This window comes from Lottia gigantea (genome assembly GCF_000327385.1).
Source record: "Lottia gigantea unplaced genomic scaffold LOTGIsca_119, whole genome shotgun sequence".
NCBI classification, from domain to species: Eukaryota; Metazoa; Mollusca; class Gastropoda; family Lottiidae; genus Lottia; species Lottia gigantea.
Window position 1 is genome coordinate 343,945 of NW_008707205.1, and position 110,383 is coordinate 454,327.

Genomic DNA, 110,383 nt, shown 5'->3' on the forward strand with positions numbered 1-110,383 from the left:
ACCATTCTTGACAGATTTTGACAAAACTTGGCATGAGTGTTAGTAATCACCCAAGGATGAACCCTATTGAAGAATCAAAAAAATATTTAGTATGAGTTAGCTCTTGTTCTGGAATTGCTTGTAAACACAATTCCTGATGGATTATGACGAAACTGTGTGTGAGTGTTTGTAATACCCAGGGATTAACCCCATCGAAATTCAGAAAAATATTTACTATGAGTTATTGCCCTTGTTCTTGAACACTTGTTAGCTAGCTAACACTACACAACAAAGTTATTGATGGTTTTCGGTGAAACTTGAAGTGAGTGTTTGTAATCACCCAAGAATGATCCCTATTGAAAATTAGAAACATCGAAAAATATAACAATTCTCCATAGATTATGACGAAGTTGTTTATTATTGCAAATTGATGAACCCTATTTAAAATAAAAAAAATTGAGAACTATTTATATGAGTTATTGACCTCAATCTTAAAAACGCATTCAATTTTTAGCTCGTAAAACATAGAGGCTCGATTCATGCCGGATTTTGACAACATGATAATATTATAATAAAGTATTGCCCCAAAATGTTAAAAAGAAGTGTATGACTGAAGGTTGAATATTTCATACTGGTGATTATAACTGTACTGCCAAATATTTTTATTTAAAATCAAAGCTGCCAGTGGGCATATATTATCTTGCCTGGCAAGCTATCTTTAAATATTCCAGCAACTGTGAATGGAAATGAATGTGATCCATTAACTGATATAGTCAAAGAAACTAGATATGGATTTGAAACAGAATTTACATTAACTAATCAGATCTGTGTTGATGTTCAGCCTACTGGTGAAGCAGCCAGTTATATCGAGGGATTAACAAACGGCATTTCAAACTGTGAAAATCCAAATGCAAGTCTCTTGCCAAAGTTAAGTCACACTGGAAGTGTAAGGTCTAAACCCCTGTCTCCCGTGTTAAACAGCTTTAGTGTTAAAACAGATACACCTCACTCAGACGTTATTCACACCCCAAATTATGCCAATCAGGGAGCTCGTCCTAAAATTATTAGTGGTGTAGAATCTTACAAATCAAATGGGCAGCTAGAGGACTCCTCAGATAGTCCTAATAATGCACACAGAACTGATGCAAAGTGTTCTCCTAAAGTCATTGTCAGTGAAAATACTAGTCCAGTCACATCTTCTGCAGGTGGTAGTCCACGATGGGCTGATCCTGCTTCATCTGCCATTAAATTCATGGACGAGGAACTTCCTGACAACTCAGAACTGCCCTTTGAAAATAATTTAGTAGGAGATTGTAGTCCTACAGCTCCATGTTTGCCTGATTTACAACGTCGTCTGTATCTTGCTCAACAAAAATCTGTAGAATTAGAGTTAATAGAAGATAATATTTTTAATTCTTCTGAAGAATTAGATAATAGTGCTTTAGTCAGTGATACTATTTCCCAAACAATAGTGTTTGATGATCAACACCCTGTGCTTAATGGGTCAGTAGATCATAGTGTTTTACAGAAAGACACTCTCTTCACAAATAATAGTGATATCGAAATTTTACAAAGTGCTTCTCTACCTGCCTCGCCAATCAGGTCTTCAGAATTTGACTCTCCCACTAGGAAATTACGCGAAGAGGTTCTAAAGACTAAGTGCAAACATCTGAGTCCAATGTTTAAACGGCGTTCAAAACATCATCATCAACATCACATTGATAACTCAGAAGAAGACATTCTACTTACTATAGAGAAAATAAATACTGGTACAAATTACAAAAATTTAGAAACATTCCAGAAAACTCAACTCAAACAGAAGGTAAGACCTTTAACGTATATTTGAACTAAATGTTTTAAGGAAGTCTTTGTGTCAACTGCAATTTAGATACATCATACATGTAACATTTAACAGGAGGACTTGAGTGTTCCAATGTCAACTTCAGAAGGTGCCAAAACAAAAAAAAATCTGCAACTTGTTTGTTCTCGGCTTGTGAGCTAAAGCTTGTTGTGAAAAGCTTTTGAAGTAGAAAATTTATCAAGCCTATATTTCATGTTTGTCTTTTTGTCCAAATATGAATTGACCGAATGTTATACAATTAAATTACTTCTTGATAAAGAACAGACATGAAAGCACTATCCTTACTGCCTGCACCAATGGTAGTAGGATTCCTGCCATGAGTGACCTCTTTTAAACAATGAATACATCACTGTCTATCTTAATAATGAATAATAGTCATTTTATAGATCATTTAGCACCATCTAGAGTAACATTTAATAGTTATTAGACTTGGTTCTTGTATTAATATGATAAGTTAATTATCAATAATTATTAGTTATTGCCAACATAATCAATAGATTTATTTATGTAGTATAAAGGCTTTGGACGACATGAAACACTAGTCAGCGAAAACCATGAAAAAACAAAATGCCCTGTTTGGTCTTGTCACTATCGGTGTGGCCCGCAGATAATTGCTGCCTATTCTATTGAATTATGTTATTGAATAAAAATTGACATAAAAAATTGCACGTATCTCATTGTTAATTCCATGATTCAATGATGGTCAGCCTACTCGCATCCCCCAAATGTTGCCTGCCGTTGCAGAAGGTTGCACAGGCCTGACCTAGATCATTGTGAAACCCAGATGATTCCATGTGATGTTGTCAAGACATAGCATCTGTACAGTTTCAGCCTTTTTTGAAAATTTATCTTGTATATCCTCATATTAAATTAGCTCAGACCACAACCGTTGACTAAGAATTTGCTTGATTTATTACTTACAGCAATTCTTAATGTAAATTCAGGTAGTCTGTTTAATGTTAAAGTCCATTATGTGTAACTTATTGTTTGGATTTCAGGTTTGGATCGTTCGTACTTCATATATTGACTTCACATTCAAAACTTGATGATCGCTAATTAATTCACAATGTCAAATATCAAAATAAAGGAGCCATACCAGATAAATGTTATTCAGCCCAAATACATATTACATGAAACAGTGAAAGGTCACACAAATTTCTAGGGAAAAGGTTTTGAAGGAAAGTCAATTCTCAGGATTAGAGGTTTGACAACCAATATATTTGTCAATATGGCCATGTTCACAATGTCAAGCTATAACTAACTGTGTTTAATACCTTTGTACTGCAGTAGCCACTTGCAGTTGAGTTATTAGAATGATATAATTTGTAATAACATGATAACTTGACATTATGAAGATGTATTTTGGCAAGAAGCATACTTTGCTTTGATTCCTGGCATAGCGTTGTCCTTAGTAACTGATATTTTGCATTAAAATTACATTTATCTTCTAGATTTATTTCTTCTGTATCCATATACCAGAGGGAATATAGCCTCACAATTCATTGCATTAAGACAAAGTTAACAATCCCATTATTTCAATTAAGCCACAGAAATTGTCTGAAATATGCATGTCCTGAACAATAAATATAGTCATTAGATAACAGAGTATTATCTAACATAACATAATATAGCAAATTTAATGTTTGTAAAACAGTTTGTGTTGTCAACTTGAACTTAGATTAAGCTGTTAGCAGTTTAATTTATTTAAAACATGCTATGAGCTTCACGTTAGTCATAAGATGCATTTTGATTTATTAATGTCAATGGGCAACATACATAATTATGTCACATACAAGCCCTTAACACCCTATTTGGTCAATTTTAAGTATAGGTTAAGCCTACCTGGATGAGGCATAGGCACATTATCCGATTATCTAAAAACGTCTAGATGAATGGTTCAGCTTTGTATCTTTACCAAAAAGTTCTCCCAAATTTGGCTTTTGGCATGGTGAAAATTCTCACAAATAAAAAATCCAAAAATGAATTGGAGCAATTCGCACAAAATTTGACCTTTTGAGTCTGGCTCTAACAGTGACATATCAAATCTACGTCTGACAAGATTTGTTGGGCTATGATAATTGAAGATGACATATCTTAGGCCTATTGTCATTCTCATTTCTTTTAACATTTAGAAACCTAGGTTGATGAAAGGTGACAAAGCACCTCTAAAAGTGTTATAAATGATGTTTCTTAACATCTTGGTAGGTGATAAAGTGATAAAATGATAGATAAAAGGCCAAGTGCTATGTTCTATAAATATACTACATTTTCCAGTGATTATATAAAATCAGAACAATACAAAGAATGTTATTTTCTTTTACAAATAAAGATTTGTCTATCACTAATCTAATCTTTAGAGTATTAGTTTCTTACAATTTTATACTCATTGAGACATTTAGTTTCATCAAACTGTCCAGACATTCTAATTAATCATGACATTCTTCATTATTAAGTCAACAAAGGTCATTGTATTGGTCACTACCATTTTCTTAATTCAAACATTTTTATCTCTAAGCTTTATATATTTGGAAAAATTACAACATACTTAATCTCTTCAAATGTTTTTGAAGGAGAGTATGATTTGCCCTACTTGCACAGCTCATTGAGCTTTGACTCAGAGCTTAAAGCTTATAAATTAAAGGACAATCTTGGATATCTCTTACTAAAGTAGTGGTGAGCGTGGCATGCAAGGAGACCATTCTTACTCTTTGTGAAACACCAGATGATGCTTGTTAGCTCCTAATTTTGACATGCTTTGGATGAAATTATTGGTTAAGGGAATTGTTTTTCTTGAATGGATTTTTTTCATGGAAAATTCAACATACACTCACATCTCTCCATCCATTCACATTAGTTTGTAAATTATTCTAAAGAATCTACAGTGAGTTCTTTGACAGTTTACAGTTATCCCTAGGATTTCCAATGTAGAAAATGTTATAGCTCCTGTAGTTTTTAAACAATCGTGATTAAACTTAGTATTAGTTTCTTCTTTAACCACTTTCTTCAAGGCTCTGGGGGTATGCATAACTTCCCCCTTAATAGTTTTCATTATTTCAAATAATATGGTTTCTTCATCAAACTATTTTAGACATTTAACCACATCACCATTTATAATCAGGGATAGAAATATCCTCTAGTTAAAATTGTAGACTGTAAAATATTGACCATTTATTTAAACAAGTTATCCGGACATAAATTCTTGTAAAGTTTGTGTGAGGAAAATTGATTTAAAGTAGTAGAAATATCCTACAGCATTACTCTGATTATTCTATTCTATACTGATATTTGATTTTTCACATCAGTGCTTACAGACTGAATATTTCACTAGTAATTACTTTATTTAACATGATCACAGGCCAACTTAGAGAACTTTTTTATGCTGAATGAAATCTGAGTATAGAAGGTTTTTCCAATTTACAGACATTTTTCTTTTTAATGGAATTCTATTACATATTCTCTTTTGATGTCTTGTATATATGATGTTTGATCACCTGGTTTGGGCAAATACAGATTAACTGGAATATAATTCTTTGTTCAAATAAATCTCTCTTGTGAGTGGTCAAAACACAAAGGACACGGTTTTATGGACATTTGTGACATAAGCCTGTTCCCCAATCCATTTAATGTATTAATAAAATATTGTTTATAAAAAAAAAAAATTTTGAGACAAAAAAAAGTGAAAAAATAAAATCTTCCAAAGACTGTAGGGGTCAAAAAGATTCAAGCTAAATAGTCATTGTTTCATCATTGAAAATAATTTTTTGTTTCATATTTCAGTTGAGGCGGGTAAAAAGCACAGGAACTAACAGTAATACAAGCTGTTTACAACAATATGTTATGCACAATAAGGCTCCATTATGGAATGAAAACAGTCAAGTATATCAATTAGATTTTGGTGGTAGAGTTACTCAAGAATCTGCTAAGAATTTTCAGATTGAATTCCGTAACAAGCAGGTATATAAGCTTTATCCTAGTTTTACTGGTGTTGAAATAAACTTAAATGTTCAACTTAAATGTTATAATTAACTAATTGGACTAGCAAATTGAACTAGCCAAGTTGACTAATATACTGTGTTTCCACTGAGGGAAAAAGCCGGCTTTAAGCTAGCTTTCGTGTTTCCACTTGGCAAATTGCAGAACCATTCGGGAACCGAAAACCTTTCTTTTTGTGTTCGACAATTTATCGGGGGCCAACTGAAAGCTAGCTTAAAGTCGTCTTTCACTTAACCAGTGAAAACGCAAAAAGACAGCTTTATCTCGTTCGGCAATAGGGGTCTCCCGGTCTATTGCATTTCTTACTGGTCTGAGCAGTAATCTTGTTACTTTTAATGTGTTCGGCAATAAAGCTGGCTTTAATTTAGCTTAGAGCTAGCTTTATTTTACAATTCTTAGTGGAAACTCGGTTATAATGAATAGTATCCCCAGGTGTTAAGTGTAGGCCTTTTTTCACGATATTCTATGACTAAAACTTAAAAGATGTTACTGAAGTCTTGTTGAAATCTATAGGTGTCTTACCATAGTCATCACTAGTTGTGTATGGTTGTGAATGACAATAGCAGTCATAAATGACAATCACAGCTCTCATGCAACTAAGTTATATGAGTTTTTACAACTGTACGCAACTGGTGATCAATATTGTGTGAGTGCACCTTTCTTAACATGTAACTGTGTCATTTTAAAAATTGGTTTAAGGTGAATTCGAGTAAAATATTTGCTACACATATGTTTTTGCTAAATTATTTAATGCATTTGATTACTATTTGCAGGTTATGCAGTTTGGAAGAATAGATAGCAACGCCTACACATTGGACTTCCAGTATCCATTTTCAGCAATCCAAGCTTTTGCTGTAGCTCTAGCTAATGTTACTCAAAGACTCAAATAGTGATATCTCAAATAGGCCTACTAGGCATTATATACTTGCATAATAAATTATCCTTATTATTGTTAATAGTGAATGGAATCAGATCCAGGAATTTTTCAATTTCATTTCACAATTTTTTAAGTTCAAGTATTATTTATCTAAGTTTATTCTTCATTGAAATCCATCTTGCATTATCTTAATATTTATAACAGATTAACAGTATGATTATCATAGTATACTGTTTTGTATTTATCAAATACAATGAAGAATTATGCCACGTATTCTCAAAACTATTTTATAAATGAAATGAAATGAATGGAGTTTTAAGTCTTACTTTTCTGCACCGTGTGGGCTTGTGAAGACGGAAAAAAATCTTTGAGCTAGGATGTCATAGATTGTTTTGAGAATACGTGGCCTTGGTTTCTATTAGTTGATTGCCCAAAAACTGAATAGATAATTGTCAAAAAGAAATGTCATATACATTCAAGAGGGATTCATTAATACATATCTAATAAAAATTTATTGTTTTGATCAAAGTTTCACACATTTTCCACCTTAAAGTTTTCATTGGTACTCATGTGTTCTGCGTTCATACACAGATAGTCTTATATTATTGAAATTTATTATATAAAGAAAATTGGAAAATTATATTACATTATGAGCTATGAATGAGATTATGAATCAAATGCACTAATATATATATATATATATATAATATAACTAATTTGATAGTATTGAATTTTGTATAGGAATTTTACAAAAGATACAGTTGCCGGATTATTTCATTTACAAGCTAGAACTACAATTTAACCACCCATAGCACACAGCTTGACAATGTCAGATTATTACGAACTACATGTAATACCTTGACTTCAATTAGCTACCTTCTTGTTTCATGGAAGTTTGTAAATGCAGAAATTTGATTTAATGTACAATAGAGAATACAGAAAGACTGCAAATCGTAAGCCATAATGTTAACAGTCTTGAGGTCGAGGGCTCTGATTGGCTGTATTCTCTGTTGTGCGGTCCAATCAAAATGCTAGATTCTGTGATGCAAGAAAGGTGGCTATTGCAGTCAAGGTATTATATATGCAGTTTGCTATAGCTTGACATTGTGATGATTATAGCTTCAGTAATAGCGAAAGTAATTTAATATCATAATAACAGTATTATTAAAAGAGCTCAATTTTTTGGTTCATATTTCAATCATTCCTTATAACTGTTATGGTGTTATCATTCCTAAATGAGATTGTCTTTAAAGATGAGTTCCCTTATTTTCATTTATGAAAATGAAAATGCTAATGCAAAAAACCAGTTTGTCTCACATGTCGATAATTAATTCATGATTAGCTAAATTAGAAGAGAATATGATAAAGAATACATGATAATTCATTAGAAACACCAATTAATCAAATAGTTTGCTTAATTTGATACTAAAAAATAAGGAAACACATCTTTAAATAATTGTATGTTTAGTCTTTCACCACAATTAAGTTTCATTTTCCAAAGAGTTACTTAGTTACTTGTTCTTAGGTATACAAATTCTGTAAAAATATCAAGGAATATGGTCTAATGATAAAATAGCAATATGTGTGTTGGTTTATGCTCTAACATTGTACAAAGTACATTACAGTTAATCATTAGTAATTTATTATAATTTTACTGCCTTATAATTGTATATAAATGTTGTTGTTTTTTTTCTTTATCTGTAATATTTCAGGTCATTCCAAAAAGTATTATTTAAATGTGCAATCTCTATTTAAAATTATTTATATCTTGAAAAAGTTTATTACTATTCATACCTGAATAGACCTTATTCACACGTCGGTCATTTTGAATCCAGAATGAGGCTCACAACACAAACAAACAACAGCGTGTCAAAGCAGCCATCTTGATGCCTCCTTCTGAGTATCAGCAGTTTTAAGCCCAATTTCTCTCTGTTGGTGGAGTATTATTTGATGTCATATGACTTATTCCTTCATATGTCGCCAACAGTTGACGTAATTTGTGGTATGAACATCAAAACTGAGGTGTGAATGAGGTCTATGCAGTGTTTTCTTTAGAATATTAATAAGTCCTTATATCATTAGAATTAATATATAGTAACTTTTTTCCTTATGAAGTTATTTGCAACTGGCTTATGAAAGACTGTTGCATATAAATATTTCTGCGACAACGTGTATCATTAAAGGGATTATAAAGAGGTTTTCTGAATTTTGTATGTGTATTGGGGACAATCCAATTTTCAATCATACATCTGTGGTTCTAGCAATTCCACTAAAACTAAGTGCTTTATGACGTCACCCCTGCAAAGGTCTTATGTGATACAAGCAAATTTTGTGGGGGTGACGTCATAGAACGCTTAGTTTTAGTGGAATTGCAGGAACAACAGACGTCTGATTTAGATCAGTGTCCCTGATAAGCATAAAAAATTTAGAAATTCTCTTTACAATCCCTTTGAATATAATGTACTATATTAGGTCAGGAAATATTATTTCTTACTAAGCAATTGCTCAATTTCAAGAAAATCATATGTAAGTTACATTCCAAACATACTGGAGTGATATCTATGCAATCAACATATAATATTAGGCCTAGTCTATTTCTATGTTTGTTAGACTTAGTTGCTTCAAGCATATCACATCCTGCAATTTGTTAACTTTCCTCCGTCTCTATATAATTTTGGGAGCCCTGGTGGCTCTGTGAGCGAGACGTTTGCTTCAATTCCTGCATCAGTCGTGAAGTTTTTGCAAATTTTTCAACCCATTCACTTACTAGATGGAGGTAAGCGGCTGACAATAAAAGGATCCTTGCAAAATTCCCATCATTGCACTCTGCATAGCGTTGCCCGCCTTCAATGGCCCCATCAAGTGAGGATAACTAGGACATCATTCATTTCATTTTCTCTTAACTTTAGAGGAGCGAGGCTTTCAGTAATACATATTTTGACTGCTACTGTGTGACTGAATTTCCTTCAATTTACCTTTCAAACTTATAAAGGTATCGATGCTATATGTCACTTCGAGGGGCAGAGGCAGTACTTCCAGAGCTCTCCAGAACTATAAAACCCAATAGACCTTAAACAAGAAACTATTTATTTATTTCCTTCACAAGCTTATCTTCTCTCTGAAATTTCGTGTATCCAAAAGTCGATATAATCTCTGAAATCTTCCATCGCAGCTGTGCATAGACAAGTGGGACAAGATGATTGAGTCTACTGTATGCACATGACGTCAATGATATTCAAAATAAAGTCTCTTTAAATGACTTTCAAACATAGATAATTATGAATACGCTAGAATTTGAAGGCTCAATTTAGAATGGTACGTTGTGAACATTATTACTGATTAATTTAGCGTAACAATTCGAGTTTCGAGATCAAGGTTACTTACTCCCAGAAATGCCACATCTGTACCTTTAAGTCAACTAGTTTCAGTGAAGCATATCAGAAATCGATATTGTGGCAGGATAATCTATTAATTAATATTGTGATTTATAACTACTTAACTTTTAAATGTGATATGTAAATATTTAGCTTTATTGCTGCCTCCCATCATGTTCATTACATTTCATTTTTTGTGTTTTATCAATTCTTTTGAAAACAATGAATTTGATCATGATAAATGGTAGCTATATTTGTGTTTTGTATTTAAAAATAATACTCTGTTGTTATTGTCTAGTTATGCTTTATTGTGCCAAAACTGTTTTTAATTTTTTTTTTTTCGTAAGTAAATATGTTTTTTTTTTATTCATCATTTTTGTATGCCAAAATATATATCTATATATTGCTTGCACCAATGTCCATCAATCCTAATTCACACTGTAAAATTCCACAGTTTTCAACTGATTTTAAGTCAAGTAATATCATTGTTATAAGAGCAAACCGAACCACTTATCACCAACTCTCCCATCTTTCCCAATTTTGAAGAAAAACGTGCAAACTAAATTTTATTGAAATCAGAACTGTATTGTCTATTGCTTTGTTACGTTTTGTCAAGAACAGTTACTCAAAATCGTTCCATTAGAAAAAGAAAGTTGATTGACCGAACACACATGGATAACAGAATTATGTTTCCACAATTTTATACTATGAAGTTTAGAATAATAACATCCTCGCATCATGCTTGTAACAATTTACCTGCCCTATAAGGTTACTTGCCTCAATTTTCTATGAAGATTTTCTTTTGAAGATGCTACCTTAATCTAAATTATTTGCCTATCAAAATGCTGCAAGCAAGGGATAATCATTAAAATATATGTACAGCATTTCACACTGTGTTACCACTACTACCTTATTAGTTTGAGGCAGAACCAATACAATATAAAACCGAACTCAATTTGTAAAGTTAATGAATTTAAAGGGATGTAGTAAAAAAATTAATGTGAATCAGACACATTCTAATATTCAGATGTCTGGTATTTGCTTTCCACATGAAATGGGGGGCGTATATTGCCGTCACCCATGTTCGCCCGTCGACAATTGCTCCTAGGCACCTACAAGGCCCAATCCCGACTGATTTCAACAAAACTTGGTATGGTTGTGAGCACCCAAGGATGAACCCTATTGAAAATCAGAAAAATCAAAATATTTAGTACGAGTTATTGCCCTTTTTCTTGAAACGCTCATAAACATCCTACAAGATGCAATTCTTGACAGATTTTGATGAAACTTAATATTATTCAGTATCGACCTAAAGAGTTCAAAAGAAGTGTATATCTGAAGGTTGAATATATCATACTGATAATTGTTATTGTACTGCCAAATATTTTTATTTAAAATCATTGCTGCCATTGGGCGTATATTACCTTGCCTGGCAAGCTATCTTCTACTTAAACTAAACATTTTATACATCATTATCACAAAAGATAACCTTTTTCCTTTTCGCTCTTAGCAATAGTCATAAAATGATTAGTTTTAGACTGGAATTGTAAGAACCACTGAAGTCCGACTGCAAATTGGAATGGTTCAAATTGATCAGTGTCCTGTATACATATAAAAAGTTAAGAAAAGCTCATTCCCAAATGAAATGCACAAAAAGCAGAAGTAGGATTTGTGTTGAGAAATAAAGCTGCTAAAAAGATATAGAAAACCATATCCCTTTACAAATTACTACTTTTCCAGAGAACAAGAATAGAAATAAAATTTAATATAAAAATAGCTACATGTTTTAAAATTTACACAGAAACTGATAAGAAATCTGTTTTACTTGATCAATAATTTCAATTAGCACTTGAAACAGTTGCATGTTACACACAACATCAATAATTCAATAACTTTGTTCTCTGTTTAAATGGATACTCCTTCGTAGTATATTGTATGTATTGGTATCTTGTACTACAAAGAAAAGCTTTGATGGCGAGTTTGAGGACTAAGAGATAGGCCTAAGGTAATTTGATGACAAAATTATTACAAATAAAATTACTTGATTTGTCTTCTCAAATTATTGTAGATTAACGAACAAGTGTTAACGTTATATATTAACTCAAAATGGTGTTTTTATGTCTTGCGAAGTTTTGTGAAACGTCCAGATTTCAATTCTATGCTAAAAATACAAAAACTGGACACAGCGAAACCATTTTTAAAAAATTATCCAGATACACAGCGCAATGAATATACAAGAAAAAGTGGTGAAAGCTTGACTGTAGTTAAACCGTGACAATGTTTATAATGTAAATCAAATGAAGCAGACAGTTTCAGTAAGCTGTTAATTGACCTATTGGATAAAGTGTCTACTTCCCAGATCAATTACTTTTGTTATATAAAGACAACGTTGTTAATTGAACTCTTTTAGCTTTGCCGCTAGTGGTCTTGATTTGCATAGCCGGAGTTGTGGTCTGGGTCTTACTAGTGTTATTGTCAGAAGTCACTGAAGTGCTTAATAAATTCACATCAGAACAATTTGTCACACTCTTGTCTGAGGTTCTCTCGTTAGATTCCTGTTTTTCTTGAGTATTAATTTCTCTTTTGTTGGTAGAAATGGTGTCAGACTCATCATTTGAAGTTTCCAACACCAGACAAATATCACTATCAGTTTCCATAGCTTCTATATCAGACGTTATCTACAATAAATATCACATTCTTCATAATATTTAATATTAAAATAGAAATTCTAAATTTGATAATAAGACAAACTTTGTTACATTCAATATCAATTATTTATACTAATGAGTATTTTTATATGGCCACATGAAATGGGGGGTGTATATTAGCGTCACCCATGTCCGTCCATCAGTTCGTCCACAATTGCTTGTAGGCACAATTCTTGACTGATTTGATGAAACTTGGTGAGAGTGTAATCGCCCAAGAATGAACTCTATTGAAAATCAGAAAAATAAAAAAAATATTTAGTACGAGTCATTTTCTCTTTTAAACAGGCCTAGTAAAAACTTCCAAAATCACTAGATTTAAAATAAAAAACATATTTGATAGAAGACACTTTGCAGACCTTTTCTTTTTCTATAGATTCTTTTATAGGAATTTTTTCTATCGAGTCTTCTATTGTTTTTTCAGTCTCTTTAACATAGATCTGTCCAAGTTCCCCAGTTTTAAATGTAACAATACTACAAAATCCATCAGTTGAGGACACTACCAACATTTCTCCACTGCTAGACCTAAAATCATTCATTTATAGCATATGTATTATTCTTATGATAAACAAATAATGATTCATCATATTTTAAAACATTACCAAGCTAATAACTCAAGTTGTCTTCCGCTTTCTGCATTTACTTATCTAGTTATATATTATATTTAGTTGACATTGACAATAACTTACCAGCAGTTGATGATAACTTACATGATGATGATGATAACTTACATCAGTAAGTTGATGATTACTTACAAAGTTAAATTACTGAGTTAAAGGTAATTTACAAAGCTACCTCAGTAAGTTAATGATTACATACTAAGTTGTTTTGTTGATAACCTACTAAGTTATTTTGTTGATAACTTACAAAGTTAAATCACTGAGCTGATGATAATTTACAAAGCTACCTAAGTAAGTTAATGATTACATACTAAGTAATTGTTGATAACCTACTAAGTTAAATCACTGAGCTGACGATAATTTACAAAGCTACCTCAGTAAGTTAATGATTACATACTAAGTAATTGTTGATAACCTACTAAGTTAAATCACTGAGCTGATGATAATTTACAAAGCTACTTAAGTAAGTTAATGATTACATACTAAGTAATTGTTGATAACCTACTAAGTTAAATCACTGAGCTGACGATAATTTACAAAGCTACCTCAGTAAGTTAATGATTACATACTAAGTAATTGTTGATAACTTACAAAGATAAATCACTGAGCTGATGATAATTTACAAAGCTACCTAAGTAAGTTAATGATTACATACTAAGTAATTGTTGATAACTTACAAAGATAAATCACTGAGATGACGATAATTTACAAAGCTACCTCAGTAAGTTAATGATTACATACTAAGTTATTTTGTTGATAACTTACAAAGATAAATCACTGAGCTGATGATAATTTACAAAGCTACCTAAGTAAGTTAATGATTACATACTAAGTTATTTTGTTGATAACTTACAAAGATAAATCACTGAGCTGATGATAATTTACAAAGCTACCTCAGTAAGTTAATGATTACATACTAAGTTATTTTGTTGATAACTTACAAAGATAAATCACTGAGCTGATGATAATTTACAAAGCTACCTCAGTAAGTTAATGATTACATACTAAGTAATTGTTGATAACTTACAAAGATAAATCACTGAGCTGATGATAATTTACAAAGCTACCTAAGTAAGTTAATGAGTAGTTACTAAGTTGTTTTGCTGATAACTTACTAAGTTATTTTGTTGATAACTTACTAAGTTATTTTGTTGATAACTTACCAAGTTAAATCACTGAGTTGATGATAATGAATATTACCAATATAAGCTATAGGAGTAGTTTGCTGTGTGTCATATAATAGAACAGAATCTTCTGTTGCCACAGCAAATACCATTCTGTATGGTAAACTGAAAATATAAATTTCCTAATCAATTTTATGGAAGCTTCAATTGTATTTAGCCTTGAGGTATATTTTACTTCAATTGCATTGTGGGTGTCCATTCTACTCTAAAATAGAATTGTAATTGAATATTTTGTTGACAAACAAAACATTACTCAAGTAATCTATAATTTTACACAGATTGAAAGCAAATTAAAACATGGCATAAATTGTGGTAATGGAGTAGAATTCAATGAAGTAACACTTTAGTTTGAAAGTCAATTTCATTTGAAAAATATTTGTAAAGATCGTTTCCCTTCTTTTCATTTATAAAAATGAAAATGCTAATACTTATATAAATAGAAAGTAGAGATGTTCTAATGACTTGGAAAAATACCTGTTTGTCTCACATATCCATAATTAATTCATAATTAGCCAAATTGTAAGAAAATTACTAGCAGAATTCCAATGAGTGATCAATCAAGAAAGATCAAGTCTTTTTTGTTTATCCAGACTGTACATACATGGACATTTATGATTGGTTAAAACTTAATTATATGCAATAGGAACATAATGATATGATTAAGAATACATGATAATTCATTCGAAATCAAATAGTTTGCTTAATTTGACACTAACAAATAAGGAAACCCATATTCAAGACCCTAAATGTCCAGATAAATTCAGATCTATTAGAAAAACACTGACTGAATGTTTGACTTTTAAAATCTGAACGTACTGTTGAGAATTTTTCCAGAAGTATTTCACTAGGCCACGGGACAAGATTAAAAGATAAACTACTACCTTTCTGTGGCATAAAATATAACAAAAGATCGATAGAAATATGAATAAGTAATTGAATAGAAAAGGTTAGAATCTAAATTGATAAGATGGAAGGAGATAACCATCAATTTGCTTATATAATGATATAATTTGTATTACTAAAGGAAATAGAGTAGTGTGTCTGGATACATGATTAATCTCATTAATAAAAAGCTTAGGAGGTTTCAATGAAGTCCCATAGTAGAGTCTGTATGTTTCCCATATATCAAATTATCTGTCATAACTTACAATATTTGATATAATGCGCACAAGGCACAGTGTTTACAAAATGTTTAAGTAATATTCATACTTTATAGATAATAACCAAATGGTCCATAGTCAAACCTCTTTGCACTGATCGTGCTTATATTTATTTGCACCCATTTTCAGCTGATTAAAATATATTGCCTATTTTCAAATGGGAAATGGCTTTTGAGCTGAAGCACACCAAAAACCTTTTCTTATAAAACACATTTGTCACCAAAACACATCCTAACCAATATGCACTGTGATAAAAACTTGTGCAGACCAGTACCGCTCTTAAAACTACACATACAATCAATGGATTTTACGCACATGATATTCAAGCCCCACTTCCTACATGACCATTATTGAATTAATGCGTTCATTACTTCTTAACCAGCCGTTAGAAGTAAATCCAAAATGGCATTTCAGATCTTATATTCTTATCATGATTGAAAACTATCTACTTGATTTTGGCAGCTCAAAAAATTAAACACATTGAAAAAAAGTTTTCCTTTCATGATAAATGTGGATAATGTTCAGCTTGGGATTTCACCATCATTCATTTCCATAGAAAATTAGTGGATGATATTAAAAAAAAAAATGATGAAAATAGACTTGTTATTTGTATGAAATGGGGGTTAAATCTCGGCCACAATAAATATCTGTCAACTTTAATCACATTTCTTTTCAACACCTACTTTTCTCACAATATTTCTCTATGTGAAAAGGTCAAGACATTGATGAATTGTCTAAGAAAAAGAAAGTTTCAGACATGGCCTTCCGTGACAAGTCAAACGAAATTACACCCGTAAACTCTTGAGAAAAAGCTATAAATTGGATTTAGATTTTTGTTCACACTCACTGAGTTGGTTAATTTGACAATTCTGACTAAAAGTCTAACGATGTTATAATCTTCACCAAATCTGCTGTGATAACAATTTTAAAAACTTTTTTCATCATAAAATTTCTCGAATCAGCCCATGTGTGTATCAACTATCAAAATTATTGTGGGTATTATATCAAAGAAATTAGCATAAATAACAAGTCAATTAAATCATGAATAAAAAAAATATATGTGACATATTTTGACACTAAATCCCAAATAAGTATTAATTTTCAGTCAATTCTTATAAATGTATATTTCTCTACCATGCACAATATAGTAGGGCTGCAACGATTCACCGATGAACTGCGATTCTTTCCTTCTTATCGAGGCATTACATTGGATATAAAATAATCGTGATGTATCGGTCTGATTAATTCTTTGCCCCCTTTAATAACAAATGACACAGAATCAATTGTTGTGTATAAGAAATTGTGTTTTCATTTTCCAAGTATGATTTTCACATCAAAATTTGCAAAAACTCATTTCTGACAGATTTTTTAAAGATTTTTTTCACAATTCCTTATTTCTAAATATTCTCAAGTTCTTAATAGTGACAAACTTGTTAGTAATTTTACAAATTTCTACTATTTTTTCCTTATCTAATAAATAAATCTCAATAAACTGTAGCATTTTTATCGTTTAGTGCATCGAATCGCAACTTCTAGAATCGTTGCAGCTCTATAATATAGTCATAGACAAATTGTTACATTTCTGTTCCTTAATTCATATATCTGAACATTTGTCAAAGCAATAAGAAAAATCTGTAAATATTCAGAGAAACAAGTCTGATGAAGAAAATCACTGCCAGACGTTTTATAATATCAGTCAAACATGACTACACAACCACATGTAGTGTTTATCAGCATGTTTGTCTAAATTGTTAATAATTTCAAGCCAGTCCTATATCAATATTGATTTTACCAGTCTGATATGTGCTGTATGAATTATGAGATATAGATGATGGTCGAATCAACAGGGAGTTCCAACGTAATAACATTTTCCTGTATCATAAATGAATAATATCAGACTAGGACATGAGATATCAAAAAGTTTTTTACTGTACTACAATTACATGTAGCCTTTTCAGATAGGTCTTTTTTACAGTTATGGCATTAAAAGGTCACAATCATACCAAATACCATCATACTGTATCTATACCGAAATAGAGAAAAGACCACCTGCAAACCTAAAGCATAAAAGACAAAGTTTGGGAAAGAAGATTTAAAGGGACAGATGTGCCATTTTGGGGGGTTGATTTTAGTCTTGAATATATGTGAATAGTCTTCAGAAGAACTAGGAATGCACGAAAATCACTTAATTCCTTTAAAAATACTTCAAACTAGGAATTTTACTCACTATTTCTATATATATATATGTTTTCTATATATTAAATTCTGTATACACATGGATTTGATTAGCACAACTAAAAAAATTCCAGTTTCTGAGACTAAGGTGTAATTGGTCAAAAAAATGGCCTACCTATCCCTTTAAGAACAGAACTTTTCAACTGTTTAGGGTTGCTGTTAAAGAGATCAAAGGCCCTTATAATCTCTTCATCTAACTAATGACATTAGAACTTTAACTAAAAACCAGATAGTATCTTCTCCTATATCAGACCAAGGTCTCAGAATCTGGTTTTAATAGAAAAAGCATTTTGGAACAAAAGTTTGCAAATTCAAGTGGAAAATTAATTGCTAATATGATGGTATCCTTGAGTATCCTACTTCTTCCAGAACATTGCGAATCAGCACGTTTTGAAGCTCCTGTTTAAATACCCTCTCAATATTTTTACTAATCAGTTCTCTGGAAGACTACTCCCATTTCCAGTTGGAATTAAATAGAAAACGTTTTGGTATACCCTCAAATGATTTTGATAATAAATATAATGACTTATCAATTATAAAGCTATAACTGTCCAAATATATAATACATCATGAATATGGTAAATACCAGGGCTTCTATCAACCTTCATAAAATCATCATTTGTGGACATCATTCCAGTAATAGGAGTCCCTTGAGAAATTCTGGATCTATGTAACTTTAGATCAACTAATAAGGCATAAGACTTGATTATACTCAAGCTACTATTCCCTGTAGACCTCTTTCATATAAATTAACAATTGTTTTTGCATATCATTTCATTTGGTCTTGAGGTACACATTTTTTGTTACTTTATTAGTAAAATTTGGACTGGACAGTTTTATGTATGACATTTTACTCAATCTGTTAAATATACAGATTTAGACATTTATTTTCTGTTTGACATCCATTATCTGTGGAAATTGTTTTTCACCACCATAATGTGTCTACAAGATAGCTTGCCAGACAAGGTTACATACATCCACTGATAATCAGCATGGAATGAATAACAATGGCTTCATGAGAAATAACTCATATATATTACAAATTAATAGCTTTTAGATAGGGTTCTTCCTTGGGTGATAAAATCAACACCAAGTTTCAACAAAATCTTTCAAGAACTTGACTTTTATGGAAAATTATGTAATAAGAAACAAAATATAAGGTGTGAATTGCTGCATTAATGTCAATATCATGAGAGATCTGTTTTGTTTTTATTCTTGCAATTTTTTAACCACCTACTATTCTGAAGTTAGCAAGTGAACTTTACAATGAGTGAATTTTAACACTGTAATGGTCATAAAGTGTTCACTCTCACTGCTTCTCAGTCATAAAAAATAAATCTAGAAACTCTTCAATTAGAAAGCAAATATCTCCACTCAATTTCAACCCAAAGTTAATGTAATTTGATACGAACCAGTTACTTCCAAATACAAGATATTGACGTGCTCATACAGTTATTTCAAGCTTTCAAAATTAAAGATCAATACCGTTTTCATTTCATTAAGTGTATCAACTTACCAAAATAAAGTTTGATATTTTTCCCATTCTTTGCGATTATCTTGACCTAGAAGGAGTAGAAATAATAAGATTATATGAGTATATATAGTGATATATTGAGATTAATAAATTGAATTTATTACGTTATAAAATCTGTCACTATCTATCATATCATGATTATGAACTAAGTAAGTTTGTTGAAGTTGAGATGCTATAAAAATCTAAATCTCTAATGTACTCAGAATTTCAGAATTGTTCAAGCTTTTTTAGCCCTTGTAGAAATTCAACTTCCTAATAGCTATCCCAGTGACCTAAGAAAAACTATCTCGCTTTAGAAGAATACAGTTGGGAAGTTTTTTTATGGCATGGTTCGCCTTATCTGAGGTTGAGTCTTGAATATATGTAAATAGTCTTAAGAAGTATCAGAACTGCATGAAAATTGCATAATCACTTCAAAAATACCACAAACTAGAAATATCACTTTCTATATAGTTTTTATCAAACACTGATAATTCTGGACACACATGAATTTGAAGGCTTAAAAAAAATTCAAATTTCTGAGAAATCAAGCGGATGGTGAATCTTTCCCTTTAAGTCAAACACAGGAGAAAAAAAAAAACGGAAGAAGTTAGAGCCAATACTGAGCTAAATTTTGCAAGCACTGGTTGAGGCATCAACCTTTTCTTCCTTCTATTGTTCATTCATAATTAATTTTTGGTAATCATGAGGCGTTTTAGTAGGCCGATTGGGTTGGATAGAATAGCTATTTTGTGTATTTGTAGGCTAATCAATACATTTGTAAGAAAATTTACCTTAACTAATTAGGCTAATTATCTTAATCGTCCCAGGTGGTAGTTAGGCAATTAGATTATACTTTTTAAAGATGGCGGCATGTGGAAGTTCAACAATAATAATAATCAAAATAGAGGACTTTCTTTTGTTGTCAGTGGAGGCAGCCATATTGCCTGCCTAATCGCTGATATCAAAATTCACATGTGAAGACCACTGCTAATCTAATCGAAATTGCACTAGCAAATTGAAACTAGTGTTTGAAAAATTTAAACTGGTTTCTTTCAAAACATTTCTAAAAACCTATATGCACAACTGAGAACAGATATCTCTTCAAAATAATTGCAGAAAATTTAAAGACGCAAAGCAAAAAATTAATTAATTAATAATTGGTAAAATTACAACTATGTAATGGGAGGCAACTCTCTCAAAAACATACCTTCTACAGGCTTAAAACCAATTTTGCGTAGTTGAAATAATGTAGGACAGACTCTAACAGCTATTGTAGCTTTCTCAACACTAGGTAGATACACGGCTGGTCTAAAAAATATGAAATCAATTAAAACCTAATTATCTTAAGGTGCAGTTGCTAAGGCAAAACATTTTACACCATGCATTAGGATTACCAACAAAAGTTTATTTATTATTTAGTCTCTTAGTCTTAGTCTTGCTTCACAATAAACTTTATTTGAATTCTGAGACTTGAACAACATGCATCAATTCAAGCAATTGGCAAAAAGCCTTTACAATGTGTTGGGGTTACAGAAGATACTCTGCTAGCTATTATATTCCTGCTACACACAATGCCAACTTTTTAAAATTGATATCCCTTACCATGAAGTCAACATAACTAGACTTCAATGTGTTTACAGGGCAGTGGTCAAAAAACAGAAAGGCGAGGTGTACTTGCTTTGTACTACAATACATGTAATCTAAGAAGGTGAACTTGATTAATTAAATGTACCTCATGGTACTTTTTTTCTCCAAAAAGGATCAAACAAATGGTTACTTATAAGTTGAAAGAGTACTCACTTGTTAAAGGAAGTTCTAGTAAATATATGAGTAGCGTTGATTAGTTTTTCACCACGTTCTACACATCCCGCTGGTGTTATTAATAAAGATCCATCTGGAGTAAAGGTCAAACGTCTGAAAAATGATCTCATGGTATCATCATGAAAGATCCGGAAAGATTTGGGTTTGTTGTCTTTATTTTCACCATCACTTGGTTTAGGAGTATTGGGTGCCACCATTTTAAATATATTGTGGATACAATTTTTACTGTTTATATTATAAATTCTACAAGACCTAAAAAAATAAAAAATATGACTATAAACTTTTTAACACAAAATTGTTGTCTGAATGCAGAAGTTTGTGAATCCTATTTTTGATGCAAACTTGATATCAGGTTCTCAACAGTAATGACTGAATTTAATAAAATAGTTTGTGACCAAACTAACAAAAGCTCTTCTCTCCAAAATTTGAAACCACCACACATACATCTTCACAATGTCATCGTTCACTGCAAACTTCCACTTATACCTGCATGCAATAGCTAGCTAGTGGTTCGAAATGTTTCAGATACAATCATACATAGTCGATCAGATATGACTACAACATTGTAATAGCTTGTTAATACTTGTTAAATTCTTACCTATCTGTGCTCAATGTAGCAACTAGATCATTTAATGGATCCATGGCAACACCTTGTACTAAACTTTTATGTTCATTAAATATGGCTAACTTTGTTTCTATAATGTAAACAAATTGAAATAAATATCATTACTGAAATGAAATACAGCCAGAAATGAGAAATGTTGTACATGTATTACAAATTTGTGTATATTCTTCAAATTACTTACAAGGAATAAGCTGTTTGAAAAAGTCAAACCCAGCTTTACAACTATGGGTTTTCTTACAACTAAGTACCAGTTAATAATATTCGCTTGAGAGAATGAAATGACATTGATATAGCACAGATCAGAATTAATATTTTCAAAATGAAAAGAGCTACAGGAAGCTTTGTTGGCTGGAAACATAAACACTTCAATTATTATCTTTCTTACAAGAAGAGAGTAGGAAGACAGTACTAAACTAGTATTTTAATAAAAAGGAACCAACCTTTAGTCATATCCCAGACTATAGCACTATTATCAACAGAACCAGATACCAAATACTTGCCATCAGCAGACCATGATAAATCATATACATCTTCTATATGACCTCTACAAAACATAGCCAAACATTAAATATCTTTCAACAAATTTGTTTTATTCTCTCTTGCTTCTTTGTTCTTTGGTGTACGCAGTCTTGACTGGTCAAGGATCAAATGTGGACAAAAGTCCTTGATAACAATTGTCCAGCACAAAAAAGTTCAGATATTTCCATAAGGATTAGGATAGGATGAATCACATCATTATCGTAGGACCATAACTTGAATTGTTAACTTTTCTTTGCTTGGCTTATTACACTTTAAGGGACTGTAAAGAGGTTCATTTCAATAAAATAATTCCTATTGACAACTTTAACATCTTCATTTAAATGTTTACTTTACTTGAGAGAAAATACATCAATACCTGAGCATTTTGTGTGTCACCCAAGTTTCCTTATTATCAGCATCTTCTTCTTGAAATATATTATTAGAAGGTGTTGGTGTATCACTTAATTTCCACAATATAATTACACCATCTACAAATATCATATTTATCATAATATAGCCTTATTACAACTGAAAGACAATACAGTTGAGCTGATAGGCATGGGATGATACAGGTGTCAAGCCAAGCATCATAGTGTGTATCATGTGCCAGACATTGCGAAGACGATGGTCTTTCTTTCCTTGTCATCAATATGATCATGTAGATAAGAAATTATGATGATAAAATCTAATTTGTTTCAATGTGGGATAGCCATGACAAGCTTCATGTATATTCCTTATATTCACAGTGATGTATCTTTTCTTAAATCATGGTAACTTTGTTGTTTCAAACTGTCAAACCGTCTTTGATTTGATTGAGTTAAATCATACCACTATGTCCCTTGAAATACCAACATATTTGGTTCACAAGCCTCAAATTCAAACATTATCGCCCGTTCTGTCTAACGACCTTTTCTAGTGTCTATTTGACTCAGCATTAATGTCTTAATTGTGATTGATAAAAATAATACAAAAGACTTACCATCTCCCGCAGTTGCTAACATTTCACCTGCAAAAAAACAGTTAAAATGTTTATATTATCTGGCACACTTTTAAGTATTCTGTAGGAAATCTAAATTCACTATCTTTTGGAACAAAGACATGATTGAAATCTAATCCCTCTCCAAACCAGCAAAGGATTTTACATCCAAGAAATTTAGGTTTTTCTTCTTGCTTATGTTGAGCAAAGGGGTATGAAAACCATAAAATTTGTGCATTGTATCATTGTAGTCAAGTTGATAACCCACTTTTTGTGCACTTAAAATTTTCATTTATTATTATGACAAATTCTTCCGTAAATCATTGAAGTTAAAGTACATACCATTAGGAGAAAACCGACAACAATTTACTGCTCTTGTATGTCTTCTTAAATTACTTAGAAATTCTATTTCACCTTTTCCTTCATTGTCCACTTTAACACTCCATATCTACAGATAATAAAACATCTTAATATCCAAAAAATTGGAGAGAGGTATAAAAATAAAGCTATTACAAACTTGTCTTATACCTTGACTGCAATAGCGACATTTCTTGTATCACGGAATGCAGAAATTTGTTTTGTAATTGTATCAGATTGTAAGCTTGCAAAAACCACAAATCACAGCCCTCCACATAAAGGCTGTAATCATTATGGCTTATTGTTTACAAACTTTCTGTGGAGAGCTCTGTATTTGCTAGCATACAATCCAATCAAATTCCACAATTTTGTAAAGTTCGAAATACCTTGACATGGTGAACATGTAATATTCTGTGTTAACCAATAGGTATCATTGTGGACAAAAAATGTCAAGTGCCAGAAGCCAATGAAATATTTTGATAAATCAGTTAGCAAATTTGTATTTGTTTTGAAAGCGAGGAAAATTAACAATAGATTTTTCCTGTTTCTTACTCTACCCTTATAAATGACAATGACTGTCACCAGATGCTAAGGAAATTTGTATGGAAGAAAGCACAGATGAACTCCTGCACACTTACTCTCACTGTCTTATCTACACCACCAGTGGCTAATCTTATAATACTGTGATTACCACCTTGAAAATCTACACTATATATAGGCTCTCTTTCATGCCAAGATATTTCTGGTGTTATAACCTTCATTTTTCTGTAAAAAAAAAAGGAAAGACTGCTTTTATTGCATAAGCACAGTAGGCTACATACAGAATACACAATATGTATATGACACAAAAGGCAATCAATTTTATTGCATTTGTTATCATCACTACTCGTAATCTAAAGCCACATTGACACTTGATGATCTTAATAATAATAACAACCAAAAATATCCTAGACTAGATCTTACAGATCTAATGAGATTGTTTATCATTTCTATCAACGCAAAGTCATATTAAGACTAACACAGTACTATGCAGTTCATTATTAACAGCTGATTCAATTCTTATAGAAGTAATCAAAGAGAAATATATATACATGTAGATTTGTAATGGTTTCTTCTTTCTCTCTTTACCGCAAAAATGTAAACACTAATTTCCCGCCATATGAGGTCAAGGTCATGAAACCGATATTTCTGAAACGAAAATAATTTAGAATTAAAAGATAAAAAACAAACCAAACCAAACCAAAAAACTATGAGTGTGTAAAGTGGTGAGTAAAACTGTCAAAATTATACAATTATATCAATTCTAAGATAATCTGGATTGTTTTTCAATTTATATTTGTTGAAATTTCGTTTTGTTTTGTAAAGTCTTGAATTTAACTCTCTGATATTGGAGGTCAAAATAGTGTTGATCTTGTAAACATTGAAACTTAAACACTGCTGGTACTAAGAAAAAATGTCCAGTTTACTTAATTTGTTTGGCACAAGATGCATGTATACATCTAGAAAATACTCTCTTTTGACACTTCATCAGGTTTTCCGTCCGAAAATACAGAATTTTTACAATGTCAGAGGACTAAATCAGAATTTGAAAGGCACAAGAAATAAACGTGTGGAATTACGTCTGCTCAATTTTATGAATGGGAGGAAAACGAATGCATATTATGGCTTAATAACCTCTTCAGTTAGACATATGTCTAACAAAAAATCAAAAAACTCACCTGACATCCTTGTTTTTTCTATAGTGGGATCATTTATATTAGGAGCAGTCCTTTTAGTTATGGTCATTGCAAGATATTATAACAGGTATGCAATGAGTATGCTTGGTGTTCAAAGATTAAATGAACCTTTGTTGGGAAGAAGATCATCTATTTATAAATACAGAGGATATATCTATCCAGAATTTATTGCCAATAAAACTCACCAGATACATTTCTTTAAAACACGTGAAGATGATGTTTGGATAGTTTCCCATCCGAAAGCTGGTAAGCATAAACAATTTTAGAAAGTACCGGTATTGGTACTTAGGGGGGGCCATGTGATACCGTATGAAAAGTAGACCTATGATTTTGGTGGCTTTTATAGTATGATTGTTATTTGTTAATTATTTATTAGATTGTCAGTTTACCACAAGATATTAAACTTAATTTAGCTGATAAGCTCAACATTTTCATTAGTTTAATAACATTTTCTAAGTCATTTGGGTTCAATATATCTTACAAACTTACTATATGATAATTATGAAAAATTTTAAATTTTAAGATATTCCTAAGACAAATTATTCCTTAGTTTGAGAAGTTGGACACTGGTACTGGTACTCAGAATTTAGAAAATTATGAATGAAACAATTTGGTTCTTATTTCTCTTCTTTCAGGAACTACTTGGATGGAGGAAATAGTTTATTTAATTACATCAGATTTAGATTTTAAAACAGCAGGAGAAAAGACTCTGGAAGATAGAATACCATATTTTGAATTTGAATACCCAGGGTTGCAACATATTAAAAATATGCCTTCAAAACGAATCATTAAATCTCATCTTCCTATGTCTTTTTTACCAAATGATATTAAAAAGACAAAGCCAAAGGTAAGGAATGAGTTTTTGTATTTTGATGTCTTATATGGTAATTTTTTCTCAATTACTGTTTTCCTTAAAAATGTTAAATTTTGAAACTTTTAGCTTGAGTTAGATGAATATATTTTTAAGTTTCAGATTTTGCAAAGCTAATAACCTTATGTTAAATATTGTTGTCACAAATTTTATTTTGTAGATTGTGTATGTAGCTCGTAATCCAAAAGATACTGTAGTTTCTTATTACCATTTCCATAAAATGTTAAAAGTCATCACCTATTCTGGTACAATAGATGATTTTGTAGATAGTTTTATAGATGGGAAATGTAAGTTACTTTAGTTCCTGGTTCATTTCATTTTAACAAGTGGCAATTCTGTTGGTGCTTTTATAAATAAAAACATGCTATCAATGTTTTTCCCATAAAAAAAGACGACCTATCCTGGTCCCTGGAATATTTTGGTGGTACAAATATATCCTTTGCGGATGCTCATCATAAAATTTTTTAAGTGTGACATTTTGTTTTTGATTTTAGGTATTTATTCTCCATGGTGGAATCATGTATTAGAAGCATGGAAACAAAAAGATAATGAAAATGTTTTCTTTGTGAAATATGAAGATATGAAAAAGGTATCTATAACAATATTTTTTCATTATATTGGGGGTATCTGAAGGTTGTAAGTCTATAAAATAAAATACCAATGCTGTCGCTGTACTAAATTCTTTTTTTTTATCAAGTCTTACTGTTTTTAAACAGGAGGCTCTTGGAAAGATAACTCCTTAAAAAAAACTTACCGTGGAAACGAAGCCCACAATTTGGATGGTATGCTGTGAACATTATTAGTGATTAGTTCGAAGGGACAATTTCTGTTTTTGAAACTAAAGTACGATTTACTCCTGAATTAGCGAATCTGCCCCATTGGCAGCATGAGATGAGCTGTTAAATTCTTGAAAATTGATGTTTTTGAATTGTCTTTGTAGGACATTAAGTCAGTCATCAGGGAAGTGAGTAAGTTTTTAGGTAAATCATTAAGTGAGAAAGAAATTGATCAAATAGCAGAATACACCCAGTTTGATAAAATGAAGAACAATCCGATGTCAAATTATTCTTGGTGGAAAGAATCTGGTTTTAAAGATGGTCAGACTGATTTTTTACGCAAAGGTAAGTTTTTAAAATTGTCAAAGTGCAGGTATACACCAATTCACTTGTTATACTTTGACATTGACATTGACAGATTGTTTTTTAATGAGTTATATCAAATCCAAGATTCTAATGCAAGGATTTCTCCCTCTATTGAATATAAAGACAAAAATTAACTTCACAATATTGATAAAACTTCATATATTATATAACTGTATCCCATCTACACTATATCAAGCTATTACGAACTTTGTCTTATACCTTGACTTCAATGTTAATGTAATGCAGTGATTTGATTGTACGGTAGCGAATACAGTCAATCACAGTCCCTGAAAGAAAGTCTGTAAACTTTTCAGTCTGTCTCTATCTATGGTTAATAAAAATGAAATAATTTCTAAATGTCTATGTACGACATTCATTTTAAGAGGCCGTTTAATCTTTCACTTTCATTTCAAAACAATACTGCATTCCAGGTATTGTAGGGGATTGGAAGAATGAATTACAACAAGTTCATGTTCATGCTATAGATAAAATGGTAAATGAAAAGTTAGCAGGATCTGGTTTAGTCTTTGAAGATAGTATATAGCAATTTACATAGTTTTTAAGATACTATAGAAAACAAATGATAGTAGTTTTATTTCAAGGAACATGATCAAATTGCAAATCTGGCTAATCATTACATGTTTCTTATGGCACTACTTCATTTGCAATCCAAGATCGAACAGAATTCTATTTTGATACCCCCCCGGTCCATCAGTTCACATTTTGCTTGTGCTCTCTCTCAATTCTGTACAGATTCTTTTGATTTTTATTTTGTGGGTCAATGTCATTGCGAAGATGATCCCTATCAATTTTTGTGATGATCTGATAATTTTTCACAGAAATATCGTGTCCAATCATTTCCCTCTATTAGCTATATTGTGCATCTCGTGCTTACTCTACAGGCTAGAATTCTTTACAGATTCTTTTGCTTTTTATTTTGTGGGTCACCCGGTCAATGTCATTGTGAAGATGATCTTTATCGATTTTCCAGGATGATCTGATAATTTTCAGCGAAATATCGCGTCTGACTTGACGTTTTTCTCTATTAGCTATATTGTGTGACTCGCGCACACTCAACATGGAACAATTCTTTATGGATTCATTTGATTTTTATTTTGTGGGTCAATGTCATTATGAAGATGATCCCTATCGATTTCAGGATGATCTGATAATTTTTCACTAAAACGTTGTTTCCACTTGGTGTATTCACTCTATTACTCATATTTGCTCACTCTGTATGCAGCAATTCTTTATGGATTCTTAATATTTTTATATGCCCACACGTAGTATGGAAACATACTGTCATCCGTCCGTCTGTTCACACTTGGTTTGTGCTCACTCTACAGGCTACTAACAGTGCTTTGATTTGTACTTGCAATCAAAGCTGCTGGATGGCGTATGTCACCTATCTTTTTACCTGGTTTACCCCTTGCCAGAGGTTTCATGTGTTACAGAGCACAGGCTGGTATAACCAATAACTAACACTTTCCACCAACATCTAGCATGGTACTTTTCTCAAATTTTCTCTTGAGTAATTGTTGTTCATTATTTTTCGTAGTTTCGTATGTTATATACTTATGCGGATTGGAACCAACACGAATGGGGTACAACAATACAACAATTAAAAGTTGAAAAAATGCGTGACCTTTATTAATGAATAAATTGATAAATGCAAATGATAAACAATGAAAAAAGAAAAGATGGACGGAATGATCGAGAAGCGCTTGTTGGACATAATTCTTCTTTCTCATCTGTAACAAATTCTATTCTACCATCCAAACCTTGAATAATGGGCGAATATTTCTTGAGGTAGTCATTAAACACAGCGTTGTCAACGTCACCTGAAAACAAAATCAAAATATTTTTGGTAAAACTTTGTTTAATAAGGCATCATAGGATTTATCAGCAAGCTTTAATAAGAGAGGGTAAAATGGGACATAATCCATTCGGCTCTAAGTGAGTTACCTCCTACTCAAATTTTGACAGTGAAATGTGAACATTAAAATTGATGAGCAAAAAAAAAATCCCGTTTCTGAGACTAAAGGCTGGCGATCCTGTCCTTTTCAGAAGCAGACCATAATCTTAACGATCATGCCTTCACTGTCCATAATGATAACCTTACAAAGATAAGCAGTTGTTTCTTCCATGGGTGATATGTCGTCATCAAGGCTTTCGTTGTCATGTAGACGAAATGGGTGGGCCTCGACCTTTACTTGAATCTTGAAATAATAATACAAGTATGTGGAAACAAACCTTTATCCAAGTAATTGATCCCTTTGTTTTTGATCATTTCATAACCATCTCCCCCACCAGCTATGTAGTCGCCAAGTATCACTCTGTAGTATTTATTTAAATCCAATTCTTCAAACGTCGGTATTCTACATTCTGTACACAACACTTTGACATCAACAACCCTGTTACCAGCAGATTTATATAGGTTATATTTTACTCTTAATCCTAAAATATATAAATTATATATAGAAAATGTGTTAAATTATACTCTTAATCTTAAAACCTTAAGAATATAATTTAGATTATTTAGCCAAGGCAAAAGGCAGTTAGCAATATGGGGCAGTGTGCCCGGGAGGAGGAATTTCACATTTTAGTTGGCAATAATGTATGGACAATTGTCAAATTATTGATTAGGCATCAGTTTATTGACTACTTTGCGATATCAGTCCACTGGAAGCGAAAGTTCACTTGTCATCTACCAACCAACCAGTTCATTGCCTCTTTGAACGACTTAGAAAGTTTACATAACTTACCCGAGAACTGCAGAAACCGTCCTTTCAAATCATCACTTTTATCTGGACTTAGAGAACCAACAGAATGTTCTAATACTTCCACAAGAACGTCGCCTTTTAAATCTATTAAACTGATAGTGTTTCTAAATGGTAAAGTTGTTAAAACATCTTCAACTGTGATGATACCTGAAAGGATATAATTTAGTAATTGGCGGTGATTTGACACGTTTGAGTTCTGAACAGGACATATTAGTTCCAATTCTGGCCTCAATCGAATATGTCATATTCATAATATATACCCCTTTGTTCCTTTCTCCGTCAATTTGAATTCTGTCTACCCTATAATATACTTTTTTCGGTTCACGTGGAACGCATTCTGATCCCGGTTCCAACTTATTTTAGTGTACTTCCGGTTGGTTCTATGAAGACTGACTGTATCCTTTCTGGTCTGTACAGACGTATGATTCATTTTCAACCATAGTTATGTTACCAATTCAGTATTGTTTTTTGGAGTATATTGTAACTCGTATACTGTCCTCTAATTATACTACTACATAGTCTACCTTGATCAATTGGTGCTCTTATTCCACCACTATTCAATAATACTATAGATACATTATTCCATTTGTTTGCTACTTTATTATTCAAATTATATCTCAACATGCCATCAACTATAGCATTGCCTGAAAAACGATAACAAATTTAACATGCAATACATTTCACTTGACCATTCTGATATCCATGTTCAACGTCTGTGTGTTGGTGAAACTATATTTGATTTGAGTTCCATTTCATTCATTTCTGTCCAGTCTATCGATCCGCTATGTGATAAGTTGTAAATATCTTTACTAAAGATGCAAATTGACAAACTTCATCTTAACAATGTCAGGCTTTTACGAACTTCGTCTTATACCGACTGCAAAACCCACGACATTATGACTTTAGACCTAATGGCTACTGGTTTACAGAATTTCTGTTGATACAAATACAATACAAATCGCTGCAACAAACTTCCACGATGCAAGTTCGTTATAGCGCGACATTGTGAAGATGGACAAACCCTTACCCAGATTACATTCAGCTCTTCGACAAACCAGGGAATCGCCTTCCAAAAAAACTCGAGTTTCACCAATTTCAGTTTTCTTAAAACCATCAACCTCCTCTCTCCAGGGTTTTAGTTCGTTTAAAACTGTAGCATCTAAAAAAAAAATAAACAATGTCAAAAATACTCAAGTTAAAAAGAACATATTATAACATCAATTCTGTTACACATGAGTGTGACCTTTTGTGCAATCAAAATCTTCTGAGAATCTCAATGGTCGCCAACACAGAAAGCAGTTCTTGATCATTCGGTTCTAACCCAACACTCCCATGTGCCGTACCTTCCATTAAATTTACGCTGTGTAGGAAAGTCAAAGTAGCTCAGAAAAACATAAACAATTAGCAAAAACCCTGGACACGTGTCCAAATCATGGCATCATCTAAAATTGGTTTGTACCACCTTCCAACGACTCTAGCAACTTTAATGCCTTTTACTTTTTTTGCAAACCGCCCCAGTAAACAACATTGTCTGTTGGATGTTGTAAAACGATCGCTACCAAGGCTCCAGTTCCTTTTAGATTTTTAACTCGACAAATGGGAGTAGCTCATAAAGAAAAATATGATCTCGCATAGGGTTCCCTTTTTACCAGTATATTACTTTTGAGATGTATCACTATCATAACCCGTCAGCAAATGAACAAGATAGAAACTAGACTTTCAGGTTCTGACAATATGTTCACGTCGTGGTCTTTATTGTAACCATGATAATCAAAGCTGGTCACAGTTTCATGAAGTTGGATGAGCTAATTTTTTGTTATGACCGAGTTAAAGTTATATGACCTTTTTTTGTTAAGATACTGCTGGGCGGCTTTTAATCATATGAGAAAATAGTTGTTGAACAGGCTGTATTGACGGATTGAAGTAGTTGAAACTTAAAGATGGGTTATGAAAATGATTAGTATTGATATTTGATTAGTTGTTGTTTCTAATGAATTATCATGTATTCTTATTCATATCATTATGTTCTTATTGCATATAATTAAGAGTTTTAACGAATGATGTCCATGTATATACAGTCTGGATAAACAAAAAAAAAATACTTTTTGACCTTTCTTGATCGGTCACTCATTGGAATTCTGCTGGTAATTCTCTTCTAATTTAGCTAATTATGAATTAATTATGGACATATGAGACAAACTGGTATTTTTCCAAGTCATTAAAACACCTCTACTTTCTATTCATATAAGTATTAGCATTTTCATTTTCATAAATGAAAATAAGGGAACCCATCTTTAATTATATGCAATAAGAACATAATGATATGATGAAGAATACATGATAATTCACTAGAAACAAAAATTAATCAAATTGTTTGCAACTATAAAATAAGGAAAACCATCTTTAAGAACGTAACTAACAATAATGACATTATCTACCTGTACTGGATATAGAGGGTGTATCAACAGTGGTATAACCTATTACCGCCACTTTTTCCCCACCAACGTCTAGTATGGTACTCTTCTTAAATTTTCCTTCTATCATTGATTCTTTAGACGCGTCAATATTGCTGCTGAGAACATTGAAGTTTGTTTTTTCAAGAAAAGGTATCAATCCACTTACTTTGTTATCGAATTCGTGATTACCAATTGCCTGCAATTATAAAATATTCACATGCAAGGTATTTTATAGATAAATATAGTTTAGTGTCAAGTATTGTATAAAATATAGGTTCCTGTCAAGTATTGTATAAACTATAGTTTGCTGCCAAGTATTGTATAAACTATAGTTTGCTGCCAAGTATTGTATAAAATATAGGTTCCTGTCAAGTATTGTATAGAATATAGTTTGCTGCCAAGTATTGTATAAAATATCGTGTACTGTCCAGCCTTGTATAAAATATAGCTTGCTGTCAAGACTTGTATAAAATATAGTTTACTGCCAGTACAAGTATTGTATAAAATATAGTTCGCTGTCAAGTATGGTATAAAATATAGTTTGCTGTCAAGTATTGTATAAAATATAGTTCGCTGTCAAGTCTTATATAATGTATAGCTTGCTGCCTAATTTTTTAATTATTCGCCGCTTAGTTTTGTATAAATTAGTTTGCAGAGTTTCCTCAACATGGTTGGTTGAGTAAATAGTCAAGGGAGCGATAATCCAAAAAGAATATTTACCATTGCATCATAACCTAAGAGATTCATAAAGTAAGCTGTAACATTTCCACCATATTTATAAAACCATGTTGTACCTTGGAACTGGTCACCACCATCTAATACTATACTATTAGGATATTTCATTTTTATATCTTTTACTTTTCCTATTAATCTGGCGTAACCCCCGTAACATTTTTCTGCTAGCTGATTTTGTTCTGAACACGCTGAACTATATTTATTTGTTTGTTCGAAACGAGCATGTACATCATTTGTATGTAATATTGTCAGATTTAGACTAGCAAAAACACAGCTCATACATAGAGTCGTTATAATGTATGTGAAGAACATTTTTTACGATCTAAAAAAAAAACAAAAAGATGATATTTAGGGAATTTGTATAGGTTCAATAAATATATATATACGATAAATAGTAACTGCAGTTTGAGTTAACAACTGCGGTCATATACCAGGCAAGTTACGTTTGTATTAATAGGGCATTATCCTGCTAAGGTTGCGCCAATTTTTTTAGGGGGGGGGGGGGGGTGATTTGAGTCGAGAATATATGTAAATATGTCTTCAGAAGTACTAGAAATGTACGAAAATCGCATGATTCCTTCAAAAATATCTCAAACTAGGAATTTGTTTTCCTATGTCTGTCAAAATCCTGTTTCTGAGACTAAGGTATGACTGGACAAAAAAGGTGCATCTGTCCCTTTTAAAACGGATATTACAGATAATATCACACTCCAAAAATTTTAACTTTTCGATTTTATTTAGGTTTGTGTTGGGTCCTTATTGGTTGAATATAGAAAAAGAGGTGGGTCAAAAGGATATCAATACAATAACAATACGTGACTAGAGTTAGATATTTCAATAAATATTCATATAATACCACACCTTTTTATTGTACCTTTCTATAAGCAGCACTACTCTTTACGGTGTTGTCCTTCAAAATAAAACATTAAGTAGACGATGACAAAAAGCCTTCTCTATTTACTTACAAGGGATACAGTAGTCTGAGTATTTGCCTTACCGGCTAACATAGCTATCTCAATCTCAAGCTATCACAAATAATGACAACAATATTTCCAAGTTGCCATTCTTTTAATTCGGAAAACAGAAGAGTGGGCACACTGATTTGGTCACAGGTAATTTGTTTCAACGGAGCTTTGATCACAGTAAATTGGTCACAAGGAAAACTAATCAAAGTAAACTGGTCACAAGGCAAATTGGTCAAGGTCACAATTGGTCACAATAATTTTAGCACAGACTAAATTGGTCGCAATAATATTAGCACAAGATAAATTGGTCACAATAATATTAGCACAAGATAAATTGGTCACAATAATATTAGCACAATGTACATTGGTCACAATAATATAAGCACAATGTAAATTGGTCACAATAATAATGTCATATCGTAATTCGGACACAAGGTAAATTGGTCTCCTGACATAAGCAAACACTGATGCATGCAAACTATAGTCATAAGTGTAAATTAAATTTATTTCACATGTACATTAAATGCTTTGGTAACACAAACCTAAAACGTGAGCCTATTATATTTTCTGTTTGCTTTATTTAAAATGTATATGTGAAAATATTGTCCTGCACACAATAGCTCATAGCTACCGATTTGTTAATTATATTTGCTTAAGAAACCCACGATGAATAATCAATATATCAAATGACGTGCGAATGGAGAACATAATCTACCTAAGAATATCACAATTTGAATATAGAGTCAAAAAAGAATGCTTGCGAGGCAAGGTAAACATACGCTCACGCATCAGCATTTATTTTTAAATTCATACAAGAACAATCGGGATGTCTAAGATGTTTATTTAGTCTAGTCGGTTGCAATAACTTTGAAAATGATTGTAACAAAAGTAATCAGGCTGAAGAACAGATATTGTGCATTTAAACATAGTTAAGGGCAATAACTCACGTTCACATCAAGTTCACGCTATTCCATTATCTTATCTATCTCAATGATTACATCGATTCTGTAGTGTTTTTAATTGTTTTAACTTTTTAAGGGCCACAACTCCAAATCCATTCTCCGAAAAATCGTCAAATTCGAACGAACTCGAGAAAGATCGTAGGCCTATGTGATTGATCAAAATAAATTTCCTTAAAGATAACAGTTTGAAGAGTTTTAATTTAGTCAAGAGTTCATCAAAAATTCGTCAAATTCGAAATTGTCGAAGATCTCATCATTCTCAATGATAACAAGTTTCTGTCAAATCAGATGAAAACTCTATAGTCTCTCTAACAATTATTGTTTTGAGTTTGGTATATATATGCAGTGCTACTCTTTCATGGCGTTTCAATTCACCTTTTTAAAAAAAGTTTAATTAGTTCGTTAAAAATATTGACAATATGAAATTGATTGCGATGACATCAATAGTAGGCCCCCTATGTCGATTTTTTGCTTAACAAAATTTTATATGTAGATGAACCAGGCAACTACATTTTGAAAGTAAAGCAACTTCAATAGTAAATCTTTAAGCTACTATATCCGTTTGATCATCCTTTTACGTTATCAAATAAAATGTTAAAATACGTACCGTAGGCTATGCCTATAATATGATGTAAACAATTATTTATGTATATGTACAATATAACTTTTGATACAAAACTAGAACTTCACAACTACCTTGACAAATAGATTTAATTTTAAACTAAAATTTATTATTTAGTACTATGAAGACACTTACTTGATGTCCTTGACTAGGTTTAACGTGCACCATCAAACGTTTTAATGTGGTACACCCAGGCTGGAAGTATGTCACACGGATATTTTAAAAGAAAATGTCATGCGTAGATGTGAATCAAACTATTATTTCTTAATAATACTCGTCATCAAAATTCAGTATGCTTTAGTAGACCTATTTATATCCTAAGTCTATACACATTTGAACTGTAACAATGAAAAGTGGACGGACACTGGTGTAAGGGTTGACCTTTTAAACTAAGTACGCTGATGGGAAAATTGTATCCTATAAAATGAATTGTTTGAGTGTATACCGTATAACTGACACGGGATATTAAAGGTATACTACCTCTTAGGATCAAATGAGTCTTTGTTCATCAATGGTTTTACCTAGTGTCATAGACATACAACAGAATCCCTCTATAAGTATAATCCAATAAATGCATAAAACTAAGTAATAATCCATTAAACTAAGTAATTGTAAAACACTCTTAGAAGCGCTTTTTCAATAATTATTTAGTTATATGGATATCTTGTATTACATAGAGACTCTATTCTTTAGTTATGGCACCTGGTAAGTCTAACTGGTGAACATATACACGTGTTTGAGTTTAAATTGTAGGACCTATGTCCATTCTAACAGGCAGTATGCATTTAAGTATAGCATACATCCCTATATCTTATCATGCAGTTTATTAATTTGTGCAACAGTTGGTGTGTTTATTTGTTCAATACCCGGGCATAAAATTTATAACCTGAATATAATATTGTTTGCCCAGAAACTTAACATACAATTTGTGTAGTTTTATATCACCGATATAACCAATTTACCTCCTAATTTGAGATGTGTCACATGACAACTGGTAACTCGGTTCCACTAGAGAGCCGCAATGGCTCAGAGAGTTAGACCTTTGCTCGATAACCTGAAGGTCCAGGTTTTAACCCTGGCATAGATCGAGTTAATACCACTTTCAGTAATGAAGATAGGCGCTGACAGGGAGAAAGCGTCTAGTCATTCGGATGCTAATCCGATGCCCCTTAGGCTGCTATAGACTGTGCACGTAAAAGATCCTTCGACAGTTGGGAAATCGGAAAGAGTATATGCCAACGCCGCTGTCGTGACAAAATTTCAAACTGCATGGCGTTTCCCGTCTTCAATTAATATGTGCATAAAGGACGTAAAACTCCATTCATTTCATTTCTATTCTCTTAGTAAAGAGAAATAACCGTGCATAACTTATTTCACTAATTATAATCCAACAAAGAAATCTTTCCTCATCCGGGTCCGATTCAAAACATAAACACGAATTTATAGGTAGAATAATAGTAAAAAAACCTATGAAGACTAATTGATTTCCACTAAAACTAACTAAAAATAAAATGGACTGCTTTGTTTCAAATCAGACCCGGATGAGCAGAAATATCTTCTTTGACTATTACATAAGGAGATAAGACAACCTTTGTTCCACTTTGTTATGAAAAAAAATCTTAAACAAATATCCAACTAATCATTTAAATATAATTGTTCATAATAATCTTATCAAATTTTAGATTCACTTGAAATGACTGCCCCGTTTATTTGGTAATTAATCGGCTATAGGGCAAAGTTTCTAGATTTAGAGATCAAAATTAACTCTATACCAATTTGTACGATATGTGTAGATTGAAATCCAACAAGCAAGCAGTACTGTTTTCTGCGAACAGATTATTGAATTGGGTCAAATACATTACAATTAAATTGATGTTTCGATTTTCAATTACTACGGTTCGAAAGTCGAATGAGGCAAGGCGAAATTAATTTGATAAACATGTTTCTCACTACTTATCTTTCTAACAGGAAGACCAACCTTTATGTCATGCCCAGACACACTGAAAAACTATTCGTCCTTTCTGTTTGTTTATCCTAAATTTGTAATGGTAAAAAGCAAACAGGGTCTATACCGGATACTAAATTGACGAATAACTGGTTAAATACCACTCATTTAAATGGTAGTAAATACCACTCATCTGAATTTTAGTAAATACCACTTATCATAATCTGATACCGTACACATCTGAGTCCGCCTGAAATGTCATTGTCAGTGTATGGTATATTTTCGTCCAGCGCTAACTTCGTGCATCTTTGAAGGTTGATATCCACTCAACTGAAACACAAAGAATGTTTCTCGTCTGAATCGCAATGAATATCGACCAAAAGTGTAAGCCTTCCGAATTTCACCTTTTTCACTTCACCAATTTTAGAAATTCCATTTACTGTTTTGCTTTTAGTGCCATAGCTAATTCATAGTGAGACATATGAGGATTTCTGTTGTGAGAAGAATCAGATCCACCATCAGAATCGTTATGTTTGTCGACCGGAAGTGCCAATTTACCAGTTTTTCCTCTTCGTATAGTATCGCTATTTTCATAAATACTTTCATCCGGTTGACTATTGGATTCAATTGAATCATCTTTTTCAATATCCATATAGACTCCCTTTAAATGACTATAACCTGGTGGAGTGGGACAATCTCTTTCCTTTTCTCGGCTTAATCTATCATACTCTCCTGTCTTTTTGACCTTGGCAGATATTTTCTCTCGAAATTCAACATCTTTTTCTGCTGAACTGTTTTGGTCCTGTATTTTCTTCTTTCTAACTGCGCTTGCGTCAACATACTCGCTGCCTGCATTAACAACCGGAAGCTCACGACTTTTTTGTTTATCGGCTTTCTTTTTATTTCTAACATCTGATGCGTCCACATACACGGCATTTGGGAATTCGCCGTCAGCCATATTGTTCATGGTTGTCCTAACGTCCCAGGGATCCGCATAATTGATGACTGGTTCTTCAAACACAACATGTTCGTCAACCTTAATTGATTTTTTCGCTGCTTTTTTGGGACGGGGTGCTGGAGCTGGTTCAATTGTAGCGTAAGGTTCAATCAAATCAGGTTCAACACTTGCACTTGGTTTCGGTTTTGTGTTTCGTTTCCTGCAAATAAAGCAAATATTGGTATATTCTTTTCATCGTGTTAATCTGAGAATCAGGTGAAATCGATCAACTTCAGTTTTGCTAAGTAGGGTATCAAAAAATCTAAAGCAGCCATTTTTGGACATCGAAAGGCAGCACAGATTTTACTAATAATGTAAAGTGGTACTTAAAAGCAAACACTTACCTAATTGCCAAAAGAATAATCATAGTTATAATGAATGTTAACAAGGCTCCGCCCAAAAATCCACCTATCACTACCACTAATGGATACCCTGAAAAAAAAATTGGAACATGGAGGAGCATAAAATAGATGTTTATTTCGCTCAAAAAAATAATCGTCATAAGCTACATAATATACTCTCAGGAGAGAGAAGCCGGTTTGGCAGACCCAGCCGCTAGAGTCATCAGGTGTTTCAAAAGATGTCCTGCTTCATTTTTTAAGGCACGTTAGTGGAATCCGATTGATACACATGCCCATGCAATCCTGGGCCATTTAACATAAAAATGGATGACGGAAATTGGTGTGTATACTGTGAGACATCAAGATCTAAATATATACCCTACAAATTTCGTCAACAGTTCTTTACCTCTTTAAAGAAGAGGACGAGGATGTTAAAGAAGATTCGCAAGCTATTTGTATCCAATCGTATTCCATATCCACAATGTTACAGTCTAGACGAGGCAATGCAGTCGACAGAAGATTTGTCTAATAACTTTAAACTCACCAAGATCTTCAGCAGCAGAATCATCTGTTGGAGGCTGAACTTGTTGATTACCATTTGGTGAAAGAGGAGAGACAGTGATACCCGTTCCTTCTGTAAGATTGAAAACATTTGATGTTGAAGGAGTACTTAATATCATAGATAAAAGCCAATATACTGAATAAATATACAATATTAAAGAAGTAGACGCTCCGAAAACATGTCAAGTTAACAAATCAGGATTATCAAATCTAATTACTCACCAAACCCATTCTTCCATCCATGAAGTCCACAACTGACTCTTATTTCATCGTCCAAAGAAGCTGAAATGAAAATTTGAACAATCTATCTTAACGGTCTTCTGAAGTTGTATTCGCCAGCACCAATTCAATTAAATGGCAGAAATTACAAAATTTCGTCAAAGTATAAGACGGAGTATAAGACGGCGACATTATCAAGTTTGACTCACCTTCAAATCCCAGCCACACATATTCCGGAGTTTCGTCGTGGAGCACTAACTGTGCTAAAGCTACTGTAGTTGAATTTAGGACAGATACAAATGGATACGGAAATCCTGGATCGTGCACACTTTTACAGTTGATGTCTTTAATGGTCTTTCCGGCAGATATGGAGACCATAGAATCCGAACACTGGGTAGATTCTAATTGATTTAACCTAATATCTACGACAAAGACTGAGATAGGATTTTCTATTGGCCAGGTTGTAGAATGAGCTACACATGTGCACACTCGACTGCTGCTTCGGGTCTGTGCAGATTTGGCGTCGAACACAGCAAATACAGTTCTTCCCGATACAGTGATAGTCTGTTCACTACAGAAATCAGCAGTAAACGTGTCTGAAAAATACAGAAACATTATATTATGTTATATATGTCACCAATTCCACATTTGAAAAATTTACTAAATATCTCCCCGAGACTGGTAAAAGTAAGAACGTTTCGAACTGATTGAATATAAGTCTTTTAGTCCTATGGATTCATTAAGACGTGTGTTTGAAGTGTTTAAACAGAGGGAACATAAAGCGACTGTCATTTAACAGAAAATGCTTTGGAAATCTTAACAATAAGTGTATCAAAATCCTAATTCAAACATAAGAAAACAAAATAGACAACATTCAGCACCCCAAATAAAATTATCCCATGTCCACCAATCTAATGGTACTTTCTTACCATTGATACAGACATAATCTAAGATTGTGTACGTTGTATTAGGTTGTGGTGTAGAACTTCCTGTATTACAAACTTTAGCCAAGTCTTGATTACCAACAATATCAACTTCACACTGAAATCATATCACAATCACACATTATAGAGCACATTGATATAATAGTCCGAGAATCAGCATAGCGTGTAAGAAAGGTTTGACACATGGATTGAATACCTCAGTCGATATGAATGCCTGAACGGGCATTCTTCAGTACTGCAACTGTGGTATAAATCTTTTTGTGGATTTGTAAAAGGAATCTGAACGCTAATTCATCAGCTGACGAATTTGTTAAAATATTAATGTGTTCCATACCACCTATGTCGTTACACATCGGGCTAGACGAAAGCAACAGATTAATATAGGGTAAAGTCTTAGAATGGCATACGAGTATAAATAATATGGAGTACGATATAATATACATGTCGAAACGTTAAATTAAACATTAACCAGTGATTGTTGTTCCATAAAGCTGTGTCTATATATAGATTAATAGGATGTCTGATTTTCTTATTGACACTTCTTATCTGTAATTATTTTATTCGAGTCTACTTTACCTTTTCTTTTCCAGAGCACCCCTTATGTAGAGGTTCGAGTCTTTCTACAGGATAAGGTAAGATGCAATCTGTACTCGGTGTCTTTTCACAACATATATCACTTTGTATTCGGTCACAATTGGTGGTAGCTGGACATGTTGGACCATTAGGATGTACACCAAATAAAGCTTCTCTGATGGCTATACCATGTTCTGGTGGGCACGTCAAACTTACTTTAGCACAAGGTCCATTACAAACGCTGACTGTTTTCTCCAAAATAAAACCATCAGAACCTAAAGCGGACAAAATATGAGTACTAGAATCGTTTATAGCTTATGTGATAGAAATTAAGCAGCTTATTGCTTTGCAAATGAATTCAATTCTTTAAGGTTAAAGTCGAGTTGATATCCCATTGATGGATGCTTTTATAGTTCCTATTGATTCCAATGTAGGCCCTATGACGGAGTTCGTAAGTACATTGTGAAAATTCAGCTGATATAACTATGGATAAGAAAGTTTTCTGAAATAACTTGTGATGGGGTTTCTTAACAATGAATTATCTTAATGTAAAACCATATAAACCATTTCACAATCAGCCCTTAATTTGAACGTAGCAAAAACGGCGGGAAATAACTACCGTACGTTATAGCCCTAAATATATAATCTATCGATTTCTGTACTTTATCTGGAATTTATAAACTATGTATAACAAACCTTGAATAACAGAAAGAAGGCATATAAACAAACTCAGTCCCAAAATATCCAATTTCCATATAAATTTCAATAAATCGACGTCCATGTTCACAGTGTTAATAGATCACACCCTCATTAATGATGTCAAAATTGAATTAAAACTTTACTAATTGATTTCAACGATTTCGTGGTTCAATTCACACCAACCCATCGAACACTGCTGCAGGGGAATCGAGTTTTTAAAGTAGGTATATGATCGAATTCAGGAAGTTGTCGACCACATCACATAACTGTCCATAAGTCATTGTGTATAAGTTCGAAAATCAACCATTCTATTACAACTGGTAACGAGACAAATGATTCAATGTGACGGATTGGAAAGTAAGACAAAATTAGATAAATATTTGGATCATCTTTTGAACGATGGTAGAATCATATCCGAAGTAGTGGGACATCATATTTCGACTTAATAGCAGTCTGAAAAGTGGTAGAATGGACAGGCTTCAAAAGTCAATTTACTCCAGTCCATTAGTCGCTAGTTTTTGAGAATTAAATCCATGACAAAGATCGTAACCTTCGGTGTATTACATTCAAAGCTGAACCACTAATGAGTCTACTAGACGATGCTCGAGGGCGTATCTAGAAAATGCCTGAAACGGGGGAGGGGGGTGTAGAGGGGGTCAATAATGATTCATGGAGCGTTCACCGACTTTCTCAGGCCTGAGCTCCAATGGCCCACACTCTAAATACGTCACTACGTGGAATCACAATACAGTATATACACTTCGGACCAGGGATAAACTGTGTATAAGTATGAGGTAATATACATCTATGCCACGGGCTTTCAAAAAGACTAGTATATTGATAGGATGTAATTAATCATTTTAAATTGACAGTTATCATCACATAACTTGTAAGGTACATTACATTATATACATGTGGTCTACGATATATTGATTAAGGTCGCAAATTAGTGACCGTATGCAAAATGTATCACAAATGGCCAGAGATCCCTCAGTGAAAGAATTCCAACCCGTCACTGTACAAGATGAATACATGTACAGTGGCATAGAAGGGATTTCAATATTGTATTGACAAGGAAGGGGGGCACTAGTCATGGTGGGTGTTCGGATCGGAAATTTTTTTAAAAACTCTCGCTGAAGGAAAATCATATTTTTAATTAATTCAATAAATATACTGCTAAGTAACATTGCACATTGTATTTAAGGATTTGAAATGTGCTTCTGCCACACCATCCATTCTGAGTTTGACTTTTTGACTGTAAGCAGTTATCTAAAATGATTTGGTACATGGAGGACCCTGTCTGATTAACTGAGCGACTTACAAAATGAGTACTGGTAATTTTTAATTTTACACATAAATACATTAATTATAATATCAGCTTATTTACAAATGTAGTTATACTTAACAGATCAACAAATACATCTGTGATCAAAAGCTTTTTTCCTTATGGTGTATTTTTTGCCATCACGCATAATTTTGATTTCAGTAAATGCAGAAAAGAGGCTGGCTATGGTTTAGCCCCCCACTTTCACATTTTTCATCAGTTTACATAGTGAAAGAATGACCTGTGGCACCCCCTGGAAAATTTGGTGGCCCATACTTGGCCCCCTGACTTGACTTTTCTTACAAACGCCACTGAGTAAATGATCTCCTAAATTTACCTTTTTTGTCTCCATATTATGTTTTTCTTTGCATATTCAAATCTATAACATTAACAATGAGCCAATGGAAATCAAAGTAAGAAATATACATATATACCAGGTAGTCCTTTAGCCACACAAATCAATTTTAAAGCTGTAGGTCATACTTCGAAATCATTATGCCAAATTGTACTAATTCAAACTGGTCAGTTGATATACATACACATAGTCTTATTAAAATCAAAGTTTTGAAAAAAGACAAAAAAATAAAAAAAACACACACACATAATATTTGAAGGATGTAGTCATTAATCATCTAAGTATTTGTTTCACAAAGCTTGGTATACTTTGACAGGCATCCATGAAAGTATGTGTGGAAGAGTTAAATAGATATTTAGGGAAGTCGAATCAACGACAGAAATGGCTAATCCAGCCTTGAACTGATTTGAACTATTTTTTTAGCTTGTCTAGAAATAAAATAAAAATTGCATCAAATAGTAGAAATTACAAAGTATATATGTCCATGATATTAACACTATTTTCCGTAACATATATTACCACAATGCTTCTATTTAGGTTACAAACTATTTCAATTTTTTTAAACCTAATCTTGATATATAAACAGTAATACTCCTTATTGAATCAAACCATGATATTATATGTACTAATGGCTCCCCTCACAGCAACATATTTTGTTCAGATGAATCAAAGAGGAATCCCAGATGAAAAAACTACTAACTCACTGATGTCAATAAAGATCAGATCATAGATGCGCTGTCTATATCTATGTGACCTGATGCCAAATCATGACCTTTTTAAAGTCTGGATAGTCTTGGCTACAGAATTGAACTATTGTGAAGGAAAAAATCTCTTATGTTTTAAATTGGAATATTACCGCTGTCAGATCTATCTAGGAAGTCTACTATTTGCTCGATCAAATGTTAGATACTAAATAGGCATTTTCTTAAACAATTTTTTTGAACAATTTTTCATGAATAAAATATCACAGTATATAGATCCATACAAATTCTACGATTCAGACCCAGTTGTCAACAGTTTTAAAGCTTTTGATAAGTTGTCAATGGCTGTTTTAGAATCTTCATATTGAAGAGCACTACTGGCAAATTTACATAACTTCATCGCCCTTTGATATTCTGATGTACTTAAATTCACTCCAGCTGAAAAAAGGAAGAAAAAAAGTTTTTGAAAAATAGTCATTGCCGCTTTTTTTTAATGTCGAAACAAACCCCTTCATAAAATTACAAATTGTTGAGGAATACTGGTAATCTTATTCTAATTTTCATGAAGAGAAAAACACCAAAAATGATAGAATATTGGTATGGAATGGAATGGCAAAGTTTCATCAACAAGAAAACCGTTGTGTTAAGAAATATTGAAAAAAAAAACTGTCGGCTGAAATGTCTGGAAATGGTCTTTCTAACATCATCTGTCCCCAATTACAGCACTTAGCTCTAGTCACGGACTAAGGAGATATTTAGCTGGCTTATACTTTCTATAATACAAAAGACGTACCTGGATTGGGTTGTGGAGCCCATGACGTATTAACTGGTTGTTGTGGTGGTGGATTGACTGGTGTTACTGCTCTAGGTGTGTCTTGAGGAGTTGTTGGAGGTGCATAGGATCCTGTAGCAGGATTATACATACTACCATCCATAGGTCCTGGTAGATTTAAACCACCCGATCCACCAGGTTGTGGCATACTTCCTCCTCCAGAAGGTGGTGGCATACTTCCTCCTCCAGAAGGTGGTGGCATCATACCATCTTGTGCTATATGGGCTGGTGGTTGACCTACTTCTTCATCTGTAATACATATAACACTATGTTTATTGTCCAATAGTAGGCTTTCAAGCTTTCAATTGAAAAACAAATACTCATATTGCACATGAAAATAATTGTCATAATGCAAAATTATTTGGCCTAGTCACTGAGCTACCAACATCATATTGTGATGAATTACAGCTAAAGAATTGCAAACATTGTTCGTCTTTTTTAAGACAGAGAATGTAATCCCTTAACAAATAACTAAAAAATAGATGTTGAACATGCTTTGCAACCACAAAGATCAAAAACAAAGATCAAGGCTACTTACAATCACCATCTTCAGGTAAAGGACCAGGTACAGGGGTCTCTCCATTCTTCAGACATTTATGTATATAAGCTGCCTTCCATTTTGCATATTTTCTATTTTTTTCAACCTAGAAAGTTTAATCAAATTACACGATACAGGAGGTTCTTTAACTGTGAAGACGGGTATGGCAACCCAAAAATCATGGAGGAAGATGGAGGATTCTTTAGCTAATATAAAATGTTATTTTTGCTTCAATTTTTATGGGAAGGGAGACAAATATAAGTAATGTTCTGGTGTTCACCATTTTACATTGAATATGGTAAAATATATGTGAAGATCAAACAATCCTTGGAACATGAAAATGAATATAACCCCCTCTCGGAAACACAATCATGATTTTATAATAAGAAGGAATTGATACACACTGTACAAAAGGATAATTGATTCTTTTTAACAATTTTTGATATTTTAAGCAAGGGCATAATTCCATTTGCCCTACAAATGATGTTCACTACAATACTCAAAATTCAAATTTCCAGTAAGTGTGTTTTGTCCAGCCAGGTTCAATCAGAAGATCATTGCTACTGAAACAAGCACTTACCATATCAGATAATTCTCCAAAATTTGATAAGACATCAAATAACATGCCAGCTGTATAGAAAGACTTGACAACATTCCTACAATAGAATTAAATCTTTATTTACAATCTACCTCATATGCAAGTTGACTACATTAATGTCAATTAGATCCAGTCAATATCAAATCATAAATAAACTTTCAGTTTGAATTTTTTTTCTTCTCTGGTCATTCAAACTGAGAATATTGTTACACATCAAATTCTTTGTTCAATAAATAGACATGTGCACTTTTTTTTTATCTTGTAAGAATTGACATGTGCACTACTTGACATGAATTGTGTACATTTACTTGTAGGCTTGTTGTCACGAAGAGAGAGTTGGAGAACCAATTAAAATTTTTCTAAAAGGCGAATGTAGGAAGTAGCAGGAAAAAACATTTAACATCTACATTTTGATCAGATTGCTACAGTTTCAGCTCTAATTAGTAAGCTTATGCTATATTATATGCCTCTTATTACTTGTTAAATCTTCCAGCTCTATCTTCATTATCAGCATACAGAAAAACTTTTAAAGCATAGTTTTCAACATGGGCTTGTCCAACAACTTCATTGTGAATAGCTTCATTATCACTGAATTCTGTCTTTTTCTAAACAAATGAAATATTAAAATTAAGATCATTCATTAATATCAAACAATCTTTCAGACTATGGTAATCACTAGTGGATAATTGTAAAACCAAATGTGAAGAAGCAATCAAGTCAATGGTAAATAAGTAAGAAAATTTTGATCTACAGCTAACCAAGTTACAGTTGTTTGGTGTCAGTAAAGAATAAACACATTTAGTACATTCAAACCTTTTCAAGCAGCTCCATTAAAGACATGAGAAATTTCAAACAATCAGGAGATTTCCTATCAATAGCCATTCCTTTTTGCATTGCATACAACTGACCTGGAATTTAAAAAAAAGGGTTGTCTTTATATATAATAGTCCAACGTCTATCAAGTCTATTGTGTGACAGTTCATGACCTCATGACAGCCAATCAAATCATTTATGGCCAATCACCTATCATTAAATTGGCGTTCTCACAAGATATTTCGTATTTTCAAACTATTCGCAAAGTTGAGATAAATAAACATAACTTGGAATTTGCTGGGTGTTGACATGAATGGATATCTTAATATTGTCAAAAATATTTAAACTCAAGGTAACAGAGGAGTCTGAGAATGGACATCGTTATTTTTCATAATTGACTATAATATATAATTATATCAAAGTAATGTTACATACTACATATTCTTTGATATTGTATGATCAGTATTGCGCAAACGATCATACACCAGTTCGTCATCAAAAAAAAAAGGAGAAAAGAAACGAATAGGAGACTGTCTTGAAGTTGATTCTGTACTTTCAGTATAAATGAATGATTGTTATTATCATGCTTGTATCATACTTACAGTAATATGCAATCACTGCATCTCGCTGTTCATGTTCTATAGCCGTTTTTAAATAATGTTGAATAGGTTTTAACTTGGCAGGTAATGGAGGAAGTGTTGACGACGCCATTTTCACTCCAAGAATCCTTTTCTACTTTCAAAATTGAAGAGTTAAAGTTGTCTTTTTACAGCCGATAAACTATTAGAGTAATGGTTAAATTATGAGTGGTCTGAAGTTGTTCAAAATGGCGAATTCTAACACAAATTATATTTTATTCGAGCAATGGACAACTAACCAGGTGGTGGATTGGTTAAGAGGTTTGTATACGTGTTATCCTTTAAAAACATTTTTGATGTATGGAGATTGAAATGCAATATCATGGATCTTTGGTCAGATATTACGAAGCGGAAGGTGTTCTTAAATTTTTATATGGTAAATTTATGCATGTAATCCGAATTTCTTTCCCGTTCCCTTTCATATTTGGGGCCTACGGGTAAATGGAATTTATTTTGTTCAAGATTCAAAGTATTGAAGCCTTATCACATCTAGGTTCTTTTTATCCTGCTTATTCATTTCAGCTCATATCCATAAAGGTTGAAAAGGGGATTAGGGAAATATGTTTAAAAAAATGCTTTTTCTGATTCAGAAGATGGAAAGTGATTCGGATTATTTGTTAAATAATCTCACCTGTTGTAATTTCTGGAATTTTTTTTTGCATTTTGTCCCAGTACTCCCAATTGAAGAGAATTTGTTTGCCATGGCAGCTATAGATGCCTATTTGTCAGAGATGGATCTCCCCCAACAACACTTTTGAAAAATGAATTGAATTAAAACTAATTCCTATTCAGAAGATGAAAAGTGATTCGGATTATTTGTTGAATAATCTCACCTGTTGCAATTTCTGGATTTCTTTTTTGTTTGCATTATGTCCCAGCATTTTGTCCAATTGAAGAGGATTTGTTCGAATATGATTAGCTATGGCAGCTAGATGCCTATTTGTCTGAGAGGGATCTCCCCCAACAACATTTTTGAAAAATGAATTGAATAAAAACTGTTTAAAAACTAATTTTACCAAAGGGTTACAGTTTTTTTTTTTAAGGATTCGAGCTTAATTTTAACTTAATTTCAGGCTTAGATGATACAATTTTACCATACATTCAACACTTTACCAATAATAATATTGATGGTAGAAGACTTCTTATGTTAACACATTCAGACCTAGAAAAACTTCATGTCACAAAACTTGGTCATCAAGAATTAATCCTAGAAGCAGTTGATCTTTTAAGATCATTGGTAAGTTGAATCCTAAAATTTGATCAGCCCTGTTGTTAGGGTGGGGTCCAAGAAGGCTGTGCCCCAGCAAGTGATAATTAAGTGACGGCAAACCATCTTTGGGTCGATATTGATTCATTTGCATTGTCTTCTTACAAAGCCTAAAAGATAAACGTTTTGATAAGTTGTTTGGTGCCTCAAAAATTTTTTTCTATCTTTTCAGAGATATGGACATGACACAGAAAACCTACAACATCTAGCCTTACAGTTAGGTTGTAAAGCTAGAAGTATCCATAATGAAGTTCAGGCCCATTGTGGTGAAAATGATATCAACAAAGCCAATGTTCATCATTCTTCTCATCATAATAAACGACTGTCCATCTCTGTTCTATCAGGCATTGCTGATCTTCTGACAACGCTGAAGAACCTCATATCCTGGCTCGATAGGTAGGCCTTCCATTTTCACTTTCAATACACTGGGTATGCTCCCCATTCTGAGAACAATCATTCTGTTGACCTTATAATTTATACTAGAGACTCATTTATGTCAATAAAATAAGCATTCCCAGCAAGCAGAATAAAAATTACTATAATCGTGTCTAAATTGTTCTAATAATTTGTCAAATGATTAAGGTCAATTTCTCTGTGATTTAGGTCAGAGCCAGTGCCTGCAAGCAGAGTATTGTTTCCATAATCTTGCATCTAATTATAAATTATAAATACCTATTGCTCTGTGATCAAGGCCAGACTTTACAACTGTACAATATATAAGACTCAAGTTATATAACTTGGAAAATAGGGTGTTCTATTTCTATTTTCTGTCAGAAATCAATCAACTTTGATGGTTTATTAGGTCTGCTCAGATTTTACTTCATACTCAGCACTTCAATCTTAAAATTTAGAAAGAAGTTAATTTAGAAGGTTGATGTTCAAGCATTACTGTTTTTTTTTTTTCAGAGCACCATTTGAAGGAATATATGATCTATGTTTATTAAGGAATACTATATTAAAGAATGGTATAGGATTAGTAACTATTTCTCAGAGAGATTCACAAATTTCTGATGCTGAGGAACTAATTATGAAAGATGTAAGTAATTATTACATTGGTGTTAGTAATTTGTATTTTATTGACGGAAAAACTAAATCACAAAATTGGTCTATGGGCATTTGTATGTCAGCTTTATAATAGGTTTTATTGTAGCCAGTTGGTTATCTTCAAAATCTAAGAGAAGATAAACGTTTTTGTTTAATTCTATACATATCTTTGTGAAGTCAACTATATCACATTATTTTTGTGTTGTTAAGATAACTCTGCCTAAAAATTGTATGTAATAGAAGTGTTTTGCTAAACTCAAAACTGCAGCTTTTATTACAACAATAGTCCTTCTCAGAAATGTCCATGATCCCAATATTGTTATATAGAGATGGCTTTACGAAATCTTTTGAATTGTATTTCCCTTTTTTTTGTGTGGCACATGTGATGGTTGTTCCATAAAGCTGTGTTTTTACATTTTCATCTAGTGGCACTTGATCAGGATGATTAACAAGAAAGACAAACGTGCATGGGAGAAAGATCGCAAGATTTCAACTATTGATTTGAGCTGCATAACACATATATCTATATATGCAAGTGCAGTGGCTTAATGCCATTTAACCCTTTCAACATTAGCAGTAAACTGGTCCTCCATTCCATCTAAAGCTTGGCATTGAAGGAACGGGTTTGGGCTATTGTCCCCTTGGCATTGATTGATCGAAATTCACGTCATACCTTACAGTAATGTCATTGGGGTTCCAAGTAGTCAACGCTAAATAAATGACGTCTCGCTAAATCCCACGGTCAATATTTTGACCTGTTGTTAGTTTAGGGATAAGCGAACACAACAGGGTACCAATTAAAACTAGCAGCTGCTATACAGGCAAAGTTACTATGATATATATCAGAGGGCCAATGAAGCAGCCATTACTAAGTGACGTAACAAAAACATTATTATCATACACTTTAAGTCATTTACTTGGTGTTCAGGGTATATTTTATTTTATTGAATTCACACTCTGTGTTCAAAGGATTAAAAACTTTAAAATATCGTTGATTTCAGTGTGGTGTATTAGCTGATATTTGTGATGGATTAGTTACATCTAGTAAAGATCCATTAGTAGTTCAACCAGCATCATTAGAACTAGCTACCATTAGAAAAAAACCTGGCGAGGAATTGGTATGTGTTTTACAAACAAATTTAAAAAAACTTATACTAATTCTGTTTGATTATATGATTTAATAGAATCTTATCTTCATTTGAGACCTCCCCCTGTCAGTGATGCAGGTAAGAGGGTCTGACATGGAAAAAGCGTCTAGTCGTTCGGATGGGACAATAAACCGAGGCCCTGTGTGCTACAGGCTATGCACGTTAAAGATCCCTCGACAGTTGGAAATTGTAAAAGAGCAGGCTAATGCTGCTGTCCTGGAAAAATTTCCCTCATCGCACCCTGCATGGCGTTGCCGTCTTCATTAGCCAACATGGTGCAGAAAAGTAGGACGTAATACTCCATTCATTTCCTTTGATTTGAAACCTGTAATTATTGCTATGCCTGCCATTTTAAAGATAATGTTTGATTACTTATATTTATTATCCTGTCAGAGTTCATGTCATTATTTCAGGGCATGCATATACAATCATCTTACTATGGTACACATGTTCTTAGTGGAGTTAAAGATATGGTAAGTATCATATTTACTTTTTCGATGAAATAAAATGACCATTTTCAAGCATGCATACATACATATGTTGAAGAGTTAAAGTGAGATCAAATAATTGTTGGAATATTTGAAAATTTGAAGAATTCTTGGCGGTGTAAGACCCCGTTAAAATTTGGCAGGGTGAAGAATTCTAGGCGGGGTTACCGGGTTTGGATGTGAAGTTTGCCCGGGGTGAGATTGTGGGTGGAGTTTGGGGTTTTTTTTGTGCGTCTGGGTGATGGGGAAGGCTAGTGTGAGGGAGGAATGAGACCAGATAGGCCAAACTGGCTATTTTTTCTTTGAATTCAATACATTACGGCAAGAGTAAAACAAAATTGGGGGAGTTTTCTTGATATAAATGGATGTAAATGTTTTTGAAATCTAAAATGTTTAATTGAATTTGAATGAAGCATTCTTACTTTGATCAGATTGTGAAGAGGTTTATGATTTGTATTTTTCAGTCACCAGCTGATTTATGTAGAAAGATAGAGAAAGGTGATGAAGTTATTCAAGTCAACAATCAAACAGTGGTAAGTATTATTTATATCATATTGTCACTCCCAGCATTATCAGTTTATTAGACACACACAGGCAAATATACAAAAATAGAAATTTGTTTAAAAAATTGGAAATACAAATATATGGAAAGGTCCCCAGACCCAAAAGTTTTCCTCTATTACGCTCAGCGATAAAGGATTTTGCTCTAGACAGCTTTCTATGGTAGCTGTTACTTTGCAAAACATTGTAATATAGAGATAATATTTTATTTGAAACTAACTTAGTATCAATATTTGAACGATATCTCTCAAGTCGCTATCATATTCTTATGACTTTTTGTCAAAACAATTCAGTGCATACATTAGGACATATTTGTCATGAACAAAAAAGCAGGCTTCCGTCAACCTGGTAACTATTAGCAACTGAAGGCAACAAACACAAAAGCATCAGGCTTTTAACTGGTTGCTTTCATATTTATGTGTATTTCAAAATCTAAACTTTGAAATTACCATTTACCTTTTGTTTTTAGCTTGGTTGGCCTCTCAAGAAACTTGTGAACACTCTAAAAGAAAAGCCTAAAGAAGTAGTCTTACTTCTTAAGAAAAGACCAAGACATATAAGTCCTTATGGTACCTTACCTAATCGTAATAATAACAGAAACAAAGCACAAGTTGCCACTCTACCCAAATCATTGAAGAAAAGACGTTCTCGAGATGGTGAAAAACCACAGCGGCCATCTTTACAGGAATATGTTGCTGTTGATGAGCCAAATGAGGAAAATAGGTAAGTTGTTTGAATTTTAGACAAAGACTTTGTGTCAGTTCCTGAAGAATTTTGTAATGGTAAAAATTTTTAGGGATACAAATACACATTTGTTTATATTGGTGTCTGCACCCATGTCCATCAGTCTAAATTGCTTGTTACAGATTTTAATCAAACTTGGTTAAGTTGTTTTTATTATCACCCAAAGAGGAACCCTATTGAAATAAAAAATCCCATCTAAGTTTTTGCTTGTAGAAGGCATAATTCTAAACCAATTGTTTATTATCACCAAAAGATGAGCCCTATCAAAAATCAACACTATTGCGAGATATATTTTAGTTTGCCCAAATGTTCTGATTTAAAAAGAAAGCAGGCAGTGGGCGTATATTAACTTACCTGGCAAGCTATCTTTGTTAATAGATTTTTATACGCCCACATGAAATGGGGGCGTATATTGCTGTCATCCATGTCTGTCCGTCCACAATTGCTCGTAAACACTCTACAAGACACAATTCTTGACAAAACTTGGTTTGAGTGTTCGTAATCACCCAAGGATGAACCCTATCGAAAATCAGAAAAATCGAAAAATATGTAGTATAAGTTATTGCCCTTGTTCTTGAAAACGCGTTCAATTTTTAGCTTGTAAACACTGTAGAAGGGACAATATTATTTAGTATGGCCTCAAAAAGTTCAAAATAAATGTATGTCTGAAGGTTGAATATTTCATACTGGTAATTGTTACTGTACTGCCAAATATTTTTATTTAAGATCAAAGCTGCCAGTGGGCGTATAGTACCTTGCCTGGCAAGCATAATTTTCAGAACCTTTTTGATCCAGTTCATGATAAGGACATTAGTTTACTCTTCAACAACAGTGAACTCCTATTTGAATTTTTTCTCTGATTTCGAACATATTGAAAAAAAATATTTTAATACAACAACATGCTCTTGTACTGGTTTGATTTTGAGTGGTTTTGAAATTTATCATGAATTAACTACACTTTTTCCCCAGAAATTTACCATAAGAAATTACCAAGATTTTCGAATGAAACTCATCCTGTAAAATTGGGCTTCAAAATTTTTTGGTGAATGTGTTAATCAAACCAAGACATTTAGTTTGTTTACACTTTTGTTTGAGTTATCTACTGTAATTATTTACATCATCCCAATAGACCTTATTCCATCCTCGGTTTTGAGACACTGAAAGCGAGGTTCATAATGCAAATTACGTCATCCATTGATAAGATGGCAACGTCATATGAATGAATAGTCAATTTGACATCACTAAACACCCAATCAACAGTGAGAAAAGGGACCTAAATCTGCCCTTTCTGGTTTTAAAGACGTCAAGGTGGTAATTTTTCTGCAGTGAAACGCTGTTACCTTTGTTTGTTTGCGTTGTGAGCCTCATTCTGGATCCAATATGGCCGTCGCGTGAATAAGTTGTATATCTGTACAATTGTTGTGTTGGTCTTTCCTGGTGACGCAATATAACAACCAATATTTTTTTTTGATCCTAAAGAAAGTGGGTGAGCAGTTTTACATATGAGCAAATATTCTAAAAATAAACTGACTTGATTTACACTCATCATCCACTCAAGTATTGATTCATATCTAAAACAATGTATACTATAAATACCCTTTCATTTCCTTATTTCACTTGATAATTGAAAACACCATTTTAATTGTGAATAACATCCTTCCTGATTTAGTCATAATTTCAATCAGAATGAATTTTGTTGTCATTAAAGTGACAGGTGCCCCATTCTTTTTGACCAATTATACTTTAGTCTCAGAAACAAAATTTTTAAAGCTTAGCCAATCATTAATAGTGTTCACAGCTCAGCGTCAAATTTTGAGCCTCCAAATCCATGCGTGTCAAAAATTATCTGCGTGTGAATGTTGAAATAACATCTCATCAATTTAAGATACTCGGTCATATATAGAAAAGACATATATCGAAATTGTGAGTAAAATTCCTAGTTTGAAGTGTTTTTAAAGGAATCATGTGATTTTTGTACATTTCTAGTACTTCTAAAGACTATTAACATATATTCAAGACTCAAATCAACCCACTTAAATGGCGCATCTGTCCCTTTAAGGAGAAAGTCTGTTGAATGTTGAAGTGAAGAGATTAACTCTAATAAGGAATTTCAATTTTTTTTCATCACAATAGTTGTCAAAGCTTTCAATGGGTTCAAGGCGTAGTGAAATCAAGATTGAAAAATTTGATAATCAATTTATCACAGCAAATTTTAATTTTGGCAAATCAAGTTCAATTTTGTTTCCCAATCCGTAAGAATTCGGTTGCAGTTCAAAATATTCCAGTTGTAGATTTTAGATCGATCTTGCCGATGAGGTTAGTTCCTTAAGGTTACCACTTAATTGAAACCCTGTTAATTTATTGTTTATTGTTGTGTTTATACAAATTTAAAGTAATTGATGGTGAGTAATATTAATAATAATATGCTGATAAATACATAAAACTTTAACTGATTTGTGGAAAAGATAGATGTTATAAGTTATATTTGAAACAGATAACTAATGATTATTATCTCAAATGTGATAAACATGTAGGAAAAGGTTTATAGAAGATAGAAAGATAACCTATATTATTATATATAACCTGATTATATAGGATGAAAATATCTTCATTTCAGTATTAAAAAAAACTCTTGAAATGCATTGTTGTCCTTCTGAAGTGCAAAATGAAACACAATGAACATAAACCCTATATTTTTTATTATACAATCACTTTTGAAATAGTCTTCAGAAGTACTAGAAATGTATGAAAATTGCATAATTCCTTAAAAAATACTTCAAACTAGGAATTTTACTCATTATTTCTATATAATTATGTCTGTTATATATATCACAGAGTATCTTAAAATGACGAGTCATCATTTCAAACGCAGATAATTCTGGACTATACATATATTTCAAAGCTCAAATATCAATGATGTGCTGTGTACACTATTATTGTTTGGCTTAACTAAGCCACGACTAAGGTATGATTGGTCAAGAAAATGGCGCGTCTGTCCCTTTAAAAAAAAATTGCCAAAATTTGGGTCATTTTGTTGCAGACAGGTCCACTTTAAAGTTACAATAATAGACATTGTCTACATTGAGGAAGTAAATAGTCAATTAAAATACAAGCGAATTTGATTTGCATACAATCCATATAAAGGCCTTTTGACGGTAATCATATCACTTGACACATTTGAATAGGTAGAGGAACTTGAATAATAATGCTAGTCTAAAAGGTAATTATTTTTATTTATGACTTACTATTTGAATTGGTAGATCGTGTACAGGAATATTTTTTATAAAAAAAAGTTTACATGATTTTAATTTTTGGGTAAGGAAGAAAAAAAAGTTTTTGAATTAATTTTCATTCAAACTTGAAAGATCCAGTTGATTGAACACAGTTTGCTAGATTATTTTTTATTGACTTTTGATTTGTAAGAACTTTTCATTTTATTTGAAATAAAAACCATATATGGTTAAAGTGTGAAAACATTATTTGGAAGTGGAGTTGTGTTCATATTTTCAACGTTATTTTTAACAATATCCCTGTGATAAGAGAATATTTTATGAAAACTGGAGAATTTTTGCTGAGTGATGAGTGACAAAGTAAAGTTCTAACAAAGAATTTTGGAATGGTTCTTTGGCATGGCACAGATGCAGATTTTGAGTTTTGATATGGTGACATATTGTTTGTAAGTTTTTGTATGATGATATATAGTATGTAAGTGTTAGTATGATGATAAATTGTATGTAAGTTTATGTATGATGATATATCATATATGTATGTTTTTGTATGATAATAAATTGTTTGTAAGTTTTTGTATGATGATAAATTGTTTGTAAGTTTTTGTATGATGATATATAGTATGTAAGTGTTAGTATGATGATAAATTGTATGTAAGTTTATGTATGATGATATATCATATATGTATGTTTTTGTATGATGATAAATTGTTTGTAAGTATTTGTATGATGGTACATTGTTTGTAAGTATTTGTATGATGGTACATTGTATGAAAGTTTTTGTATGATGATAAATTGTTTGTAAGTATTTGTATGATGGTACATTGTTTGTAAGTATTTGTATGATGGTACATTGTTTGTAAGTATTTGTATGATGGTACATTGTATGAAAGTTTTTGTATGATGATAAATTGTTTGTAAGTTTTTGTATGATGATGAATTGTTTGTAAGTTTTTGTATGATGATATATCATATGTAAGGTTTTGTATGATGATATATCATATGTAAGGTTTTGTATGATGATATATCGTATATGTAAGTTTTTGTATGATGATATGTCGTATGTAAGTTTTTGTATGATGCTATATTATACCGGTATATATGTATTTTTTAGAAAAGTTATCACAAGTAAGTTATGGCAATATGTAAGTTTGTATATATAGGTTTTCCAATTACTACTTGGAAATTCTCCAAGTTAATTGACTTCTTGCCAAGTTTTGTCTACTTCCTTTTTTTGACTTTGATAGTGTTAATTTGGATTCTATGATTTCTACAACAGGTTTAAAAATTCAAGGACATTTCAAAAACTCTCTGTAGATTGAAATTTTAAATTTGTGAAAACAATGGTATCTAAAGGTATTTTTATTGACGGACAGTGTACTTTAACTAACACAGGTGTTGATCTTGGCCTAAAGTATAAAGCCAAGTTAACCCTGTGAATATTCTAGATAGTAAACATTTTCAAATATAATTTTATATCATGCTGTATCAATTATAAATTACATCAACTGTAGATTTTACTATTAGTTTGTTTCTGGAGTTTACTACACTACCAAAGTTGAATACCAAATGACCTAAAACCGAAGATGCATAACAATATTGTCAGATCATGGATGGACAGAAACTAAACTCTCTCAAAATCTTTCTAATTGATAGCTCAAAACATGCTGTCAACATGTGTTTAGGATATAAAATCTTCATCAGGACTACTATTTGGAATGTTTGTGGTAGACAAATGTTAAAGTAACCTCCCGCCATGATGAATAGTTTGAAATCTCTCAAACATTGTAACTATTAGAATGAAATATAGAAATTATGACATCAACACAGCTTGAAATAGATTAAAAACAGAAGAACACAGTCAAATTTCACCATTAAAACAGAATAACACAGTCAAATTTCTGCCTTCCATTTTTTTAAGGCTTGACCAAAGTATTTTTGTGTTATGGAACTTCAGGTGCTATTTCTTAAATATTTGAATATTGATTTGTCATGAGTGCATTTAATCTTGTCAAATTTCATATTAATGAAAAAGTTTGATCATATACGTTTTTTGAAAAATGGAATAACTTAGAGAGTAACTGTTATGTAAGGAATGACTTAATGTTTGAATAAGTTAACACTCCAACTTGGAATAAGATGAGTGCTGACTTTTAACGGGAATATGAGGAGTATTGACTTTTAAGAGGGAATAAGATGAATGCTGACTTTGATAGTGAATAAGATGAGTGCTGACTTTTTTGGGGAATAAGATGAGTGCTGACTTTTAACGGGAATATGAGGAGTATTGACTTTTAAGAGGGAATAAGATGAATGCTGACTTTGATAGCGAATATGAAGAAAGGAGTAGTATTGTAATTTGTAAAAGCATGAAAATTTTAATGACGATTTTTACAAAAATTGCTGCTGATTTGTTTTTAGTGAAAATCATGGCTTATTTTCTATGAAGACAACAGTCTAGGCCTTGAAATTGTTTGTCAGCCATTGATAGTAAATACAACTGTAGCAACACATGTGGAAAATGACAATTCATACAACACTTATGACATGTAAAACTTCCTTGATGTCAAATGTGGGTTTTTTGTGACAAATAATAATATATTTCATAGTTGAGAAATTATGTATGTCAAAGTTAGACAATACATAGTTTTAAATATAGGAACATTATCACAATGTCTAAACAGGAAAATATTCAAAGGTTTGCATTGGATATAATATGACAATTAGACAACAGAAAAGAACATGTCTTGACAATAAGATAACATGTCTGCAGACAGCATCTATCATCAGAAAATAGCATTTCTTGATAATTTGACATCAGAAAACAACATGTCTTGACATCAGAAAGGAGTGTGTCTTGACAATTAGACGGTATGTTTTGACAATTTGACATCAGAAAAGAGTTTGTCTTGACAATTAGAAGTTAGAAAAGAGTGTGTATTGATAATAAAGCATCAGAAAGGAGTATATCTTGACAATTTGACATCAGAAAGAGTATGCCTTGATAACAAGGCATCAGAAAAGAACATATCTTGACAAGTTTACATCAGAAAAGAGTATTCTTGACAATTAGTGGTTAAAAAAGAGTATGTCATGTCAATAAGGCATCGGAAAAGTGTATGTCTTGACAATTTAACATCAGAGAAGAGTTTGTCTTGACAATCGGCCCTAGCTATAAATGGGATTGGGAAATCTTATTCCATGAGGTTTTGTCAGAGACCGAACTGATAAATATAGTAATCTTTTAGACCATGATTAATGATCTTTCAAATGTATGAATGGTTTTTCTTTCCTATTATGTATAAAAGTATATGGCCTTATGATAAAAGTAAAGAGAATGTTTGAATGAGTAATAGAAACTAAGAGTAAAAAGTTGTAAAATCTAGAAAGTTTGTAGTGATAAGGTTAAACTGTAATTTGAGTGAATTTATCAATAGTTTTATCACAAATTAAATGTTGTAGAAAATGTTAGATTTGATGGCAGATGATATTTTACTGGTTGAAAAGTTTTATCTATGATTTATCCAGGTGAATTTGGTAACTTGATTCAACTTTTGTTTCATGTATATTATTTATCAGGAATTCTGAAATTAAGGATTTGTGTCAGAAATTCACCGCCAGGTGAGAATAAATTTCTATTTTTGGAGGATTTTGTGTCTTTTTGCTTTTCAATTTGAATTGTTGAAATATTAATCTTTAAGGGACAGGTAGGCCATTTTTTTGACAAATCATACTTTAGTCTCAGAAACTGGAATTTTTTATCTGAGCTAATCAGTAATAGTGTTCACAGCACACCGTCGAAATTTGAGTCTTCAAATCCACGTGTGTCCAGAATTATCTGTGTTTGAATGTTAAAATGACGACTCGTAAATTTAAGATACTCTGTGATAAATATAGAAAGAAAAGACATATATAGAAATAGTGAGTAAAATTCCTAGTTTGAAGTAGTTTTGAAGTAATTATGCATTGTTTATACATCTCTGATACTTATGAAGACTATTTACATATATTCACAACTAAAATCAACCCCCAAAATGGTATATCTGTCCCTTTAAAACAAAAATGTTAGCTCATAAATCTTCAGTCCAAATAGTTTTAACTTGATAACCATTTTCAAACAATCTCTTCTGAAAATTTTTTTTAAATTCTAAATAATGTCAACATCATAACATATGTTGAATTTGAGTACTAAAAGATTTGTTAGGGTTTTCATATGTTCAATTTGATGATCATAGAACCAAGAAACATTGTCAAAATACAACATCTTATGGTTGTGTAATACTGATTGATTTGTTGATAAACTAATCTATATGTACTTTCATGCTGATGAATTCAAATTCAGTACAAACCTCTTAAATTGATATACAGGTGTTATTCTTTAAGTACAGGTTAAATTATAAGAGTTATTAAAATAATACTACGTCTTAGAATAAACTTGAAATTTAAAAATTTTAAACTTGGCCAATAAGAGCATATATTATGTAAGATATATATTCATCAGTAGATATACCTGGTGTCATAAATACATAACAGGATCCTTATATAATCCGATAAATCCAAAAAACTTAATAAAAATACAATTAACTATTGAAAAACGTTAATATTATGATTAAGCGTTTTTCAATAATGACTTAGTTTTATGAATATTCCAATTTTTTAGATTTTACAGGGATTCTGTTGTAACTTTATCAGAATATGAAGCTTAAAGTCCCCAAAAATGGTAATCTGTTTTTCTGGTTTGAATACATGGATTAGAGGCTAGATATAATAGTTTTTTCAGATTACAGCAAAATTATAATTGATGAAAATTTATTTTTTTTAGAGAAGGAACAGATGGTAATGATACAGATAATGATGTTTTCCGTAGTGGTTCAGAATCACCTCAATATACTCTACCAATAAACATAGACAATAAACAACGTAGAGCAACAGTCAGTGGTGGATCACCTACATTAGAGCGGCCATCTTTAGTTATTGAAGACCTTGACCCTCCTACCCGACCTAAATCACAGGCCATCAACGCTTTAGAAAGAAGTGCAGCATTAGCCGCTTTGAGTGCCACAGATAGTAGTTTGACTAATTTAGCTGCTCATAGAAAAGTGACTCGGATGAGATCTCATGACCTACCAAAAACTAAAAGTAGTTTAACAGTACCAGATCAGTTTTCAGTCAGACCAGATACATTTTCTGTAGTTGGTGACGATCCTTTAACTAAGCCTACTTCCGAAGGTCAGTATTTATTTGAATTCTACAATCCTGTCATAGGTTATAAATAATAACGTTGTATTTTCAATCTGGTTACACCCTGTCAGTGATGCAGGTCTGAAGGACTGATATGGAAAAAGGGTCAAGTCTTTCAGATGGGACAATAAACCGAGGTCCCATGTGATATAAGCTGTGCATGTTAAAGATCCCTCGACATTTAGAAATCGAAATAGAGCAGGCTAATGCCTTTGTATGGCCAAAATTCCCTTAGTGCACACTGCATGGCGTTACTGTTCTTCATTATTATCAATTAGATGCAGAAAAGTAGGATGTAAAAATCCTTTCATTTCATTTAAATTTTTAATTTGAATGCTAAAAGAAATTTTTTTGGGAAAATGGGATGTCTTGGGATTGTATTTTGTTTAAAAGAAATATTAGAATATGTTACATGTTAATTTCAAGGACATCCGGGAGGTTTACACGAACCAGAACTTTCAATCATTCATATGAAAATATAAAAAAAATCTTTTTATGGAGGACACAGCCATTAAGGTAGAAGCTAGCACAATTAGAATTTCTATAAGCATTAGCCAATATTTTCTTGTTTCAGATCCAAATAAAACACCAACCAGTAACTCTGGTATGAACGAGGATGTGACAGTGAGGAAAGAAAAAGGTGACCCAAAGAATCAGGAATTCCGTGTAACCAGACCAACTCCTATTATATTGAACGTTCCAGAAACACCACCACAGCAACATCGTCTCTCCAAACAGAAAGTTCTAGATCGTGAATTGGCGTCTGATACCCCAAATAAACACGAACCACAACTCATGAAAATAAAAAAGTTAAATTCCTTGACACAATCTGACGTAGTGAGTATTTTTGATGTTTTGATTGATATTGTCTTATTTAACTGAAATAACTTGTGTTAGGGTGTATTGAGACAAGTCTCAATGAAAGCACTGGCCAATAGATAAGCCTTGTGAAAGCCTGTTATGATGGGTACCTAGACAACCATGGCTTCTTGGCTATGCATTCCTGTAAGCACTGTCATTTTTTGAAAATAAACCCTGGTCATGAGGAGGTCATCATGGTGTTAAATTCCATTTCGAACTAACTTATTCACTTTGGGGTTGATTGATTGAAACACAATTTTCAATTACAATATGTCGATGATATACTGACAGCTATGGTCACTTGCAGACTGAATAAATCTCATATACCCTGAACTTCAAGATATATATGGTATTAAACTTACATTAAACTCAGTAAGGACTTCTTCACTAGAGTTGTTGCTGGTGTTGAAAGAGTTGATTAATGTACAGTACTTGTAATGTTGAACTTGTGCCCTGTTACTTTTTATTGGTTGCTGAAATTTTGTTACTTCAATAATTGTTATTTTCGTGATCAATATTTGTTGGTAAATTTGAAATGATTATTATTTTAGGAGAATAAGAATTATGTTGAAAGTGAGGTAGATGGTAAAGGTGATATGGGTACTAAACATGTTGGCTTTACAGCTGATACTAAAGAAGACAAACAGCCCGAACCAGTCAGGTGAGTGAACATCATGTTTGAAGTGATTTATCAATACGCATTCACAGTTGCAATAAATATTCTTGGAACAAAAAAAAAAAAAACAACATCCCTTCAGAAAGAAAAGGACAACACTGAGGTTATTAATATTCATGATGTCATGTGATTTTCAAACAGCCAATCAATGTGCTTCTTCATAGTCATTCGTATGAATAATATACAAGTGAATGCAACCAAGTGGTTGGTCAAATTTTATTTGTCTGTTTTCAGCTATACACATATAGTAGTCGGTGGTGTTATACAAAAGATACCCAATGATCAGGCTATCTGTACAGAGGTAACTATAAACTGGCCAAGTTAACAATCTTTAAAAGAATTAAAGAGGTTTTCTAAAATTTTTATGTATGAGGGGACACTGATAGGTAAACTCGTCCGTGGTTCCTGCACTTTCACTATAACAAAGCATTTTATGACGTCATTAATGACCAATCACAGTTCTTATCTGATAAAGCATATGTTGCGATTAGTGACGTCATCAAACACTTTTTTGTGTGAAATTGCAGGATGTCTGATTGGTAATTTGAATGGTGCAATTGATGCTATCAGTGTCCCCTATAGTCTAAAAAATTTAGAAAACCTCTTTACAAACAGGCTTTACAACATTGCTGAAGCAATAAGGAAAATTAATACTTATATTTATATTTATATGACAATAGCAAAACCTGTAATAATATTTAAAAGCCTTTGCAATAGCTACGTCTTAAATACATACTGTAGATCACAGATCAGTGTCCTTGATATGCATAAGTAGTTAAGGAAGCCTCTTTACAATCCGTTTAAGATTTAGATTTCTCAGGGAAGTGAATACATCATTGAAAATGAAATTGAATGTAGTTCAACTTCAATATTCAATTATTTCCATTTCCCAGTGATATCATCTTTATTAAATACTAGTCTAATCTTGTTATTAGAGACAGACATGAGGTGTCCATTATATCCAATATGGCTGAAATAGTCTATCAAATTTTTACATGGCCTTTAAAAACATTTCAGTCACCATCTGCTGTTAGGAGAAGAAATAAACCACCAGGAAAAAGATTAGGTAATTTTTATTTATTTTTTTTTTTTTGGATGGACAATAATGAAAACCTTGTGAGGTACAGTATAACAGCAATATTTCCCTGCATGCTGTAATACTTCTGTTTCTTTTATGGAATTGTTTTTTTTTAAGATACAGTAAATACAATGGTGTTTCTATAAAAAGGGGCTGGGGACATCTGAAGCTTTTGCTCAAATTTCTTATTATTTAACATAGGGAAAGATTGCCTGTAAGCTTTCTGGACAATTTGATGGCCTTAATGAATCATATGAATGTCACTGTGTATATAGACACATTAGATAGAGGGAGCCATGTGGTCAGTGAGTAAGAGGCTTGCTCGCTAACCTGAAGGCATAGGTCGTAATGATGCCTGCGGTTCCCCTTGTCAGTGATGCAGTTCGAAGGGGCTGGGGGCTAACATGTAAAAAGCATCTAGTGGTTCGGATGGGACAATAAACCAAGGCCCTGTGTGCTATAGGCTGTGCACATTAGAACTCCCTTGACAGTTGGAAATTGAAAAAGAGTAAGGTTATGCCCCCATCGGGAAAATTTCACTCATTGCACACTGCATTTCCAATTCATTTCATTACAGCTGATAGAAGAATATCATGTAAAGATCTGGGTAAAGGTGACTGTGAAGGCTGGCTATATAAAAGAAAGACTAGAGATAGAGGACCTTTAACTAAACATTGGGTTAAAAGATGGTGTATATTAAAAAATAATAATTTATATTATTACAAAGAAAAAGACGTAAGTTTTTGTTTAATATTTAATATCATATTAAGTGTATAATATCTAATATGTAATTGTTGATTTCACATCTCTATTTAGATATTCCACTTAACAAGTCTAGGGTTAGATAATTGCACATTTACTCAATGGGATATTGAATTAAAACCTATTGAGTGTATGATGCCGGTTGGAAAATCATATACAGGTACCTCTGTCCTAGTTACCGAAGTGAAACAATGTAGAAATATGTATTAGTTTTGCACATGTTGTAGAGACCATTTGCATTTGCATAAGTCAACCTGAAGGTCTTGGCATAGGTGGAGGTAATACCTTCGGATTTTTCAACACGGTTACCCCCTGTCAGTGATGCAGGTAAGAGGGGCTGACATGGAAAAAGCGTCTAATCGTTCGGATGGGACAATAAACCGAGGCCCCGTGTGCTACAGGAACGTTAAAGACCCCTTGACAGATGGAAAATGAAAAAGGGCAGGCTAATGCCGCTGCTCTGGCAAAATTTCCCTCATTGAACCTAGCCGATCTTCATTAGCCCACATGGTGCAAAAAAGTAGGGTGTGTAACTCTATTCATTTCATATGCCTGCTACAAAGAAGACAAGGTCATGACATGATTAATAAGTGAACATGAATTTTTATTATATATAAAACATGAACATGTAGCTTGTCATTTTTACACATCATAGATTGAAACTGTGTTACAATTAGAATACTTGATAGTAGAACAGTAGACTTATGTATGTTTTAAAACTTACGCCATTTGAAATTGGTTAAAATTGTCTATTATAGGATTTGAAAGCAGAAGGTGTTATACATTTACTGGCTTTTCAAGTATCCCCTGCCACAGACATTAAAACTAAAAAATTGTAAGTAATGTTTATATTTTCTCTTATATTATGTCCTAGATAGTAGAATATATATTTCTTAACATATCATTTGTATCTAAAAGCCAAAATCGGAAAAAATAATAACTTTCTTATAGGAATATAGTTTTCTACATATTTGCTATAAGTTCAATTTCAGCTATCTACAGCACTTCTCCGAAGTAGAATTTGTTCTGGTTCTGGTTTCAATTGGACTGGTACAGTTTATTCAATGGCAGGAAAACTAAGCATCAGAATTAAATTCCGATAAGTGCTATGTGTAGCTAAAATTGAGCTTTATCAACTGTTAAAGCAAAACCCTTTAAAAATTGGGTACAGTTCTGAAAAAACTTGACTGATATTGAATATGCTTTATTCCACGCTGGCTAGACTGCCTACAATGTCCAATGTATAGTAAATATATATGGTTACATACACATTATTTTACAAAGATGACCATCTATGTTTCAACATTCTTGCTTCTTATCTCTACAAGCTTGAACTTGGCTAAATCTCTTGTCTGAGATAACTTGTGCCCACTGACAGCTGGGAAAATGAAAATGACTTACATGCCATGTAGTTATGACGGAAATATTTCCTCTCTAAACAGTTTATTGTTTTCTTATTAATGCTCCTATATAGTGAACATGGGTAAGTGTAGGTGTTATAAAACTATTGTTGTGTTTAAGTTTTTGTTTTTAGTTCACACTTCATTTCATTGTTTTATTCATTATTAATTCACAAAGCACATAATGGAAATTATTTGAATTCTGACCACAATAATCTAGTCAGAAATTGCAGATGTTAAAACCATGCTTAAAAAAACTGTCATTGTCAACCATGTTCATAATGTAGAGGCTAGAAAACCACTGTATAAATAAACAGAAATAACTCGAGTGGTGTATATTCTTTTAACTCAACACAGGTGGATTTTTACCTGAGGAGTAAGTTTTTGGCCAAAGTTCATTATGTTATTTTACCAATACATTGAATTCATGATATTGCATGCTTTCACATATTGTTTTACAGTTTTGTGTTGGGGGAAATTTGATTGTTTTATAAAATTGTCTAAAAACACCCCAATTTGACTTGCTTATGAAACAATAATTCCATGAGCATCACTTATATATAAGCACTTAAACTTTTCACTGAACACATTCAAATTTTTAGGCAGCACTTAGAAATTGCCTGGAAAGATTACTGCAAATATCTTCTGTTTGTTCAAATAATTTCAGAACTCAAAATTCTGAATTCAGAGTTTAAAAAATCACTCAGTACAAATTATTTGAAATCAAAGCCATCAAATACTGAAGAGATATTTTTTGACATTTTTTTCTTTTTCAGTGCATTTAAAGTTCACAATGCAGGAACCACATTTTATTTTGGTTCAGAAAGACAAGAAGATATGAGCAAGTAAGTCATATTTCATATTTTAAATTATTGATATAGATATAGATGGATGAGTAAATAGATGAATAAAATGGTATATTTTATAATATTATTATTTATCTTAAAGATGGATGAATAAAATGGGATATTCATATTATTATTATTATTTATCTTATAAACAGATGAATAAAATTATATCTTTTACATTATTGATATAGATATAATTATTTATCTTAAAGATGGATGAATAAAATGGGATATTTATATTATTATTATTATTTATCTTATAAACAGATGAATAAAATAATATCTTTTAAATTATTGATATAGACATAGATGGATGAATAAATAGGTATATTTTATAATATTATTATTAATTATCTTATAGATGGATGAATGAAATAGGATATTTATATTATTATTATTAATTATCTTATAAACAGATGAATAAAATGAGATATTTTATAATATTATTATTGATTTTTTTATAGGTGGATGAATAAAATGGGACTTGCTGCTATCAATTTTGACACTAGTAATATTATGACTACAGGTGGCTTTATTAAACCAGAAACTACTGTTAAAGCCCAAGGTTATGGTGTTCAAAGTAAGTCAAAATATTTTACAAACTGTCCAAAGTTATCAAGGTGACAAAATTTCCCTACAAGAAGGAAGGACTAATTCCTTCCTTCCTTCCTTCCTTCCTTTTCCTTCCTTCCTCCATTCATTCATTCATTCATTCATTCATTCTATCTATTTTAGATATGTACTATAGTGAAAGTGAAGAAGAAAATGATGACAATGGGTCATCTATGACTGACAGTTGTTTATCTTTAGCTAGTACCACATCTAAGGACAGTGTCGCTACATTAACTCCCTCTACACAGAACTCTCCAGAAAGACAAACTAAAGGTAGAAAAAGATATATAAAAGTTTTCTTTTTATTTTTGATTTATGGTGGGATAAGGTGCTACAAAAAACTTTGTACATTTGTGTATGGTCCTATGCTTCTGAAAAGACGTTTTGATTTAGAATAAGATACTACAGGTCTTTCAAACTACCAGCAGACTGCATCAAGTAGATGATATTATCACTCATTTTGATTGGTTGAGATTTTAGATTAGATTCAATGAAACAATATTATCTCCTTTAATGTATGTGTAACATTAGCTTTTATTGGTTGATTGAGTAAAAAGACTACAGAAACAAGATTCTGAGTGAAAGCTTATCTTGCCTTACTATCAATGGTAAACAAATTACATGAAATATGCCTCACAATATCATACTGAAATATTGTTTGAAAAAAAAAAAACAATTTTACACTCAAATTTTCAAAAAAAATTACTTGAATTATGAAAACACAAGTATCGAATACTACTAAATTTTTTGCAGCACCTTAAATATGTACATGCATGAAACATTTTATTTGGGTTTGGTCTGGGCATGGTTACTATGGTTACTATAACTTGTAAATTCTGGGTATTTATGGATTTGTTTTTATGTGAAACAGGAGAATATTGTTGTAAATTTAATGCTGCATTTGTTACCACTTGTATGTAGTGGGAATTATCATAACCAGATGATATTCATTGATAATCATTTTAGAAAAACAAAGATGGCTTATTTACAAGCTATCGTGTTTTACATGATTCAGATTTGCGGCCATTGTTACTAACTTTGAAACTTTGATTGCTCATGGCACTTGTGATTTTCCTAATCAGAAATAAAACTTTTCATTTAGTGTGATGGAATACTGTATTCCCTCTTAGAAACATCTATCTCCCAATTAAATGAGAGGTAATGAATGCAACATTGGAGTAAGTCAGTGAGAAAAAGCTTATATAGCACCTGCCCCAAAATATTTTTTCAGAATTAGTGGTTTGGCTATTAACATTGACTGCAAATGGTTTCATGAAGGCACACAATTGGTATTAAAAAAAAGGAAATGCAAATTTTTCTCTTGGAGCTTTGGAAAATTGGAAACAAATTCAAATTTGAATCAGTTTTGGCTTTATTTGGAGATTAAAAGTAAATTTGATAAAGAAAACTTGGCATGACAACTCTTTTGGAACATCTGTTCCTGTTGTGTCTTGTCTATGGTCTCTGCTGCTCTGTGGTGTTATCTGTTGTGTGTCGTCTGCTTGGTTTGGGTGGTGTTTGATTTGTAATTTATAATTACATAGATGCTGGTACAAACGATGACCTTCAAGTCATGATTCGAAATATCCAGAAATCTGATCTTACTATTGATGGTGTTGATCGTAATAAAACCAGACGCAGTCAGATTAAGTCTGTTGATCTGCTCAATGCCGCCTCCTCAGTAGAAATAGATAAACTTCGTAAACTTCAATCACTTCAAAGAACTCTCAAGGTTAGTTGAAGTTGAATGCTGTATGGAAGGAGTGTTATTAATTAAACAAAAGACATCAATGCTCATCTGGGTGCCATTCGGAACATAGGGATGAGTAGTCCACTTTATTTTGAGGTCTAATAAGTTTGGATTTGAAAGACATTTAGAAGACATGTTACAATATATCAAAACATCTGCCACTATTACAGCCACTGCTAGCTATTTTGAAAGTTGTTGGCTGGTGTAAAGACAGAAAAACTAGGCCCTGTTTTATGGGGATTTTCCGCATCTCTGAACTACCTTCCATTTTTTTGAAGCCACCTTTGCAAAAATATCCCAATTGTAAACATATGCAAAATATGAACAAAATCTCAATTTCTAAGGGCATCAAAATAAGAGGCCCAGGTAGGTGTTTGTGACTGGTAATTAAATATTTACACCCCTATCTCTATTCCTGTATTTACTTTGAATATGATATTCATTAGCATTAGAAAGCTGATTAAAATATATAGCAAATGTATCAAGTTATAGCATGGATACAAGTATTTTATGGCCAAGAAGAAATGATTTACTTTTTGTAGGATTTGGTCAAATTATTTTATATGAAAAGGGGAATCAGATAACTTAAAAAATTGGCGTATAAGTGAAATTGGCTATTTTTTTTAGCCACCCTATGCAGACAAAAATAAATATCAGAGAATGCATGGATAATTTGTATTTTGTTTTACTGATTGAGTTAAGTTTATATGTGGTTATATTTGGCTTATGGTTTTTGAGAATTTTTTTTAATTTTGGGCTGGTTCTGATTGTCAGTAACATGGCTTCAAGTTACTGAAGATTCTGAACATTTTTTCCAGGGAAACTAGTTGTTAATTTCTTGTTGACAACAGGCTCAATTTTTTTTTAACCCTTTCGACCCTAGCAACTTGTTTACCGCCCACACACTAACGTAATGTATATCCGAGCATCCGGTATACGGGCCATTACTAAGTGACGTCATACAACGTTAATATCATCACTTTTACTTTTATTACTTGAAGTTCAGGGTTCAAAGGGTTAAGGAAGTCTAAATTCTTGACCATTACTAAGATTTTTAATGAGCATGAAAGACAAGTACTTAGTTTTGAAATGTCAAATAATATGGTCTAAAAGGTTATCTTGATACAAATTTGATCTACTTTTAGGTACAAATTACAGATGTTTTAACTAAAATTGGAATGGTGTAATATAGTAATATTATGATTTTGTATATTATTTTTTCAGGCTAAAGAAAATGAACTAAATAGTATAGATAAATTATTAGCTGATTCCATTACTCCAGTTAAACTACAACAGTTTACAGAACAACACAAAGATTTAATAACCAAACGTAGATCTTCACGCAAAGATAAAAACGCTAAGTGATATGTCTGTTGACCTTTTGAATTTAAGCGTCTGTTTTACATGCATTATAAATATGGTGTTAAATGATCAAGCAAACTACATCACATAGCATCTTTGTCATACACATTTCAACAGAGAGCTTGAATCTTTAAGGAAATGAATTCAAAAATTACTTATTGAGCAATATCATACAAAACACTTTGATATTTTGGTCGGTCAATTTGAAACTTGACAGAAATTGACTGATTGTAGATTATGTGGTTTTTACAATTGTAAATAGTAATTTATATTATATGTAGTTAACGATGTCATTTATCTAGAATAAGAAGGTTTTAACTAGTCATGCAAACTATTGAGATTTTCAAGACCTATTTGTTTTGACTACAAAAGTTTGTATAGGATTTTTAGAACTATAAATTGTTGTCATGCAAAGATGTTAATACATATCTTAGGTCATTTGAAATAGTCACAAAAGCAGTTTATTGGCTTTTGGGCATTCTTGACTATATGTAAGTCAATGTTCTTTGCAACTTAAGCTACGATTACATATATATGTAAGCATAATGCAAACTCAAAACGTGATAACGTGTATGTACGATGATTCCTCAAAACTGTCAATGTATACAGAAAACCATTAACTACAGTCCATAGTCATCTGCAAATGCAAAATAATGGGAGGTGGTGAATTTGAGGACACATGTAAGTAGGATTTGCGAATGATTTTTGATTTGATTTGCTCTGGTCTTTTTTTTATTGATTATGTGTTGAGTTTGTGTACAGATGTAATCGTAGCATTTGACTATGTAAAAATTTGAGATGTGTATCAATATCCTTGCCTGAATAGTTGGAATACCTGTTATTCTCAGTACCATGACTTATTAGTAGGCTATTTATTGTTTTTGTTACTTATTGTTATTGTTTATACTGCAACACATACATGTCTATCACCACAGGGACTCAATGAAAATTTTGTACAATTGGATGTGTCCGTAGGAAGAATTTTTTGTGGCTGATCAGCATAGAGTTTTCAGCAAGCATGTCCCAGACAATTCTCAAGTCCATAACTACTTTTATATTGTTATTTATATGTAGTGTTGTTGAATTTTATTTCTATTTTTTTTGTATATTTTAATACTGAAAATTTACATAAGGGTGATATTGAATAATGAATACAGATCAGTGTTTATAAGGATGGAATCAAATTTTAGTTTCTATTATGAATTATGAGAGCTGAATTCCAGTAAGTAAATTCAGATTTAGATTTATTTTTATCATGTATTGGTAAAGTGAGAGTCAAGTTATTCTATCCAGTCAATTTGATAATGTTCCAGGTAATTGTCATCTACTTATATTTCCAGGGGGGCTTTAGTTGTCACATTCTTTGCTTTCAAGGGGGAATAGGTTTTGCCTTCAAGTTGGAATAAATGTCATGTTCTTTCAAAAGGGAGAACATCCATCTTTGCTTTCTAGGGAAATAGGTGTCAAATTCTTTGCTTTCAAGGATTGGTGATATGTTTCATGATCTTTCCATTTGCAATAGAGGTCACCGTTCTTTTCTTTCCGTGGTGAATAGGTTTCATGTTCTTGCTTTTCAAGGGGAATAGGTGTCACTGTTCTTTTCTTTCCTTGGTGAATAGGTTTCATGTTCTTACTTTTCAAGGGGAATAGGTGTCACTGTTCTTTTCTTTCCATGGTGAATAGGTTTCATGTTCTTGCTTTTCAAGGGGAATAGGTGTCACTGTTCTTTTCTTTCCTTGGTGAATAGGTTTCATGTTCTTACTTTTCAAGGGGAATAGGTGTCACTGTTCTTTTCTTTCCGTGGTGAATAGGTTTCATGTTCTTACTTTTCAAGGGAAATAGGTGTCACTGTTCTTTTCTTTCAGTGGTGAATAGGTTTCATGTTCTTACTTTTCAAGGGAAATAGGTGTCACTGTTCTTTTCTTTCCCGGAGTAATAGGTGTTATGTTCTTACTCTTCCAGGGGGAATAAGCTTCATGTTCTTACTTTTCCAAGGTGAATCAGTTTCTTATTCTTTCTTTTCCAGGGGGAATGTTGGCCTACGTTCTTTCCTTTCCAGGGGGAATAATTGCCACCGTTGTTTTCTTTCCAGGGGGAATAGGTGCCACCGTTCTTTCCTTTCAGGGGGAATAGGTGTCACTGTTCATGACTCTTTTCTTTCCAGGTCGATTAAGTGCCACCTTATTTCTTTCCAGGGAAAAATAAGTGCCACCGTTTTGGCCTTTCTGGACGGAATAGGTGTCATGTTCTTACTTTTCCAGAGGGAATAAGTGTCACATTATTTCCTTTCCAGGGGGGGATTAGGTATCACCGTTCTCTTATCAAGGGGGAATTAGTGCCACCGTTCTTTTCTTTTCAAACGGGGATAAGGTATCATGGTGCTACTAGGAATGGGTGCTACCGTTCTTTCCTTTCAAGGGGGAATGGGTGCTACCGTTCTTTCCTTTTGAGGGGGGAATGGGCGCTACCGTTCTTCCCTTTCAAGGGGGAATGGGTGGCGCCCTTCTCCCCTTTCAAGGGGGAATGGGTGCCACCGTTATTCCCTTTCAAGGGGGAATGGGTGCTACCGTTCTTTCCTTACTGGGGGGGAATGGGTGCTACCGTTCTTCCCTTTCAAGGGGAATGGGTGCTACCGTTCTTTCCTTTCTAGGGGGAATGGATGCTACCGTTCTTTCCTTTCAAGGGGGAATGGGTGCTACCGTTCTCCCCTTTTAAGGGGGAATGGGTACTACCGTTCTTCCCTTTCAAGGGGGAATGGGTGCTACCGTTCTCCCCTTTCAAGGGGAATGGGTGCCACCGTTCTCCCCTTTCAAGGGGGAATGGGTGCCATCGTTCTTCCCTTTCAAGGGGGAATGGGTGCTACCGTTGTTTCCTTACTGGGGGGAAAAGGTGCCACCGTTCTTTCCTTTTGAGGGGGAATGAGTGCTACCGTTCTCCCCTTACAAGGGGGAATGGCTGCCACCGTTATTTCCTTTCACGGGGGAATGGGTGCCACCGTTCTTCCCTTTCAGGGGGGAATGGGTGCTACCGCTCTTTCCTTTCAAGGGGGAATGGGTGTCACCGTTCTCCCCTTTCAAGGGGGAATGGGTGCCACCGTTCTTCCCTTTCAAGGGGGAATGGGTGTCACCGTTCTCCCCTTTCAAGGGGGAATGGGTGCTACCGTTCTTTCCTTTCTAGGGGGAATGGATGCAACCGTTCTTTCCTTTCAAGGGGGAATGGGTGCTACCGTTCTCCCCTTTTAAGGGGGAATGGGTGCAACCGTTATCCCCTTTCAAGGGGGAATGGGTGCCACCGTTCTCCCCTTTCAAGGGGGAATGGGTGCCACCGCTCTTTCCTTTCAAGGGGGAATGGATGCCACCGTTCTCCCCTTTCAAGGGGGAATGGATGCCACCGTTCTCCCCTTTCAAGGGGGAATGGGTGCTACCGTTCTCCCCTTACAAGGGGGAATGGGTGCTACCGTTCTTTCCTTACTGGGGGGAATGGGTGCTACCGTTCTTTCCTTACTGGGGGGAATGGGTGCTACCGTTCTTCCCTTTCAAGGGGGAATGGGTGCTACCGTTCTTTCCTTACTGGGGGGAATGGGTGCTACCGTTATTCCCTTTGAAGGGGGAATGGGTGCCACCGTTCTTCCCTTTCAAGGGGGAATGGGCGCTACCGTTCTCCCCTTTCAAGGGGGAATGGGTGCCACCGTTCTCCGCTTTCAAGGGGGAATGGATGCCACCGTTCTCCCCTTTCAAGGGGGAATGGATGCCACCGTTCTCCCCTTACAAGGGGGAATGGGTGCCACCGTTCTTCCCTTTCGAGGGGGAAATGGGTGCCACCGTTCTTCCCTTTCGAGGAGGGATGGGCGCCACCGTTCTTCCCTTTCAAGGGGGAATAGGACCGTTCTCCCCTTTTAAGGGGGAATGGGTGCCACCGTTCTCCCCTTTCAAGGGGGAATGGGTGCCACCGTTCTCCCCTTTCAAGGGGGAATGGGTGCCACCGTTCTCCCCTTTCAAGGGGGAATGGGTGCCACCGTTCTTTCCTTTCGAGGGGGAATGGGTGCTACCGTTCTTTCCTTTCAAGGGGGAATGGGTGCCACCGTTCTTCCCTTTCGAGGGGGAAATGGGTGCCACCGTTCTTCCCTTTCGAGGGGGAATGGGCGCCACCGTTCTTCCCTTTCAAGGGGGAATAGGACCGTTCTCCCCTTTTAAGGGGGAATGGGTGCCACCGTTCTCCCCTTTCAAGGGGGAATGGGTGCCACCGTTCTCCCCTTTCAAGGGGGAATGGGTGCCACCGTTCTCCCCTTTCAAGGGGGAATGGGTGCCACCGTTCTTTCCTTTCGAGGGGGAATGGGTGCTACCGTTCTTTCCTTTCAAGGGGGAATGGGTGTCACCGTTCTTTCCTTTCAAGGGGGAATGGCTGCCACCGTTATTTCCTTTCAAGGGGGAATGGGTATCACCGTTTTTTTCAAGCACCAATTCCCCCTCAAAAGGAAAGAACGGTAGCACTCATTCCCCCTTGAAAAGAAAGAACGGTAGCACCCATTAAAGGGGGAGTGGGTGCCACCGTTCTCCCCTTTCTAGGGGGAATGGGTGTTACCGCCCTTTCCTATTCCCCCTGGAAAGGAAAGAAGGGTATCACATTCTTCCTTGAAAGTATGATGGTTCCCATTCCCCCTTTCCAGAGGGAATAGGTGTTGCTGTTCTCTACTTTACAAGGGGAATAGGTGCCATCGTCCTTTCCTTTCCCTGGAAAATGACACCTATTCCCCCCCTGGAAAATGACACCTATTTCCCCCAGGAATCAAGAGAACGGTGACACTTATTCTCCCTGGAAAGTAAATAACACACATCATATTCTTTATAGAAACTCTTGAAATATACATGTAAACTGTGCAATATTAAAATCATTAGTTATAAAGAATTGTTTTGATATTATCATTCAACTCCAAACCTTAAGAATAATTATCATTTGACCTCTGACCTTTATCTTAATTAAATAGTTTTAATGAATTTCAGATACAAAAACATAACAAAGAAGTAACAAAACAGGATTTTTAAGTTCAATACAAAACTTCAAAATAAACAATGAAATTTCTCTAAACAATAGTAGAAGGCCATTGTAATCGTTTTTGACAATCTAATAAGTAAATATTGAAATATCACATGTAAAAAAAAAACACCAGCAAAAATAAAAGTTTTGATAATTTGAGACATTTATATACGTCATAGCCAAAATCTATAATTCAATCTAAATAAAAATTGCTAATTAATGTATTTACAATTGGTATTTTATTTAATAGTAAGAGGAATAGATTGGAATGCATATTTATTTCCATGTTCCTTTCACAAGGTTAAATATTATCCATATCAATATATAGTTAATATCGAACGTTGCTAAAGGAACATGATTTATTTCACTCTTTCATATTGTCCACATAGAAAGATGTTGGTGTATAAAAGTAAGAATTCACCGGGTTGTAAGGATGCACACTGTGCATTTTGAAACAAGGAAGACAACTTTCATATACAAACATATAGATTTCCAGCCCTAAAGTACATGCCAACAACAAGTGGTGTAGCCAACAACCCATTGGTGTTTATGTCAACAACCCATTGGTGTTTATGTCAACAACCAAGTGGTATACATGTCAACAACCAAGTGGTATCAAGTGGTATACATGTCAACAACCAAGTGGTATACATGTCAACAACCAAGTGGTATACATGTCAACAACCAAGTGGTATCAAGTGGTATACATGTCAACAACCAAGTGGTATACATGTCAACAACCAAGTGGTATACATGTCAACAACCAAGTGGTATACATGTCAACAACCAAGTGGTATCAAGTGGTATACATGTCAACAACCCATTGGTGTTTATGTCAACAACCAAGTGGTGTACATGTCAACAACCCAGTGGTGTACACGTCAACAACCAAGTGGTATACATGTCAACAACCAAGTGGTGTACATGTCAACAACCATGTGGTATCAAGTGGTATACATGTCAACAACCAAGTGGTAAACATGTCAACAACCCATTGGTGTTTATGTCAACAACCAAGTGGTATACATGTCAACAACCAAGTGGTGTACATGTCAACAACCCAGTGGTGTACACGTCAACAACCCAGTGGTATACACGTCAACAACCATGTGGTGTACATGTCAACAACCATGTGGTGTACATGTCAACAACCCAGCGGTGTACATGTCAACATCGTTTACCTCAACAACCAGTTTTGTTTACCCCAACAATAAGTGGTGTACATGTCAACAATCAACTGTGTACATTATTATGCTCTAATCAACAATGCTTCATTCTTAATAATGGAAAATTAAAGAGCTACATATATATAAAACAATATTAAACAAAACAAGCCATAAACCTAACAATTAAATATCTGCTTTTTTGGCAGCATGATGAGAGTCCCTAATTCATAATATTTCATTAAAATACATAAATTACTCAAAAAATAATATTAAGTTCATTCTACGAGTATTTTCAGAGGTGTTTTGATCATAGCTCCCTCTATGAAGTCTCCATATTGGCCAAAATTCTAGAAATTTCAGCTCTTTGACCTGAGGTCATGTGTTGTGTTATATGAACTATAGAATCCATGGCTACATCAGGGTTGTCATCCAATAAACTGAAATATAAACCGTGGTAGTTAATTTCCGTCATGTACATATACTTCAAAAAAAGCAGTAAAGTGTCTGGATCAAAGAGGCTAATCAGATACTCTGTGCTATGTTTCTGAATAAGGCTTATAAAGACAGAACAGAGGAAAATTTGCCTACCCTATTTGATTGCTAATGACAAAGGTATTTTCAACCTTATTTTAATTTATTATAGCTCCTAATTTGCGTACTATTATCGTGACCATTATCAATAGTGACTATAAACAAAGACTTACTTTCTAACTTTCTGTAAAACATGTTCCCTTTGTATACATTTAATATTCTCTTCTAATAAATTACTTTCATTATTGTCATCTAATTGTTCTGATAGCCATTTTACAGCAGATGCATCATCTTCCCATTGGTAGCCCTACAATACAGACTTTATTGTATATTTTACTGTTCTGCATAATATCGCTAGCTTCCAACTGTCTAATAAGAATCTTTTGGCAATCGGAAAGTACTCTATTTCTATGTTATTGAATACATACAGCTTTGATATGTCTTCTACTTACATTAATGGTACCTTTATCTTCAACAAACCATCGACTTAACATAGAATTTAACTGAGCTTCTACTAAATTATTGGTATATTTCCTCATTTTATCTTTAACTTGATTTTCTAATAATCTTCTTCTTAATCTCCAATAGAAAAACTTTCTACTGGTCTTCCATTCCAGCACATTCTAAAATCATAACAGAACAAAATATATCATTTCCTCTCTAGTAATTCTTAGCATTGACTAATTTCCCTGACAAAGATAATTTCAGTGGCGGAGCCAGGTGCCTCCCCTCGCTGCCCTGAAAGCAAGATTTTCAGACAAAACTCTCTTAACTAGGTTAGAAATTAGGGCAATCTCAGATATTTTTTACAAGAAAAAGTGCACCTGATTGGGCTTATTAAAATGAGCCAAGCCATGCAGCGTACAATGAAGGACAGCAGTATCAGTCTACTCTTTTCCCATGGGAAAAAGAATCTTTAATGTGCAGAGCCTGCTGCAGCCTTGTCCCATTCGAATACCTAGTTGCTTTTTTCATGTCAGCCATTATGACCTGTATCATTGACGAAGGATTAAAAGTATATTTTGACCAATGACAGTCTTAGACATTCTAGTATGCAATCGAGCATCCAATTCCTGACCAGCCACAGACCCCTCAATTTTCAGCCTGATTAAGATCATATCAAAACTTACGGAAATAACTCCTTTCTCTTCCATTCTACCTGGTGTATCATGAAGATCAGCAAACTGAACAGCTACTGTATGATACATAGGTAATAAACTTTCTTCTCTTTCCTTTAACTGTACTTTTAATTTACTCTTTTCTTCTTCTTTTAAGTCAGGATTACTTAATTGTTCTATCAGCTGACGACATTTATGATCTAGTCTACGTATCGATTTTTCCAGGTCTTTCCGTCTGAATTTAATCTCTACAGTACCTTCTGGTTCTAATACGCCACCCCTTCAAAATACATTTTAATTGAAATGAGTTAAACATGAACTTTCTGTATTTTGTGGGTTCCTAAGCTAATAAAGATAAAAACATCAGTGCATTCATGGAAGGATATTATTTAATCCCAAATTTATTCTGAACACAAAATTTAGCATACTTGTCCAGTTTCACAAAGTACTTATAAATTTACCAATTAAATTTTTTTCCATAAGGTATTTGAATCTGGTGTATATGTCTTCATATCTAAAACAGGTGTGGACTTGCACTTTTATCACATAGTGCTATTTGGCAACCTACCTGCTGAGTTGATCAGCAAACATTTCCATATGAGTAGGATTAATGGAGGGATCCACTACTACCCAGGCTCCACCTCGTAATTCAGCATAAGGTGGTATATACACTAATATAGGCTGCTTATAATCACGTAATGCATCAACGATATACGATCCAAACTTTAATACTTGGTCATACATATCTGAAAAGAAATGTCTGAACCTCAATTGCTCCATAGAAAGGGTCATGCAGGGAAAAAAATATACAATTTTACAGTGATGTCATTCAGGTTGTCTGTATTGAGGACAGATGGCTTTGAATGCATATTCACACCCAATGTATATTCTTTTTAAATCTGATTAATGTTACAATACCTACCCTTCATGCCACCAGAAAACCCTCTCCAATTGGCAAACACCATCAATGGTAGCTCTTCGCGATTGAAGTCCATTATAGCCTGTGCTGTTTTAAATGCAGAATCAGGAAACCAGACTTGTCCTGCCTGTTGTATAACTTTAGATTCTGAGTCTAGATTAGCAGGATCTGCAGGAACTTGTAATTCTACAGTTCTAGTTTCAACTGATACTACACCTACTGGAATACCACCCAATCTGCAAATAAAATGTAAAATATATATCTACTATTTTTACATGTAAATATAAACACATGTTAACCCTAAAATATTAAATTATAAAGGTAAGAACATAAATATTATCAAAAATTATCTTCAAACACAAAAGAGTTTTGATCATCTCTGAAATTTGAAATTTCACCATTTTTAAGCACCTTGAAATCTTATCAAACTGAAATCTCAAAAGCTTTCAAGCCCAAACTGTGGTCAAACAAGCAATAAAAAAAGCTATTCCTTACCTTGCTCTGCCAGTAACAACAGTTTGTGCCCATGGTGATAAAATTTCTGACCATGTTCCTCTGTCAAAAAATCCTGTTTGGTATGTTTTACCATCTGAAATTATAATATCAAAAATACATACTCAACAACTCATATCATGGATGAAGAGAGTAGTATTTCAAAGAACAATAAGGGTGTCGCTCGATTGGTTAATTCTGAACAGGTTCCACTTGTTCCAATTATTCTGGCTTGTATCAAATGATATGGAACCGGATGTCATATTCAAAATTTAACCTTCCACATTCTCAGCCATTTTGAATTCTGTCCACACCTTCTTTTTGTAGGAACACATTCTGAACCCTGTTTCAAATTGTTTTATAACAGAAAGACTAGCTGACTGGTCATCTCATCTTAGACGTGACTTACCTGGTAATTTGCGGCCAGCTAACATCCAGCGTACATCATACGGTGATTTAGTTGGTACAAACTCTATCTCTCTATCTATACAATCTGTTGGTTCCATAATAGGTACACCAGCACCATGACACTGTCAATAGAATTAACAATACTACATTGAAGACATAGTAAACTGTCTGACAATGGCAGACTTAAAGGAATTGGTAAGTGGTATCTAGTATAACAACAGGAGAGTGGGGTGTTAGAGAATAAGTGTGGTCTAAAATAACAATCAATGTTCAGTTATGCCGGCACAAAGTAAAAGTATCCTATTATTGAGTAAATCATCCAGTGGTAATGGTAAGCTTTTTAGAAATGTAGAAGAAACTTTTGCATGTTTTTGTTGTTTTCTTATAAAACTTTGGACTGTATCATATATACATAAAGTAAATACCCATACTGCCATATGTCAATAAAACTTCACAATATATCACAAGCTCAACTGAAATTAACCAAACGTAAGAAATCCATCACCCCAGGAATGAATCAAGGCATGTTTCAGCAGAATAATAACATACCTTTGGAACATAAGATAACCAATGTACAACTTTAAATACTCCGTCAAAATCGTCTGAAACTACATCATGTGATACACCATTATTATGCATGATCTGTATACCACCTAGCTGTCCATTACTAGTATATACCTCACGTCCCAATACCTATCAATACAAAATTATTTTCTTTAAAGATGGGTTCCCTTATTTTCATTTCAAAAATGAAAATGCTTATACTTATATGAATAGAAAGTAGAGGTGTTCTAATGACTTGGAAAAACACCACTTTGTCTGACATGTCCATAATTAATTCATAATTATCATTAGAGAATTTTCAGCAGAATTCCAATGAGTGACCAATCAAAAAAGGTCAAAAAGTCTTTTTGTTTATCCAGACTGTACATACATGGACATAATATATGACTGGTTTAAACTCTAAATTATATGCAATAAGAACATAATGATATGATTAAGAATAAATGATATTTCATTAGAAACACCAATTAATTAAATAGTTTGCTGTATTTTGTACACTAAAAAATAAGGAAACCCATCTTTAACTATGTATGAAATTGTCAAAATAACCTTGCTAAAATGGTATCCAAATGTTGTTTCAAGACAAACACATAATATTATCATAACGATGCCTGCCATCAAATTCCTTTGCAGGGAAAGAAAGTGTTCTTTGAATATAACAGATAATTTATAATAACTTTGCACTGATAGAAATACAATGTTATGCAAACAGATTTTCCTACGATCATTGCATACACTTTAGATTGAAACTACCCAAATTGAAATTGATGGCCCTTCATATGAACGAGAGGTAGGACTTCAATTCTAGTTAATTAATTTGCAAATCAAATAATCAGACAGCATCTTGCCCTTGAGAACTCATTACCTACCTTATTTAAAGCTCCAGCTCCTGTTAATATTATATGTGAGGATTCAACTTGAATAATTCTCTGTCCTAATCTCACTAAATACGCTCCAATACCTATTGCACGACAACTGACCTATAACAACAAATATTTACATCAAAATAAATCAAGCATTATAAATCTGTAATTATTGAACATTTCTTTAACAATTTCCTTCAAGGGACAGATTCACTATCCGTTAGACCAACTGTACCTTAGTTTAGAAATGGGATTTTTTAATCAGTAATAGTCTTTTCATGAGACTCTGCCAGACATATATAAAACAGACAGTGAAATTTCTAGATTGAGTTATATTTGAAGGGATTATGTGAATTTTAAGCACATCTGAAGACTATTTACATTTATTCATGACCCATGGCCTTTAATAACTTTAAGGGATCCATGCAAAAAAATTACACCTGAGGGAGTTCAATTAATATTAATCATATCACTTTTCAGAATGAAAATTTGATTTCTGATACATGTCTGATCAGAGCAAGTCGTATTTATTTGTCAAAGGGATGCACTGGTCTAACTGGCCAACATTCTCATGCAAATGACACTATGTATGTATACTTACTAGATTAATAGTAACAACTTCATTATAAGCTTGTGATGTTTCACCAGCTATCATACCAGATCCCTTTAAATTCTCTACTCCTAACCCATCTTCTTTACCTGCAAATTATGATATTCAATACATATTTGTTACTTTAATATTTTCTCGAAAAGCTGGTACATTTCTTATATTGCAGAAGAAACAGATTTCTTTCTGAAACAAACCACAATACCTCAAAATAAGCCAGTTTAGACTAATATTCTTTTAGTCAAAGTATTTGATGAGGGCAAGATGTCTTCTGCCAACTGGATCACTTCTATGAGTCGGTTAAGCAAATATAAAAATTTAATACATGTATAACCCTTTTTGAATACAAAAGTCTTTGGATTTAGAGCACTCTAGATGTCTTTGCAAATTCAAAATTGCAAATGTGCAGCTATATCTGAGGCTACAATGAGCACTTAGTTGCTAACCTATAATATCAGTAATCTTATATCTGGATTCTCCTTCATCTTCTATTAATTCAGCTCGTACAGAATTAGAGGCACTCACTTTCTTAAACTCATCTGGTCTCAGATAGAGATATTTAAATCCCTGTAAATACAATATAAATTTTTAAATAGTCAATGTGACCCAATTTATAGATGTATTTTGAAATATTTATATCATAGTCTTAATAAAGAGTTAATAATAGTAAAAAAGTGATTGTATGAGATCTTGTATGTTGATTTTGAGGACGGAAAATGTCACATGAAATAGTTTTATTCAACCTACATGACAGATTTGACACGTGTTCAGAAATCAAATAAATTGGATTTTCAAACAATTATTTCTTTAAAACATTAAAAACATAACGTACAGGACTGACCTCTGTCACACAACAATGATACACAGACTGTCATCTGCATCAGGATTTGAACCCAGTTGTGCAGTTCAGATATTTTTACATAGCTTGTTTACAATAATTGTAGCACCTCTATACAAAATGCCATTTTTTTTACACATATATAAAATGAATTTACCTTGTTAGCATCATCATTATCTATCCAGGCCACTCTAAATAAATGTTTTACTTCTTCAGCTAGACCTATTCTAGCTCCACTATTAGCTGCTATATAAACCCGAGGTAAACCTTGTTTACGTGATAATTCAGAAGCTCTCTAAAAAGACAAAGAAACCAGGTAGTTTGTGAGACAAGGTAACATACCACTACACCAACACTTAAATCATATAGTTCTTATTATTTCAGTCAATTTTGAACTTGTCTGTCATATTATCAGTGAAAACTTCATTGTGCTAACTAGTCTGATACAGTTTACAATAAATCAGAAACCATCCTGGAAATATCATCCAATATCTCATTAATCTTAATTTGGCGTATGATGTATCCAAATCACAACTTTATTCATGTACTTCAAATCTTTTCGGCTAGTTTTGTATCACAAGAGACCACAATTAATCCAATCCAGAAACTTTTAAAATAGATCAAGGGCAATGACGTTAACACCAAAATCATCCGAGATCTGAATAGTCATACATTGTTTAATTCAATTCAAATGAGAACTTTTTCTCTTCAAGTGAAGACATTGACTAAAATATTGTTCAGAATTGTTTGCATGTATTAAGGGGTCTGAACAAAACACATTACAAAGACAATCTGAAGCTATTCATACCTGAAATAGGATGTCTTCCTGAGGACCGAAGGAACCAATCTTAAATGTCATATCATTAGCTATAACAATAACATCTCTACCATCAGGATATTGTGGTGTTTTCATAGTCATTAACCATGCTACCATACCAATCTACAATATATAGGGCAATAAAGGACTGTCAATTTTTGCATTCTGAAATACCAGAAGTGAAATAACTTATTGCTATGTTATTAATTCAATTTTGAATTGATATCATTGATAATTGTTAATAGCTTTTCGTGCCCAATATGTAAAAATTCCGCAAGAGTACTACAACTACACAAAAATCCCATAATTCAATAATACCCTGAACTTTTTCCATTTTTGTCTTTTCTATATTTGGAGGAGTCTTGAGAAAACACATGGATTTGAAGGCTCAAATTTAAATGGTTAGCTGTGAACACTATTACTGATTGGTTTGAGAGATAAATAAACTTGTGTCAAGGGCAATAACTCTTACCTCATTTTCTCCTGGTAATCTATTTTGTTGTAGTAAATTACCATGATTATCTACTACCAATTCTATACATTTAAAAACATCATCTGAAGCTTCCCTTTCTTCTTGTTTAGTCACTTTATAATATTCTTTCCATGAATTGATTAAAGCCTACAGTATAAAATACGATGTTACGACATGGAAATTTGGGTCAAATATAGTGTTACGAATGGCATTCTATGGTTTGAAACAAATATTGGCAAACGATGGGCACCAAAAATGTTGAGGTGTTCTTTGCACTTTGCATGCAGTTTTTTTGTCAGTGTTATGGCTGACAAATAAGCACATGTTTAAAAGATCTTCAAGGAAAAGTTGTAAAATAGGTTTGTAAAAACATTAATATTTCAAATTTATCAATTCTTACCATTTTAAACATATCAGGATAATCATAGACATAGGTAGTACCACTGGATTGAGCTTGGAATCTTTTTAATTGTAGATGATCCTTAGTAAGATAGGGTGTACTAACAAATAGTCCATGGTACGGTCCTTGTCTAGCACCATAGGCTTCAAACATAATCTACAATATATATATATATATATTTATTATTAAACATAATCTACAAATATTCATCTTCAAACATTATCTACATTATATATTTAAGTTCAAACATTATCTACAATATATATATAAAAAAAAAAAATAATCTCCAATATACATGTTAATCATCTTCAAACATAATCTACAAAATACATTTATCTACAATACATTTGAGTAAGATGATCGTACATGTAAGTCAAATATTGTGGCGTTAATTTATGCACTTGAGTGAAACAGACTGTTTTTCAGTGGTGACACCTAGAAAAATACTTTGTTCTTCCAACTTCACCCCCACTTCATTTCTAACAAATTCTAAAATATGATTGTATACATTTTTGCATTAAGATATGTAACAGAATGCACCAAATCATATCTTTTTTTCGAACATTTTCATGGGGAGAAACCTCTCAAACGTTCCATGGCCTCTGTTTATAAGCTTCCACATAGCTGCCTCATTTTCAATTTTAATCCAGCCAGTCGGTCTGCCCATAATTATACTCCCAGTCTCGGGAGGCTGGAGACGTGGCTGCTGATAGCCACATAAAACTCAATCGGATCACGTATAAATATATAAAGTAATTTCACGATAAACAAAAAAAGACCAACCTGTCCAGTACGTTGATCTGTAATCTCTTTATATAAATTAATATCTAAATAATATCCACTATCATTAGTTATAAATATACGGATAGGAAAACTTGATCCTGATGTTGTTAACCTGTAAAATTATAGAGCATCTTCTTCAGTGCGTTTAATAACTTGAAGTACAAAAGATACCAATTTAAAGTGTACCATTGTGCTACCTGCTGGCTCATGCACTAGAATTCTGTAAGTTAGTTCAAGGTATAAACAGTAATGTCTGTAACCACAATTTGTTTTAAAGACTTGTTACCTGATGGTAAATTTAAGCTCAGCTTGTAAAACACGTAATTTCCACAATCTACTTCCATATCTCATAACCATATTACGTACTGTATCTTCTAACTATAAAACATTATATACAGATTAAAAACAATATCAAAATGAGCCAATAGCCTCTGATTTATGTCACGCTCCTTCAGAAAAACAACCTCCATAGGTATATCAGTTTTACAGCTAGATATTCTGCCATTTTCATGTCTATCTATTCAAAAATTTCCAGTATTCTTAAATTTTCGTCTCAAATTTTCTATTTCAAACCTAAAGCCACAAAGCATAATGTTGTTATCCTGAGTCTCAGAAGTTTATTTAAATTCTAAAATTACCTTTCCTGGTTCTGTCAGTGTTAGAGTTGGTACAAAATTTAAAAATATGTGATTACAATCTGTTTTCTGAGACTGAAATGTAAAATGTAAGAACAGTTCAACTCTAATGAAATGCAATTTGGACCCCAATGCCTGACAAAATAGATGTATAAATAAAAAAGGATTCATACAAGCAATCAAAATCTCATCAAAAGAATGGCAAAATCGAGAGTAAAAGTTGTGTGGTAGTGGACTCCTCCAAAGAGAAGTACCATCAGGTGTTTCGAAAAGAGTGAGCATGGCCTGCTTCGAGCGCGACCACAATGGTAAAAATCATGAGATACAACCTGATCAATTCAGGCTTGACCAAACATATGAGCATATTTATATTATGTTATTTACTTATCTTCATAAACTTCTAATACAGGGCCAAGATTTGATGTTCAACATTTTACAGGAAACTCTGACTGAATGTCATGAGACTCAAAGCTTAAGAATATGTACATGATGAAAATTGAAAATTCTTTAAGGTAATACATTACATCTATAAAAATTAACTTACATAAGAATGTGAGAATGCCACTTCTAAAGCATCCATTGCCTCTAATAGAGTTCTTTCTCCTTCATTTTGGAGATATTCAAATGATGCTTCCTGCAAAATGTAATATATGATATTGGTGATAGGGATGGAAAGATGAACCCAGGCCAACTTTTTGAATCCTTGAGGAAAATCACCTAATGCAGTAATCAGTAATTTTGTGTTCCCAAAGAAATATGTTTGTACTTAAGCCTATTAGTGCAACTGCTTCTTTGCCTTCCAAGAATCTTTTGGCAGCTTTATTCATGTGGCAAAAGTTTGAGCAAGAAATCTCAAAGAAATAAATTATCCTACCTTTGTAACTAAATCTGAATGTCTTATGATGGATCTGACAAAAAATCTATAATCTGTGACCTCTTGACCTTTGGCTACCTAAATGCAAAGCAAGGGATTATTTAAATTGCAAATTTAAAAACCCTGCTAACGACTCGTGCAGTTTTCTGGGCTAATGAAGACGTGGCAACACCATGCAGTGCGTAATGAGGGAAATTTTGCCAGGACAGTTAGATTGGCTTACACTTTTTCGAATTTCAAACTGTCGAGGGATCTTTAATTGGCATAGTATGGAACTTAATTTATTGTCACATGCGAAAGACTAGATTTTTCTCCTATAATCTGCAACACTGATGAAAAATCCGAAGGTATTATCTCAACAAGATCAAAGAAAGATGACAGAAAGCGACGGTACCTTAGCTTTACCAAAATATAAATGCATCTTATAATTGGCTGTTGGAATGATTTCTAGATCAAATTTACGTAGTCTGTTAATTTCAAGTTGGAAAGCCAGGCCAGGTTCTAAATGACGATAGATTCTATCTTCTTGAAACTGAAAATATATCAATAAAATTTATATAAGAACTACATTTTATTTACATGACTAATGGCATCAGACTGAAATTAAAATTAGAGTAGAGACAATTGACTTATTGAAATAAAATAAACTTATATTACTAAATGAAAATATACTAATAAAAGATAGACTGAGCTAGTTTGTAATATTCTTCACTGGCCTTGTCAATATGACTGAATCAAATTTCAAATTTCAAATATTTTGTTTCATTTTTTTATCAATTAGCATCAGGTGTTCATTTCTAGTTAAGACTTTAAAAGAACATGTATCATTTTGGTGTATAGTTTTCATTCATTTGTGTACTTAACTTTTTCGACCTACTAAAAAATCAGACTGTCCCTTTACGCTTTAGCTTTTGTTTTGGATTATTCATTTGTATTAATAACAATGGTTTTGATAGTGAAATATTCACATGGCATGTGTATCTTGAAGTTAAATTTTTAGAACTTGATGTGGAATAAAAGAATAAATAAATCAAATTTTTTTAGCATGCCAGTTGAATTTCCTAAGCCCAATCTATCATTTACACTACAAAAATATTTTAAATCAATTTAAAAAAAGGCATTAATACTTTTTCAACCTATCAAGCTCCAAACATAAACTCCAAGCAAAATATGGCTTATCTTATTTATAAACACCCATATCATGCATATAAGATATTGTAGATTTTTAGGCAATACCTACAAAAAGTCTTTGTCAGATTTGAACTATTTGTTAGAGAATTTGTGACTAGTATAGTTCTAGTACCACATCCACTCAAACACACAGCAAAAAAAATTGTCCATTTTAAGCATACCAGGAAGCAAAGAAAGATGCAGAATTTTCAGAAATAAGATATATCAAAGATACATATATGGGGCAACAGCAAAACATCAAACACTAATATGATGGATCCAATTTGCCAATTTTTTGCCTTAAGATTTTCACCAAAATGAAGAAAACAACTTTGCATCAAATTACATTTAGAGTCTGGAAAAGTCCAAATTTTGAAATTTAACTCCCGTTTCTGACCAATCTGTTTCGATTAAATACTGAAGATATATATCTTTGACATAAATATAGAAGCAGAATTAATATTGGACTACCATAAAGTTTTACCTATAAATTAACGTTAATAATACATTTCTAAATATTAAAGCCAAGGATATACAAAATAAATAGTCTGTTTTACAGGCCCAAAAATACCTGATTGTTGCCTTAATATTAAATGTACATTAAATTTGTGGTAATAAATAATAAATACTTTCGCCCGCTCCAAATTATTCCAGTTGAAAATCTAAACAAGCACTTATAAATAATAAATAATAAATTTTTTTTAAAAAAAGGCCTGTAAAACAGACTATTTATTTTGTATGTCCTAAAATATGTAAAATACTAAGACTAAAAATTGTTGTCTTCTTGAATTTTGATTGATTGAAAAAACAATTTTTCTAATCAATAATGTGAATAAAAAATCAGCTCTCTGTGGGCAATAGGGGAAATTTTTTGTTACATTAGCCTAGACTTTACCAATTTCAAATTTCAGGTCTACAGAGCCTGCTGATCCTGTCAAATACAGGTTTATCGTCAACATTTTATTATCATGTCAGCCTCTTTAAAGAACTGAGCGACTTTGGTACAAAATGTGAAACAAACTTGATAACGTTAACTTTAAATAAAACCATTCAATAATTTACCAATTTTCAACATTTGAACTGTCTGTTCCTTATTGACTGGGCTAATGAGGCTCGCTATTTAGGTCTCCATGTGAATCTTTGTGAGGCCTCTGACCTACACCCCAAAAAAATTTGCAAGGTTGACCTATGCCAGAAGTGACTCCCCTCTCCAGCATTGCTCTAAGCGACAACACATGAAATGAAATTTAATAAAAGATCCTGTAGAAATATAGGCATCAGTCATCACCTCTAAACAGTAAGACTACTTACATTTTCTTTACAGAAAGCTTGAAATTGGGCTGATATCTTATCATCATCTAGTTCATCATGACTGTGTATACCAATATTAATAATATGTATTGGATCATCTATATCAGATACACTCTAAAATTATCAATAATAATGTTAAATTACACATCTTAATATTTGGTGTCACATATAAGCACAGTCGGTTATAGTATTAGTTCTGTACAGGACGCCATTTGCTTGGTTATGTCCAACAAATGGGGTTTATAGGTTCTAATCTCAGTCAGCACATGAAAGTCCGATTGCCTACAATAAGTCATCTTAATTCATAATTTCATGGTCACAAACAGTTTCCATGGAAACTTGGGACACTTGATTTGTTTGACGTTGAGCAACAATGCTTTTCGGTCCTCTTCATTCAAGGAATATTTCATTTACAATGACAGTTTCGTATCTCCATCATTTATAATACGGCCAAATCCTCACTTCAAAAACAAACTGAATAATTCTACATGGCAATAATTACCTTATTAGAAAGGGTCTCTGAATCTAAATCAAATCCACTATCATGTAAACCTCCTACAGCTGGACTCTGTGGTGGTGAGGGGGAATCATAATTAAATCTTTCTAATAAATAGTGGAAGTTCCTGAAAGTCAAAAGAATCATCATGGTATGCAATCAATTTTCAAATAAACTGATCTTTTTATTTTTCAAAAATAAAGAGCTCAGGAATACGATCATTAACCCTTGAACACTGAGTCTTAATGAAAATTAATGGAGTTTAACATCGTACTCTTCTGCACCTAATGAAGACTGACATTGCCATGGAGTGTGCAAAGATGGAGAAGTTGACAGGAGAAAGGTATTGGTCTAGTCTTTTTTCTACTCCCAATGGATATTTAACATGCACAGCCTGTAGCACACAGGGCTTCAGTTTATTGTCCCATAGGAACAACAAGAAGATTTTTCCATGTAAACCCCTCTAACCTCCATCACTGACAAAGAGAAAACAAAATTCCAAGTAATATAACTTGGTATGATGCATCTGTTGTTTCAATGGTAGTTTCATGTAATTATTTTGTCTATTTTTATCCGCTCCAGGGCTGAACAAAACCCTTTCATAATGTGTTAAAAATACTTGTATACAATTTAATATCTCCACTTACGGTTGGAATTCTTCAAATGTATTGAATGCTGCCATGACACCCATTCTTTGACAAATTGGTGATTCTTCATAATGTTCCGAATTTTCAAAAATAAAATCTTCTGTTAATGTTGGTACACGTAGCAATCCACTGTCAAACCTTGTCACCATTAATCTACAATACATTATATAGACATAGTGAGTAAGGGGGCCTCTATGCAGAAGAGTAAACTTTGTACTTTGTTTGTGAACATGAATTTGTCAGGTCATTGTTGAAGGTTCAAATGTGACAAAAATCATGGCATGGCTTTATAGAGGCTTGGTGAACAGACAGTCCCCATGAAAATTCACAAAAATTACATTGTGTTTAAGAAAGGCATGATGAGCAGTCCAACAGAACATAACATTAAAAAATATTAGATATGATTCTTATGTTTACATGCTGATTAGGATTATGAAGACAGTCCCTGGACCTGCGATAAGCAAGCAGACATCTTACTCACTGAGCCATCATGGCTTCCTTCATAAAGAAAGCCAATAAAAATGACCTATGGATAAAACAGTTAATTTTCCAAAAATGCCAAATGTAGGGATAAGAAACAGAGAAAGAGGTTTAACTGTAACTATAATGTAGTAGAGAAAATTACCTATTTGGATGAGATCTCGGTAATAAAAATCTAAATTCAACTATACAGACGCCATTATCTAATCTAACATGTTGTAGACAGTTTAATTCATAAGCTATGTAGGCTCTTCTTATATACACCTACAATCATAATAATATATATATTCTTCTATAAATATTGGGGGGAAACACCTCCCTTTCTGTTCATCTCCAAAGTCTTTATCCTGACTTGGAAAAGCATTGTATATACTATGCTAAAATATTGGCTGAAAATCATTTTTATCAAAGCAATGACATTCTAAGACTAAGAGTACTATTTTAGGCTGTTACTCTAGTTCTAATTAAAAAAATGGAAAAAATTTAAAAAACTGTTTACTTTGCTCAGATAATAGTCCCATAGCTTCATTTTAACTAGAAATATATAAACTGCTAATGTTTTAGGGTGTAAAAATTCATGTTACATACCTCGAGAGCAGCCATTTTGACTAAATCATTTGGATGGAAGAAGAATTCTTGTAAAATATCATATATAGCTGTCTCAGAATTAATCAATTTCTGTAAATTTTCTGGGCAGAAGTCATGACCATACATATCAACAGCAGATAAAAATATAGATTCCATTTGATTATGACGTAGTTCAAATGGAGGTTGATGTGCTGCTATCAATACCTGCAATAAAACAAAACCACCATATAACTAATTGGGACGTGCTATGTCTTGGTTGATTGAAATCAGACACTCATGGGTTACCCAAGACTAAATTCTCATGTGTTTGCTTAATTCTCAATGCTGAATTCTCATTGTTGTTTAACATAATTCTCATTGTTGTATTCTCATTGTTTTGCATAATTCTCATTGTTTTACATAATTCTCAATGCTGAATTCTCATTGTTTAGCATAATTCTCATTGTTAAGCATAATTCTCATTGTTTTGCATAATTCTCAAAGCTGAATTCTCATTGTTAAGCATAATTCTCATTGTTTAGCATAATTCTCATTGTTGTATTCTCATTGTTTGCATAATTCTCAATGCTGAATTCTCATTCTTGTATTTTCATGTGTTGAACTAATTCCCTTACCTGATTTAAGAGAAAATTTCAAAACAAGCATTAGTAAACCAATATTATGGCTAAGATTATTTTTACCTGTCGAGCTCTAAGTGCCACTTTAGCATTCTCTGTTTTATTAAGCTGAGTTAATTCTGTTAAAATAGTTGCCAATTCATCTGTTAATCCTGGCTCTTTACCGCACAGATGATCCTACAAAATACAACAGAACAGAAGGGTTAAAGGGAATTTGCAAAATATAACAGAACAGAGGCTGAAATTTACAAAATAAAACAGAACAGAGGGAATATAACTAAAATTTACAAATTACAACAGAACCAAAGGGTTAACTGAAATTTTCAAAAAACATCACAGGAGAATTGTTAACCGAAATTTGTCGTGCATGGTATTCAAATTATCAATTCTAATACTGTGATGTACCTATTTCATATTTTCTTTGTTCATATTTGAGGGAAATTTAATAATTTTACATAAATTACAAAAAGCTGAAAGAAAGTAAGAGGTAAGAAACATATGATGTCACTTGATAGTGGTCACTTCACAGCTCGCTATCACTATAGAGTAGTCAGTGGTGTAGAAAGGGTTAATTACATTTTAGAAATATCCACACAAACTTCAAAATATAGCAAGAATCCATCATTACATTCAATATCTGTAATACTAACACATAATTTGAAGAAAAGGCAATCTGTTTAATGGTCATAGAGCACGTTTTTTTGGAGTTGTTTTGGGTCTTGAATATATGTAAATAGTCTTCAGAAGTACTAGAAATAATAATAATTCCTTCAAACTTTCTATTTCTGTATATATCTTGTATGGCAGTCTCAAGAAATGATGAGATGTCATTGTAACATTCAAATGCAGATAACTCTAGACACACATTGATTTGAAGGTACAAATTTCGACTGTGAGCTGTAAACACTATTACTGATAAGCATGGCTAAAAAATTCCTGTTTCTGATTGGTCAAAAGGATGGTGAATCTGTCCCTTTAAGGTGTTTGATAAAGTTAAAACAAGCAAGCTGTCAGAAAATAAAAACACAACACTCTATACATTAAACACAGCAAACAAACTAAAAAATAAATAAAATAATAAAACCTTTCTGATACAGAATCTCACCTTCAAAATATCATCCTGTAAAGAATTAGTTTAAATTTTTCTAGTAGCAAGAACATGCTGTTAATAACCAGCTTAAGAATAGCCGAGTAGGCAAACCCAGAAACATGCAAATGGACCTAATTTCAACACAGGTACCAATGGCGAAATTCCAATATGACCTTAAATTTTAAGATTATATTCATTCATTCAGTAGGGACGCAGGCGAATAATAGCAAAGGATTTATAGAGGGAAGGGGGTAATGCAATTGATCAAGGAACCTTGAAAGGGGTAAGAGAAAGAAAAGCGTTGAAAACTTGATCGAGGCATGAAATTAATTAAATGATTTTAAAAAGACCAAAGTAAAAAATTAAACAGGGTATTAAAAAAATCAAAATGAGTTCATGTATAAAAGCAGGCATTCTTAATTCAATATTTACTTAGCAAAGCCATTCATAACATAATAAGGAAGAATAGATTAAAGAAATACAATAAACACAATATAAACTTACAATCAGCATTATAACTAGAGTATTTTTGTGTTGAACAGCTAGATGTGAAAATATTGTAGCTGTAACAGTGGCCATATCATCTTTATTTCTCTCTCGAATTTTATATACACATTTATCATAATGTCCTGAAAAATATAAAAGAAAAATCTTTCAAAGCAAAAAGTGAGTAACAATTCCTTCTTTACCTTTGGAAAGCAAGAAATTACAAGTAGTTATTAACATATCATTAATGTGTTTTATGACGTCTCTATATGGGAGCTACCGGAAGCTACTATTAATATATATGCAGTTCCCCTCAAATGATGTCATAAAACGCGTAAGTTTTAGTGGAATTGCAAGGACCATAGACGTCAGAATGAAAACTAAAATGGAGCAAATTGATACTATCAGTGTCCCGATACACATAAAAAATTTAGAAAATCTCTTTACAATCCCTTTAACTCTTTTTATCAACTAATATCAAAATATTTCCAAATCTAACCTTTTAAAAAAGTCTGTCTAGTCTCTACAAATATAAAATATGATTAGAAATAGGCTACCTACCATTTTGGAATTGTAGTTCCATTTTAAGATATTGACGTAATAAATCTTGTACAACAGATTTCATGTGACCACGTATACCACTTCTATATCTCTGTACTAATTGAACGATACCCTGAGTTGTCATAAAGAATACATCCCTATCTGTCCGTTTGGTTAATGTCGCTGCATAACTATCAATAACATTGGCTATCTGAAATTCAAATACAACATCAAGTCACATGACTAACCAGTAAAAAAACAAAACATATATGGACGCTTGAAGTGTACTCTAGTGATTCCCCACGTGATATACTTATATGGATAACTTCTTGTTTCGTACAGCCACTTATCTATATCGTATCAAGATGAAACCCCATTTCTGGAGGTAGATTTTTCTATCTGATTATAACCGAATAAATTTATCTGCCAATGCGAAAGAAACTGGATAGAACTGGATAGAACCAAATTACTTTTGTAGTGTGAAAGCAGTATAATAAGCTTGGACCGGCTCTCTCTTTCCTAGCATATGACATTAGTCTGAAAAGTGATAAAGATAGCTTGATAAAGAAAATATATAAATGAAACCCTTATTAAAACTCAATTGCTCACCTGTTGACTAGGAAATTGACATAATACTGATGTTATATTACTAGCATAGGAAGCCATCAATTTACGTATAGATCTCTCAACTTTGATAGGTACTCTTCCTGATATCATAGATATCAATTCCTATAAATACATATTGAATATGTACAAAAAGTACAAAAAGTTGGGGACACATAATGAGATTCAAGTGTAGTAGTACCATGAAGAGACAAATAGATACCTGCCAAAATACCATTGAATTTTCCCCTAAACATGGATAATCGTAATTTGAAAAAGTGGTTTAATTTAGATCGGGGGTGAAGTAGGAGTCACCGAATTTGAGACCAGGCATTTAAGAACTAATTGATAAGGCAATTGAAACTTTAGGGGGAGGAGGGGTTTGGGGGGGAGTACAGCTTCAGTTCTGGCACGATATATTGGTGAATCAATGCATTGCGATACGTCATGCCATGATACCTGTATCGTATCGTGGCGCCGTGTATCGATACTTTATTCCATAAAAAAGTGCGGATTTTAAATGTTGTTTTATGATATAAAAATTTTTTCACTGATATTGTTAGAAACTTTTTATAAGACAGTGGACGCTAACCACTTCTATCAACTACAATACCAAATATCACAGTTATAAAGTTATAAATTAATATATATAGAAACATTTAATAAGACAGTGGACACTAACCACTTCTATCAACTATAATACCAAATATCATAGTTATAAAGTTATAAATTAATATATATAGAAACTTTTAATAAGACAGTGGACACTAACCACTTCTATCAACTATATTATCAAATATCACAGTTATAAAGTTATAAATTAATATATATAGAAACTTTTAATAAGACAGTGGACACTAACCACTTCTATCAACTATATTACCAAATATCACAGTTATAAAGTTATAAATTAATATATATAGAAACTTGTAGAAGATAAAATGTTAATTTTGATCTCATTAGACCTTATCACGAGAAGTATTGTATCGCGACCCTTGTATCGCATTATGTATCGTATCGTGACCCTTGTATCGCGATATGTAGCGTATCGTGGCATGATTGTCAATATCAAGCACTATTGCTGGCGTGGCTAAGTCCCCATTGATTTGAAATACTGAGAATACAATACCTGTAATTCTAGTAGAGGTAATGCTGGATCTTTTAAACATTTCATCATACTTTCAACAGTCTTTGATAATAACTCAGTGAAATATGGTTCTGGTAAGATATAACCAGACAATATATTCTCTAAAACATTCCTAGCACTCTGAAATACTTGATGTAATCTATCACCATGTGTGGACGGACTATTAGACACTGGTAGTTTACCTTTAAATGGTGTTGCCTGTAAAGACGAAATAATTGGATTAATTTAAGAAACAGCAGACAAAAAAAATTCATTTTCTAACACCTGGCTAAATATTTCACCTATATATCTGTCATCTTAATCATAAACCTACATACACTGTCCATGCACATTATCTAAATCATGAACCTATGGTTCATACTTATTGCTAAAATCATTAACCCATATACTTGTAGTCTAAATCATGAACCTATGGTGTATACTTGCTATCAAAATCATTAAACCATATACCTGTAGTCTAAATCATGAACCTATGGTGCATACTTGCTATTAAAATCATTAAACCATATACCTGTAGTCTAAATCATGAACCTATGGTGTATACTTGCTATTAAAATCATTAAACCATATACCTGTAGTCTATATCATGAACCTATGGTGTATACTTGCTATCAAAATCATTAAACCATATACCTGTAGTCTAAATCATGAAAACACATACAGGATGTCTAAATCATGAAAACATCTACTTGGTGACTGGTGTCTAAATCATGAACCCAAATACATGTTGTCTAAATCATTTATTCTCATAAACAAGCACTGTTTAATTCTACATCTAAATCTACATACCTGCTATCCAAAACACTGTCTAAATGATGAACCCCATACACGTGTAGTCTAAATCATTTACAAAGATACAAACCCTATCTAAATCATGAACCTACATTCCTTCTGTCTAAATCATCTACCTATTATTTATACACTGTCAAAATCATTACATATACTGTCAGCCATGAAAATAGACCTACCTGTTGAACACGACTAGGATCATCTAATTGTAAATGTGCTACAACACTTCCAGGTTCTAATACAGCTCCTGGTCTTTTACTGTAGTGTATACTGAAACCAAATAAAATTATTGAAGATAATCAGTTTTTGTGTGTAGCCGAATGAGAGTTGAAATTTGTGTGTAGCCGCATGTAGCAGTGAGGCACAAATATATACTCTATGAATGTACAATAACAAAATATTTTCATTGTAAAAATGGTACAATTCGTCAATTGTACAGTGATATAGAAATATCAAAACAGAGCAGAACATGTTGTTTCACGCTCAAAGGGATCCTTTCTGTGTGTATTGTGGACAATGATAGCATTGATTTGCATTATTTTAACTCTGGGTTTTGCAATTAAATAAAGCATTTTATAACACAAATGCTTCAACAGAAATAGTGAGCCTGTCATTTATTTGACACCCCTCAATCTTAAATGAAATCTTCAAACTATGCTTACAGCACTCTTAACATCATACAGTGTTAAGCATGTTTAGATGAGTTCATTATCTTAATATAGGGAATAACTATAAATAAACATCCATACCATCCACTTTCACTGACTGTTAATTCCATCACCATTTTCATTACTTCAATTTCAGCATAAACATCTCCCGAAAATACATGTCCTCCATCTTCTACTAGATAGTTTAATAATTTACCAGCTGACGATGACCTACAAACAAAAAATCAAAACATTCTTATCTAGTCGTATGTTATGGCATGGTATGGCATAACATAGAACATCAGCAAAAACAAATGCTAAAATATTGTGCTTGTGAAACACTCATTGACCTGAGCAAGCCTGTTAGATCCCTAAGCAACACCTTACCTTAGGATAGTGGGATCATTTTCTTTAGATAGTACACACGTCTGATTACCAATAATAATTCTAAAGGATCCAACTTGTTCTTTCATATAGGTAGTATAACTTGATCCATCTATAGATAATAATAGTCCACCATCTGTTAATCTACAAATAGTTAACAATATACAAATAGTTAACAATATACAAATAGTTCACAATATACAAATAGTTCACAATATACAAATAGTTAACAATATACAAATAGTTAACAATATACAAATAGTTAACGATATACAAATAGTTAACAATATACAAATAGTTAACAATATACAAATAGTTAACAATATACAAATAGTTAACAATATACAAATAGTTAACCATATACAAATAGTTAACCATATACAAATAGTTAACAATATACAAAGTGTTAACAATATACAAATAGTTAACCATATCCAAATAGTTAACCATATACAAATAGTTAACAATATACAAAGTGTTAACAATATACAAATAGTTAACGATCTACAATAGTTAGCAATATACAATTTACTCCATTTAGATATGTTTGACTTGACTTAAAAATGTTTCTGTTAATAGGTGACTTCTTGCTCGGTCATTTATTTGTATTTTGTACAGATAGTGTTTAAGATTGCTTGGTTACATTATATTGCCATCAAATAATGTTTACACCAAAATACTTACTTGTGAGCTTCAACGTCTATTGAAGAATTATTGGTACATAAAAAATAACTACTTGCTCCTGTTTTTATCACCTATAATAGAATACAAACTAACTATGGTAAATGAAAATGAAAAGGCCTTTTCAGTTCTTTAATGTACTGAGTATGACATTCACAATTTCCCTTATTTCATACTGCATTGTGTTGCCTGACTTTATTACTCTTGTCATGAGCAGAAAAGCATAGAGTAAAACTTCAAAATTCATTTCAGTCTCTGCATGTATTTAAAAAAAAAACATTGTTCAAGAACTTACCTCAAGACTATATTTCATTCCTTCATAGATAAATTCTACACTTACAATATTCTTCAGTGAAAATGATGGTAAAATTTGACCTCTAAAAAAATTAACATAATCCTAAGAATAAAGACAATGGGTTGCAGCCATTCTTACTCTGTTCCATTTTCACCCTTTAGATAAACAAGGCCTTGTAAACTACACAATGTATATATCAAACATTTGGGAATCAAAAGAGAGATTAACCTCAATTTTCTGACAAAATTTCCTACATTGTACACTCAATGGCATTGTCTGTATGTATGAATTAGGCATTAATGCAAAATATAATAGGTCATAAGCCCCACAATTTCATGTCAATCTCCATAAACTTGTTGAATACAAACATATGAATAGGATGAATAAACCACCAAAGAACCAAACGTTCCACTTACTTTTCCAGAGATGTTTGAAAATCAGTAAAATTGCTTCGAATTTTTTTATCAGCTATGTGTAAGGCACCACACATGACACCTAACATGGTATCTGGTTTCTCAGCTTGTACTTTCTCAGCTATCAGTCTATCTAGCCAACCAGTTGTGATATAGTTCTGTTGGTAGGCATCTGTTTCTAGCAATTTAATCAGATATTCTACTGTTGTTCTGAAATCACCTCTAATTGATAGTTCTTTTAAAGCTATGACCAAATTCCTGCAGAAAATAATTCAACTCTTTAAATAACGAGATAAAAAGTTAATATTTACCTTATACCCAGAGCTCCTAGCTGGGAAGTAGAGCTGAACGACTTAAGTATGGAGAAAAACATATAATATTGAAGCTTTAAAAGTAGAGTTGTATGACGCCAATTTGAAATGGACACTTTATATTCTAGGGTTGAGGTACATGTACATACAAAATACTCTTATTTGTGCAAGTTTAACCTTCACAGCTATCACAAGTTGCATATTGTTGTGACAATTTGCATATATAGGCATCTTAATTTTTATAAAGTTTTAAAATTACAATTGCAAAGGTGCAAAAATGCTAACCAAAGTTGCTTTCTCCTCGGTTTCTATATGAATTTACAGGATAAATTTTGTCAATTCTTTGAAAGCTTGAGTCAGTGGTAAAGTTCATCAATTAATGTTCAAAATATCAATTCTAAGACTTACTCTCGAGCATCTTCTCTACTTTCACCCCAAGAAAAACAATGTCCAAATTGAGAATCAGCAAACTCATGTAGACCACCAGAAGCTGCCACACTGAAGTATCCCCACACATTCTTGTTGCTACGGAAATTTAGCTCTTGTACTGTTCCTGAACTTGGTTTAAATCCCTGTAATACAAATAATCCCAAAATTTGAAGTTTTTCAACATTTTTAAAGAGCATTGGATTATCAGACTAAAAATAGTATTTCTCTCCTAGAAATTTCAACCCAAAAAATTCTGAAAAAACATAATGAAGACATAATGTTAAAGACATTTTAAGACTAACAGTACTATTTTGAGGCTGCTATTCCAATTCTCATAAAAACAATAGGAAAAATTCAAAACACTGTTTACTTTGCTCAGACAATAGAAAGATTTTTTTTACCAGCTGTTTTTGAGTCAAACTTGGTATTGATTTTTTATGTATTATATGTATCATTTTCATAATGGCATGACTGGAATATTGAGTAAAGATAACTTATTCTTAATATCACTGGAAAAAGTAAAAGCTGTCATGTAAAGATTCCAACACAATAACTCACAGTGCTACAGCCACCCTCAATAATATCCATTTGTGCATGAATATTTTTACCTCGTACCAAAATGGTATAAATAGAACTTCTTACCTCATCAGGATTCTCACTAGTAATTCTAGCTGCTATCACATGACCTTTAGGTACTGGTTTAACTTGTGGATCATCAAAATCTATAGAGTTATCTCCCCATGGATCTTCACCATACAACATTCTTATGTCTTTAATTCTATAGAGTGGTATACCCATAGCAATCTATATATGAATGGAAATGAAATGGAACTCAGAATTCTAGTCTAATGCTACCTAAAGGGTAAATGAGGTCATGCAGTTTGCAATGATGAAAATTTAGCCTGAACAGGTCTAAAAATTTATTGATCAAGGGTTTAATATGGAAACTGACACATGTACCCTTGAGTTATCAAGATGAGAAATGTGGTCATAAAAAAGCAATGAAATTTAAAAAAACAAAAACTGTACCTGTAATTGAGCAGCAGGTAGATTGACGTCTGCTATCATTTCTGTACAAGGATGTTCAACTTGTAATCTAGGATTCAACTCTAGGAAATGGAAATTAGCTTCTTCAGCATTATATAAATATTCTACAGTACCAGCACTAACATAACCCACCATTTTAGCCAGGGTAACTGCTGCCTGGAAACAAGATGAATGTAGAATAAATTTTTTGCTATTGAATATGAGAGTACCAAAAGTGTATTGTGAGAGGCTGAAGGTTCAAGGCCATTTTTTACAATAAAGACAGCATCAATATTGAAACACAATTGAAAACAAAAGTTGGAAACTTGAAACTCTATTTACTTCAACAGGTATGTTTTCATTAAATTGCAGACAACCCATATGTTGAATTTTCATTCTAATAAGAGATACATATTGTAGAAATTCAGCACTGGAGCTGGCAGAAAACTGTATCATTTCTGCAAATTTGGTATCAACAATTAAAATTTTATTATTCAATCATGTACCTTTTCCATTTTTTCAAAAACATCTGATTTGGCAATAACAGCTGGTGCTTCTTCAATAATCTTCTGATGTCTTCTTTGTATTGAACAGTCACGCCCAAATAAGGAGATAGCATTACCATAAATATCAGCTAGTAACTGTACTTCCAAATGACGGGCAGCAGACGCCAGTTTCATTATAAATATTGGTGAACCAGGTACTTCAGTCTGAACCTACAACAATTTTTAACAGGTTAAGCAAATCCAATTTGCTGGGTGGAATCTCAAAGAGTAATGCTTCATGGTACATTTGGTTTTCAGTTTACAGATTTGTAGTATGGGGTTAAGCAAGGTGCAAATAATGGCTTCTGTTGTTTTGGATTGAAAGTACTTGGTCTATCCCATATACCACTCCATTCATAATGATTTAACATAGTATGACAACTGAACGTGAAATGAATGGAGTTTTACATTCTACTCTTATTCAAGGGCTAATTTAAAAGGAAAGGATCTTTAATGTGCAAAGCCTGTAGCACACAGGGCAGTGGCGGAGCCAAAAGGGGGGGGGGGCAAAAGGGGCAGAAGCAAAAGCAAGTTTTTCGGGCAAAAATCTCATAACTAGGTTAGAAATTCGGGCAATCTAAGATATCTCGCCCCCCTCGGACGTAAACCTGGTTTCACCACTGACACAGGACCTCGGATTATTGTCTCATCCGAACAACAAGACGCTTTTTCCATGTCAGCCCCTCCGATCTGCATCATTGATGAGGGGCAAACCAGGAGTAGACCACTGATGATATAAAAACCACCGTTCAACTTGACATTCCACAGTGCTTTCTGATCTCAAAACATTAACACCAATCAGCATTCAGCATTGCGTAAATAATTACCAATGGATAATGAGAAAAAAGGTGATGTCATACTTGTCTGAATAAATTCGGGAACTCTTCAGCATTTTCAGCTTTTCTGATACCTTTCCCACCTCCTCCTTCTGAAGCTTTTATCATGACAGGAAAACCAATTTTTTTAGCTGATACTAATCCTTCATCTACATTTCTAGTACAACCTTGTCTATATATATCAGATGGTACATTTAATACTTTATTTTTACACAGATCTTCTTCACTGATTGGTAATTTTAAGCCTAGACGAAAAAAAAATAGTGAAACATATTACTTTTCAGAACCTGATAGAGACGAGACAGTTAGTTGGGTGCAGTGTGTATTAAGGAAACTTTTGTCAGGACAGTGGTATTAGCTTTTTTTTCCCTGATGTCAGTGATCCCTGGCATGCATACAGTTCTTTTTCCTGTTAGTCCCTTTCTCCTGCACTATTAACATACTATTCTGTTTCATGCATAATTTGTGTAACCTTTAGCATTCGGTGCTAAAGCTCTCTCAAAGAGAAACATTTTGAAATTAAGTTCATTCTCTGATCTTGAAGGGTTTGGAAAAAAATGTTTGTATTACACTTCTTTGTACACCACTTTCATTTTTTTTGCTCCAACAATTTAAATTTTCCTGTGCCTTTAAGTGTCCTGTATTTCCAGAAGATTTTTAATGGTGATAACATAATATAATCAACTTTTTCTTTACAAGTACTGCAGAAAATGAAATTGGAAGTAGACAAATAGAAGTTAAAAAAGTCCCTGATGTACAAACATGAATAAGAAATCCCTATTTTGTCTCCAAAGAGCTAAGAAAACCCATTTTTCATTCAATTATTGCCTATGCGAAATTGAAATATACCTGATCCACTCCAAGGTAACGTAGGTACACCAGCTGTTTGAGCAACAATAGATGAAGCTATTTTATCTCCTAATGACCACATAGCACCTTCTGGTGGACCTGAAATGAAGAGAAAATAATTCAAAATTTGTTAACTTATATGGAACTTACTAATATTGAAAGGAAATGAAATGAAAAAATCTATCTATACCACTTTTTCAGGGTAATGAAAATGGACCCATTACAGTGTACAGTGTGGCAAATAGTGTCAGAACAGATGTAATAGCCTAATCTTTTTTCGTATTTTTTTTCCAATGAATGCAAACGTTCATGTTTTTCAAAGAGAAAAATCAAACTAACCTATAAATGAAATATCATTTTTATGAAGTAATTCTGGTAATTTGGGATTTTCTGAAGCATGGCCCCATCCTGCCCATACAGCCTGAAATTACAACAGTACATGACAAACTATTATAAAAAATACATATAACTTCATTGTGAGACATTAGGGCTGAATTTTGTTCTGCTAGCAATAATGGCAAAATTCCAATGAACTCAAATTAATGGTGATGGAGACGTTTCTCTAAACTTTTTATGTGTATCAGAAAGACAGACAGCATCGATTTGCAACATTCCAATTTTCAGTCAGATGTCTGTGGTTTTCATACTGCCACTAAAACTCATCATTCTATGATGTAGCAAACGCAAAGGCCCTTGTCAACAGTTTTTGCGATAGTTACATCAGATACAATTCAGTATTTCTATAATTACAGAATTAGAAAGAACAACAGACATCTGGAGAAAAGTTGTAATGATGTCATAAATCATAAATGGCCCTGTTAAAGACAACCTCTTTACAAATTCTTTAAAAATAGGCAAATGCACAAAGTTATAGTAACAAAATAGTGATGATTAACTTACTTGAACTTGTGTCCGTTTGGCTATATCTAATATTCTTTCTACATTAGCATAGTTGTTATTATTAGATCCTCCTGGTACAGGTACATATTGATCAGCCATTTTAACATATTCTGGAATGAAATGGAGTTTTACACCATATTATGATGATTATGGCTATATAAGAAACTAAAATATCAGAATTATCATTCAAAATAAATGGTTTTTTCAATAGTAGATCCTTAATCTTGACCAGTTTATTCAGAAAGTATAGCATTTAAAGTCATTGCTTCTAGGGTACAATTTGATCAAAGCATTGCATTTACAAACTTCTGTGACACAAGAATAGTGGCTAAGATAGTCAAGGTATAAGACAAAGTTTGTAATACCTTGACCATTGTGAAGATGATTGGTACTCAAATATATTTCTAAAGGAGTTTAAACATCTTAAAGTATACCTGCATTGGCTTTAAGATCCTCTGGTGTAACCATAACAACAAATCTAATTGCTCTTTCATTGCGAAATATTTCATATGCCCACCTTCGAACTGATCTCATACATTTTACTGCGGCAATACCATTGTTAGCAACCAAGACCTGTACATAACAAAATATGTTATAACAAAATTTTCAAAAATTTTTTTTTGCTTACTAATGAATATTCCAAGCAGATTGTCAAAATTGTCACTTAATCTGTTCTACCATTTACTCTATACAGCAGCGGGTCACTTGACTCCTCGTCTTGTGGTAGTTGGTTGTTTACATTTGGCCTGAGTTGAACCATGACAATTGGCTGTCACGAAAAATGGTGTCTTTACATTACCAAAGCCATTTGGCTGACATGTGGGCAGTCAGACCTGCTGGTTTATATGTCTGAATTAGGGTTGCCAAATGTTGCAACATTTTATAACGACCAAATATTCTGGCAGATAATTGAGGCTGATTTGCTGCAATTCTACTCTATTGATAGTAAGATGAAATCTTACCTTATTTATCACTCTATTCCCGCCAAATCTTTTAACAAATTCTTCAGGTGTGGCTACACAGAAATCTTTTAAACTTGCTCTCCTTGATAATCTGTTGGCATCCAGATTGATTCCTGACATGGTATGTCTGAAAACAGACAACAGAAATAAGACAAATCAGCTAACTGTACATATTCTAAGACTGAGTTACCAGCCTCAAGATAAAACATCAGCTTGTGAGTATGGAACAAAGTATGGAAATCTCTCTGAACTTTAACTTGGCTTAAGAGTAAACCTTTTTTATACGCATTCTCATAACCAGTGAGAGTTTGGTATATTCTTATTTTCAATCACATGTCTGTGGTTCCTGCAATTCCACTAAAACTGAGTACTTGATGATGAATATGAATATGAATGAGATATAATACTTAATGAGTAAGTACAGATATGACATGATACCAGGAACCACTGTATTGGTCTCAAGTTCAGTACCGGGTGATGTGTTAATGATTTTGTGATTTCACAGAAAAAATTTCTGATTAAATTACTTCCTCAGTTTGTTGTTTGAGTTTTGTAATGAAATCCTTAATGATTGAAAACAGTTTATGGAGGCTAAGAACTTGACTGAGTCACAACAATAATCATTGCATATCCAATAGAAAATTTCTTTATGATCTTCATCAATGCTTAATGGTTTATAAAAAAAACCGAAATGTTTTCAGCTCTAAACCAAGCCCCAAAATATTTTAAAAATGGATGCTCAAAGTTACATAGAACTGTGTTTAGTATTTGACAGTGTTGAGTATTTAAATGAAGGTAATAAACAAGCTAATAATGTTGTAATATATATAACATTACAATGTTATTTTTATATATTTATATAAAATATAATATCTGAAATAAACATGACAATCACTTTATTTGTTGTTTATCAAACTTGTCCATAAAGTCATTGACATTTGAAGTCAGCAAATAACAAAATGTTTTAAAGATAAAATTGTGGCTAATAAATCTAAAGATGTAAGCTTTATGGGGATTGAGTTCCCAACATACAGATACATGCAGTACATTTACAATGTTCAACCTGGTTTCCTTTTGTCTGATCTATGAAGAAAACTTTGAAAAAGTATCTGGATCCACTGGCTTTCACTGAATACAGTCTTCTACACAGAAATTACAGAAATGAAATTGCTATAAGAATTTGTCTACTTGTATCTACTGTATCCACTTAGAGGGACTGATGCAGCACCCTTTTTTTGACCAATCATACATCTTGCTGTCAAAATTTTGGCCTTCAAATCCAAGTCCGTTAATCAAAATCTCATCCAAAGAATGGCAAAATCAAGAAATACATAGAAAATTTTCGTACATTTCTAGTACTTCTGAAGACTATTTACATATATATTCAAGACTCAAATCAATCTCCTAAAATGGCGAAATTGTCCTTCAGATAAAACAAAAAATCAGAATATCATCTTTCACTCTAAAAAGCAATTATGTTTGAACAAAATTGAATTTTATAAACAATGAACTCAAAATAACATAACTTAAGAGTATGACATAAATATTGAGTAAAAAGGAAACAACCACTTTCCTGGCAGCTATAGTGACGAAAGGGTTACGAAATTTTAAATTTATATCTTTATCATTAACAAGTCTAAGTGTACCTAATATTCACAAGTTATAAAAATCTCTGATATCAGGACCACTGTCATGTTACGTGTGATAATCTACTGACAATGTCTTGTTCAAAGTTCATTTCAGTTGTCAATGTTCAATAAGATATCAATGGCTTTTTTTTGTACCTTCATGGCGATAACCTTGTCTTTTGATGACAAACAAAGCTATATCAGCAAAATTCTGTCTAGACACTGTAGGATAATGAAAACAAAGTCTAGCAGTATGCTTAAAAAGACATTTTGATGGGAAAGCATCATCTAGCTCTCATTGATATCTGACTTTCTTGAGACCTTTTGGTCTATAATCATGATAAGAAAATCATATTGAAATGGAGTTTTATTGTCAATGCAAGTTGAAAAGTTTCTTTAATGTTTTCGATATTTTTAAGAGATTTGGAATATCAGCCTCGAAATAGTACTGATAGTCTTAGAATGTCTTTGCGTTGATTTCTCTCCTAGAAATTTCAACCAAAAAAGTCGAAGTTGTCTTCTGTTAAAACAAATTTTGAAGACATAATATGTGCTGATGCTAATAGTTTTATCAACATAAAGACATTTTAAAACTAACAGTACTATTTCAAGGCTGATATTCCAATTCTCATAAAAACAATGGGAAAAATTAACAAAAAAGTTTTTACTTTTCTCAAACAATAGGTCCTAATTTTCTGCCCCTATTCATGCTAATGAAGACATGCAATGCCATGCAGTGTACAACGAGGGAAATATTAACAGGACAGCAGCATTAGTCTACTCTTTTTCCATTTTAAAATTTTGAGGGATCTTAATAACTTGCACAGCCTGTGGCACAAGGGGCCTCGGTTTATTGCCCCATAAAATGACAAGATGCTTTTTCCATGTCGGCCCCTCTTACTGGGTTGAAAAATCTGAAGGTATTCAATTCAGGATAAGACTCACAAATGTCAGAGGTAGGAAATCAATATGGTGCAAACAGCAACTATAAGTGCACCAGAAGGCTTAAAAACCTTTCATATATTTTAAAGAAGAGAGCACATTAAGAGAGAATCACATATTTTGATGACACAAAATTAAAGAATGCCAACATGAAAAACTACAACAAACATATCTTAGGGCCAAATGCAGCGCTGGTACTTTACCTAAACTTTGACTAAAGTTAGACTTAAGTCGAACTTTAGGTATGCACCGGTCGATCTTTACGAAAAGTCATGCTAAAATTTGACTATCAAGTGTAGAAAATGAAAGCCTTAATCCTAACTTTAGCCAAAGTTCAACTTTAGTCAAGGTAAGAGAGCGCTGCATACGGCCCTTAGTCTTCTTACAGGAGATTTATTACAATCTCAATTGTTGTTATATACTGAATGCAGTTAACAATTATAAGTTTTTGGGATCACAAAGGATATTTTAGAGGCAAAGGTTCACTATTTTTGGGGGATGGTTTTGTAAAAAGTCTCATTATTAGAACTCCAACCAAGAAAGTTGCATAATCTCTTCAAATATACCTCAACATAAAAATCAAACTGATGGTGAACTTTAAAAGACATAACATTCTTAAAAGCATTAAGTTGACATCTTAATGTAGAAAAGGTTTCAACTCACTGATTGCACTGAAAATAACTTATTAGATACTCTATAGTGACACTGATAGTGTCATGTGGTTCATGTAACTTATAAATACCAGACAATGGATTTTAGAAATAAAATGAATGGAGTTTTTTCTGCATCATAAAGACGGGTAACGCCATGCAGGGTACAATGAGGGAAATTTTGCCAGGACGGTGGTATAAGCCTGCTCTTTCTCAGTTTCCAACTGTCAAGGGGTCTTTAGCGTGCACACAGGGGCTCGCTTCCCATCTGAATGACTAAACGCTTTTTCCATGTCAGCCCCTCTTACTTGCATCACTAACTGGGGGAAAAGGAAATGAAAAATCCAAAGGTATTATCTCGTCTAACACACTAAGCCACTGCAGCTCCCAATGGATTTTGGAGAATAAGCTAGTCCAACAGTCCACTTTTCTATATTCTGATAAAATGTTGACAAAACCTCTTTTAAATGAGCTAATTAGTAATAGTGTTCACAGCTCACAGTCAAAATGTCGTCTGCTAGGTGTTTAGGATTAGCAGAACTGAATTCATTTGAAGCATTAAAATCACTCAGGCCATGTGCTTTATGAATCATTAGGTATAGAATTTACTCAGTAAGTAGTAGTCATCTATCTGAATTCCTGATGCCTTAACCAGTGCTTTTCAGTTCCCATTCTATGTCAGGCCATCTTTCTAAAGCTCTGATTTAACAAACAATGTTTCAATGAAAACTCCTTACCATAAATTGTTTGTAAATCCTAGTTACACCCTTTCAACTAAGACATCATTGGCAGATGTCAAGCCAAAAATATGTGAAATCACTCAATAACATAGCTTATTTTAATGTCACGTTAACCAGAGTAGAACATTCTTTAAAACTTTTTAATTAACTGTAAAATAGTCACTGATAGTCACTAGGTTATACGGTCTTGAGGTTATTTGGTTATAAAAACTCATATTTTTTAAATTTAGTACAAACACAAAGAACTTTTGGCACTCTAATCATTACCATTCAACACTATTCTTATTACACTATAAACTCAATGAATGGTTCAAAGTTGAAAGTTCAATAGGTTAAATTTCCAAAATAAATAGAGGCCAGACATATGGCTAATGTAAGCTACTAGAGGTATCCTTACTAATATATATATATATGACAAAAACATTTGGATTTGTACTGT

General features: G+C 32.9%; 10 protein-coding genes across 10 annotated transcripts; 4 read left to right on the plus strand and 6 right to left on the minus strand.

The window, feature by feature from the left end:
• Nucleotides 1-5,674: 5,674 nt before the first annotated feature.
• Nucleotides 5,675-6,723, plus strand: LOTGIDRAFT_137921 (hypothetical protein; the record flags this gene model as incomplete). Its single annotated transcript, XM_009047927.1, has 2 exons — nucleotides 5,675-5,824; nucleotides 6,607-6,723. Coding segments are annotated over 2 exons (267 nt in total), but the record flags the coding sequence as incomplete, so codon positions are not given.
• A 6,356-nt stretch (nucleotides 6,724-13,079) lies between these two features.
• On the minus strand, nucleotides 13,080-24,563 carry LOTGIDRAFT_137905 (hypothetical protein; the record flags this gene model as incomplete). Its single annotated transcript, XM_009047928.1, has 10 exons — nucleotides 13,080-13,314; nucleotides 14,573-14,698; nucleotides 20,678-20,812; nucleotides 21,305-21,577; nucleotides 21,924-22,020; nucleotides 22,391-22,494; nucleotides 22,846-22,957; nucleotides 23,449-23,475; nucleotides 23,788-23,893; nucleotides 24,441-24,563. The coding sequence occupies 10 exons, from the start codon at nucleotides 24,561-24,563 to the stop codon at nucleotides 13,080-13,082; spliced, it is 1,338 nt and encodes a 445-aa protein (XP_009046176.1).
• A 1,049-nt stretch (nucleotides 24,564-25,612) lies between these two features.
• Nucleotides 25,613-28,095, plus strand: LOTGIDRAFT_171730 (hypothetical protein; the record flags this gene model as incomplete). Its single annotated transcript, XM_009047929.1, has 6 exons — nucleotides 25,613-25,784; nucleotides 26,174-26,385; nucleotides 26,570-26,696; nucleotides 26,904-26,998; nucleotides 27,350-27,530; nucleotides 27,983-28,095. 6 exons carry the CDS (start codon nucleotides 25,613-25,615, stop codon nucleotides 28,093-28,095), a joined length of 900 nt encoding a protein of 299 aa, XP_009046177.1.
• A 1,214-nt stretch (nucleotides 28,096-29,309) lies between these two features.
• On the minus strand, nucleotides 29,310-33,786 carry LOTGIDRAFT_82528 (hypothetical protein; the record flags this gene model as incomplete). Its single annotated transcript, XM_009047930.1, is given in 11 exon segments — nucleotides 29,310-29,392; nucleotides 29,805-30,008; nucleotides 30,317-30,481; nucleotides 30,850-30,978; nucleotides 31,362-31,493; nucleotides 31,756-31,898; nucleotides 31,924-31,960; nucleotides 32,052-32,139; nucleotides 32,158-32,204; nucleotides 32,773-32,986; nucleotides 33,511-33,786. Coding segments are annotated over 11 exon segments (1,518 nt in total), but the record flags the coding sequence as incomplete, so codon positions are not given.
• Nucleotides 33,787-38,455: 4,669 nt separating this feature from the next.
• Nucleotides 38,456-42,435, minus strand: LOTGIDRAFT_171732 (hypothetical protein; the record flags this gene model as incomplete). The annotated part of the gene is made up of 8 exons (XM_009047931.1): nucleotides 38,456-39,176; nucleotides 39,361-39,448; nucleotides 39,902-39,991; nucleotides 40,141-40,200; nucleotides 40,347-40,733; nucleotides 41,067-41,178; nucleotides 41,658-41,929; nucleotides 42,351-42,435. The coding sequence occupies 8 exons, from the start codon at nucleotides 42,433-42,435 to the stop codon at nucleotides 38,456-38,458; spliced, it is 1,815 nt and encodes a 604-aa protein (XP_009046179.1).
• Nucleotides 42,436-45,022: 2,587 nt separating this feature from the next.
• Nucleotides 45,023-48,225, minus strand: LOTGIDRAFT_137913 (hypothetical protein; the record flags this gene model as incomplete). The annotated part of the gene is made up of 7 exons (XM_009047932.1): nucleotides 45,023-45,171; nucleotides 45,527-45,855; nucleotides 46,100-46,209; nucleotides 46,684-46,759; nucleotides 47,179-47,306; nucleotides 47,515-47,609; nucleotides 48,117-48,225. 7 exons carry the CDS (start codon nucleotides 48,223-48,225, stop codon nucleotides 45,023-45,025), a joined length of 996 nt encoding a protein of 331 aa, XP_009046180.1.
• Nucleotides 48,226-48,323: 98 nt separating this feature from the next.
• On the plus strand, nucleotides 48,324-63,734 carry LOTGIDRAFT_237832 (hypothetical protein; the record flags this gene model as incomplete). The annotated part of the gene is made up of 13 exons (XM_009047933.1): nucleotides 48,324-48,413; nucleotides 49,226-49,389; nucleotides 49,592-49,815; nucleotides 50,326-50,455; nucleotides 51,465-51,581; nucleotides 52,025-52,084; nucleotides 52,564-52,632; nucleotides 53,130-53,383; nucleotides 60,211-60,252; nucleotides 61,454-61,860; nucleotides 62,447-62,709; nucleotides 63,285-63,394; nucleotides 63,644-63,734. The coding sequence occupies exons 1-13, from the start codon at nucleotides 48,341-48,343 to the stop codon at nucleotides 63,732-63,734; spliced, it is 2,004 nt and encodes a 667-aa protein (XP_009046181.1). The 5' UTR covers nucleotides 48,324-48,340.
• A 641-nt stretch (nucleotides 63,735-64,375) lies between these two features.
• On the plus strand, nucleotides 64,376-71,224 carry LOTGIDRAFT_171735 (hypothetical protein; the record flags this gene model as incomplete). Its single annotated transcript, XM_009047934.1, has 8 exons — nucleotides 64,376-64,475; nucleotides 65,065-65,222; nucleotides 66,008-66,084; nucleotides 67,426-67,494; nucleotides 67,962-68,077; nucleotides 68,233-68,382; nucleotides 69,654-69,841; nucleotides 71,084-71,224. 8 exons carry the CDS (start codon nucleotides 64,376-64,378, stop codon nucleotides 71,222-71,224), a joined length of 999 nt encoding a protein of 332 aa, XP_009046182.1.
• Nucleotides 71,225-74,787: 3,563 nt separating this feature from the next.
• Nucleotides 74,788-75,678, minus strand: LOTGIDRAFT_137938 (hypothetical protein; the record flags this gene model as incomplete). The annotated part of the gene is made up of 2 exons (XM_009047935.1): nucleotides 74,788-74,984; nucleotides 75,399-75,678. Coding segments are annotated over 2 exons (477 nt in total), but the record flags the coding sequence as incomplete, so codon positions are not given.
• Nucleotides 75,679-77,195: 1,517 nt separating this feature from the next.
• On the minus strand, nucleotides 77,196-106,116 carry LOTGIDRAFT_199489 (hypothetical protein). Its single transcript, XM_009047936.1, has 49 exons — nucleotides 105,985-106,116; nucleotides 105,457-105,595; nucleotides 105,023-105,132; nucleotides 104,462-104,543; nucleotides 104,123-104,221; nucleotides 103,298-103,518; nucleotides 102,399-102,608; nucleotides 101,896-102,069; nucleotides 101,509-101,670; nucleotides 100,846-101,009; nucleotides 100,130-100,384; nucleotides 99,714-99,795; nucleotides 99,422-99,492; nucleotides 98,741-98,881; nucleotides 98,456-98,584; nucleotides 97,886-97,976; nucleotides 96,900-97,115; nucleotides 95,777-95,896; nucleotides 95,189-95,378; nucleotides 94,646-94,770; nucleotides 93,115-93,228; nucleotides 92,435-92,638; nucleotides 91,992-92,110; nucleotides 91,367-91,495; nucleotides 90,764-90,846; nucleotides 90,209-90,321; nucleotides 89,722-89,796; nucleotides 88,137-88,274; nucleotides 87,743-87,820; nucleotides 87,413-87,502; nucleotides 86,872-86,943; nucleotides 86,520-86,611; nucleotides 86,234-86,345; nucleotides 85,451-85,606; nucleotides 85,051-85,197; nucleotides 84,570-84,701; nucleotides 83,919-84,056; nucleotides 83,370-83,490; nucleotides 82,918-83,015; nucleotides 82,323-82,433; nucleotides 81,439-81,582; nucleotides 80,891-81,011; nucleotides 80,485-80,578; nucleotides 79,993-80,225; nucleotides 79,639-79,816; nucleotides 79,083-79,350; nucleotides 78,405-78,575; nucleotides 78,126-78,259; nucleotides 77,196-77,858 (listed from the first exon to the last, which is right to left on the minus strand). The coding sequence occupies exons 1-49, from the start codon at nucleotides 106,102-106,104 to the stop codon at nucleotides 77,741-77,743; spliced, it is 6,684 nt and encodes a 2,227-aa protein (XP_009046184.1). The 5' UTR covers nucleotides 106,105-106,116; the 3' UTR covers nucleotides 77,196-77,740.
• Between the last annotated feature and the right edge of the window lie 4,267 nt (nucleotides 106,117-110,383).

What these genes read in the sequence shown, in the direction of transcription:
- LOTGIDRAFT_199489 (XM_009047936.1), bottom strand. Translation starts at nt 106,104, where the DNA reads ATGTCAGGAATCAATCTGGATGCCAACAGATTATCAAGGAGAGCAAGT. An exon ending in AGTAGAGAAGATGCTCGAGA is followed by an intron (nt 100,385 to 100,845) that starts GTAAGTCTTAGA and finishes TATTTTCTGCAG; the next exon opens with GAATTTGGTCATAGCTTTAA. An exon ending in GTTTTACAGAAAGTTAGAAA is followed by an intron (nt 77,859 to 78,125) that starts GTAAGTCTTTGT and finishes TTTATATTTCAG; the next exon opens with TTTATTGGATGACAACCCTG.